At 49.3% G+C, this 136,390-nt stretch overlaps 8 protein-coding genes, 3 long non-coding RNA genes, 4 other non-coding genes and 4 pseudogenes across 100 annotated transcripts; 5 read left to right on the top strand and 14 right to left on the bottom strand.

Annotated features, from left to right (window-relative positions):
• Positions 1–14,858: 14,858 nt before the first annotated feature.
• LOC148007345 (uncharacterized) lies at positions 14,859–18,654 on the bottom strand. Its single transcript, XR_015646377.1, has 3 exons — positions 18,405–18,654; positions 16,665–16,767; positions 14,859–15,839 (listed from the first exon to the last, which is right to left on the bottom strand). It is a non-coding gene; the product is annotated as an uncharacterized LOC148007345 (long non-coding RNA).
• A 7,397-nt stretch (positions 18,655–26,051) lies between these two features.
• On the top strand, positions 26,052–27,084 carry Gpr32 (G protein-coupled receptor 32; annotated as a pseudogene).
• A 3,295-nt stretch (positions 27,085–30,379) lies between these two features.
• Acp4 (acid phosphatase 4) lies at positions 30,380–48,458 on the top strand. 25 transcript variants are annotated; one of them, XM_087555654.1, is made up of 14 exons: positions 30,380–30,548; positions 35,984–36,121; positions 37,699–37,902; positions 39,838–40,068; positions 42,420–42,524; positions 42,603–42,689; positions 43,444–43,590; positions 44,158–44,256; positions 44,333–44,428; positions 45,049–45,181; positions 45,265–45,347; positions 45,717–45,844; positions 45,933–46,111; positions 46,190–46,395. In XM_087555654.1, the coding sequence occupies exons 8-14, from the start codon at positions 44,173–44,175 to the stop codon at positions 46,300–46,302; spliced, it is 816 nt and encodes a 271-aa protein (XP_087411780.1). In that variant the 5' UTR covers positions 30,380–30,548; positions 35,984–36,121; positions 37,699–37,902; positions 39,838–40,068; positions 42,420–42,524; positions 42,603–42,689; positions 43,444–43,590; positions 44,158–44,172; the 3' UTR covers positions 46,303–46,395. The 25 variants fall into 25 exon arrangements, 14 of the variants coding, with proteins under 14 accessions (XP_087411780.1, XP_087411703.1, XP_087411726.1 ...); XM_087555581.1 differs by lacking the exons at positions 30,380–30,548; positions 46,190–46,395 and adding exons at positions 32,060–32,194; positions 47,022–48,458 and having other exon boundaries at positions 39,838–39,993; XR_015623779.1 differs by lacking the exons at positions 30,380–30,548; positions 35,984–36,121; positions 46,190–46,395 and adding exons at positions 32,101–32,194; positions 46,511–46,603; positions 47,022–47,368.
• LOC102552286 (formyl peptide receptor-related sequence 4-like) lies at positions 34,011–35,990 on the top strand (annotated as a pseudogene).
• On the bottom strand, positions 37,823–39,758 carry Smim47 (small integral membrane protein 47). 2 transcript variants are annotated; one of them, XM_087561889.1, is made up of 4 exons: positions 39,183–39,758; positions 39,046–39,105; positions 38,742–38,927; positions 37,823–38,060 (listed from the first exon to the last, which is right to left on the bottom strand). In XM_087561889.1, exons 1-3 carry the CDS (start codon positions 39,348–39,350, stop codon positions 38,916–38,918), a joined length of 240 nt encoding a protein of 79 aa, XP_087418015.1. In that variant the 5' UTR covers positions 39,351–39,758; the 3' UTR covers positions 37,823–38,060; positions 38,742–38,915. The 2 variants fall into 2 exon arrangements, with proteins under 2 accessions (XP_087418015.1, NP_001371781.1); NM_001384852.1 differs by lacking the exon at positions 37,823–38,060 and having other exon boundaries at positions 38,824–38,927; positions 39,183–39,249.
• LOC147996795 (uncharacterized) lies at positions 40,510–42,387 on the bottom strand. The gene is made up of 2 exons (XR_015651345.1): positions 41,960–42,387; positions 40,510–40,986 (listed from the first exon to the last, which is right to left on the bottom strand). It is a non-coding gene; the product is annotated as an uncharacterized LOC147996795 (long non-coding RNA).
• C1h19orf48 (similar to human chromosome 19 open reading frame 48) lies at positions 47,155–53,087 on the bottom strand. Of its 34 annotated transcripts, none has more exons than XM_087555358.1 (8): positions 53,020–53,087; positions 52,425–52,603; positions 51,591–51,634; positions 50,463–50,528; positions 49,915–49,972; positions 49,435–49,474; positions 49,137–49,168; positions 47,155–48,845 (listed from the first exon to the last, which is right to left on the bottom strand). In XM_087555358.1, exon 8 carries the CDS (start codon positions 48,783–48,785, stop codon positions 47,931–47,933), a length of 855 nt encoding a protein of 284 aa, XP_087411484.1. In that variant the 5' UTR covers positions 48,786–48,845; positions 49,137–49,168; positions 49,435–49,474; positions 49,915–49,972; positions 50,463–50,528; positions 51,591–51,634; positions 52,425–52,603; positions 53,020–53,087; the 3' UTR covers positions 47,155–47,930. The 34 variants fall into 34 exon arrangements, with proteins under 34 accessions (XP_087411484.1, XP_087411622.1, XP_087411509.1 ...); XM_087555496.1 differs by having other exon boundaries at positions 47,155–48,447; XM_087555383.1 differs by having other exon boundaries at positions 52,425–52,590.
• Positions 48,918–49,008, bottom strand: Snord88b (small nucleolar RNA, C/D box 88B). Its single transcript, XR_015655886.1, has one exon. It is a non-coding gene; the product is annotated as a small nucleolar RNA SNORD88 (small nucleolar RNA).
• LOC120100471 (small nucleolar RNA SNORD88) lies at positions 49,252–49,341 on the bottom strand. The gene has a single exon (XR_015655880.1). It is a non-coding gene; the product is annotated as a small nucleolar RNA SNORD88 (small nucleolar RNA).
• Snord88a (small nucleolar RNA, C/D box 88A) lies at positions 49,557–49,646 on the bottom strand. The gene has a single exon (XR_015655874.1). It is a non-coding gene; the product is annotated as a small nucleolar RNA SNORD88 (small nucleolar RNA).
• On the bottom strand, positions 51,708–51,798 carry Snord88c (small nucleolar RNA, C/D box 88C). The gene has a single exon (XR_015655885.1). It is a non-coding gene; the product is annotated as a small nucleolar RNA SNORD88 (small nucleolar RNA).
• Positions 53,088–53,092: 5 nt separating the features above from the next.
• 1700028J19Rikl (RIKEN cDNA 1700028J19 gene like) lies at positions 53,093–70,329 on the top strand. 22 transcript variants are annotated; one of them, XM_087607208.1, is made up of 5 exons: positions 53,093–53,245; positions 67,654–67,854; positions 68,707–68,853; positions 69,313–69,441; positions 69,583–70,329. In XM_087607208.1, exons 2-5 carry the CDS (start codon positions 67,764–67,766, stop codon positions 69,879–69,881), a joined length of 666 nt encoding a protein of 221 aa, XP_087463334.1. In that variant the 5' UTR covers positions 53,093–53,245; positions 67,654–67,763; the 3' UTR covers positions 69,882–70,329. The 22 variants fall into 22 exon arrangements, 18 of the variants coding, with proteins under 18 accessions (XP_087463334.1, XP_087463363.1, XP_087463365.1 ...); XM_087607237.1 differs by having other exon boundaries at positions 53,157–53,245; positions 69,313–69,380; XM_087607239.1 differs by having other exon boundaries at positions 53,157–53,245; positions 69,696–70,329.
• On the bottom strand, positions 56,045–64,143 carry LOC102552485 (uncharacterized). Of its 2 annotated transcripts, XM_087607198.1 has the most exons (5): positions 63,232–64,143; positions 62,622–62,890; positions 61,390–61,536; positions 56,876–57,007; positions 56,045–56,601 (listed from the first exon to the last, which is right to left on the bottom strand). In XM_087607198.1, the coding sequence occupies exons 1-5, from the start codon at positions 63,942–63,944 to the stop codon at positions 56,534–56,536; spliced, it is 1,329 nt and encodes a 442-aa protein (XP_087463324.1). In that variant the 5' UTR covers positions 63,945–64,143; the 3' UTR covers positions 56,045–56,533. The 2 variants fall into 2 exon arrangements, with proteins under 2 accessions (XP_087463324.1, XP_087463325.1); XM_087607199.1 differs by lacking the exon at positions 56,876–57,007 and having other exon boundaries at positions 63,232–64,123.
• A 309-nt stretch (positions 70,330–70,638) lies between the features above and the next one.
• Klk1b3 (kallikrein 1-related peptidase B3) lies at positions 70,639–74,843 on the bottom strand. Of its 2 annotated transcripts, NM_031523.1 has the most exons (5): positions 74,756–74,843; positions 72,638–72,797; positions 71,438–71,724; positions 71,205–71,341; positions 70,640–70,840 (listed from the first exon to the last, which is right to left on the bottom strand). In NM_031523.1, the coding sequence occupies exons 1-5, from the start codon at positions 74,811–74,813 to the stop codon at positions 70,685–70,687; spliced, it is 798 nt and encodes a 265-aa protein (NP_113711.1). In that variant the 5' UTR covers positions 74,814–74,843; the 3' UTR covers positions 70,640–70,684. The 2 variants fall into 2 exon arrangements, with proteins under 2 accessions (XP_087472367.1, NP_113711.1); XM_087616241.1 differs by lacking the exons at positions 72,638–72,797; positions 74,756–74,843 and adding an exon at positions 72,386–72,391 and having other exon boundaries at positions 70,639–70,840; positions 71,438–71,989.
• Positions 74,844–77,111: 2,268 nt separating this feature from the next.
• Positions 77,112–86,450, bottom strand: Klk15 (kallikrein-related peptidase 15). 2 transcript variants are annotated; one of them, XM_087555649.1, is made up of 6 exons: positions 86,231–86,450; positions 84,488–84,555; positions 80,325–80,475; positions 79,376–79,659; positions 79,098–79,274; positions 77,112–77,771 (listed from the first exon to the last, which is right to left on the bottom strand). In XM_087555649.1, exons 2-6 carry the CDS (start codon positions 84,525–84,527, stop codon positions 77,767–77,769), a joined length of 657 nt encoding a protein of 218 aa, XP_087411775.1. In that variant the 5' UTR covers positions 84,528–84,555; positions 86,231–86,450; the 3' UTR covers positions 77,112–77,766. The 2 variants fall into 2 exon arrangements, with proteins under 2 accessions (XP_087411775.1, NP_001414564.1); NM_001427635.1 differs by having other exon boundaries at positions 77,169–77,771; positions 79,138–79,274; positions 86,231–86,278.
• An 11,929-nt stretch (positions 86,451–98,379) lies between these two features.
• On the bottom strand, positions 98,380–102,182 carry LOC103691133 (prostate-specific antigen-like; annotated as a pseudogene).
• A 3,867-nt stretch (positions 102,183–106,049) lies between these two features.
• On the top strand, positions 106,050–108,239 carry LOC147996794 (uncharacterized). Of its 4 annotated transcripts, XR_015651177.1 has the most exons (4): positions 106,050–106,081; positions 106,598–106,744; positions 107,243–107,316; positions 107,500–108,239. It is a non-coding gene; the product is annotated as an uncharacterized LOC147996794 (long non-coding RNA). The 4 variants fall into 4 exon arrangements; XR_015651171.1 differs by lacking the exon at positions 106,050–106,081 and having other exon boundaries at positions 106,276–106,744; XR_015651166.1 differs by lacking the exons at positions 106,050–106,081; positions 106,598–106,744 and adding an exon at positions 106,845–107,035.
• Positions 108,240–108,548: 309 nt separating this feature from the next.
• On the bottom strand, positions 108,549–112,338 carry Klk1c3 (kallikrein 1-related peptidase C3). The gene is made up of 5 exons (NM_001271315.1): positions 112,293–112,338; positions 110,486–110,639; positions 109,350–109,624; positions 109,117–109,253; positions 108,549–108,753 (listed from the first exon to the last, which is right to left on the bottom strand). The coding sequence occupies exons 1-5, from the start codon at positions 112,336–112,338 to the stop codon at positions 108,598–108,600; spliced, it is 768 nt and encodes a 255-aa protein (NP_001258244.1). The 3' UTR covers positions 108,549–108,597.
• Positions 112,339–114,796: 2,458 nt separating this feature from the next.
• Klk5l2 (kallikrein related-peptidase 5 like 2) lies at positions 114,797–132,126 on the bottom strand (annotated as a pseudogene).
• Between the last annotated feature and the right edge of the window lie 4,264 nt (positions 132,127–136,390).

The raw sequence follows: 136,390 nt of genomic DNA, 5'->3' as shown, positions 1-136,390 counted from the left end.
TTTTTTTCTTAATTATAAATAAGTTTGAGTTAGTCAATGTAACACTGACAATCTTTAATCACAATCTTTAAGATCTCTTTGTAACCAGAGCACAGCCACAACTTTGGAAAGTCACCTGAGTTCTGAGTATGTGACTAGGCAGCTGTTCTTGGGGCAGTGGAATTAGCATCAAAATACAGTAACTTTAGGGCAAACCACACCTTTGGCTATGACTGCCAATTCCTACATACGAACGCACGATGGTGTGGTCTCCAATACCTCAAAGAGACATTGCCCTAAAATCTTTTAGAAGCCTGGTTTTTAGAATAAGAATTCCATAAAAATATTACCTCAATTTGGACCTGTTTCCCTAGGTTGGCTCATATCCAAATTACAGTTTTAAGCCAACTTTCTGTTACCAATGTTACACCTTTTAAGCTGTGAAGCTCCTGGTGTCTTTAGGATCAGCTAGTATAAACATTTAGCCAGCCCCTGGGGAGCTTGTCCAGCAGACTTAGGCTTCTAGCTACAGATGTAGGCTCCAAAAGCCAATTGAAACTGTTTTTTATGCATTGTTCCCTTCTTGAAACGAGTTAAAACCAAGTCAAGGTGTGAACGACTGGCAGATAAAGTTTTTATCATTTTTTTCTTTTGAACACGAAACATAAAACATTTAAACAACGAGAAACAAAGACCACAGACATAAACTGACAGACATGGATAGCTTGGTGCACCAAGGACACACAATAGACATAGAGGGAAAAAACTAGATGGTGTCCCACGATAGGGACCCACATATCCTACCTATGGAACCCAGAACTAGAAATAAGCATTTCTCCAATAGGAGCCAGCAGAGAGGCAGGACGTCTCCTGCCTTTCTTCTGTTCCCAGGAGAGCCCTGAAAAGTTTTTCTCTTTCTCTAAAGCATCCGTGGAGAGTCCGGGAGGACTGTTTTTCCCAAACCCATTCTCTCTCATGTCTAGGGTGTAAACTATCTCTAGTCAGGATCCAAAGACTAAAATATAACTCTAAAAGAACGCATATGCAAAAACACTTTACCATTACCTTGTCCCTTTTTTATTACAAGTTTTACTTAAGCTAGCCCCACACTGCTTAAAATTAACCAGGGATACCTTTCATCAATAAAACAAAAAAACTTGATTAAATCCTTTTTCTTAACTCTTAATCCTCTCTCCCTGAGTGAGCGCTTGATCTCTCCTATGAAACAAGCCTCCTAAATCCATACCTTCCCCATGGCAATTAGACGACAATTATTCGACCGGTCCTTACCTCCCTCTCCAGCGACGCACGAGCCATGCGGCCTGAAGAGTCCTTGATTCCCGCTGCAGCTCTCTTATCTCCATCGTCCTGTAGTCGGCCTTGCTTCGGGGTCCCTGTGTTCGGGCGCCACTTGTCCCCGCCAGCGGGGACCCAGTTATTCAGGGTCCCGAAGAGGCTTTCTACCTGTGGGCCAAAATGGGGGTGAAGAGAAGAAGGAGACCAAGCAAAAGTTCTGTTGTCAAGGTCTCGTTTATTGGGATGAACATTGCAGCTTTTAAGGCTTTCAGGTAGGGGGAGTGACCTTTGTGAAATATGAAGGAGGGGGAGATGAGGGTATAGGCAGTGATAGCTGGAGGCAAAGAAGTCAGGCGATGAGGTCAGGTGGTGGAGACACTGGGTGTTGACTGAGGAGATAACTGGTATCTGCTCGAGCTGAGGCATCCCTTGAATGTTATACTCCTGTGCCGTAAATTCATGGGAGAGGCTTTATCCAACAATCTTAAGATTTATGGCAGTCATCTTCGGGGTGAGTCTCTGTGGCCAAACAGCCCAGAGTCACTTTGAACCATGCAGTCAAAAAGCGGCTAGGCCCAAATCCAATATGGCTCCGTGCATCGGGCCATGATATCTTGGAATTATGTGATCTGCTTTTCAATTTTGATTTTATAGAGTATACAGTTAAGAGATTGCATGAATCTCAGAAGAGGCTTTGAACTTTGGACACTTAAACATTGATGAGACTGTGAAACATTGTGGGGATTTTTGAAGTTGAAGGTATTTTGCATTATGCTATGGCTAGATGTCGCCCTGCCAGACTCATGTGTTTAAACAAGACTGTGGGGATCAGGGAGGGTAATGTGGAGCTTTGAATATGCTTGGCCAATAGGGAATGGTGCTGTTAGGAGAAGATGTGGCCTTGTTGGAGGAAGTGTAACACTATTGGGGTGGGCTTGAAGCTTCACACAGTGTGGAAGAATCAGTCTTCTCCTGACTGCTTTCAGATCAAGATGTAGACCTCTCAGATCCTCCAGCCTCACCGCTGCCTGGATGCTGCCATGTTTCCTGCCATGATGATAATGGACTCAACCTCTGAACCTGTAAACCAGTCCCAACTGAATAGTGTCCTTCTTAAGAGTTCCTTGGTCATGGTGTCTCTTCACAGCAATGGAAACCGCTAAGACATCTTCCTTTTGGTCATAAATAAAACAGATATGAGGGTAAGCTCCAGTGAGGAAGAGTTGGATAAAGGAGCTGTAGGGAACTGGATCAGCCTTTGTCAGCCTGCTGTGGAGCAATTTCCCACCCCTATTAGGATGGGCTGTTGGTTAGAGGTGGGGATCTCTTAGACTTTAGACATACATATGTAAAAGCTACCCAAGACATGTGTAGATAAGGAGAAATAGAGGAGGAGGGAGCAAGGCTCAATCCAGTGGAGTAGAGCACGGTCAACTGTGTGAGGCCTCATTCTTCTGAGATCTTCTGGAGATTAAAGGAGCAAGGGTCTGTGGGAGTTGAAGTGCAAGAGGAACTCACCCCGTTGTTTTGAAAATTTGAGTTTAAGATGTGAGAAGATGGGTTTAAGATGTAAGTGATGGGTTTTACATGTGAGGCATGCATTATCACTAGACTGTTTCAGGCACCAGACACCCAAGTAATGACATGAAGGGTTTTTTACTATTTATGAAAGCTTGGCCTTAGCGGACTTGTTCCCTGCTATTTATATAACTTAAATTAATCCATTTATACTAATCTGCATGAGTGCCACATGGCTGGTTACCTCTCCTCAGTACTGGCTCCTTTTTCTTCCTCTGAATCTGGCTGAAGAATCCCCATGTCTGATTCTTTCCCAGAGTTCCTATCTCTGCCCAGAAGTCCCGTCTATCCTCTCCTGCCCAGTTATTGGCCATTAAGTTTGTTTTCTTTTTTATTAGGCCAATCAGAATGTGCCTTAGTCAGGTGAGGAAAAAAGAGACACTTCTTCACACAGTTTACAAAAAGCTTCTAATAACATTTCCCCTCCTCTTAGTCCCATAAAAGGCTCTTTCGCTAACACCTATAAACTATATACAATAAGAACAGTTATGAGAATTATCAGGTAAGAATTACATTCACAGAGCAACAGCTTTAAAAACTGTAGAAATGACAGATTGTGGGCTGCCTGGACGGTCACCCAAACTGCCTCTGCAGTCCTGGAGCATCCACCTTCGGCCTACAGGCCCAGAGTATCTGACAGACTTGTTTGTGAGGCAGGGCTTACGAAGAACCGGCCTATCTTGTCATGGCAAGGTTTGGCAGTTGACTTCTCTGTGTCTTGCTTGTCCACAGTTTGGACAGCATGTAGTCAGCAGTGGAGGCAAGGGCAGTCTTTTGCCTGGTGGCAGCTTGGCCACAGAGAAGCAAACTCCACATGGAGGTTCTTTGATGCCCGTCATATTCTTAGAAATAGAGTGGGGGTTCTTCCAGGAGCAGATGTGCCTCACTGTCATGAAAAGCCTTACATTAATAAAACATCTTTAAATGCCATACTCTGTAGGTCGCTGAGGGTTTCGAAGAGCATCTACCTATCTAAAGTACATCTGAGCAGGCAAACATTGCTTGTTTCTAGCTCTTTACTATCTGTTTAACTCTGAAGACATCTACAGGACGCTAAATAAAGCTTGTTTCTGCAATTAACTGAACTAGTAGCTAACATGACCATAAGTTTGATTGACTACTAACAACATTCCTTAATCACACCAAACAGTTTGTAAAAGTAGCTTTTAAAGACGAGAACCATGGGATTTAGCTCAGTGGTAGAGCGCTTGCCTAGGAAGTGCAAGGCCCTGGGTTCGATCCCCAGCTCAAAAAAAAAAAAAAAAAAAAAACCAAAAAACCAAAAACAAAAACAAAAAAACAAACAAAACAAAAGAGTTGGAACACAACATATACTGTATGTGTAGCAAAATATAATCTTAAATTTGTATTGAAGTACAGTAATTTTTATCAAAGTAAAATATTTGGCTTGTTCATGTTCTTTAATTTAAAAGCAGATTCAATACTCCACCCTTTTATCCTACTATTCCTGTATGCTCCTGTCTTTCATTTCATCCCCCTTTCCCCTTAACACTAGATAGGAGAGAAAGAAGGATATAGGAAAGAAAAAGAAAGAGCGAGAAAGAGAGAAAGAGACTCTGAATGCAACCTCCTTTACTTTGTTTCCATCCTGACTAAGACCATTTGCAACTTGTAACCAACCCCATGACAAACATCCATCACTCACTGAATGACCTGAAACCACCCACCCCACCTCTTGGGAAGGGGGTGGATTGTACTCTTAAAATTGCTTCCTGCTGTCTTGGAATGACAGCCTCTTTTTGGGGTCCTAAGAAAAATTAGGGTGTTGGCCGAGTCCTGGGAAAACTAACTGCATCATTTGCTGTCCAGTGTCTGTCTGATGGGAGAGCACAGGGCTTAACTGAAGTCTTTGAAGCTGGACCACCTTAGCTAGCTGTCTTGAAGTTGTTCTGGATGCAGATTTTTGAACAACTGAGGCAGTCTGTGAGGCTGGATCCCCTGGGCTGTTTCTCTTATCTTCAGTGGTGTCTGGTCCATTTGCTCTGTACACACACTAACTTTTAAAGGTAATATACATTTCGGCATTGATACTTGTATGGAATCGGCGGTGTGCACAAGTCAGCTAAAGATGACTCTCTGCTCCATGTTTTAGCAGGTAAGGGACCTAGCTTTATGAGTCCGTTTGGACTGCATGACCAAACTGTAGAAGGAATTTCCACCCACACCATATGAAAGGATGGCATGTTATAATAAGTTCTGGGAACTCTGTAGCCAACAAAACTCTTAGTCTCCGAACTGTTGCCACGCGGAGGGACCAGCATTCACATCGCCTGTTTTGTTCTTGGTCTCTTCCTGTATGTCTGCCAAGATTTTCAGGAGGTCTCCCCTGGTCAAATGTAATCTTTATTAATTTTGAAGGAATCACAGCTTTTTATTTCCTGTTGAAACAAAGGCGTAACCTCTCCCCCAGCACAACACATCTCCCATTCTGAGGTTATCACATATAAAGGCTGATTTAATTCAGCACTCCTTTCTAAAGTCTAGTGTTTTTCAGCAGCTCTGCTACCTGTCTAAATGACATTTTAAGAATTTAAAGTCAAAGAACATACAAGGTGTGCACTCACTGATAAGTGGATATTAGGCCAAAAGCTCGGGATGCCCATGATACAACTCAGACCACATGAAGCTCAAGAAGAAGGAAGACCAAAGTGAGGATGCTTCAGTCCTTCTTACAAGGGAGAACAAAATACTCACAGGAGGTAGAGGATGAGAGGGACTTAGGAGGAAGAGAGGAGGGAAAAAAAGGAGGGCAGGATCAGGTATGGGAGGAGACAAGGATGTTATACAGAGGGTCAGGATATTGAACAGAGGTGTGTAGCAATGGAGGATGGGGAACTAGGAGTAGCCTCCAGAAAGTTCCAGATGCCAGGAAAGCAAGAGGCTCCTAGGACACAACAGTGATGAGATTAGCTGAAATGCCCAACAAAGGGGAGGGAGAACCTGTAGATATCATATCCATAGGTAAGGACCCCGGTTGGGGGATGGGATCACCCACTCATCTCCAAATTTTTAACCCAGAATGGCTCCTGGTTAAAGGAAATATAGGGACAAAGTGTGGAACAGAGACTGAAGGAAAGGCCATCCAGTGACTGCCCCACCTGGGGATCCATCCCATATACAGACACCAAACCCAGCCACTATTGCTGATGCCAAGAAGTGCTTGCTGACAGAAGCCTGATACCGATGTCTCCTGAGAGGCTCTGCCAGAGCCTTACTGATACAGATGAGGATGGTTGCAGCTAACCATCTGACGAGCATGGGGTCCTCAGTAGAGGAGTTGGAGAAAGGACTGAAGGAGCTGAAGGGGTTTGCAACCCCATAGGAAGAACAACAATATCAACCAACCAGACTCCCCAGAGCTCCCAGGGACTAAACCACCAACCAAAGAGTACACATGGAGGGACCCATGGCTCCAGCTGCAAATGTAACAGAGTTTGGTCTTATCTGGCATCAATGGAGGAGAGGCCCTTGGTCCTGTGAAGGCTTGATATCCCAGGATAGGGGAATGCCAGGGCGGTGAGGTAGCAGTGGGTGGTGGGTGGGGAGCACCTTCATAGAAGCAGGGGGAGGGGGTGGGATAGGGGGGTTGTGATGGGGAAAATGGGAGACGGGGTAACATTTGAAATGTAAATAAATAAAATATCCATTTAAAAATTTAAAGCCAATACGGCATTATTTAATCTATCTCTGGAAGACGGTACATCCCCCTTCTGTTTGATGAGCATTTCCTTTAGTCCTGCTAGATCTCTCCACAATTGTTTGTCCTGTAGGATTGTACGGCATACCAGTAATGTTTTATAAAGAATTGTTGCATTTAACTAGATCCATGTGCTGGCACATTATCAGCTTCAATCTGTGTACTGGCTGGCTTGTGCGTCAACACAAGGTACAGTCATCCCAGAGAAAGGAGCCTCAGTATGGAAACGCCTCCATGAGATCCAGCTGAAAGGGCCCAGCCCATTGCGGGAGGTGCCATCCCTGGGCTGGTGGTCCTGGGTTCCACATGAAAGCAGGCTGAGCAAACCATGGAGAGCAAGCAAGTCAGTAAGCAGCACCCCTCCACGGCCTCTCTATCAGTTCCAGTTCTCAGGTTCCTGCCCTGCTTGAGTTCCTGTTCTGACTTTCTTTGGTGATGAGTAGCAAATTGGAAGTGTAAGCTCAATAAACCCTTTCCTCCCCAGCTTGCTTCTTAGTCATGGTATTTCATTGCAACAACGGAAACCTGCAATCTGCGAAGGCATCGCCAAGAGAGCCGCCATCTCTAGTAAACGTGTGATCTCAGGGTCAGCCTCTTTAGAACTCAAGGCATAAACCTATTGAAATCCTGAGTAGACATCAGTTGTATGATGTAATAACACACGTACATATTTTAATTCTCCAAACCCTACAAAATGAAACACGTAAGCTATTGTATGCTACTGCTCTAAGATGCCATCATTAAACACAATCTTAATTCAGAATATTCTATCTGTCTGGGTTGCCACTCAGCAATCTCATCAGAAGGCCGCACCATAGACTTTAGCTTGGATTCCTCCGAAGCTTTTTATTTTTTTTAAATTGTGACTCAAAGTATCTTCTAGCATTTGTAACCTAGCATTCGGTTTTTCAGTCCTCTCCTTACCTAAGTCTATTTTGTTCTGATTCGTCTTAGAGAGGATATGGAAAACTGTGATCACTACTGAACTCAATGTAATTAATTCCACGATACAGCAACAGAAAGGAAACTATGTGGGGTCAAAGTGCCCTCTGGCATTGTAGTGTCCACTTTTTAACACAGAAAATATTTCCTTTTTAATCTCTCTAACTCTTCTTTCTTCAGAGACTTTGCTTTATTTTATTCAAACTTAATATTTCTTTTTAAGAATGTTCATATTCAATTTTCTTTCTTCAGTCTCTCTCTCTCTCTCCCTCTCTCTCTCTCTCTCTGTCTAAAACATATTTGCATATTTTCATTCTTTCTTCTTCCTTGGCAGACTTTATTATATTCAAACTAAATATTTCTTTCTATGACTCTCTATATTCAGTTCCTTTCCTTCTGCATGTAAACACATTTAAAACATTTTTATTTTTCTTTCTCCTTCCTTTGAAGACTTCATATCCCATGCACATTTATCTATTTCTCTTTTACGACTTCCAAGCTCAGTATTTATCTCTGTATCTAAGTTCTCTAAATTCTGTCCCTGGCTTTCTGCTTTGTTCAGGACTTCTGGGCCTTGGCTTTGCTGCCTGACGCTGACCTGATCCACCCCAGCTCTGGGAAGTTGTTTGCTTAAAGGCCATGCAATGAGGTGCTTATCTGCTCTTTCTTAAAGGGACCTAGTCTCCCGCTGAGTTCAGAGGGAAACATTTCCACCGATTTCCACTTGGGACTTTTCTCGGGCTCTGAGCTTGGATTTACGCCTTCCATGTTGGGCATCAATTATCACCAGATTGTCTCGACCCACCAGCTGCCCAAGTAATGACATGGAGACTTTTTATTATTTATGAAAGCTAGGCTTTAGCTGGCTTGTTCCCAACTAGCTCATATATCGCACGTTAACTCATTCATACCAATCCATGCACCGTCACGTGGCTTGTTACCTCTCCTCAATTCCAGTACCTGTTTCTTCCTCCAGTCTGGCCGGTGAATCCCCATGCCCAATTCTTTCCCAGAGTTCCTATCACTGCCCAGAAGTCCCGCCTAATGCACCTTTCGTACAAGGTTCATTTGAGGTCAACTTGACCATGTCCTTGGAAAACCATATTCTGACAGCCCTTGAAATGAGAGCCCTAGACTTGTCCCCGAAGGCAGGGTCATTACAGTGCACATCCAGTCCCCAGTGTATACTTGATCCCTGTAATCTGCTCAAAGAAGGGCAGAAGTATCTAAAATATTCTAGCCAACACTGCATACCGACTCATCAATTCAAACCCATTTTTAGCATTCACTCTGCTCATTAATAAGCCAATGAACACACAAATGGAAAGCCATTTCTAAACTCCATCATGCCCACCCCGTGAGGCTGGTGTCTCTGACAACTGATCAGTGGAAGCCCTTGTCACAATTTCCCTTTTAGCTTTTTAAAAACTGGCAGTGTGAAGGGCTGGAGACTTGGCTCAGTGGTTAAAAGCACTCTTTATTAAACCAATCAGAAGGCGCCTTAGACTGGTGAAGAAGGTCAGAGATGGCCCTTCACACGGTGTACAAAAAGATTCTCCCAATAATGTATCCAGTGGGGTAGGCCCTCAAGTTCAGCAGTGGTAGTGACAAGGGTGACTCTGAAAGGGCCTTTCCACTCAAAGGAGAGGGGTAAGGGTTGCTTGTCTGTGAGAGAAAGGACGACAAGATCCCCAGTATGAAACAGTCATGGGGTGGAGTGGTCAGATGGCCATGGTAGAGAATGATGGGTAGATGTCCAGAGCATAGAATGCAGGGAGGTGAGCAGGGGGCTAAGTAGGTGAATGGGGAGAGGTGAGGTTCGAAATAAGAGACCAGGAGTTAGCATTGGTCATCCATAAGTAAGCGCAAACTGAAATGGAGGGACCATTTGGGGAGGGCCCTCAGCCTAGGAGAGCTAGGCATAGAAACTTTACTTAGTCCAGCTGAGTTTCTCGTGAAATCTTGGTAAGAACGTTTTAGAGGGAACGATTTGCTCGACCTGTCCCAAGGACTGGGAGGATATGGGACATGGAAATGCAAAAGTCTGGAGGATAAAGTTTGAGGGATTTGAGAGGTAAATTCAGGGCCATTATATGACTGAAGGGAGGTTGGGATTCCAAAGTGAGGATGATCTCTCAGAGGAGATGATCCAACACTGTTTGAGCCCTTGTTTTATTTTATTTGCATTGGTGTTTTACCTGCATGTATGTGTGAGTGTGCCAGGTCCCATGAAACCTGAGTTACAGACTGTTGTGAGCTGTGGTGGGAATTGAACCTGGATCCTCTGGAAGAGCAGTTAGTGCTCTTAACTGCCAAGGCATCTCTCCAGGCCTCATTTGAGCCCTTTTGTTGGTGACAGGAAATTCTTCTACTTACCCCGAAAAAGAGTCCACTAGAACCAGCAGCTGTCAGATTCATCTCACAGCAGGGATGTGGGTAAAATCAAGTTGCCCCTGCACCCGTGGGAGAGGTCCCTCTCCTGGGGAATGGGAAAGGAGGGCTATGGTAACTAGAGTTGGGGTTAGGTACCTGACAGATCTTGCAAGAGGCTGTGAAGGCTTTTAAGAAGGGCAAGTCCTCGCGTGTATGCTGTAGACGGGCTGTGATGACCTAAGACAAAGCCTGGCCATTGGGTGGAAGGACTAGTGAGGATAGGACTTGTAGAGTATCTGGGGATGAGAATAAAGATGTGGGCTGTAAAGTGAGGGTGTCTTGTGGAATGTGAGAAGGAACTGTGGCACTGTGTATACCTGTTGGTGATGGCCTTGCCCACATGGTGTGTTTGGCAGTAGACAATTCCTATGGCCATGGGAAGATGGAGGACTTTAACATGGCCACGATTTGGTCTGAGTTGGCTATTGACACTTCCACTGTTGTTAGTAGTCCAAGCTCCTTCCAGATGGCTTCGTGTGAGAGACGACTATGAAAGTCATACTTGGGGTCTCTGTAGAGATTTAGGGGTTGTCCCTTTGCTAGTTGAAGGGCTTGGTAAGAGATGTTAGTTCAGCCTATTGGTTTGTGGTTTGGACTGAGAGGGCCTGTGTTTTAACCACTTTGGTGTTGGAAATGATGGACCCCTGGTGTATGAAGGAGCTGTTGTCTGTGCCGGGTGTAGGTGGTCTGAGGTAGTGTGTGTATGGGATGAGATAGTAGCTCTTCTAGGGTCCCAGTGCAAGAATGAGATGAGGAGCATTCTGAGATTGGCCAGGGGAGGAGGTTTGAAATGTTGAGAAGTGGGCATAGCTGAAAGGTCAGCGCACCGTCCTCTAGCAGTGCTACCTGAAGGGAGAGATCTCGGGAAGGAGATCATGTTTGGAAGCCCTTTACATTAGGGGATGGGAATAGTGGTGAGAAGGGAAGAGAAAAAAAAGAGAGTAGGTGATCCAAAGCTTAACTTGTTTGATTCACAATTAAGGAGTTCAGCTGTAGCCAGAGCACATAGGCAAGATGCCATTCTACCATTGGGTACCATACTACCAGTGGACACCATTCTACCAGTGGACACCATTCTACCAGTGGACACTGTACTACCAGTGGATACCATTCTACCACTGGGTACTGTACTACCATTGGGTACTCTACTACCAGTGGATACCATTCTACCATTGGATACTGTACTACCAGTGGGTACCATACTACCAGTGGGTATCATTCTACCACTGGGCGCCCTTCTACCACTAGATATCATGCTACCAGTGGGTAGTGTGGTCTAAATTTTTTTGATAAATATGTGTCTTAGTTAGGGTTTTGTTGCCATGATGAGACACCATGACCAAAGCAACTCTTATAAAGGAAAACATTTAATTGGGATTGGCTTACAGTCTCAGAGGTTTAGTTCATTATCATCATGGGGGGAAACATGGCAGCATGCAGGCAGACACTATGCTGGAGAAGGAACTACATCTTGATCCACAGGCAGCAAGGAGGAACTGGATTATACACTGGGCAGAACTTGAGCATAGGAGACCTCAAAGCCACACCCACAGTGACATACTTCCTCCAAGGCCACACCTTCTCCAACAAGGCCACACCTCTTAATAGTGCCGCTCTCTATGGGTTGAGCATTCAAACACATGAGTTTATGGGGGCCATACCTATTCAAACAACCACATTCCACTCCCTGGCCCCCGTAGACTGGTAGCTGTAACAATGCAAAATGCATTTAGTCCAACATCAAAGGTCCCCATGGTCTATCACAGTCTTAACAATGTTTAAAAGTTTGAAATTCCAAGTCTTTTCTGAGATTCATGCAATCTCTTAACTGTAATCCCCTATAAAATCAGAATGAAAAAACAGATTTCATGCTCCCAACATTCAATGGCATAGGATGTACATTACTATTCCAAAACATAGGGAAAGAAACACAGTGGGGAAATACTGGATGAAAGCAAGACTGAAACCCAGCTGGGCCAACGACAAACTCTGCATCTGATGTCAAAATGCTCTTCAGATCTCCAACTCCTTTCAGCTTCGTCCGCTGCAACACACTTCTTTCTTCTAAGTTGTTTCCATTTCTTGTTAGCAGCTCTCCTCAGCAGGTATCCCACAGCTCTGGCATCTCTAACCTCTTGGGATCTTTAAGGCTTCAATTTTGCAGCTTCACACAATAGCCTCTTTGAACGTCCATGCGGGGACACCTGCCTGGCCTCAGCAGCTTTCCTTAGCCATAGAGGGAGATCCCATGACCTCTTTTACACAATGGTCTCTCTGAGCCTCTATGCAGAGACTCCCTAACATGTTCCTAGCCTCAGAGGCTTTCCTCAGTCACAGAAGAATATTCCATCCTTGATTCTAAAGCCAGACATATGGCCCAGGCAGGCAAATTTGGCTGCTCTTTGGAGGCTGGAACATGAGCCTCCTTGTTCAATTACATCTTCACCAGCTTCCTGTTTTCAGTAGTTTTCTTCACTGCCTAAATGTGACTGTCCTGGAACTTGCTCTGTAGACCAGGCTGGCTTTGAATTCAGAGATCTGCATGTCTCTTTCTCTAGAGTGCTGGGATTAAAGTTGTGTGCCACCACACAACTGGACCCAAGCTATTCTTTAATTCTTTTTTATTATAGATATTTATAAGCATGGTCACTATACCTCAAGATCTGGATTAAAGGCAACTGTTGATCTGGATCAAAAGTATCTGTCATCCCACCTCAAGGTCCAGATCAAAAGCCTGTGTCCTCCAGCCTCAAGATCCAGATCAAAGGCATGATTTCTTTCTGCCACAAGATTTAGGTCAGGTGTGCCCTACATTTGTGGATTGTAGTTCATTCCAGAGATAGACAAGTACACAACTGGGAATAGACATCACAGTATGCAACAGGCACAGAGGGAGGTCCCAGATGATGTCCCAGGACCCTGAGAACAGATCCCTCCTTCTCTGTAATATATACAGAGAAGGAGGCAGGATAGATCTAGTTAGGAGGAGGGCCTGTTGAAGCTTATGAAAAAGCTTAGAAATGGGCACAAGGAAAGGCTCATGTGGAGGCCATGGGCCACCTCACATAGCAGGCAAAGAAGAAGGGAGAAAGGAGGATCCAAAAGTATAAGAAACCAGCCACTTTAGGAAGGATATAATTTTGTCCTTTGTGGTGGGGACAGTGTGTCAGGGTTAGGCATTTCTTATCTAGGGTAATGGCCTTATTAATTAAAGTCATAGTAAGTCCCAGAGAAGAAACCTGAGGGGTCAGCAGCCGGACGTTAGAGGCTGAGACCCTACCTCCCCAGGTAGACAGGAAGTTTAGAAGCGTTGAGGGAGCAGCCTGGCTAATTTGTAGGAATGAACTACAGAGAAGATCACCTCTGTATAGCATAAGGAAGATTCAGGAAGAGACAAAGAGATAAGATCAGAGGCCATGACCTGGCCAATAAATTTGAGTTGTTCCAGAAACCCTAGGTTAGGGTGGTCCAAGTGAGTTGGTTAGAAAGGTGAATGTCCGGGTCATTCCAAGTAAAGGCAAAGATGTTTTGTGGCTTGGGGGTCCAGAGGAATGGAGGAATGGAAAAGAAAGTGTCCTTTGAGGTCTAGGGCAGAGAAATTAGAGTTCCCCCAAGGGGTTGGTGGAGAGGAGAGTATATGGGTGAAGCAGACGAACCACCGACCAGGTAACGAGTTAAGATCCTGAACAAAGTGGTAGGTGCCATTGGGTTATTAACAACAAGTATGGGGGTGTTAAAGGAGGAAACATGGGGCACAAAACATTTTAAGTTTGGCTCTAATGTCAGAGAAACTCTGGGAGAAGAAGCAGTTCATGAAGAGTTGTCTTCTGTGTGGAATTTTGGGATCCAGATTTGTATAATGTAAGAGGGCCTTTGTGAGGTGGTCTAGAAATTGAGGTGGGTTTTCATGTTCTGGATGACCTCTTGGAACTTTTCACAATTTACCGCTTTCAGGGCAGCCTTACAGAGACTTTCCAGGAGGTAATGTTGTAAATTGGTTCTAAAATGCCCTCTCAGGTATTATAATTCCACTCTGGATCCCCATTGGTGACCGCCTCAGGCCTGTTGGGTGTTGGACAGCAGCTTTATTTTGGTGTATTTTGTCTGATTGGGTCCTAGCCTGGTTCCAGAATCTTCTGCACTCCTCTGGGAAAAGGTTGTTGGTGAGAATCATGTAAATGTCATGGAAAGTGAGGTTGTAAGGCTGGGTGATATTGTTGGGGTCTGGGGTTGTAGCACAAACTACTCACACACCAATCTTAGTCAAACAGCGCTAGTTTAGTGAACATACATCCCAAGACCAATCAATCAGGGATGCAGTCAAGACTTGGGAGCTGAACTGCAACACCTAGCCAGAATCCTATAGAGCTTTTACCCCTGAAATCCATATACATCTGTGCCAACTTCCTACACTAGTCCAGATATCCGGGACTTCCTTAGGAACATTTCTTTGTTGTTCATTTATCCTGTTCTCATTGGTTGGGTTATTCAACTGTGGTGGGGGACCTGCCTTGACTAATATTCATGTCTTAACTTGCCAACCAGGATGTCAGTTACCCATGTATGTTTCTACTTTCTGTCAAGGAAGGATATCAATTCCAAGGAAGGTCTTGGGAACTTAAACTTTATTTGGCCTTTACTCACAATGTAAGTATTACTCCAAAAGGCTTCTCATATTGGTGCAGGTGTCTCTCTTATGTTGGGGTCCATCCCAGGGGTAGCTTATAAAGGCAAGAAATCATAAAAGCTGGCACAGGAAGTGCTGCTGGGCAGTTGGTTGGGGTCCAAGCTTATTATGGCTAACTATACAATGCTGTTCTAACTGACTTCTATTATGGCTGGTTTCCAAGAACACCAAAGTGTCGCGCGCCCAATGTCCCGCCAGCAAGAACGACGCGCGGCAACAGAATTCTTCTGCGAGCAAGCCTTTACTGTGTTATAGCTCTTCTTAGTGTTGCAGCTCTTCTCAGTGTTACAGCTCTTCTTAGTGTTACAGCTCTTTTGAACAGGGACCCCGAGCAGCAAAATCGCTCGGCTTATATAGACAACAGTATGCTAATTATCTCTCAGGGATTGGTGGGGTTTGAATCACCCCACTACTTGTCCTCCAGGGATTGGCGGAGAATGAATCACCTCATTAGCATATTAACAGTCAACTGACACCTGGTGCATAAACCGCACACGTGTAGTACCGCTGTTCACCACTAGAGGGAGCCCTAGCAAGGGGACAAGCCTGCACATGCGCAGTAAGTTGTCGACATCCAGACAAGGCTGGATGTCGGCGCCATCTTTGTTTCGCCACGCCGCTCTCTACATCTCCCCCTTTTTTGTTTAATAAAATGACTGGTCTAGATCTGGGTGTCATGTCAATCTTGTCATTGTTCCTGTCTTAGGTCGTTCTCATCCAAACTCGGCCTTACCCGTCATAGAGTTACCCTATCGCCACCGGGCCCCATGTCTTGGGTTGGTCCGAGCTCGAGGAAAGTTGCCCGTCCCTGGATATAATGACTCCACATGACTGTGACAAAAATGATCTAGGGCGAACTCTTGATCTTTCAAAGAGGCCAGTCATATGTTGGGAGAAGTACCCTTTTTAATGGTGGTCATAGCCTGGTAAACAACCACTTTGTGTCTGGCATGTTCTCTTTTTAAACGGCCAATAAGCCAGAGACCTATTCCGCATCCCAGGAGGACAATAGCTCCCCGGGACAAACATGCCCGCCCACTCCTTGAAAAGGGAGAAAGCATTGGTAATCCATGAGGTAAAGTCTTCAACTGTGATGGGGTCCAGCCTAGTGCTGTTGAGGACAGCAATCTGCATCAGCAATTGTCTTGATAGTTGTTCTGCTTTTATGGACCAGTTTCCTTTCAGATAATTTGAGATTTCTTTGCTCTGTTGAAAATTTTGAGAAAAGTTAGCTCGAAAAGGAATAATGCATAAACCTCTAAGGGAGGAAACACAAGACAGCTGTGTCATATGATACAGTGCTTCAATTTGTTCTTGAACTAAATCTATCCTTTGATTGGCTAATAGAAGGCCAGATGTCAAATGGGTATTAAATTCTTTTTGTATCTCTAGTGCCATTGTAGTTCTTTCTACAATCTGATTGGCAGTCTCAGCCATCTGTATTTGATTGGTCATAGCGATTGTAGCTGTGGTAGCTTGGCAGCAGACAACACAATGGCTGAAATTATGGCTGCCATAATTCCAAAATCTCTTTTGGCTCTCAGCAAATTAAGAATAGGAAAGCTATCTGGGTTTGCCTCCACTGGGATTGGCACAAAGGAGGGAATCTTAACCATCACTGCGGTGTCATTGGTGTCATCCCAGCATTCAGCCAAATAGCAGACTACATCAGAGCTATCACAATTTAAAGCACCACTGTTTACATTAGTGCTTATCAGAAAGAAAAAAGGTGATCTAACACACACTGAAGTACTAGTGGCAGTATTATTTGCCAAGAGGTTATTATATTGAATATTGGTCAACCTGGTATCATTTTTTCTGGTAGCTGAAACATTATACAGCACGAAGTTCTCACCCATCAACCTAGCAAAGGGGGTCAGGGATGTATATGCCCCTTGCTCATTAGACAGCATCCATTGAAACCAAGACCAGAGTTTATGCTTGCCAGTCTTATTCTCAAAACAGTAGAATTGCTATGAACTGGCATGGGTACTGGCCAGGATCTGGCAATAGCGAATTAACCTGTATTACCATTCCCAGTAGTAATAGTAGGGTTCGTAGTCTCATCTTCAGGAAGAGCAGAAGGCAATTTTCAAGTCAAACGCTCAGGTACCCAAATTGGATTTTCTTGATTCTGTGGAAAAACTCAAATTGCTCCCCTAGATCTCGAAATCACAGGATCTGGGCCACGCCATTCATCAGTTAAGACATCCTTCCACTTTACTTCTGCATTAGTTATAGGTGTAGTAGCAGCATGGCGATCCGCAGCAGCGCGGCCATGCGCATCCAAAATTAAGAAATTTAGAGTAAAAAGAGCTAAAGAAAGTTGTTCTTTTGGTGTTCGGCTGCTGGCAATTCCCTCTTTTTGTTTTTGTATAAGCTCTTTTAAGGTACGATGTACCCTTTCCACAATTCCTTGACCTTGGGGATTGTATGGCAGTATGTTTGACCTGCATTGTCTGGCAAAATGCCTGAAAGGACTTTGCAGTGTAGGCAGGCCTGTTGTCTGTCTTGAGACTATCAGGCTTTCCCCAGGCTGCCCATGCCTCTAAGCAATGGCTAATGGCATTATGAGTCTTTTCACCAGTCATCAGAGTAGCGTGTATAATACCGGAACAGGTATCAACAGAAACATGAGCATATTTTAAATTTTACCAGTTTTATGTCAACTTTCTGTTATCAATGTTACATTTTTTTTAAACCATATCCAATAACTTAAAAGCCAATAGTCCATAACCAAGGCATGTAGAGAATATTCATACATTTAAAACCAATCAGAAAACAAAATTGAAGTGGCTACACATATCTTAGCTACAGGTGCAAGGCTCCAAGGGCTGATTGAAACTGCTTTTTTAAGAGAAGCACCTTGTCACTTGCTAAATCTCCTTGAGACCAGGAATCCAAGTAGGCACACTCAAGTTTATCTTTTTGTTTGATTCTCCTGAATAAATTTTCAGGCGGTCTACCTCTATCAAATCTGATCAGTATGACTCTGTGAGGTTTCCAGAGCCTAATCACATACCTAGCAATAACCTCAACTTGAGCCACAACAAAAGCTGTACTGACCCCATTTTTTATCTTTTTCTTCTCTCTGTTCCTTTTATCTCCTTTTCTTTTCTTTTTTTCTTTCGAGACCTTTTCTCCCTCTGACATACTTTCTTGTTGTTCTGCAAGGACCCTCTGACCTGTCCTAACAGCTTCCTCACATCGTTTATCCTCTAAGCAGGCAGGGACCATTTGCCAAAGAGGTTTTGGTCCGGGCTTAAGCTTGTCGTCTGTGGCTTCTCTATCCCACACAAAGAAAAAAAGAAACAAAATTACCAGCCTTGCCCACAAAGGATCCATAACTTTAGGTTTCTTCACAGTGGCTCTCCACCTAGGCCCATATCTTTCTTCCTCATATATGGCTGCCTCTTCCTCTAATTCCTCCTCCTCTGACTCTGACAACTCTTGCTCAGAGCCACTGCCAGTCAGTTCTAAGGCTTCTAATTCTTTTAATGGATACAAAGTATCTTCTCCGGATGACTTGTACTTCATCCTCCGGGGCACACCTATTTTTTCCTCCAGCGGCATTTCTTCCGCCTTTTGTATCTCTTTCACTTTTGTTTTAGTAACCTTTTCCTTTTTTGCGCGCTCTTAATTTCTCACTCCGCTCCGTTTCTGACATGCTCTCTTAAATCCAAAAAGGGGCATGCCTCTCAAAGCCTAATTTCTCACTCTCCGTTTCTGACATGTTCTCTTCCAAAAAGGGGCATGCCTCTTGAAGCTTACCTTTTAATTTACCTTCTCGCAGTTCTGAATCCTCTTCAGCACACTGAAGGGTCCCCTCGGCACCGGCGATGTTGGTTTCCGGGTTTCGGCACCACTTGTCGCGCGCCCAATGTCCCGCCAGCAAGAACGACGCGCGGCAACAGAATTCTTCTGCGAGCAAGCCTTTACTGTGTTATAGCTCTTCTTAGTGTTACAGCTCTTCTCAGTGTTACAGCTCTTCTTAGTGTTACAGCTCTTTTGAACAGGGACCCCGAGCAGCAAAGTCGCTCGGCTTATATAGACAACAGTATGCTAATTATCTCTCAGGGATTGGTGGGGCTTGAATCACCCCACTACTTGTCCTCCAGGGATTGGCGGAGAATGAATCACCTCATTAGCATATTAACGGTCAACTGACACCTGGTGCATAAACCGCACACGTGTAGTACTGCTGTTCACCACTAGAGGGAGCCCTAGCAAGGGGACAAGCCTGCACATGCGCAGTAAGTTGTCGACATCCAGACAAGGCTGGATGTCGGCGCCATCTTTGTTTCGCCGCGCCGCTCTCTACACCAAAGTATAGATTATGACAGAATATGCAATCAACTCAGGCATGAGAAAGCTTCCTAGTAACAGCATGTGATAAAGTAACATTAGTAACAGCAGATGAGGAAGCTTTCTTGTAACAACATAAAATGACTGACTAGACAGACAACAGTTACCCAGGCCTTAACAGATACATTGATACTCTTTAAGGAAGGTGGAAGAATTAGCAATGTACAAGCCCAGCCTTTTTTTTTCCTTTTCGAGAGAGTTCACTTAATAAGAAGGGGACTTGTACACTGACCAAACTGTCCACCCCAGCATTCTTCCATAAAAGAAGAACTGGGGCCAGGTTAGACCATGTTGAGGGAGGCAGAGGGCATCCCATGACAGAGCGGGAGCCAGTAGCAAGAGTACTGAAGGCTGCTGGTAGACTGAAAGTGGGTACCAGGGAGGGACATTAGCATGGCCTGTCCACTAAAGGTGGAGAAGAGGAGACAAGAGGGGTCAGAGGAAGAAAAGGAGCTGCGGGTTGAGGGGGACAAGGGGAGTGGGATTGAAAGCAGTGGAAGAATCATTGGTTTGGGCTTCACAGCTGGTGGGATGTGCTGGGGTTTCTATTGCTGCAATGAAATGTGGTGGCCAACAAAGCAAGTCGGGTTTATTCAGCTTCCGCATTGCTGTTCACCACTGAAGGACATCAGGACAGGAAGTCAAGCAGGACAGGAGGCAGGAGCTGATGCAGAGGCCATGGCAGGGTGCTGCTGACTGCCTTGCTTCCCGTGGCTTGCTCAGCCTGCTTTCTTATAGAACTCAGGACAAGGAGCCCTGTGTTGGAACCACCCACACTGGGATGGACTCTCCCCAATTAATAACTGACGAAGAAAATGCCTTATAGCCAGATATTATGAATTCATTTTCTCAGTTGAGGTTCCTCCTTTGTAGATACCTCTAGTCTGAGTGTCAAGTTGACGTAAGACTAGCCAGCACAGAGAAGTTGGGTGAGTGTCTTAGTTAGGGTTTTATTGCCATGAAGGGGAAATTTTCCCAAACTGCCTCTGGTGAATGTGCTGAGCCCAAAGGTGAGCTGGACTGGACATGGAGGACAGGGTCCCTGTGTGCCTCAGACCCTGAGACAGAGTACAGGCACCAGAAGGGCTTTCCAGCACAAGGGTATCTTAGCAATTGGGAGCCGAGGATACCACTAAGTCACACCACACAATGACCCTCACATAAGACAGATATTGAGGAGAAACACAGAATGGAGGCTTCCTCTGAGCAGGAATGGGATGGGCAGTGGGCTGGACAGAGGGGTGGACTTTAAAGGGTTTGTGGAGCACGTGCTGGTGGAAAAGGACAGCGAAGCCAGAAGTATTATTTGGCTCTGAGTTACGGGGTGGGGATTTCCAAGTCTCAGGGTCAGGGACAGGCTTGTCACTCTAAATTTACTTCCAAATAATAAAGCAGGTCTTATGTCACCTGTTTCTATGTAACTCAACCGAGTAAACCTGATGTTTACACAATACTGGTAATTCTAATTTGGTCTGTTAACTCAATGTAATCTCTCTCTCTCTCTCTCTCTCTCTCTCTCTCTCTCTCTCTCTCTCTCTGTGTGTGTGTGTGTGTGTGTGTATGTGTGTGTTTTGAGTGCACACACACACACACACACACACACATGCATTTTTGCCCATAGGTTAAGGTCCAACTGTTGTATTTCTCCATCTCTCTTCAATTTTTGATACAGGGTTTCTCAGTGAACCCAGAGTTCACTGATTGGCTAGGCTGGCTGACAGGTTAGCCCCTAGATCTGCCTGCCTCTTTCTCCTCAGTACCGGGATTACTACCACCACACACAGCTTTCATGTGAGTGTTTGAGATCCAAATTCAGGCCCTCATGCTCGACTGGCAAGCACTTAACCACCGAACCCTCAGTCTCCAGTGCTCTCAGTGGGATCCATCATAGGACTTTCCCTCATCAGTCGATGGTGCAGTCTGGGGTCAGCACCAGGTTTTGGAACTGCCTTGGTAGCCTCCTTTACAGAACACGTCTCTTTGCTTCTTTTTCTATTTCCTTAAGACCAATCCTCCCTACATAGCTGGGGCTGCCCTGTAACTTGCTGTCTAACTCAGTCAGGTCTGAACCTTAATGCTTTCCTCCCTTGGCCTCTCCAGTGCCAGGGTGACAGGTGTATCACCACCATACCTGCTGCTTGGCCTCAATCTGGAACTCTCCCATATTTGGGATACTGACAGTTTTGAAGAGCAGCTCTACAGCCCCTTTAAAAGGCAAAGTCCCCAAGGGTGCCCCTCACAGGATGCACAAGTGTGCAGTTATCTCTCTGAAGATGGCACATCTGGGCATGGCCGGTGTCCAGACCCCTGCTGTGCACCATTAGGCTGCTTGGGGTTCTTTAGCTTGTTTGTGTAAGGAAGGGAGATTTATTTTAGCTCTTGGCTTCAGAGGCATTGGTCAGCCAGCTGACTCCATTACTTTGTATCTGAGGTGTTTCAGAACCTTGTGGTCTGTGTTGACTGGGATGTGGCTCAGTTGGCAGAGAGTTTACCCAGCATGCACTAAGCCCAGATTCTGTCTCCATCACTACATAAACTGGATGCTTTGCTGCATGCTTTTAGTCCCGGCTTTGCAGAATGTAGAGGCAGAAGGAGCGGGAGTGAGTGACACAGTGAGTTTGAGGCCTGCATAGGCTATGTGACCCTAACTAAAATATAAAGAGAGAAGAGACTGGAGAGATGGTTCAGCAGTTCAGAACACTCACTAAGCTCAGAGGACCTGAGCTCAGATCCCAGCACCTACATGGTAGCCCAAATTGCCTGTAACCACAGCTCCAAGAGATACAATGACTTTTTCTGGCCCCTTCAGGCACTGCACTCATATTGCACAGGCACACATGCGCATGTGCATACCTCCCCCAACACACACAATTAAAAACAAAATTAATCTTTTTTATTATCTTTTAAGATTTATTTATTTTTATTTATGAGTACACTGTAGCTGTCTTCAGACACACCAGAAGAGGGCATCAGATCCCATTACAGATGCTTGTGAGCCATCATGTGGTTGCTGGGAATTGAACTCAGGACCTCTGGAAGAGCAGTCAGTGCTCTTAACCACTGAGCCATCTCTCCAGCCCAACAAATTAAACTTAAAAGAGAAAAAGGGAAGTAAGGGGCCAGGGTGGAGCTCAGGGGTGGAGAACATGCAGTATGTGCCAGGTTCTGGATTGGGTTCCTAGGACCAAAGACTAGAAGTGAACCAAGCAAGCTGCCATTGTTTGAATATGATATAAGTATGTACTCAATGTCAATCAACCAGCAAAAAAGCTAGGACAAACACACAGAGATCTAGTCTCCAGCTACAGGGGAGTAGCACACAGAATCTCTGTGGGGAGGCTGGGGACACAGCTCAGTGGAGAAAGGTGCTTGCTGCACACATGTGAAGGCCTGGGTTTACATCTCCAGCACCCAACCCATGAAAAACGGTAGCATAACCATGCATGTTTGACACCCCAGGGCCCAAGGAAGTACACACATGAGGTGTCCCAGGATTCACTGGCTAGGCAGTCATTTCCAGAGCCAGCCATCTCCAGTAACTGTAAGAAGTCCTGTCTTGGGGCTGGAGAGATGGCTCAGTGGTTAAAGCACTGACTGTTCTTCCAGAGGTCCTGAGTTCAAATCTCAGAAACCACATGATGGCTCACAACCATCTGTAATGGGATCTGATGCCCTCTTCTGGTGTGTCTAAAGACAGCTACAGTGTACTTATACATAAAATAAAATTAGAAAAAAAAAAAAGGAGTCCTGTCTCCTGTCTTGAAGGAATAAAGGTGGAGAACATGACCTGAAGGAATAAAGGTGGAGAACATAACCTGACATCCCTCTTCTGGTCTCAGTATACAGGCTCAAAAGCATGTACTAGAGGACGCGCACGCGCGCACACACACCCACCTCTCACTAAGAAGTTAATAAAATCATTTCACTTCTTTAACTGTCAGTAAGTGATTATAAATTGTTAAAAATAGCATTTACAATCCCAACAAAAGCACAATTTAAAAAGGAAGAAAACATAAGATTCCATGTAGTAAACTTGATCTATCATAATTAATCTTTCATAATTAATCTTCAAAAGGCTGGGAATGAGAGTACGCATGCTGTATGCTGCTCCTTCCTGAGTGATGAAGGATGGGCATGGCAGCCACGCCCCCTGCTCCCTCTGTGACGCATCCTAGGTGGAAGCTCCACTCCCGAGCCACACCCCTTGCTTTTCACTGGTCATTCTGCCCTTTTCTTCGTCCAGTTCTGGAGTTGCGCGCGCATGTTTGGCTATGCCTGCCTTTTCACTCCAGTACTCTCGATTGCAAACTGAGCCTCTTATCCACCCGGCCATCATCCCAGTTTCCTTTTTTTATGTTTTTAAGACACGGTCTCACCACGTAGCCTATGCTGGCCTTAACGCTGCGGTTCTTCCGTATTCTCTTCTTGAATGCGAGTAAGAGTGCACCACCTTTCTGCCTGCAATAGATGCCCTTTGAGGATATTTAGCTGTAGGCCATTCCCAGTCCCCAAACTGGAACCCAAACTGTTCAAAACCTGGAGCTTTGTGGGCACCGCTGCGACACAGAGCAAAGTTCTTCCCCTGTCTTGAAGGGAGGGTCACGGTCTCCGCATCCCTGTGAAAACTGTGAAGTTACCAGGCTGCGTGTGTGTAGAAGATGTGTATGAAACATACATGACTTCTCTTTGTCTTGATGGACCGTTTGCATTTTTTTGTTTTGTTGTTGTTTATTTTTGTTTTTTGAGACAGGATTTCTCTGTGTAGCCCTGGCTGTCCTGGAGCTCACTCTGTAGACCGGGCTGGTCTCAAACTCAAAGATCCCCCTGCTTCTGCCTCTAAAGTGCTGGAATTAAAGGTGTGCACCACCTAGTTATGGTGGGCCCTTACTTTTAATTATGTGTTGTGTGTAAGTCTGTGTGTGGGTATGTGCACAGGAGTGCAGTGTCCACAGAGCCCAGAAGAGAGCATTGGAGGCCCTGGAGCTGGAGTTACAAGTTGTTGTGAGCTAAGAACTAAACTAGGCTCCTTGATAACAGCAGCAAGCACTCCTAACCACTGAGCCATCTCTCCAGGCCCCTTCCCCCCGAGAAGCTATTTTAATAAGGAGAGCCAGGTGTATTTAATTGCACACCTACTTTGTGACAGACACTCATCTAGTCTTTGCACATCTTATGGTCAGAGGGGAATAGCCAAGAGACACATAGTGTGCCTGGAAGGTGGCTCTTTAGACCCCGGGATCCAAGCTTCTGAGCCTAGCATGTCCTACATTGTGTGTCACGCTCCTCAGTCTTGATGCTGGTCTTTGGGGTCCCACCATACTTGCTCAACGTGTTTTCCCGTAACTTAATCTGCTCCCAAGTTTATGACACCACTCCTGCCCTGAGCCTTAGCCTAGGCTGGTCAGACAGACAGACATCAGAGACAGAACCCCTGGACACTGGCTGTCCATTCCAAGCATCGTAAGGTATATGATGGGTGGAGCTGGAGGTTCAGAGGGTGAGGAGTGAGAAAGAGAAGACAGATGTGAACAAGGAAATCACACAAGGTGTGGTGTTTTGGCATATGCTTATAATTCTAGTACTCAGGAAGCGAAGACAGGAGGACTGCCAGTTTGAACATAAAAGACCTAGTCTTAAAAATAATTCCAAGGACTGGGTACTTAGTGAGAAGGTTTGTTTAATGTATCCAAAGACCGGGGTTCACTCCTCTGCATGGTCAGAGTCGAAAGGTGCCGCCGGCCGTCCCTGCTCAGATGCCTGACTCTCACCAGGATCTCTCACTGTCCTGGGATTGAGTGGCCTAGAGTGTCTGCCCAGTGGGTCCCAGAGACGCCTCTGTCTCTGTCTCCCAACAATGGGATTAGAAACATGCACTGCCAAGCTCAGGCTTTTGTGTGGGTGTCGGAGACTAAACTCAGGTCCCTCTAACTGTGCAGCAAACACTTCACCAACCACAGTGTCTCTCCAGACCTGTTCTGTCTGGCACGGTGCCACCTACAGTGACACACTCATTCTGCCCTAACACCATGGCTTCTTTCAGACTGGGACTTGACACTATCCATTTCTTGTGCCTTATTGTGTATCTGTAAATCCACGGCTTCCACTTCGTCTAGTAAATTTGAGTATTTCTAGAAATGCACAGCCCATCTGAAGGTTGGCCTTAAAACACTACGCCTTTTAACACTACATCTCCCAATCTGTAATCCGGGATTACAGATGTGCACCACATCTGGATGCACATGCTCTTAGGGTAGAGTGGACTCAGAGAGTCCTCTCCGTTCTCCCAGTCCCCTTGTTTTGTTTGTTTGCTTGTTTATGGTTTGTTTAGTTGTTGTTCTGGAGAATTAAACTCCAGACCCCACACAAGCCCTCTATGGTTGAGCCACCCCCAGCCTCTACAGGGGGATTCTATGGAGAGTATATCTGAATCACACCCCTGCCCTTCAGTGGGATATCCTAGGCAGGGGCAGTCCTGACCTACATCTCCTGCTTCGTTCATAGTCTACCTTGATATAGAGCTCACTGTTCTCTGGGCTGGCCTGAACTTAACTTTATTCTGCCGGTCAGGCAGATCTTTGCTTGTGACTCTCCTTCCTCAGCCTCCCAAGCAGCTAGAATAGTGTGTGTATGTGTGTGTGTGTGTGTGTGTGTGTGTGTGTGTGTGTGTCCTGAGAGTCTACTCACTTTTCTTTCATGGTTTCTCTTCCTTCAGTTGGATCATCTCTATTGACCTGCCTTCAAATTAATTAATTTCATTCCCAATCTGTAAAATGTAAACAATTCAAGTTGCCTTTTGAACTTCTAGAATTTCCATTCAGTTATTTTCACCATTTCTGTAGCCCTACTATGATCCCCTGACTATTAGTTTCTTGTGCCTTATTGTCCAGGATCCCCCAGTGAGGGGCTTGGGTGTGGCTATGTGGTAGAGACCTTGCCTAAAAGACAGAAACCCCTCACCCTCACCCCCACACATACAATGTGAAGGCATTAAATGGCTTTATCTGAGGGAGTGGGGCATGGACTCTAATGTGATGCCATTGGTGGCTCTGCAGCATGGCTGATCTCAAATGCCAGCCTGTGGAGGTGAGGTACCTCTGCCAACTCACCATCACCATCCTGTTTGCATCCTGTGTTGCTGGAGTCCTGGGCAATGGGCTGGCACTGTGGATGGCTGTACACTGCACGGCCCGCACTGTCACCAGGATCTGGTTCTTCAACCTGGCCCTGGCTGCCTTTCCTGTCCTCCTGTCTGCTCCTATTTCCATCCATGTCATGGTCTATGGCTAGTGGCCATCTGCTAACTTGGTCTGTAAAGTCTGCATGGCCTTTCTGGTTCTCACCTTCTTCGCCAGCTTCCGTTTGCTGGTCCTCACCTCGGTGGATCGCTGCATCTTGGCTCTGTCACCCTGTGTGTGGCAGAAACCACAGAACGGTGCGTCAAGCCACATGGCTGTCCATCCCTGTGTGGCTGCTGGCAGCTGTTGCCAGTTCTGTTCTCCATACTTGAAAAGTACTGAACCACTGGGAAAGTACATGGCTGTGAATATTGCTACTTTGACTTCAATTCAGAGAAAGAGAGACAGGGCAGGATTGGAGTGCAACAGTTGCTAAGAGACAGGTGGCAATAGCCATCACCCACCTCCTGCTTGGCTTCCTACTACCCCTGACTGTCATCAGCATCTGTGCCCACTGCATCTGGGCCAGGCTCCGGAGGGAGGGCTGAGTGCATGCAAGGCGGCCCAAGAGGCTGCTGGTGGTGGATGTAAGCGCCTTCTTCATCTTCTGGTTCCCTTTTAACGTGGTGCTCTTGGTGAAGTCGACGGTGCTGATGTGTCTGCAGCAGCCCCACACCCCCAGGGTGCAGCACATCTCATGGGCTGCCTTCGCTCTGGGCTGCTTCAACGGGTGCCTCAACCCATTCCTCTATGTCTTCGTCGGCAGAGATTTCCAGCAGAAAAATTTCCAGTCTCTATCTCCTGCCCTGGCTGGAGTGTTTGGGGATGAAGGTTTATCAGTCATCCTGTCTCTGAGGCCAGTACCTCGACAGAGGGTGGAGACCTTACAGACTAGAAGTCTACCTTCATAGCCTGTAACAAATACATTAACTTCTGAAACATGCTTCTACTTCTAGGAAGTCCTCCCAGCAATCCATCCTCAAAAGCCTTCTAGTATTAGCATCAGATCTGTTTCCCAGAAAATAAAACTACATTTCCCAGTATCCTTTGCAACTACATATAGCCATGTGACTGAAATCTGGGCAATAGGCTCTAAGTATGCAATGCGACTTATTCGAAGTGACTAAATGGAAGGCTTCTGGCCACTCTTCTTTAGTTTGACTAGAAATGGAATGTATTAGCCAGGTTTTGTTATTTGACGAACATCCCTTTTCAAGTTTAAAGGCATTTAAAAAACAAAACCCACATGGGACTGGAGAGATGGCTCAGCAGTTAAGAGCACTGGTTGCTCTTACAGTGGATCCAATTTTGATTCCCAGTGCCCATATGCTAAAGTACAACTGTAAGTTGATGTCTATATGCAGGTGAGGGATGGCACAAATTAGGTCATGGCCCATGATCAGAGAGTAAAAAGTAAGGTGGGGACAAAGCTTGTGTAAGGTGGGAGAGAAGGGGAAGGAGAAGGAGAATCAAGATGGAGACAGAGAAGGAGGACCCAGATCCTGGGGGGTCTTAAATGACCCTGGGTAGTAATGAATGTTTCTTCTTCTTTTTTTTTTTCTTTTTTCTTTTTGCCTTTTTTTTTTTTCGGAGCTGGGGACTGAACCCAGGGCCTTGTGCTTGCTAGGCAAGTGCTCTACCACTGAGCTAAATCCCCAACCCCGTAATGAATGTTTCTTAAGGGATGGATTTCTACAGGTCAATTTATCTTATCTAGGTGGACAGATTATATCTTTGTCAGTTGGTTGTGAGTCTATCGTGTGGATGTATTGTGGATTAAGGATTTAACACATAAATCTGATTGTTAAGTTATAGTTTATTGAGTCTTGATTTCACCGGACGGTTGGGAGTCTATACCTTAACTACCAGGGTGTGGTTGCTGGGAGTGTTTGTGCAGTCCGTGACAGTAGGCCAGCGGCTGCTGGACTTCTAGAGCCCTGATTTAGGTTAGTGCCATATGGCACTCCGGTGCCGGAACTAAGTCTAGGGAGCAGTGTGGCACGGTGTCACGCTGGAATGGCTCTTGGACGGCCTGGGTCAGAGAGTACCAAGGGGCCAGCCCCTTGCAGATGTCACAGGGATCTCCCTGGGGACTGTGGACTGTGCTCTGTGCAGTGGACCAGAGCATCTCTAATGAGATCCCCAATGAGACCGAAGATGACTGCAGTAGAAACTTAAGGTTTCTTTGGAAAGTCAGTTGTACCGGATGCTGTTTTTCTGGGGCAGACTCGTGAAGGAACGTTTTGCTGAAGCAGACCCAGGAGAGAGGATGTTCTGCTAAAGCAAGTGCATGAAGGGACACGTGACGAAGGATTCTTTGTTAATGACACAAGTGAATGGGTCCGCCTTGCATTGCAGAGTCGAGCTCTGTTTGTTGGGACCGTAGAGAGAACCCCACCAAAAACTTCTGGTGTATGTTAGTGACTTCTTGCTGCTTCTGCAGACTTGGGCCAATTGGCAGAGGGATGTGAGCTGAGACAGACCTCGTGCACCGAGACACATGGAGGACACGTGATGTTTGGAGGGAGTATAAATAGAACCCAATGGACAGTGACAGACGCTGAGCCTGGCTTGCTGGGAGAGCTGGTTGTGCAACACTTGTTGGTCTCAAGTCTTCGCTGGTCTTGATCTTTGGTTTGCTGAGAGAGGTACAGCAGAGAACTCGTGGCATCCCTGCTGGTCCATCTTGCTGACTTGAGCTGAGGCTGAGGCCTGGCTGACTCTGCTAGATAGTGTCACTGCCGCTGATTCATGTTTGCTATCCTGACTTTGCTGAACTGGACCTCTGGTCTATCCATGAAGTATGTTGTGAGTGGATCGAGCTGCCACTGCTGACCTAGACTAAACTGCTGGCTTCCTGACAGATGGGAGTTGCTCCAAAGAACCATTTCTAAAAGGTCCACTTCCCTGTATTCTTTCTTTGCCACTGCCTCTGGTGGGTGGTGGACCAGCAGGGAGGTTAAAGTGTTTAAGAATCATCATTAAAAATAGATGTTGAAAAGAATTATAGTTACATTCGACGCCTTGGTCAGATACTCCTTAAACCCCAGGTCCCAAGCAGACATCTGTATGCATGCAAGCTGTTGGGATGAGCTCCTTGGTCTTGTCACAGATGAGGCTATTTAGCTCAGAGCAGTTAAGTCACTTACTGAAGGTCACACAGCAAAGAAGGGATGGTGGGTGGGGTCAGGGCTCCATGGATGTGACTAATACATTGAATTAAATACATAAGGCACCTGTCGGGTAAATGGGTGGACAATTAGGTGAAGGGCCAATATCTTAGAGGTGGTACTAGTATTTAAGAGCAAGGGCCTTATTAGAGGAGTAGCTAATAATATCCTAGGAAGGGGTTAATACTCCGGGGGAGGGGCTGATGGAGGGTCTCTGAAGCCTGTGACTGTCATTCTTCAGTCTTTCCTTTTTCAACAAGCTCTAACCTAGCACACAATAGATATACATGCCCCCTCCCTCTGGACTGAAGCTCCAGGAGCTTAGGCAGCGTGGAAGCCAGCTCCTTACCGAGGGAGGCTTCGCTCTTAATCACTACCTGTGTGCTTCTCCAGAAAGGCAGCAGGGGAGGCAGAGCCCCCAATCTGGCCTGGTTCTATCTTCTCAGCAGTAGGAGACAGTCTGTCACCCATGTTGGGAAATAGCTGTCATGAGCTCTTCGCCCCCTGACATCTCCCCGCCCAGCGTGGAACCCGCCCTGAGAACAGGTGCGGGGCCTATAGCTGCTCCCCGAGCTCCTGCATTTTCTCATCCTGTGACTGTTCAGAAAGTCTGGCAGACCCACTGCCCGGGCAAAATTCAAAATCAAGACCCAGGGACCTTGCTGCAAGTTGTCCTCCAGCACCAGGCATGAATTCTGGTTCTCATTCTCGTTTGTGTGGGGAAAAAGAGTTGGAAAGAGGATGTGCCGACTCCTGGTCCCACCCACTTATAATGGTGATGGAGACCTTGTCCGACTGAGTCAGGAGCACAGCAGCTACAGGGGTGAAGCCGTGATGCGGGCTTTGAAAGTGGGGCCTCTGGCTAGGGCATGCCTGTGGGTCCACCTACCTAAAGGTAGGAGGAGTCTGTGTTCAAGGCCATGCTGGGAAACTTTGTGACGTTGTTTTAAAAACAAAACCCAGCTGGGGGCGTGGCTCACTGATAGAGGGTCGCTGCCCAGAAACCCCCAGCGAGGGGCCGGGGGTGTGGCTCAGCAATACAAAAAGCTGGTAGTGTGTGTGTACAAAGCTCTCTAGTCCACATCCAGTGCAGCACTGCAAAGGAGAAGGAGTGAGAAAGGAGAAAAGGGAAGAAACCAGCCTCACCCTTCCATGGCCTCCTGTGTGAAGTCGGGTTGCTATCAACATCCCTGGAGGTCCGAACGGTGGGCATAAAGATCAGGACCAAGGGGGCCTCTATGAAGGGTCAGGCGGGAGACTGGGATTTGTCTCAGAGTTCGGGGTTGCTATGTGTTATGCCCAAGTTGCAGGTACCCGAAGACCACCGAGGAGCCAATTCTGATCTAAAACACATAAGGATATTTGTTACAAGGAGATGGGCAGAGAGAAGAGAGTATTGTAGGTTGCTGGTTAGAATGGGGAGCTGAATGCAGACTCGATTCCACACCCCCTTCTCCTTTTTCTCTCTTCCCCACTTCCCACAGCAACCCTAAGACAAAACCTGGGTAAACCTCCTACCCACTTCCTCTTCCCCAGTGCCACTGCCCCTCCCACTACAGCCTGCCCTCCAGGCCCCCACGGGGTACACAGACCCACTTCATGTGGATCCAGGGGCTGTCAGGTTGCTCTAACAACCTGAGGTTCCATTAGCCATAGGAGGCCCTGTTGATATCACAGTTCCCACCTAATGCACGCGGTTCCCTCTGCACTGCAGGAAATCCAGCCTCAGGAATCAGGGTGTACACATCCTGAGGTTCCCCCAAGTTAAGATGGCTTGCTGCCCATAGTTAAGATGGCTACTCATTGTCTGTCTGGCTGCCTGTAGACAAGATGGCTGCCCACAGTCTGCATGACTGCCTGTAGTTAAGATGGCTCTTCCCACCTCAACAGAATCAAGCCAGTCTCCCACAAGTATGCATGAGCCCATCTCCCAGGTGATTCTAGATCCTGTTGACTTAATACCCCTCCTCCTACTGTGTGTGTTAAAGTGGTTCAAGGGTATGGGCGATGCGTCAGGCAAATGTGATCATAAAGGTCAGGAAGCCCGGACATGGCTTGGGGGGTAAAGGTGCTTATAGCCAACCCTGACAGCCTGAGTTTGAACCCAGGGACAAACATAGGAGGAGGAGAGACCTGACTACTGAAAGTTGTCTAACCTCTGCATGCACACACATACACATACATATACATACTAACATATATGTACACAAAATAAGGTTTTTTTTTTTTTTATCCCCAACCCCTATTTTTTTTTTTTAATGCCAGAAGGGGATTCGGTGAAGGGCTGAGAGGGAGGCCACCTCAGAAGAGAGGGTATTTAATGAGAAACATGGAAGGCTTGAGTTGGCCAGACTTGTATAAAGGGTTTCTGAGACATGTACATTGGGCCAGAACACAGACAGGTGTGTGTGTGTGTGTGTGTGTGTGTGTGTGTGTGTGTGTGTGTGAGTCAGTATGCTACAGAGATTCCCTATCCAGTGCTCTCTCCACCCTGGGGTCCTGACTGTCTTTGGTGAAGATCCCCAGTTTTAATCTTCCTCAGTTCTGGGCAGCAGATTCTTTAGAGTCCAGAGTTTAAATTCCTCCACACAAGCCTGTGCTGAAGCCACCTGCTGGCCTGGCCTGAGGGACTGAGGTGGTTTAAATGTGCTTGGCCCAGGGAGGGGCACTATTAGGAGGTGTGGCCTTGTTGGAGGAAGTGTGTCACTGTGGGGTTGGGCTTTGAGACCCTCCTCCAAGCTGCCTGGAAGAAAGTCTGTTCCCGTTTGCCTTCAGACGAAGATGCAGAACTCTCAGCTCCGTCTCCAGTGCCACGCCTGCCACGACGACAATGGACTGAACCTCAGAACTTGTGAGCCAGCCCCAGTGAAATGTTGTCCTTTATAAGAGACCAAGGGCTCATGGTGTCTCTCCACAGCAGTAGAAACCCTAAGACAGAGAAAATGGGGAACCAGATGTGAATCGATCATGGGAGAATTCAGGCTATTTGGACATGAAATGGGCACAGCTTTCTAGCATGTGGGGAGGGTCAGGAAGGGAGGGGTGGAGCTGGAGAAAAGAGACGGCTGCATGGTTAACCACACTTGCTGCTCCAGCAGAGAGACTGAGTTCAGTTCCCAGCACCCAGTAAGGCAGCTCTCCACCACCTTTGACTCCAGTGCCAGGTGATTAGATGTACAGACAGACAGACAGAAAGACACACACACACACACACACACACACACACACACACACACACACACACACAGAGCGCTTTTCAGGAAGGAGCACAAATCGGGAACTGTGTGAGGAGTTCTCAGGGCAGAGGGAGAAGTTCACCCATTCAGTGATTCATCTGAGTTTTTCATTTCAGTTTTAGTTTTGAGACGAGGCCCCATGTGGTCCATGTGAGGCTGGAGAGATGGGTCAGAAGTTAAGACCTGGGCCTTCAGAGGACTCAAGTTCAGTTCCAAGCCCCACGGTGGCTTGCAACCTTCTGTAACTCTAGTTCCAGGGGATCGGCCACATTTTTCTGGCTCCCACAGGCGTTGCACACACATAGGCATAGACATATGTATAGGCTAAACACACATATAACATACATATGCATAAAGGATAGACCTTTAAAATAATATGGTTCTGCACAAAATAATACATAGTCACTTACCCATGGTATGTATGACTAGAACTCACTCTTAGAACCCTGCTTTCAAGGATGTGATACTCTCCCAGCCTGATGGAGTAAGCGATAGCCAGGAAAGAGCCTCTCAAGAAGGCAGCACCAGTGAGGTTTTGAAGGGTGAATAGAAGTATGGTATCTACAGTAATGGGATAAAGCCAGATACACCAGAACGATGAAATATCGGGGATCTCTCTCTCTCTCTCTCTCTCTCTCTCTCTCTCTCTCTCTCTCTCTGTGTGTGTGTGTGTGTGTGTGTGTGTGTGTGTGTGTGTGTTATTCTAGGAAGTTACTTCCAGGAGGAGGGAAGTGGTGGACAGGAGGCTGATGAGGTGGGTAGAATCACAACACACAGACCATGAGGGGCTCTGACCCTACCTGGGGGTACCCAGATGAAAAAACCATTCCTTCCCTTCCCAGAGGCACCTAAGGCCCAGACTCAAGTCTTGCTGGCTTTGTTTCTAGCTAGGTCTGACTCCTTCCTCTGTGTGTGAGCTTGCCACACTTTAAAACTTCGCACCCAGGGGTTGGAGATTTAGCTCAGTGGTAGAGCGCTTGCCTAGCAAGTGCAAGGCCCTGAGTTCTTCCTCAGCTCGGGGGGTGTGGGGGGTGTGGCGTGGGGGGGACTTCACACCCTCAAGAGAAGAAGACCAGACAACCACTTGCTGAGGGGATGCGGGAGGTGGTGGGAGGACTTGAATCTAAATCCTGAGCTGACAACCAAGAGTCAGAGGACTGAGGGATGGAACAGGGTCCAGGTCCAGTCCCTCCTGGCCTTGGTGGGGCTTTTCATCCAGACTGGCTGGGCCTTGGACTTGAAGAGTCTATGTTCTCCAGAATGGAGGGAGGTGGTGGGGATGAAGAGGAAGACCGGGAGGGTAAGGGTCTGACAAGAGAGGTTAGGGAGGGGTAGCCGAGGAGGCCAGGTCCAGGTGGAATTTTTCCTTCCTAGACTCAGGGGTTGGGGAACCATAGAAGGTATAGGGCAGGGGAGGAGGTGAGAGGGGGACGTCAGCCCTGGAGTATATTGGGACCGACTAAGGAGTCACTGGAGAGAATGAGGGCTGAGCTGGGTCAGGGGGATAGAGGCATGATTTGTCAAGATGAGAGACTGGTGGGAGGTCACAGGAGCAGAGGGAGAGAGGTGAACACCAGAGATCTGGGGGCTCTGGGACCATTCCTGAGGTGCAGCTCTCAGAGGACCATGGAGTAGGGGTATGTGTGTGCTCTAATATGGAGGCTTTGTTGGTCTACCCATCTCTGCGCAGCCCATGGAGGACCCTGTGGAGATGCAGCAGCCAGCATTGCTGGGGAGTCAGTACCTGCCCTGGGCGGTTCTCTTTCTCCTATACTCTCTGATGACAGTTGTCTCTTACCTCCTGCACATGACCAGCTACAGCCTGCTGGCCCTGATCCCTCTTTCCTGCCCCACTGTCTGCGGCCTGTTTGGCCACCAACTCATAGCTGACATCGTATTCCTGGGGCTCCTCCTGCTCAGCCTCACCTGGACTCACACCTGCTGGTCCCTGGGTCTCGCCTTCTGCCACCTGGACCCAGGTCTGGCCTTCTTGACCTTCTGTGCCAGTGGCCGGCTGCTGACTCATGTGGCCGCAGACTGCTGTATCTCCTTGCTCCAACCATCCTGGGCACTGGATCATCGTATAGTTCGTCAAGTAGTTGTCTGGGCTGGTGGGTTCTGGATCCTTCTGCTGGGCCTTGCTGGGAAAGCCCTGGGAACTTCAAGGGACCGAACTGGCCAGAGAAACCCCTTCAATGGGACAATGACTCTGGAATCCCCCAGGCATGACCAGAACTCCTGGGCTTGGAACCCCATGCTGGATCAGTTAGTATTTGGGTTTGGTGTGCCGCTGGGGGTACTGAGAGTCTTCCATAGCCTCATGCGGAAGCAGTTGCAGCTGGCCAGGGTCTCAGGGAGGCCTCTACTGCTGGGCCTGCCAGGGGCCACTGCAGCCGTGCTGTTCATCTGTTTGTTTCCCTTCCACCTTCTGCTGTTGCTGAGGTTCCTGGGCAAGTGGGGGTTCAAACTGCAGCTGGGGGATGTGTGGGTGTTGCGGAGACCACTGGGGCTCACTCTGCTGGGATCAACTAGCTTCTTCAATCCACTGCTGTATGTGTGTGGGGACAAGGAAATCCGAAGAAGGCTAGGCCGTGCCTTGTGGTTCCTTGGAAGGGAAGGAGAGGAGGAGGAAGAGGAACCCCAGGTACTGGGGATGGAGACTGAGAGAGCTCAGCTGCAACCTGAGAGAGCAGGGCACAATCTGGGGTGTGGGGCTTCTGTCTTCTGAAAATGGGGTGGGCTGAAATGAAGGCATAGGTGATGGGAAGTGAGATGGGGAAGGAGGGAGGGGTTTAGAAAGGAGGCAGGGGTGTATAGAGCACACAGAAAGAGCATCTGGTCCCATGGGCTTGGAGTCATACAGAATGTGACAGACAGAGGTCCTGACAGGGAGCAAGGGGTGACAGACAGCAGGATTACGGGGGTAGAGACAGAAAACAGGAGGCTCCAATGAGGTATGTAAATAGAACTGAAGAACAGGGAAAGAGGGGCAGGAGGGTAGACCAGGAGATGACAGCACAGGTGTGGGGGGAGCTAGCCGCCTTGGCCTGGAGATGAATAGGGGTGCGGAATCCTGGTTACCAGCCACCCTGTTGGCCCAGGACTGAGCAGTTCCTGAGGCTTGATGCTGGGACAGTCCCAGGCATTATTCACAAGCCTGGATGCTTGCTCCAGTAGGTGGTTCACAGAGAGACCTGCCAACTTTGAATCTCTGGGGGACTGCTTTTTGGCTAGGTGTCAACTATCTTTCTTCTTCTGGTATTTTGAAATTCCTAAGTGCCTTCTAATTACACCTCCCCTTTGGGCATAGAACCCAAGGTTTTGTGCATAAAAGGGTGGAGTCTTAGCACTGAGCCACACCCTAGCCCCTCGCTGGGGAATTCTAAAATGTGTACTCCTCCCAGGCACCTCAACACCAAAGGTGAACCCCACCTGTCTTGAGCATCAGGTGGAAGCTCTCGGCTATTTTCCCAGCATCATGTCTGCTTATGTGCCGCCTCACTCCCCACAGTGAGGAACATGGACCAACGACGGATGAAACTGTAAGCAAGCCTCCAATTAAACACTTCATTTTATGAGATGCTTCAGTCATGGTGTCTTGTCGTAGCAATGGAATAGGAGCTGGGGTGTCTTTGCTTGGTTTGCCACTGTGTATAGCAGGGTAGCCGCCCTTTGAATGTCCAAGGGCTCTCCTGTGTGTGCCTTCCATCTTGGCATGGAGGTGCTAAGATCACAGCTCCATGCTTCTGATCCTAGCTTCCCTTGGGTTTTGGAATGTCAGACCCAGGTCCTCAGTTTACCCAGTACGCACTTTTGACTCCTGAGTCACATCCTCATCCCCCCCCCCAAATTTTATTTTTAGATTTATTTACTGAATTTTTTTTCTGTGTCTGAGTGTTTTGCCTGCATGTATGTCTGTGCACCATAGGTGTGCAGTGCCCATTGGGGTACCCGATCCCCTGAAACAGAAGATTCCAACCACCGGGCCATCTCTCCAGCCCTAAAATTGTTTCTTAATTCACACACACACACACACACACACACACACACACACACACACACACACACACACACGCACCCCACATACATGCAATTTAAAAGTAAAATAAAATCAAGGGGTGGTGGTTCACCCCTTTACTCTAGCAGGGACAGGCAGATTTGAAGCCAGTACGGTCTTATATAGTGAGTTCCAGCTAACCTGACTGAGAAATAAGTCGATTAACTAAACTATAATCTTTAAAGCACATAATATAATCCTGGCACATAATAAATATTTGCTAAAAAAAAAGCATAGTGATAATTTAAAAAAAAGTCCCATCTCTGTCTGAGTGGAGGTCTCTGAAAGATTTCCCAGGCAGCAGAGTTACCCCTTGGAAGCGCTCAGCTTCCTCCCGGTAAGGAGCGGCCTCAGAACCCCAGCTGCCCATTCATAGTACCCTGGGGAACATTCAGAGCAGAATCGATGCTGCGCCCCACCCCAAGCTCAGTGGTGGGAATTGACGAAGCCCTCAGTGGCTCTACACAGCGTCGGCTTGAGACACATCCATCTCCACTGGATTGCGGTTGAGAAAATGCCAAGTTGATAGCTCCCTGAGGACTCAGAAACCTCATAAATGGTCAAGCCCTAGGGGAAGGAGGGATGTGGAGGACGCAAAGGTTGACTTGGTTCAGTGGTTGAAAAACCGCTGACAGCCAAGCCCACCTGGGGAGTTAAGGGAGGGGGTGAGACAAGAAGGAATGCTCCGGAAGTTTTCCAAGGAGGACTCGCAAAACTGAGGTTGCAAAGGCACCTCAGGCCTCTTGGAGTGTGTTGGGGCACGGAAGGTGAAAAGCCGTTGGGGTGTGGCTGCTCAACCGTTTTTTGGTTTTTTTTTTTTTTTTTTTTTTTTTTTTTTTGAGTTACGGGGCTAAGGATACAGCCTGGTGGGGGCCCTGTGGGCAAGGAGGTGCAGGGAGAGGCCAAGAACTTACAGGAAGGGGTGGAGGCTTGGGAAAATACCTGGGAGAGAGGTCAGCAGGAGGCTCAGTCTCCTGCAAAGTCAATCCCTGTTGCCAATTAGAATCTGGGAAAATAGTCTGACATCGCCACCTTACGGCTATTTCTGGTTTTGCGCACAAGGAATCCTTGCATTGGAGGACAAAGGATGCTGTTACTGGCTCTCATCGAGAGCACGACCGCTAGTTCTGCTTGATCTCAATTTGCTTGTGACCCACTAAAATTGCACGGATCTGAACTACAAGGATTTGCGAATATGTTCGTGATTGGAAATTTCTAGTCCTTGTCCAGAAGACCCAGAGCATACAAATGAACTTTCTTGGGCAGGTGTGTCTGTCCCTCAGGGCACTCACTCCCTTGGGAAGGTTGGAGGAGGCAGGAAGGTGATGGAGTGCGCTGCTAACAGATTCCCTCTATTTGGGGTTCTGGACACTTCTATCAGATAGGGATTTGATGGCAGGTGATAACGGTTCAATAGGAGTTTGCTAAGACAAGAGAGAAAAAAAAGGAAGAAATATTAGCATTTCTTAAGATAACCAGGAAAGGAATTACATCCACTTAGACTCTCCACATACAGTCACAACATCTGCCCACACCGTTGATCTCTGGCAGTCCTTAGCGTGGCCTTCCTTTAAACAGATTTGCACCTTTGCTGGGAAGGAGTGCTCAGAGAGACAAGCCTGAAATCCTGAGCAAGCTGTTTAGTGCCAGATGGAGAATCAAACCCTGGAAATTCTTCTCTGTGCCCTGGCACTCACAGCTGAAATGCCCCTTAAATACTCATGTGACCTAAAGGTTCCTACTTATTCTTCAAGACCCACTTCTCCTTCAGACCCAGGGGTCCAAGCTCCAGCACTCCTCCCTCAGACCCAGAGGTTCAGACTCCAGCACTTCTCCCTCAGACACAGGACTCCAAGCCCAATTCTCCACCCAAAGACTTAGAGATCCAGGGCCCAGCCTCCTCCCACAGACTTGGAGGTCCAGGGCCCAGCCTCCTCCCACAGATTTTGAGATTCAGGGCCCAGCCTCCTTTCTCAGACTCAGATGTTCAGGGCCCAGCCTCTTCCCTCAGACTCAGAGGCCCAGAGCCCAGTTTCTCACAGATTTGGAGCAACAGGTCCCAAGCCTCCTCCCTCAGATCTAGGGGCCAGGTCTCTACTTTTCACCTTCCTGCTGAGATCCATGGTTGTGTGGACCTATGAGGAACAGGGTTGTAGGGAGCAGAGCTTAGGGAGCAGGAAGCCTTGGTCTGGTGCTGTTAACATTTATTGGATCTTAGAGGCCAGAGCAATGGCAGAGCAGGCGGGGGCCAAGCTGGTGGACTGGGGAGCCATGCCTTCTTACTGCTGAGCCTAGAGCAGAGATAGAGGTGTGATGTAGACACATGGCAACTCAGTACAGAAAAAGCTTCAGGGCCAAATGAAGAGAGACAAGAGAGACAGACCCCTCCTACACCCACCTCCCCCTCACCTTGTTGAAGAAGTAGATGGAGGCTAGGATGGTTAACACGGCCATGGCCAAGGTCACATTCTGGGGGAGGAGGTCAGGAGTCAGCTCCCTCCCCTCCCTATCCCCACCCCTGCCCCAGTCCCTTCACCTGTCCTCACTTCCTGCAAGTTCATAGCCATGGGTCCTAGCCACACAGCACTTGACCTGCCTCCCTCAGACCTCTGAGTCCGACAGGAAAGAGTCTCCAAGAATGGGAGGGGGTTGTCGGGGAGACCAGAATGGTGACCATGGTGACCAGGGAAGGGCATTTTGGGTAGAAGAGACATTGGAACTGGGGATTGGGAGGAAGGGGATGTAGGTGTGTAGTGTCACCCATGGGACCTAAATCCAGCATCAGGACTTATGAGATTGGAGAGTACAGACCTGGATCTCCACACTGGGTCCCATTTTCTTCCCTAGAGTGTGCTGGGGAGCCAGGGGAGAGTTGTGAGCTGGGAAGGGACAGATAGCCTCTGGTATCTTGAGGCAGGAGAATGACTGAGGTATGAAGAAGGGGTCCAATGGCACAGGCAAAATGGCATGCTTGTGTCTGCCAGATGCAAGGGTGGGAATGACAGTTGGGACTTAGACTAGAATTTGGTCCCCAGCTTGTGAAAATGGCAGAATGTGCACCCTGGTGTGAAGCATGGTGGCAGTGGCAGCTTCTGACCTCTGGACCACAGGGACAGCCAGGCACTTTGACTCTGACCACCCAGTGTTCTTTGTAGGTTCCAAATTCTTTCCTCTCTATACCTTTCCTCTTATAACTTTCAGGTTCTTAGAGGTGCAGCCGAGAGGGGAGATACACGTGTGTGTGGAACTGCCTTCATCCCCCACTAATTGCTACCGGCTGTGCACAGAGGGATGCACCACTGGAGGAGCCCAGTTCTTTGCAGTGTCCTCAGGCTGGAGACTCAGGGGACATACATGGTGAGAAGCCTCCTGCGGTGATGCCTGTGTGGGCTTGAACCCCAGCTCTGACGGCTGTCAGTGGAATGACCTTCAGTGAGTCACAAAGATGTCTTTGCCATTTTTTTCTAATGTAAAGAAAACATATCCCCCAGGAAAGGAGCTAGGGCAGGGCTCAGTGGGTGTATACTTACCTTTTAAGCATGAGGACCTGAGTTTGATTCCCTAGCATGCCTATAAAAAGCCAGGCATGGTGCTTGTGCCTCGGCACTAGGACGTAGAGACTGGAAGATCCCGGGGTTTGTTGGCCAAATGAGTGAACTCCAGGTTGAGTGAGAATGATCAGAATAAGTGAAAAGCAATCAAACAAGACATTTGACATTGACCTCTGACCTCTCCACACGGAGAACTTCTGTTTGTGGTGCAGGTGTTTCTCCAGCCCAGGGTGGGAAGACAGCTCAAGAGTCTCACAAAACTCAAGACATTTTTCCAGATTCACCTGATACAGAAGAAGTAGATGGTTGCTGGAGAGAAGGCTCTTTTTAAAAAAGATTTATTAATTTATTATGCATATAGCATTCTGTCTGCATGTATGCCTGCCGGTGAGAAGAGGGCACCAGATCTCGTGGTTATCTGGCTAGATGGTTGTGAGCCACCATGTGGTTGCTGGGAATTGAACTCAGGACCTCTGGAAAAGCAGCCAGTGCTCTTAACCTCTGAGCCATCTCTCCAGCACTCAAGACAGAATTCTTAAGTGGAGCTGCCTTTGAGGTGCACAGAGGACCCCCAGTGACACATCTGTCCTCCTCGCACCGTCTGTCTAGGACATTCCAGTGTGGGTGCAGCGGCTGCTTTTGAGTCACAATCCTGTGAGTGACACCAGTAAATGAACTGGTTCACCATGCTGGACATGGAGTAATTTCTTGGGTCAGCAACGCTGCTGTCCTTTCGGGACTGGAATTCAAAGTCACCAGTTCCAGAGGATCCAACGCCTTCTTCTGGCCTCCACGGATACTTCATGCACATACATAAAAACACATAAAATAAAAATAAATAAGTCACGGCTGGATGTAGTGAAGCCCACCTTTAATCCCAGCCCTTGCGAGGCAGAGATCTGTGAGTTTGAGGACAGCCTGTCTACATAGTGAGTTCTAGGACAGCTAGGGCTACATGGTGAGATCTTGTCTCAAACCACCACTTCAAAAAAAAAAAAAATCTCAAAAAGTAAACAGCTAGATTCCCTCTAAGCTGAGCCCTCCCAACTCTTGACCCATAAGGCCCATGAGCAATGACTGTCTTAAGATACTCAGTTTGGGGCTAGGGAGGTGGCACATTGTTATGTTTGCCCCACAAGCAAGTTGGGGACCGAGATCAGCTCCCCAACACCCATATGACAGATCTTGGCATGGCAGCTTGTAATTGCAGTCTTAGAGCTTGTTGAGGTTAAGACAGGAGGATTCCTGGAGCTTGGTCTATTCTGAATCAGCAAGCTCTAAGTTAAGTGAGAGACCCCGTCTCAAAAGGTAAGGTGGGGAGTGTTTGCAAAAGACACCGGCATGTGGCTTCAATACACGTGCACTCCTGCACACACATGAACACACACACAAATCACTGAATTTTAGGGTCACTTGTTATGTGGTCATCAATACAACTTCCTAACAGCTCCTCTCTGCAAATGGGTTATCTTAAGTGCTTAATATACTTTGAGCTCGTCTGATCTGTTTTGTGAGATGAAGGCACACAGAGGTACAGCAACTTGCTTAACACGATACATCTTGTAATGGTGAGAGCATTGAACCTGGTCTGTCTGACTTCTGGTGTGGGTATTTTGCTACAGGGCCCTGTTGGCTTTAACCAGGTGTATATATATGGTGTGGAAAGAAAGTGAAATCTTCAAGAAGTCCAAGGAGGCCTCAGAGAATCCTGACATTTTAGGAAAGGCAGGAAACATGGGGAAGCCTAGGGGTTAGGGGATGTCTGTAACTACCTCTCAGCTTTGCCATTTCCTAGGTGTTTCCTCAGGCAAGTCAGTAATCCTGTCGTGTCTCAGTTTCCCTGTCAGCACAGTATAGGTGCTGGTAGCCAAATGGACATCTCCTGGGGGGTCTGTGAAGATGAACTGTGTTAATCCCAGGTCTCCTCAGTGCTGGGGAGCGTGCTGGGGCCTGCAGGGTATGCAGGGGGCTGAGTCTGAGGCTAATGAGCAGGTGAGGCCACAGCACAGACGGAGGCTGAGCTCAGCGTCTGCTCTCTGTGGAAATGGCTGAGCCCCGGTCTCAAGGCCACACCGTCGGACCCTTGCTGCTGCTGCTGCTGTTGCTGCTGCCACCCCAGGCCCTGCCGGAGGGGCCCCTGCTATTTGTGGCTCTGGTGCGAAGCCCCCCACCCCACCTGACCCACCTTCTACCTTCCAGGCCAACCCTGACCTTCCTCTCCAACATCCCCAGGTGTTCCGACATGGCGACCGGGCCCCACTGGCCTCCTACCCCACAGATCCACACAAGGAAGCTGCCTCCACCTTGTGGCCCCGAGGTTTGGGCCAACTGACTAAGGTGAGGAGGGAGAGGGGGGTGAGGAAGAGGGGTAGGGGACAGGAGATGAGGGTCTGCTGAGGCCCCCTCTGTCCCCAGGAGGGCATCCGCCAGCAGCTGGAACTGGGCCGATTTCTGAGGAGGCGTTACAAGGCCTTCCTGAGCCCTGAGTACAGGCGCGAAGAGGTACTTTGTTGACCTTTGAACCCAGAGCCCCCTTTGGTCTTCACCTCTTGTCTTTGATCTCTATCTGCACCCCCGTAGGCTTCTAAGTCGGTAGGGAATCCACATTGACCTCTGACCTTCTCTCACAGTCCTCTGACCTATCACAGTCTTAACCACTCACCTGACCTCACTCAACCTCTGTCTTGATTTCCAACCACTCCAGCCTGACCTTCTGACCTTCAAACCTGGTTCTGTCTTTGATCCTTGCTTTGCCCACCTGATATTTCTCGGGGTGGGGTTTCTCAGTAAGAACCTGGACCCGCACATGCTTGGCAAGCCCTCCATCACTGAGCACCACCCCTGTTTCCAACCTCCAACCTTTGCTGTCTACCACCATCATTCCCACCTTCCTTTTCTGTCTTCTTACTTCCTTTGGCCCCTGACTCCTCTGAGGACTGGGTACTGAATTTTAGCTCTATGTTATTCAGTTCCCACCCTCTACATCTTGACCTGTTAGCCCCAACCCCCTTATTCTGATCTCAGCAGACCCCTGCAATCCAACACATTATTCAACTCTGACCTTTGATCCCAACTTCCAAAGATGAAAATTAGACTCATGAACTCTGAGTTTTGACCCTCAGTGGCTGTCCTTTGATTCCCCCCCCTCTTCCTGACCTTTAACCTTACCTACCCCAAACTAAATCTGAAGCTTTTGATTTGGGACCCTGCTGACCCTTGGCCTGTCCACCTGCTCTGCTGCCCTCATCCGCCCCAGGTGTACATCCGCAGCACAGACTTTGACCGGACATTGGAGAGTGCACAGGCCAACCTGGCTGGGCTCTTCCCCGAGGCTGCCCCTGGAAGTCCTGAGGCTGACTGGAAGCCCATTCCAGTGCACACAGTGCCTGTGTCTGAGGACAAGGTCAGGGGGCTTGATCTGGTGGGAGAGACAGAAGAGTCTTGAGTTCAACATCATTGTCATTCAGGGAAACTTAGTGAGACTTTCTTGAAATGAAAAAAAAAAATTAGCAAGAGGACAGGGATGTAGCTTAGGGGTAGACACCCCCAGCTTAGACTCCTCTAGTGAGGGGATGGGAGTATGGCTCAGTAGTAAACTACCCACCTAGAATTCCCTAGTGAGGAGCTGGGGGTGTGGTTTAGAGGTAGAGGGATTGCCTAGCCTGTCCAAGGTTCTGGGTTCTATAACTAGCACCACACATAAAAAAGGATATAGATAAAGCTCAATATTGAGCTGGAGAGGGACAGGGGCAGCTCCAAGCTGAGTGGATCTATTTCTGGAGGCCCAGAACAGCTGAGATCTGCAAGGTTATCCCTGGCAGAGCTGGTCAGAGTGGGAGCTGCTACCCCTGCCCAGTACAGCTGGATACAGGGGACACTGGGTGAGGCAAGGGCCAGAGACCCTGGCCCCAAGGCCACCTGTGAGACCCCAGACTTGCTGCTGTCTTCCCTGAGCCTCAGTTTCCCCCAGTTGCTGAGGTTCCCCATGCGCAGCTGCCCTCGATACCATGAGCTGTTGCGGGAGTCCACAGAGGCAGCTGACTACCAGGAGGCCCTGGAGGGCTGGACAGTGAGTGCCGGTGTGGGCTGGTGGGGCTGGGTGCCAGGCAAGGATTGGTAGGGTTCATCCAGTTGTCTCCACTCAGGACTTCTTGACCCGCCTGGGCAACTTCACTGGGCTGTCCCTGGTTGGAGAGCCACTCCGCAGAGCATGGAAAGTTCTGGATACCTTGATCTGTCAGGTGAGTCCTCTTCTCACCTCTCCCAGCTGTGCATTTCAAATCTGCACTTGTCCTAGCTGTTTTATCAGGTCATGTGATTTAGCCCTGTGTGCCCTGGTTCCCCCACCTGTATGGTTGGGGATAGTGACAGGCTGGTAGGACGGTGGCATAGCATACATATATATATCCCCTTTCCTGGTACCATTTCATTGGATCTTTCTAGAAAACCGAATGTCAGATTCCAAGGCATCTCTGGTTCCAAAGGGCTTGGTAAGGACTCTGGTCTGGTACTTGCTCTGGCTCATACTGTGGTGAGCTGATCTTTGAGGGGTTTGAATGAGGGCCAGGGTCTGGAGGGTTGGCCGTTAGTAAGACACAAGCATGAGGAATTTGGATCACTAGTACATACATGAAAAATGCTGGGCCTTGACAGGATCCTGGGGTTCAGTGGCCAGCCAACTTGGCCCACTTGGTGAGTTCTAGGCCAATGAGGCTCTCACAAACTAGGTGGGCCAGGCTTGAGGAACATCTGCAGAGAACATCTAACCTAGGTGTACGTACACACGTGTACACACACCACACACACCCTAAATGGGGGTGACTGAGGATTCACTCCTGAGGCCCTCTCTCTCCTCCCCCAGCGCGCCCATGGTCTTGCTCTTCCCTCCTGGGCCTCCCCAGATGTCTTGAGGACTCTGTCACAGATTTCCGCTCTGGATATCAGGGCACATGTGGGCCCACCCCGAGCAGCAGAAAAGGCCCAGCTGACAGGGGGTAAGGTGTGGGATCTGTGGTTTTGGGGGAGCTGTTTTTCAGGTGAGGAGGGGGCATCTAAACACTTTCTTCCTGTCCCTCAGGGATTCTGCTGGATGCCATCCTCAGCAACTTCTCTCGGGCTCAGCGCCTGGGGCTGCCCCTCAAGATGGTCATGTACTCAGCTGTGAGTCCTTGGGAAGGGCAGGCATTGCTACATGAGGGACAGGTGGTGGAGGTGGTCAGACTATGGTGCCTATGTAATCTCAGTCCACTGCCTTGGCTCACCCTTACCTCCTACAGTCCTTAGATTGTATCATTAGACACACAGTAAAGATGAGGGAGGGGTCAGAGGAGCAAGACCTTAGCAACCCCTGCAAGGGTTGACTGTTGAATAGAACTGCCCAGTCCCAATTTGCATGCCTGAACAATCATTATAGAATGTCTATGGTGTAGATGGGAGTGGTCTGGGGGTCACTTCTAACTGGAGACAATCTAGGTGCTAGAAACACTCTGGGGTCCTGATCTAGCCTCTATTCCTGGACATTCTCTTCAGCATGACAGCACCCTGCTGGCCCTCCAGGGGGCTCTGGGCCTCTACGATGGGAACACCCCACCTTATGCTGCCTGCATGGCCTTTGAATTCCGGGGGAGCTCCAGGGAACCTGAGGAGGAAGATGGAGAGTGAGGATGGCTGATGGCTTGGCATTGGGTGGGATGGGCTCTTCTTAGGATGGGGAGCGAGTGATGCTACTGTCCTTTCCACCACCAGGAATGTCACTGTCTCTCTCATCTACCGCAATGACACCTCTCGCCCACCCCTGCCACTCAGGGTCCCTGGGTGCCCAGCTCCCTGTCCACTTGGGCGCTTCCAGCAGCTGACTGCTCCAGCCCGGCCTCCAGCTCACGGGGCCCCCTGCCATGGTTCTTATGAGCCTGCCAGCCCCCCAGGTGACAGCCCTCTACGCAGGGGTGGGAGAGGGGAGTTCCCAAGGCCTGGGATTCACAACCCCCATGTTCTTCCTGCAGCCACGGTGCCCCTGCTGGCCGGAGCTGTGGCTGTGCTGGCTGTGCTAAGCCTTGGGCTTGGCCTTCTGGCCTGGAGGCCCAGCTGCCTGCGGGCCCTGGGAGGGGTTGTGTGAGGGAGGGGAGGGAAGAGACACAAAAGTGCCCCGAGCTGACACTGGATCCCAACACGTGTGCTCACCTGCTACTCTGGCTTGTCACTTACTATGCTCATGCGCGTGTGGGGATGATGGCTGGGTGGACCCCAAGCATTATGCTAGCCTGGACACTGCAATCAGATGCTGTACATACAGGTGTCAGGGCTCACAATAAGCCTGTGTGCAGGTGGGAACCTGTAGCCTGAGAGCACACAGGACTGAACTGCCTTAAGCAACTCTACCCCGGCATTACTTCCTACTGGTAGCAGAGCAGATGGAGGTAGGGGCTCTCCCAGGGCACCAAGGTAACCAGTACCTTCTGTAAGCTCCACTACCTCAAGCCCTCCCTGAAGTGGAGGGTTTAACCCCTGCTGACCAGCAGCCACCTAGCCATTGCCATCACCTGGAGCCCCATGCCCATTGTCTTGTGTCCACATTATTCTCCAGAGCCCCCAGCCAACACTGGGAAAGCCAATAGGTGACCCCTGTCTTGGGAGGTTTCCTATCTGGGGGAGGTACATCAAAACCTGAGATCCCAAGGAAGCTAAGGGGCATACCTTGGAATCCTAGGACAGCCTCAACCAGAAGGTCTGATTCACAAGAACCAAAGCAAACTCGAATCAAATGCAGGCTGAGGTAGGGGATGAGGCCAGCCAGTGGCTATGACTGGCCCCTACCAGCCCACCTTTCCTCACCAGACCGCTGGAGTATCCTCTGGAAACAGGCCAAAGGTGGGCAAGTGCGCCTGTGCCTCACCTGCCCTGGACCCAGCTCATCACCCAGATTCTACCCACGCCGGGACCGAATCAAACAGCACACTCCACAGAGGGCAATGATCCAGCCATTTAATAGGAACTCACGAAGGCAAAAGTTCCAGGGCTGCCCACCTCACCCCTCCACTAAATCCAGATCTACATTGGCCAGAGGCCATCTGTGCAGCCAGGGAGACCAGACCCAGCTGGAAGGTGCTTCAAGAGGGAAGGGTATGGTTAAAAGAAAATGGGGACAGGGTCCCCAAAGCAAAGTCTTTACAAAAGGGGGTTCTCCTCCCCACAAAAAAGTGTCACATAAGCTCAAAATAAAATATAAAGTAAAAATGCTGCATTAGAAAAGTTTGCAATGTTAAGCCTTTACAATAGGAGACTGGCCCTCAAGTGTCAAACATCCAGTATAAGTCCATGGAAGTGCAGCCTATACCTAAAATCTATGTAAGTGTTGCATTGAAAAAGTAAAAAATTCAAGATGGCCTGTATGTAGTGCTTTGGGGCCCATGTGGAGGCAGAGGGGTGGGGACCCTGAAGTGGCCACACATCTTAGCATTGCGTTAAGCTCCAACTCAAGGGGATTAAGTCCAGGGCCATAAACACCCTAGAATCACAGCCAATGGCCACCTGTAGCTCACTTTCCACATGGACTGTGTGGCTAGGAACATGCACACTCCTCTTTGGGGCCACTGAGTTTGGCCTTAAGTGCTGTAGGGATGGGAATGTGGGGAAGGTGCTTGCCAAGCTGCTTCCTAATGACCTGGGTTACAGGCAGCCTCTTTGCAATTCATTTCCCCACCTTCAACCCTGGGGTGCAGGTGTCCTCTTGATGTCAGTCCAGGACTAGTCATGACGCACCGGCTGCTCTTCCCCACAGGCCTGGTCAGAGTAAGGGGGTGGTGGGGGCTGCTCCTCGGTTAGCCCATAGTTGGGGTGACCACGACTGCGCTTGGCCTCTTTGATGTACAGTTCCAGGAGTACCTTGGTAGGCTGCCTGTCTACTTGTTCCCTGGGTACACCATGGCTGAGCAGCCAGCCTAGGAGGTCCTTGCGAGTTGGGTTGGGCCCCAGCATGAGCTTGGTGCGGCCTGGATGGCTCTGGCGCCAGAGCAGGCCCACATCAGCAATAGTCTGGATCTCCATCACAGCCTCCAATACTGTCATGCCACGCACCAGCAGGCTGACCAGTGAAAGCCGTAGCTCAGAGGGTGCTGCTGTGAGCAGGCGCCGCTGCAGGCCTTGAGTGAAAGCCACATCCTCTGGGGCCAGGTCCACAGGCCCTTCTGGGTCAAGGTAGATCCATTCAATCATGCCCAGCTCACGAACCAGTTGGATGCCTTCCTCCATAGTGGTCCAGGGCCTGAAAGGTAGCTCAGTGGCCTCAAAATGCAGGGAGGATTCCCAGCGCTGACGCCAGGCCTGCAGTAGCCAGCTCAGTAGAGTCTGGCAGCCAGCCCCCCGTAGGGCTTTGCAGCGGTAGTTAAAGATGGCATCATGGGTGAGGTCACCCAGTAGCCCCAGCTCCCCGGAATTCAGGGACAGGGCAGGGCCTCCCTGGTCATACACCCGCAGGATCCAGGTGACCATCAGCTCATTGGGATTCTGCTTGAAACGCCTTGAGATAGCCAACAGCTCCGTGTATGTGTAGTAGCGGTCCCCCCGGCCTATCTGGGTGGGCACCAGCACTCTCTCCGCCATGGCCCTCACAGTCTCAAGGTAAAGATAGCAATACAGCTAGAAGCAATGCTGTTGCAGAGGCTACAAAAAGACATAGGACATGCTGGTAGGTGATAAAGGGCTACACTCCCACCCAGCATCCCCCTAGAATGGAAACCCCTCAGACTCCAGGATGTCAAAGGTCCTGGAGGCACAACACGTCACCATGGTGGTCAGAGCCCAGTGCTATACATCATGGGAGTTCCCAAGAACGGTATGACAAGATGCCTCATAGCAACCTGGTCCAGCCTTCTTCACCCACTGTTTTGTGTAAACCAAGTTCTAGTGTGATCAGCACTAGACTCCTACTCCAGATAGTCCTCCTGCTCTTACCTGAAGGGAAGTAGACTGTCTGCAGAAACCACCTGTAGGCAGGAAGGAGAGGGGACAGAGGTTGACAAGGGACAGGAAGACCACAGCACCCCCTATTCATTCTTCCTTGTAGTTAGGACCCCTCAGACCCACAGGTGTCAAAGGTCCTGGGTAGCTCCATGTCCTCAGGGTGATCAGAGCCCAGTGCTGAACATCACAGGGGTCCCCAAGCATACACATTGACAGCAGAGTCTTAAACAGCTGTTTGTACTAGAAGTATCAACACCATTACCCTACTTTAAGTAGCCCTTCTGCTTACCCAGAGAGAAGCCTGGTTGTTTGAAGGAACCGCCTCTTGTCTGTTGGCAGGAGGGAGAGGGGAGAGGCTGATGAGACTCATGAAGACGACACAGCTCCTCCATCCACTCCCTTTTGTAGCCAGGACCCCTCAGACCCCAGGGTGTCAAAGGTCCCCGGGGGCACCATGTCCTCAGAATGGTCAGAGCCCAGTGCTGAACATCACAGGGGTCCTGGTAATATTAATATCCTCTCTTTCTAAGGCCTTGGGGCCACTTGAAGTCTTAAGGGGGACAGTGTAGCCCAGTGCTCAGAAATCCAGTCAAGACAATGGCTGAGACTTGGTTTCAGAGAACCCAGGCCCCTTAGAGGTCTGTAATACTTCACTGTTTACTTGCTTGAGACAGTCTATGTAGGCAAAGTTGGCCGTTACATTCCCAAGATGCCTCTACCTCCCCAGGTAGCTTCTGATACATTCTACCACACCCCGCATCTTACTCACTTATTTTTCTATGTAGCCCAGGCTGGACATGAACTCAGGATTCTTCCGACTTAGCCACCTGGAATATTGGGATTATAGGCAGTTACCAATTATCCCTCAACTGCCACGCTGACCTGCATGCTGTAGACTGAGGCTGCTTTGTCCTTGGGAATGTGGGGCAAATGAGACAGAGGCTGGTCCTGGTCTCATGGCTCAGTCCTATGACTGTTGGGAATTCCCAGAATGTAGTGAATATGTCCCTAAATGGCTTCTACCCTTCTTCCAGGCCTGTCTCCCCCTAAACCAACTCTGAAACCTGCCCGAGTCTGAGGCGAGTACCACTGTTCCACCCTGCAACTTGGGGAAGCAATGACTTTGCATTTTGCAGAAGAAATGACACCTGCCTAAGGCCTTGGTGGGATGTGGTGAACTCATTTCCCTCAAATATCCCGCCCTCTCCTCCACCTAACAGTCTTGTTATATATATATACACACACACACACACACACACACACACACACACACACACACACATATACATATATACATGTATGTATGTACGTACGTACATGTAGTACAAGCTGGCCTTGAATCCTATAATTGCTGGTTCAATAAATCCAAGTTATAGAAAGTAACTGAAAAGCAAAGTACACTATTCTACTTATGCTCACAATTATTCAGCAGCCACAAGCCTCCATATTTTGTGCAGAAATGAGCTGTCTAAAGATGTAACCACATAATAATGAAAAATTCAGCCCTAGCAACACTCACCCCATTTTAGGTTCTTGTAAAACCCACAAAACCAGTGGTTGTGGGGTGGGCAACAGGTAATTTTCTCTCCTGCCTGTTCCACTCTGAGGACACAGCCGACAGGCACCAGGCCTTCCTCTCCAGCTCTCAGGATCTTCTCAGTTCCTATCTTTGCCCAGTCTGCAGAGGCTCCATGTGTCCAGCACTGTGCAGGACACTTTGTTACCAGTCCTAGGCCAGTGTGGTCAATAGCAGAGCCATTGTTTTCCCTGTTCCCAACACCGGAGAAACAAGGATATTCTCCTAGAGCTGAGAACTTGTTCTTTTTCAGATAACGCACATTCCTGTCTTCTGATAAAGCCTGTTATTTCAATAATGGCACCTATGTAAATTCAAGGTTCTTTTTTTTTTTTTTTTTTTTTGGAGCTGGGGACTGAACCCAGGGCCTTGGCGCTTTCTAGGCAAGCGCTCTACCACTGAGCTAAATCCCCAACCCCAAATTCAAGGTTCTTAAAGAAAAAAAAAATCATTTTTATTTATAAATTATTTACTAGGACCTAAGCGATGCTCAAATGCACATTGTCTTCAGTCTACAAATCCAGTGGGCAGGCGATAATGCTGACATTTTGCTCCCTCTACTGGGTTTGAAAATTTGGTCTTTTCTGCATCTTACCCAGTCCTTACCCTTAGAAGGCAGAAAATACTGCCACCCTCTCTTTGAATTTAGGTGATATGTCTGCTCCATTAACCACCCAGGTTTATTGAGGTGGCTAACTGACCAGTATGGAGTTATGAACAGTAGGTCTGGGATCTTTATCAACCACCTGATTGGTTCCATTTAATATATAATACCCTGTACTTGCTGGCTCATTAAATCTAACTTATAGAAAGTAACTGAAAAGGAAGGTACCATATTTTAGCCATGGGTAGATTAAAAAGGTTCTCACCACAGTAAGAAGATGATGGATGACTTCTTGGCTTCAAGATACACCTGTAATACAGAAAGGACTTGGTGAGGGTTTTGTGTGGAGACAGCCCAAAGGTGCAGAGAACATCAAATTTAGAGGTCCTCAGACCTCCAGGTGTCAAAGGTCCTGGAGGGGCACTGTGTCCTCAAGGATGTTTGGAGCCCAGTGCTAAACATCATTGGATCCTCAGGCCTTCTGCAATGTCAGGGCTACTTGCCTTCGGGATGGTGGTCAAGCTAACACAATATAAACGATTAATAAACAGAAAATTCACTAGATGCTCCAACTTCCCCAGCCCAATAGGTCCATAGTTTCCCTATGGACCTGATCTCCTGTCTTGGCTGTAACTGCTAGTAACCTTGAAAAAACAAAGCCCGAAAAGACACAAATCCTGAGGAATCTGGTGGGAGAACTAAGGAGGTTGTTCTACTGAGCAAAATACAAACAAGCAAAACCCTGCTAAGATGTAACTGACATAAACAAGGCCCAGTGACTTATCCAGCCAGATTTGAACCACCCTGTGAAAGCCGTCTGGGAGATGACTTAGCAAGGAACACAAAGAGAACAGTAGGATCCCAGGAGGAAAGTCTAATCAGGGATGATAACAGCACTGACTAGTAGGCAGGAAAAGACTGGTTTAGAGGCGAACGTGTGGTTATTTTGGGTGAAATAAGTAATTTACTTGAGTAGCTGGGAGGTCATGTTTGTACCATTAGGCCCAACCACAAAACCATTAGGTATCCTGTAGCCATTGTATTAGTATTCTTGGAGGTGAACAAAGGCCTGGTTTCCTTTCTCCTCGTCTACTCCTACCTGCTGCTCCGAAGCAATCCAGTCCTCCACGTGCACTCACATCCGCCTTGGTAACTCCGTATCGTGTATCTGCCCCTACACCCCATCCTCCTCCAGCCCTCATGTGTTCTAGGTTGCACAAAAATGCCAAAATCCCACACGGGGGAGGGGCAGTGGTAGAGATTTCCTACGGAGAGAACCTGCAGGTAGCACGGGGCTGTCATTGGGAGGAAAAATTCGATGTCACACACCCCCCTCCCTTGACACCTAAAAACGGGAAGATGGCGGACAAGACCCGCGACGTGAGCAGCAGAAATGGCGTAGCCCGGCTAAGGCAAGACAAAGGAAGGCCCGTCCCAGCATCCCAAGCTCCACAAACCTGGCGAAAGGCATCGTCCCAAAAGTACCCGCATCCGCCCCTTCAGGGAACACCCTGGTTCCAACCCGAGAGCGCCCGCGGCCCCAAGCAGCGCCCTTGAGCCTGTCCACGCGACAGGTACACCCGTGACCAGGCCATGGATACCTCGGGACACGAGATTCCCAGGGCGCACAGTAGCACCACTGACTGGAAGGCGCCGAAGCCAACCTCGAGAAAACTCACCGGTAAAGACCTCACCTCACACGCAATCGCCACAGGCGCGCGCCAGAGCCGCGTGTCCCACTTTATAGCGCGCGCCGCCTGTCAGTCCCTCCCACCGCGCCCGCAAGGTGCCGCCTCCAGCGGCTCTTAGGCCCCGCCTTGAGGCAGCCTACACCTACGCCTGAGCCGGGAATTCCGCCTTCTTGGTGGCAGAAAGAACAAACGTCTGTTGCCGCTAGAACATTCCTGGCCAGGTGATAAGGTATGTTGTTTCCGAAAAGGATGAAAAGAATGAAGGACATATCTGAAAGGGTCTTCCGTTACTCTCGTCAGGCACCACTTAGACAGCTTCCGAGGAGAGGCGGGACGAGAAAGGTCCCCTGGGATGAGGGTGGGGCCAGAACCGGAAGCTCCCGGACTAGCCAGCGCGTCAGTGGAGTTAGTCTGTGCTGCAGGGGCTGGGTTATGCTTAAAGGGCCTACCCAGCAGTAGTCGCAGCTGCCACGCGGGAGGCAGAACCAGCACAGACTGGCAGGCTTTTAGGGGAGCATGGGTGTGGTGTTGTTAGAGGACTGTGTTCTGTGATGGGCGGAACGCGGGAATTCCCTGTGCCTGAGAGAGGGTAGCTTGGGTCTGGACCCCTGGGTGTGAGGGAGGGTGGATGGTGTCTGGATCCTTGGGTATGAGGGAGCGGGGCCGGAGGGCTGTGTCTGAATCTGGAAGCTGCGAAATGGACTGGTGGGTCCGAGGAAGGAGGCGGAGGTCTGGACTCCTAGGTCTTGGGGATAAGGGTCAGAGTTCTGAATTCTTGGGACGAGCTGGAGGTGGATCCTCAACCACAAAATTAATAGAACATTAAAAAAAAAATAAGTTTGTATTTTGTACCAGTTCTCTTTTTCTTCATTTTGTCCTCCAAATAGTCTTTCCATGTAATACTCTTTAAGCTATGGAGTCCTTAATGTGACCTGAGTATTCTTTGTTTAGCTGGCCTTCTGCTCTTTAGGCTCTTTCTCATTCCGTTGAGGAGTTTGGCCTTGGAATGGAGTGGTCTAAAGTAAAGGGAAAATTTCTTCTCTTAGGAATGTAAATGAGTTTCTATTATTGCTGCTGGCTCACACCTGAGGGAAGGCAGTGGTTTCATCAGGGCCCCCAGTGACGTCCCTCATTTTCCTCCCCCACTTGTAGCCTTCCACATATCTATAGAACCTACTGAGCCCTTCTTTGCCACAGGACTCTTAGCATGTTTCATTCTCTCTGCATTTGAAGCTTCCCTCTTCCCATTTTAGCAAAGAATCCCCAAACAGACTCCACTTCCACCAAGCCCCCTCTTTCTAGTCCTAACTCCCTTACCGTATTTTTGTTTTGCTTCTTGATACACGGTCTCTCTCTATAGAACAGGCTGGCCTTGAATGCAGAGATCTTCCTGTCTGCCTCTATGCTTGACTTCCATTACCACACTGATGGTTAATATGGTCAACTTGACCAAATCTAGTATCTCCTAGGAAACAAGCCTTGGAGTGGACCTTGTGGACAGTTACCTAGGTTAGGCTGGCTCGTGTCCAGCATTAAGCCAGACATGGTTGCGCCCACCTGCAGTGCCAGCAAGAGGTTGAGAACTTAGGTTCCATCTTGTCTACATAGCGAGTACCAGACCAGCCTGAAATACATGAGAACACATCTAAATTTTTCTTCTTTGAAAATAAAGTGTACTTATTTTAGATTTATATGTATGAGTGTTTTGCTTGCATGTGTGTGTGCCCGATACCTTCAGAGGTCAGAAGGGAGTGTTGAAACTGGAGCTATGGGCAGTTGGGAACAGCCATGTGAGTTTGGGTAATCAAGCCCTGGTTCTCTGCAAAACCAAGTGCCCTTAATAGCTGAGCCACCCGTCCAGATGCCCCCCCCCCCTAAAAAAAAACTCAACTATGCAGTTCTTTTTTTTCCAAATTTATTTTTATTTTAATTTGTGTGAGTGGTGCATGTTGGGAGGGGCATATATCCATATGTATGAATGCCATACCTGCAGAGGCTGGAAGGACAGAGCTGGAGTTACAGGCAGTTGTGAGGCACCTAACACGGAAGCTAGGAACTGCACTAAGTCTTCTGGGAAAGCAAGCAAGCACTTTCAATCACTAAACCATCTGTCTTAGTTAGGGTTTCATTGCTGTGAAGAGACACCAGGGCCAAGGCAACTCTTATAAAGGAAAACATTTAGTTGGGGCTGGCTTACAGTTCAGCGGTTTAGTCCAGTGTCATCATGGTGGGAAGCATGGCAGTGTGCAGATAGACATGGTGATGGAGGAGCCGAGAGTTCTACGTCTTGATTCACAGGCGGCAGAAGGAGCTTGTGTTCAGAGACCTCGAAACCTGCCCCAAAGTGACGCACTTCCTCCAACAATGTCACACCTATGCCCACAAGGCCACCCTCCTAATAGCACCACTCCCATGGGCCAAGCATTCAAACATATGAGTCTATGGGGGCCAAACCACCCCACCATCTCTCCAGTCCTTTGATCATGCAGTTCTTGGGTGTGAACTTTGTAGATAATGTTATGTGGTGATATCAAAAGGTTGCGTCTGTGTAGTATATCATTGCCTCTACAGACAAGGAAACTGAGTCCTACATGGGCCAACCTTGCAGTGAGTCATGGAGCTAGTGGACTTGGACAGAACTGGGATTTTTACCTGGGTTTTAACCCTTCCCCACTTATCAGAGCATTCTTGGCCCCACACTTCCCTCCCAAAGCCTTACACTGAACAGGCTTGTCTTGTGGGCCTTTGGGAAATAGAGAAGGGGGTTGTGGGGGTGGGACTGCAGGAAAGGATGGGAGGGGAGTTGAGGATGTGAGCAGGATTTCCTCAGAGAAGGTGAGATCTTGATTATAAGACTAAAGGTTGGAGCTGGGGATGCATGCCTTTAATCCTAGTGTTCAGGAGGCAGAGGCAGGCCCATCTCTGTGAGTTCTGGTTAGCCTGGTCAACATAGTGAGACCCTGTCTCAAAAACAGAAAACCACAACAGAAATCAAAAGAAAGCAGAAGTCAACTGTTCAACAACCATGAAGCACCTTGTGGCCAGGTGGTAGTGGCTCACACCTTTAATCTCGGCACTCTGGAGGCAGAGGCAAGTAGATCTCAATAAGTTTGAGGCCAGCCTGGTCTACAGAGCAAGATCTGGGACAGCCATGGCTACACAGAGAAACCCTGTCTTGAAAAACCAACCCCCGTAAAACCCACCAAAATGAAACAAAACAAAGACCTACCATTTGTTTGCCAAGGACCCTTACCCCAGGGTTTTCTGACCTTTAATGTTTTACCCTTGAGTCTCTTCTTTATCCCTCTACTTAGGAGGATAAGGATGGACAGGGTAGGGGACAAGGGAATTTGGCAGTTCAACATACAGAGCCATGTCAAGAAGATATTTTTCTGTAAAATATAAATTAGTCTTCTGGGTTGAAGGGAGTCGGAAGTTACATAACTTGAGTATAGGGATGGATTGTTTGGCAGTTGACAGCCTAAGCAGACCATCAGTGTTAGTTCATAGTCAGGTCTTAAGACCATATGGCCTGGAGTGACAGGATAGACCAGAAGTTGATGTAGTTCAGATAGGAGAAGAGACCTGAGAGGGAAAAGAGGGCAGAGAACACAGAGGTCAGTAGGCTAGCCTCACCTTGTACCCCACGCTGTCCTAACCCAGCCGCTGCCCCATCCTTAAACCCCAAATCAACTTCACCCTGTTTGTCCCCAACCTACCCCAGGCCTACAAGAATCCCTAGTCCTGACTCCAAGCCCAGTCCCACCCTCCCTGGCCCTGTGTGAAACCCTACCCTGCCTCCCAACAATCCCCACAACACCGTCTGCACCACTGAGGCCACACCAGAGCCCAGCCAGACCAGTCATTAAGAAGAAGAAGACATTGATCCAGGCAAGGTAGAAACTGCTCCCCAGTGTGTAGGTCATGCCTTCCTGTAGGAACTTTCGGGCTTGCATCAGGTAGAACAGGACCCCCAAAATGATGTTGATCCCTGTGTAGCACAGAACAGGTGTGACATCCCCCTCCCCGCACCTCCTGACCCCAGGTTAGTCACAGGCTGTGGCTTTCTCACTGTGGTGCTGGTTTCTTTAAACTCCCTATGCAGCTAAGGATGGCCTTGAACTCTTCCTGTTTCAGCCGCGCATCCCCGTGCTCAGTGTATTCTGTTTGGGGATGGAACCCAGGGCTTTGTGCACACTACACAAGTGCTCTATCAGCAGAGCTACCTCTCCAGGCCTCTTTTCTCTTCCTGCAACTTCTTCCCTCTGTTTCTCTCTCCATTTTCCTTCCTTCCATTCTCCCTCCCTCCTTCACTTCTTACCTTCCTTTTGGTTGTTGTTATTTGGAGATAAGATCTTGCTTCCTTTATAGCCCAGGCTAGCCACTGGACTCATTGTGTAGTACAGGCTGACCTTGAACTTGCTCTAACTTCCCAAGTGGCAGCATGTGTAAGCACGCTGCCTCTAATGTCTTTGATCTCCAGATCTTAAACCTCCACCCTTGGACTCCTGACAGTACCCTGATGTGAGATATTGGAAGGTTTTGGGGCTCAAAGACCAGGCCCCTTGCCCTGCCTTTGTCCCTTACCTCATAGCAGTCTCTTGTGTGTCTGAGCCTCAGTATTTTCATCTCTATTTTGGTCATTACCACCAGCTTATCTTTGAGGGCCATCATGAGGGGGTGTGGTGATTGGTATGCACATAACCAGAGAGAATCTCAGAGAGACAGAGAGAATTCAATAATTTTGGGTAATTTGAATTAACAAGAATTGAAGCTAATTTGTGAAAAGGGGGAAAAAGAAACTCTTACTCATATTGGACATAATAGAATTATCTGACTGAAAATGTGTCATTGTAAACTAAGGCATTTTCTATTAATTGTGGCTTATAGTGAAACAATTATACTTAAAATTTATTTTATTTTTTAATTATATGTGTGTGTGTGGTGGTGGTGGTGGGGGTTGGTGTGCACAACTGCTTGCAGTGCGCATAAAGCCCAGAGGAGGGCAGTAGCTCTCCCTAGAGCTGGATTCACAGAGAGCTGTGAGCTGCGATGTGGGTGCTGGGAATAGTAAGTACTCCATCTTCTTCAGAGCAATATGTGCTCTTTACCTCCAGTTGTCTTTCCAGTCTCAACAATTATCTTCAGACAATTAGGAGTGTGCTGCCTTCAATCTCAGCAGCAGAGAGGCAGAAGCAAGGCAGTGGTTGGGATTTCTGGACAGTATGGGTTGCAAAGTAAGACTTGGTCTCAGAAACAGACACAGTGATAATATAGCAAGAGCTACAAGATAAAGCAGACACCAGCCAGCGACCAGCAGACAGGAGCTATATGCTCTCTGTTGTCAGCACTGCTCTCTGTTGTCAGCACTGCTCTCTGTTGTCAGCACTGCTCTGTTGTCAGCACTGCTCTGTTGTCAGCACTGTTTACTGTTGTCAGCACTGCTCTGTTGTCAGCACTGGTCTCTGTTGTCAGCACTGCTCTCTGTTGTCAGCACTGCTCTGTTGTCAGCACTGCTGTCTGTTCTCAGCACTGGTCTCTGTTGTCAGCACTGCTCTCTGTTGTCAGCACTGCTCTCTGTTGTCAGCACTGCTCTCTGTTGTCAGCACTGCTCTCTGTTGTCAGCACTGCTCTCTGTTGTCAGCACTGCTCTCTGTTGTCAGCACTGTTCACTGTTCTCAGCACTGCTCTCTGTTGTCAGCACTGCTCTGTTCTCAGCACTGCTCTGTTCTCAGCACTGCTCTGTTGTCAGCACTGTTCACTGTTGTCAGCACTGTTCACTGTTGTCAGCACTGCTCTCTGTTGTCAGCACTGCTGTCTGTTGTCAGCACTGCTCTCTGTTGTCAGCACTGCTCTCTGTTGTCAGCACTGCTCTCTGTTGTCAGCACTGCTCTCTGTTGTCAGCACTGCTCTGTTGTCAGCACTGGTCTCTGTTGTCAGCACTGCTCTGTTGTCAGCACTGCTCTCTGTTGTCAGCACTGCTCTCTGTTGTCAGCACTGCTCTCTGTTGTCAGCACTGCTCTCTGTTGTCAGCACTGCTGTCTGTTCTCAGCACTGCTGTCTGTTCTCAGCACTGCTGTCTGTTGTCAGCACTGCTCTCTGTTGTCAGCACTGCTCTCTGTTGTCAGCACTGCTCTCTGTTGTCAGCACTGCTCTCTGTTGTCAGCACTGCTCTCTGTTGTCAGCACTGCTCTCTGTTGTCAGCACTGCTCTCTGTTCTCAGCACTGTTCACTGTTCTCAGCACTGCTCTCTGTTCTCAGCACTGCTCTCTGTTGTCAGCACTGCTCTGTTGTCAGCACTGCTCTGTTCTCAGCACTTCTCTGTTGTCAGCACTGTTCACTGTTGTCAGCACTGTTCACTGTTGTCAGCACTGCTCTCTGTTGTCAGCACTGCTGTCTGTTGTCAGCACTGCTGTCTGTTGTCAGCACTGCTCTCTGTTGTCAGCACTGCTCTCTGTTGTCAGCACTGCTCTCTGTTGTCAGCACTGCTCTCTGTTGTCAGCACTGCTCTCTGTTGTCAGCACTGCTCTCTGTTGTCAGCACTGCTCTCTGTTGTCAGCACTGCTCTCTGTTGTCAGCACTGCTCTCTGTTGTCAGCACTGCTGTCTGTTCTCAGCACTGCTGTTCTTCTACAAAAATGTTTTGTGACACAACTCGAAGTTGTGGTCAATTACTATCCAGAACAGGAGGACAACATCACTTTTTACCTAATTAAAATGCCCTCGACCTCTCCCAGTCTGGGTATGTGTTTGGACATGAGATGTTTTTTTTTTTTTTTTTTTTTTTTTTTGGTTCTTTTTTTCGGAGCTGGGAACCGAACCCAGGGCCTTGCGCTTCCTAGGTAAGCGCTCTACCACTGAGCTAAATCCCCAGCCCTGACATGAGATGTTCTAATCAGCATGTCAGTTTTGAATTACTTGGGAGAGGCTGGGAGATTATCACAGTGAGTGTTACTTATCAAAGTAGCATGAAGTGCTGGCCCCTCTTTTCTCAGTTATCCTCACACTCCAGCTTCCTGAATGCTGGGATTTCAGATCTGTGCCACCATTCATGACTTCTTTGAAGAGAGACCACATAGACATCATTTACACGTGCCCAGAGACTTAGGCCTGTCACTACCCTGCGTGCTTCGGATGGACCTTAGAAACTTGTCTGGAGGTTTTAGCAGGGGATTTCCAGTTATTTTTATGATCTTAACCAAAGAACTGCCCTTCTCTGCTGGCTAAGGGGGGACACACATAGAGTGGTGAGGGAGGAAGTGGATGCTTGTCTAGCTAGTCAGATTAGTCGAACCAACCATGGGACTCAGAGTGGTGACAGAAATAACAGAGCTAACATTTTGTAAGTGAACACTCACTACATTTTCACATGGCAGAAAATATCATCTCCACTGGCCTGTGATGTGGCTCAGTTGGTAGAGTGCTTGCCTAGCATGCATACATCCCTGGGTTCCATGCCCAGCACCACATAAACATGGCATGCCAGCCCACACCTATTATCTCAATGTAGGACATACTGGACATAGTTGGCTGCATATATACGAAGATCAAGGCCAGCCTCAGCTACACAAGACCCAATCTTTTTTTTTTTTCTCGGAGCTGGGGACCGAACCCAGGGCCTTGCACTTGCTAGGCAAGTGCTCTACCACTGAGCTAAATCCCCAACCCCACAAGACCCAATCTTAAAAAAAAAAAAAAAAGAAAAGAAAAATGAAAAGTTCGATTCAAGAGATGAGGAAAGTGTGACTTGGAGAGATGAAGTAGCTTGAAGGACACTCTTTGGAAGGTGGGATATCGCTCCACATGGAGCAGTGTATAGAGGTTGGGGTCCAGGAAGTGCTGGCAATGAGAATAGGCAGAAGGTGTCCTTGGGTTTTGGTTGAAGAAGAGGATGGAGTTGGAAATTGCTTAGGACGAGTTTCAGAGGGAAGTTCCCAGCTGGGAGATTGGAGTGTGGACTGAGAAGGAGGTGAAACTCTGGTTGGACTGGGACTGAGGATGAGGTTGAACCTCTTAGAAGGACACGGTCGGGTTGACCTTGAGACAGTCATGGAGAGTAACGGGGCTTGAGGCCAAGTTGAGTGTTGAGATTTGTGAAGAGGCTGAGTAGAATAAGGAGGGTGGTTTGGGAAAAGGTGTATTCAGGGTGAGGTGGGGCTAGACCAGGTATCAGGGAGAAGGACTTGGGGTTTAGATTTGCTGGCAATGAGATGGGAGCTAAGACAGCGAGACTGTTTTCAGGACTGGAGGCGTCATGATGGCTGGAGATTTGTAAGGAGGTAGTGCTGGGGCTGAGGTGAAGATGAAGCTGGGATAGAGGGGATGGGGTTGGCCTTTGTCATGGGCACCCATGGAAAGCATCGCAGTAGCATACCTGTCATGAGGCTGCAAATGAAGAGAGAGAAGTCCATCAAGGGCAGGCTGGTGCTAGGGAAGAATATAGTGCTGACGAGACCCATGCACACGCAGAAACTCATGACACCGGAGATGAGGAGGCAGGCCCAGGCCATATCCAGCAAATCTGGAAAAAATAGGAGAATCAAGAACACCAGGACTGTGCTGAAGAGATGGTTTAGCAGTTAAGTGTGCTCGCTGCTTTTCTGGAGGATTGAGTTCAGTTCCTGTCACCTTCACTGGTGGCTTACGATCACCTGTAACACCGGTTTGAGGGAATAGGATGCCTTCTTTGGCTCCTGTGAGGACCTGCACTAATGTACATAACACACACACACACACACACACACACACACACACACACAGATGCGTAAGTAAAAACTTTAAAATGGATGCTGGTGGTGGTGCATGCCTCTAACCCCAGCCAGCTCTTGGGAAGCAGAAGAAGGCAGATCTCTGTGAGTTTGAGACCAGTTTGGTCTACATATTGATGAACTGTCTCCAATAAATACATCCTTAAGAATTAAGATGGGAAAGTGGGGACATCAACCTCTGGCTTCCACCCATGTACCATGCACATTTACACACACACCAGACAGACACAGGCACACACACACACACACAGGCACACGCAGGCACACGCAGGCACACGCAGGCACACGCAGGCACACGCAGGCACACACATACTATTGGAGGCCAGAGGAGGGCATCAGATTACCTGGGAGTGGAGTTACAGGTGGTTGTAAGCCTTGTAGGGCACCGGGGATAGTTAGAGAGCCAGAAAAATGAAACCTGTGCTTTGCTGAAACAGATGCTGATCACTGAAGGGGAAATAAACCCTTCCCTCTCAAACTTGCTTTAGTCACAGTGTTTTATCATAGCAATCGAATCCCCTACTCAGATAGTTCCTGAAGGATCAAACCTGAGGTTGTCTTCTGGCCTCCACACACGCAAGCTCATACAGATGCACTCACATCTGCACACGGATGCGTGTCCACACAAACCAGCGCTGAGCTGCTCTAAAACAGTGGGTATTGCATGTGTCAGATCTGGCATGTGAGGTTCGATCTTTGGTCAGTGACATCGGGCTCTTGGGCATGAAGACATTGTGTGGGTATCAGAGTAACCAAAGGGGGAGAACTGCTCTTGAAGCTCTCTGGGACAAAGAGGAGACCCGAGTCTCTGGAAGGATGAGGGCAGGGCCAACCTTACAAGCATTCTTGTCATATTCATTCATGCAGGAGATGTCAGGGCAGCGCATGAAGAAGATGGTGTCGATGGGGATGGCTTTGGGGCCAGCAGGGTCCCCTGGGGGCGTTAGAGGCACTTGGAAGTGGATCCAGGGTTTCCACAGGGCGATGAGGCTGAGAATCACCATGCCGGCCACAGTCAGCACCAGGCTGAGGTGTCTGCTGATCTTCTTGGCCTCGAGCAGCAGCCTCCAGCCTATGGGAAGCAGTGTCCAGCATTTGCTCTGAACCCTGTGACAGATCACGCGACTGGCATCAGCAGGAAGCCCATCTGCCCTGTCCAGTCACCCCACAGTTCTTCAAATCCCACCTGGGAAGATAGGCTTGGTGGCATGTGCCTTTGACTCTTAGCACAGAAGACAGAAGCAGGAGGATCTCTGAGCTCAAGGCCAGCTTGGCCTATGTAGAGAGGAGACCCCAAGACCCCATTTCATCAAAACGAAACACCAGACATTATGTTTCCACCTAGGTATTCCTCTACCCACCACTACACCCCCCAGTTTCAAATGCAGCTGTAGAACTCCAGGCTTGAATATGCACACCCCCGCCCCCCATGTTCCTCCTGTACTCACCTGCTAGAGTTTATTGTAGTAGAAATGCTGGACAGTCTTGAGGAGCTGTGACTGGACTCAGAGTCCTCTGTGATTTCTTTCAAGTTGTCCTTGGAGTCCCAGAGAAAGGCTTCCAAACTTCTGATGCTGGCCTCTGGGCTCTGGGTTATGGATGGGGGAACATCCACACTGGGCCGAATTTGTTTTCTGTTGAGGCCATATGCCTGGGTCATGGAGGAGTGACTTTCAGTGTCGATTTGTAAGTTTGAGGTTTCTTCCTGGCCACAGGACAGGGTATGAGAGCTTAGGATGCCCAGTCGGCGATTCGGGTAAAGGGAAGAAGTCTCTCTGGAACTGAGCCAGCGATTGTAGGCCACAGATTGTATGTCTTTGGTGATGGACTGGAAACCCTGAGGAGGGTTCTCTTGAGTACTTAACCTTCGAGGGAGAATGGTGGATGGGGATGGACTCTGTGTACTGATCCTGCGAGGGAGAAAGATAGATGCTGGTGGTTCCTGGATGCTAACCCTTCGGCTAGGTGTGGGTGTGTATGGTTCCATGCCACTGAATTTGCGAGTGTAGATGATGGGCATAGGTGCCAGCATGTCAGTTTGCTGACCTTGGGTGGCATCTTGGAAGCTCGAGGTCACTTTCAGAGAGACTTGGGATTCATCTTGCCTGCCGAAGGGAGCTGCTGTTTCTTTGCCCTGGCGGCCAGAGGGGTTCTGGTCCATGTTGAAGAGCAGGATGGGGCTAGTCTCTGAATGTACTCAATTCGCATCTGCCTCTGCTTCCAGGCATGCCCACGGCCTCCTGGATACCTGTCAGTCTGACTCTAAGGCTGTGTGTCCCTCTGTCTGTGGCTCCAGCTCTCTGTTTCTCTGTCCCCAGACAGCACTCAGGGATTTGGGCTAGGTAGCAGCTGGGGGTGGGGCGGGTTCTATGACAGTTGGAGGGGTTCCAAGAGGCTGAGGTTGGCCATGGCCTCAGACTGCACCATAAGCCTTCGTGAGTGACCCTGCTGTTAGGGCTGGGCTAATGGGACTGGACAGAGTATGGATTGGGTAGGACAGGGTGCTGCTGTGATAATGAAGGTCTGATCTAGGCCTGACTAGGATCAGGGTGAGGCAGGACTGAGAGTTTAGAAGGCCTGAGATCTGAACCCATAATTCCTTTTACCTACTCGTGCCTTTCCGTCAATTCCCAGGGCCTGCTCTGAGCCATTTCTGTCTTTCATTCCCATATTTGCCTCCATGGCTCACTCTGCTTCTTCTCTTTCTGGCCTGTTTCTATTCCTTTCACCCTCCCCTGAGACCTCACACAAGACTAGGTCTGCTTCTTGCTTCTGAAGACTTCCAGTCTAGGGTTGGGAGGAGGAGAAAGACCCAGCCACAACTTGGTAAGGACTAAGGTAGGCAGGCAGGCATTCCAAACAGAGGGAGGGAGTTTCAAAATCCCTTTTCCAAGGTGGGTATGATGGTGCATGTCTGCGGTCCCAGCACTCAGAGGCAGGAGGATTACACTGAATTTGAGTCCATCCTGGGCTACAAGAGGCGTCTCAAAATAACAACAACAACAACAACAACAACAACAACAACAACAACAACAACAACAATGGAAAACATTCTGCTCTTTCCCCAAATTTTATTCAATGAACTTTAGAGGATTGCTCACAAATTTTATGTTTATGATATGAATATATGCATTATTCAATTTTTGAATTTATTTTTACATTTATTTGCTTTAAGATTTAGTTATTTATATTTTATTTTAGATATATTGGCGTTTTGCTTGCATGCATTATTTATGTGAGCGTGTAGCTCCTCTGGAACTGGAGATGTAGACAGCTGTGAGCTGCCATCTGGCTGCTGGGCATCGAGGCCAGGTTCTGGGGAAGAGCAGCCCTCACTTATATTTCCTTGTGTGTATGTGTGAGTGCTTGTGTGTCTATATGTGCACCATGTGCTTGTAGAGACCAGAAGAGAGTGTCAGGGTCTCTGGAACTGGACTGCTAGGCAGTTGAGAGCTTTCCAGCTTTGAATGCTGAGAGCTGAACCCTGACCCTTTCTTTGCTTTTTCGTCACTAGAAGTCCAATGCGCTATCCACTGCGCAACAGAGCCACCTGACCCTTTCTTTGCAAGATCCATCCATGCTCTTAACTCTGAGCAATCATACTCTCCTATCTTACATTGTGTGTGTGTGTGTGTGTGTGTGTGTGTGTGTGTGTGTGTGTGTTGAGAACCAAGCCAAAGGAAGGCAAAGAATAAATTCTGAGAGTCAGACTTTCTTCTTTCACCATGTGGGTTGTAGGGACTCTGAGATCAGATCATTCATTTTAGCCTTGGTGGTAAAATCTTCCACCTGTTAAGCCCTAGCTTGTTGGCCTCTTATGAATTAATTAATTTGTTCACTGTCTTTCTATCTAGCCCTGGCCATGCCTAATCTCACTGTGTAGCTCAAATTGGCCTCAAATTCAAGACAATCCTCCTGCATCAGCTTCTCAAGTGCGGAGATCATGGGCAGGTGGCACCATGCCAAGCTTGGTCAGATTTTGGTGATTGTGCAATATTGAGAATCCAGGTGTAATTCTTTTGTTTGCTTGTTGTTTCAAGACAGGGTTTCTCTACATAGCCCTGGCTGGCTTGGAACTCATTCTGTAGACCAGGCTGGTCTCGAACTCACTGCCTCTCTCTGCCTCTGCCTCCCGAGTACTAGGATGAAAGGTGTGCTTTGCCACACCTGGCCTTAGTAAACTTTTTTTGTCGTTAATTTTTTTATTTTAGAGGTCAAAGGTGAGTTTTTGAGAAGTGCTGATGCATTCTAGTTTAAAAGGTGCAAAAACTGCATCTTAGAGCAAGGCATGGTAGGGCCAGGCACTCAGGCAGGCAGATCGCTTTGAGTTCAAGGCCAGCCTGATGTACATAGTGAGCTCCAGGTAGGACCCTGTCACCACACTAGAGCTCTGAGAGCAGGCTGCATTATAAGACAGAGCAGGATGCGATGTACCCCATTGCTGAGATGTGTCTTTGGCCTCTAATAGTTTGCTTAATTTCAAAATGAAGCAACAGTGATTTAAATTGTAAATACTTGCTGGACTAGATGGAGCACCCCTGTAATATCAGGACTGAATATGCTGAGGCAGGAGGATCACCAGAATGTTGAAGTCAGTGTGGTCTGAAGTGCCAGGCCAATATCGAAATCCTATCTACAAAACAAAGTAAGCAAAACCCAGGTCAGTGCAGCGGCTCAGCTGCTAAAAGGCACTCGCTGCTAAGCCCGAGGGCCTGAGTCCAGCTGATGATGGTTGGAACCCACATGGTGGAAAGACAGACCAACTCCCTAGGTTTTCTCTGACATGTGTTCTGTGGCACTCATGCCCCCCCTTCCAGACTACAAAAACATACAAACGCAAACAAGCAAACTCTCAAAACCAAACTGCAGAACAAGGCCTGGGACTGTAGCTCAGTAGAGTGTCCACTTGGCACACATAAAGCCCTGGGCTCCGTCCCTAGCCTGGCACAAACCAGGCAGAGTGGTGCATGCCTGTCATCCCTGAACTGGGTAGGTGGAGGCAGGAGGATCAGAAGTGTAAGATGATCCTGAGCTACATTTTGAGGCTTGCCCAGCCTGGGTTTGTGTGAGACCCTTTTTCAAGAAACAGCAACCAGATAATGTCACTTTCCCCCAGGAGTCCCATTAAGGGTTCAGCTTGGCAGCTGCATATTCGGGTGTACAACATTGAGCCCAGAACTTAGGAGACAGGGGCTGGTGGATCTTTGTGAGTTCCAGGTCAGACTCATGTACATAGTGTATTCAGACCACTAAGATCTACATAGGGAGACTTTGTCTCAAAACCTAAACCATCAAGAGTTCATTCAGCATGGGTTGTTACAGAGAAGAAGAAATACTTAGCCTTTGACACCTACTTGCTGTTGCAAGTTTCAGACTGACCCCATGTCATTGAGCATCTAGACTATTTCAACTCTCATGGCAATGATCACATTTGACCTGGGTGTATGCATGTGTGCACTATAGGCTCAAAGAAGTCCAGGCTAGCCCGAATCCAGGCTAACTGAGGAGATGATCAGTTAACCTCCTCTGCGTCCTAGGCCTCTGTGCCCATGTTGTTCTGGAAAGTACACTGTTCTTTGCTCTAAAGGATGAGACAGGAAGCATGCATTCATGCACTCGTGAGTTCATTCATGTACTCATCCAGTCATGCATTCATCATCAGTCAGCTGGAGTTTGAGATAGGTGTACTGCGTCACAGGAGGCCAGTGGGAATGGGAAGAGTTGACCTGGTGTTGGAGATGAGCTGCAGACACTTCCACAGGGAACTGGCTGTAGATGAGGGGGTGGAATGGAAATGAGGATGAGGATGAAGGTTGGCAGTGAGAGCTTGGAGAGAAGACCCAGGTCCCTAGAACTTTCTCCCTCCCCAGCTGACCTGCTGTGTTCCTGGGAGGAGGACCGAAAGTTGGTCCTACGTGGCTGGTCCCTCGTCTTCATCTTCCTCGCAACTTTGTTGGTGTTCAGCGTGGTGGATGGTCGGATGGCCTATGTGCATGGTCCGTACACTGGCTTCATCGGCCTCTGGATTGACTGCAGGAGGCATAAGTGTGCCAACGTGGGCCAATTCACTGGTCAGTGTATACATAGACTGTGGGTCCTGATAATGGGTGCTAGAGGTGACTGTGGGGTGGGCCACGTGCCTATCCCAGGAGTCTCTGTGGGGGAGTAGCTTAGGGCTCACAGCGGGGCATCGTTGTTGTTGGTGGGTAACTCTGCTAGTGGTAATAGAGTTATTTTAGATTTTCTAGGTAGTGATTTTGATAATATGAGTGGAGGTGATGCTTTTCTTGTTTTTTTTGGGGGGGGCGGTGTTTGCTGAAGCTGGAACCCAGAGCCTTACACTCCACAGTGGTTCTACCACTGAGAAACACCCCCAGAACAACCTCATTGGAGGATTCTAGGCAGGCGCTCTACCTCTGAAGTAAGCCCCAGACCCTCACTGGGGGATTCTAGACAGGTGCTGAGCTATATTCCCATCCTCTGCCTTGTTTGGGACAGGTCTCATGTAGCCCAGGCTGGCCTCCAGGCTAATGAGTAGCTGTGGCTAACCTTGAATTTCTGATCCTCCTTCCAAGGGCGGGGATCCCCTGAGTGTGCTACCACCTCAGTTCAGCACAGTGCTGAGGCTGGAGTGTAGGACTTCACACATGCTAGGCAAGCATTCCACCAATGAAGCCACAACCCCAGGACCCCTGGACTGCTTATATTTTATATTGTGAGACAGATAAGGTCTAGGTGTCTCTAAACTGCTCAGGCTGGCCTTGAGATGGGCCTCCTTCCCAGCCTCTGGAGTACTTAGGTTGGACTCCTTATGGTGTAAGAGGAAGAAGAGAGAGAGAGAGAGAGAGAGAGAGAGAGAGAGAGAGAGAGAGAGAGAGAGGGTGGGGGGTAACTGTAGTCATCCCTCTGACTCTCCTCCCCAGTTTACACTCACATGAGCAAGGGCTTCATATTTCTGGCCCTGGCATTATGCCTCATCCTCCTGCCCACCATGTTCCTCTCCTTCCGACCAGTCTGCCGACGCCTGAACAAGATAGACTTCATCTTCAGTTTCCTCAGCATTGGCATTGGTAAGTGTCGGCAAGGACAGGGGTGACTGGAGTTTCCCCACCCAAGGCCAGAGCTGCTCCTACCCAGAGGTGTGGCTAGATTTCCAATTCTGCTGCTCTGAGGGAGAGGGGTGTCTCTGTGTCTTTCTAGGGTTTTTTTCTGTAGTCTCACTAGTCCATGCTGGTTTTGACTATGCCATTCTCTTGTCTCAGCATCATAAGTAGCTGGGATTAAAAGCCTATGCCCACTAGTTGTGACTGATGGCTTTGTCTCCCATTTACCTTTCCCTCTGGGTATGTATCCATTTGTCCTGTGTGTGTGTGTGCATGTGTGTTTGTGTGTGTGTGTGTGTGTGTGTTTGTGTGTGTGTGTCCACTTGAAGCATGTCAGGGTGGTTGTCTCTATTTCTCTCATTTTGGGGTGTGGGGTGGTGTTCCCTGTCTAGCCTTCTGTCCTTCTCTGGCTCCACCCCAGTGCAGGGCTCCTGATTCTCCTCAGCCTGACGCTCTTTGCCATCGACTGCAACAGGCTGCGCCCGAGGCCACAGGTATCCTACCAGCTGGCCTTCTACCTGTGCTGGTGCGCCAGCGTCTTGATGCTGTGGGCCGGTGAGGGCGGGGCCTCGGAGGGAAGGGCGGGGCCTGGGCAGGGCAGGGGCGGAGCCCAGGAAAGGGGGTCAAGCCTCCAGGACCGAGTTGGGGCTTGGGGTGGGGCTCTGAGTCGAGTGCCCACGGGGTCCCTTCCCACAGGGACTTTGTCCTTCCTCAACCAAGTGCGGATGTGGAGCTACAGTACGCCTTTCATGGAGAGGAGGCTCAGCTACTTCCGTTGGGCCTCGCGACACCACTCCTTACACTTGCAGCAGCTGTCTATTTCGGCCAGAAACTTGGAGCCCGCCCAGAAGCTGTCTACTGCAAGCAACTTTGTGAACTACCTCGAGCCTCCCCAACAGAGGGACGACGCAACTTCTCAGGACACTGATGAGTCCCCGCAGCCTGATGCCTCTACCTCGGTCCCTGTGGCTCAGTTTCCATCAGACCTCCCTTGAGGTCCCATACTTCCCCTGAGAGCAGGTAGCACCCTGGGGACACAGGTGGCAAGCCCCAGTCCCCGCTCTAGGACCCACTCCTTACTGCCTGAGTCTTGGCAGGGACCCTCCTCTGAAAGTCCTCCAATACTCTCACCTGTGGCATTGTCTTTCTGAACAGACACTGGTTTGTGGTCCCAAGCAGTGGGAGCAATGTGGCCCTTTTCCCAAGCTGGGCACTGCTCTGCCCCACAGGGCATGCCCCTCAGCCACCCTTCATCTTTGGTCCAGCCCTACCAGAGATATACCCTCCAGGTGCTGCAGGGGGATACTCTGTAGCCTAGCCTTGGGGGTAGTCCCTACCCTTCTGTGGACAGACCCCTCCCCAGGAAGTAAAGGTTTAATTAATATAACATCCCGCCACCTTTCTGGCTTCCCCGACTCAATAAAACCAGGTCGGCACTCTAAATTCTCAGCGTTCAAGTGCTTGTCCTCTCTTCTGCTTCCAGTGTAGGGTCTGGCCTAGCTGGATTCGACCTTTCAGGTGTGTCTAACTTCACTAAACTTTGTGATCTGAACATGTTCCTTGCCAGAGAACCCTGTGCCATCCCTGACTTGGTCTGAGCCTTTTGTCTGCCTTTGTCTCAACCCCATCCCTTTATCCAACCATACATGGACCCCTATCCCTTGCCGATCTGCTTTAGAAGTCCTGACCTTAGATGGGTGGTTTCCCAGCTCCAGATTCCAGAAGGCGAGAGAGAATCAGAACTTGAACACGTGTGCTGCATGGTGGGTTTTATTGAGACCAGGGGACTGTGTGACACTCAGGGGTTTTCCTTCATAACTTCTTTTATCCAGGGGGTGAACTTAATAAGTTTGGTGTAGATGCCTGGCTTCTTGGGTTCACCGCATGGGTTAAAGCCCCAGGACGTGATGCCTTGGAGCACACCATTACAGATGAGGGGGCCTCCTGAGTCACCCTGAAAGAAGGAGAGGGACAGGTGTAAGAAGGAGTTGGCAGTTGGGTTCTACTTGTCAACCTGGAACTGACTTCAGTGGGAGGAAGAAAGGGGGACTCTAAGAGGCAGCTCTGGCCAGTAGGGGAGAGAACACAGCTCCTGGGAGGCCAGCTCTTACAGGGAGTGAGGGGTGGACAGGCCAGTCCCTGAAGCCAAGTCAATGAGGAGGAATAGTACCAGCTGCAGGATCCTCCACTCCCAGCTCACATCACTTCCACAAGGAAGGAAACCAAGCATCTGCTTAGACAGGGTGTGGAAGTGGGAATGGAGAACCTCAGTTCCCTCTCTCAGCCCTTCACCTCACTGCAGGGAGGGGCTGTCTCACCTTGCAAGTGTCTTTGCCCCCATCCATCTCTCCTGCACACAGCATGAGATCTGTCACCTCTTCTTTGTGTGCCTCGACGCACTTCTCATTAGACAGAAGATCGATGTTCACACACTGGAGATCATCACTTAATTCCACTGTGGATCAGGAGGCAAGAGGGTCATGAGCAGAACCCAGCCACCTCCTCTCTGCCTCCCCCTCACACCCAGCTTTGTTGCCTGGCCCAGACTTACATCCGTCAGGTGTGATGCTGCCCCAGCCCGAGGCAAGGCAGGTGCTCCCCACCTTGGGCTCCTCAATGGGCAGATCGATGACCTTCACACCATCTGTGATGTCCGCAGGCTGGCTGAGGTGGAGCAGCATCAAATCATTGCTGTAGTCGTCCCCAGGTTGTCGGGTGTGGTTCCATATGAGGTCCTGGTTGAAACCGGGGTGAGGGAAGCTTTGGCTGACAAGCCGGTGCTGAGCAAAGGGTTCATCTTCATATAGGTTGTTTCGGCCCAGCCAAACCTGGTAATTGCTGAGGGCAGGGAAGGAGATGGATTGAATGAGAAGAGGCAACCAGGGAGATTGGGCAGAGTACAGGGAAAGGGAGGGGAGGGGGGGAGGAAGAAAGAGAGAATCAGACAGAAACACATACATACTTGCACACACACACATGTGCACATACATAGAAAGGCACACACATACACATACACACAGAAAGGCACATAGATACACACATTTAGAGACAGAGAGACAGAGACAGAAGACAAGGGAAGAGGCGGGAGGGAGGAGGGGAGAGCCTGAGAGCTGTTCAGGTGCAGCTGGAACTGGGCTGAACTTCCCCAGTAGGTAAAGCCTGGCCCACAGCCCAAGGTCTGAACTCCCCTCCCCTAACTCCCCTCCCCCACACCAGCATCCTGCTCTCCCTCTGTACTCAGTTACCTCACCCAGATCCAGCTCTGACCAGCTCTTCTCTGTGTTCTGTGAGTGGACAGAAGGTCCTAAAGGCCAAGCTAGTCTGAGGAGAGTGAGGAATTTTCTCACACCATACATTCAGGCTCACCCTACATTCAGGGATATGACTTTGAATCCTAGGGACCTTTAGGCCTGTTCTCCATTATTGTCAGTAGTAATAAAAGAGGACACATGAGATCCAGACCCAGACTGAGATGGGCCAAGACTGGGGGAGGAGACACACAGTGACAGATGGCCACAGAGACACTCAGATGTAAATACAGGCAGGAGACATATGAACACTAAGACAGAAAAGAAAGAACCAGGACTTGAACACAAGCCTGGAGAGAGGAGTAAAGACAGACCCAAGAGGTCATGGACAGACCATGGGTCCTGTCCAGCTGGAACTCTTTTGACTTTGAGCCAGTCCCACCCTCCTGCCCTTCAGTAACCCAGCCTGTCCTGGAGTCATTTCTGTCCCCTCTGTTACTCACTCGGTTGCGCAGTGAGCAGCTGTGATCACCCAGCTGGGGTCTATCAGGACACCCCCACATAGGTATTCGCCGAAGTAGTACACAGCCACTTGCCAGGGTTGGGAATTCATCTCACAGTTATATCCTCCAACAACCCGAGACTGGACGGGAGGTGCAGCATCTGCAGCAGGGGTGCACGGGGGTGGGGTATGGTTGGCACAGATAGGGGGTATGGTTGTAGTGTTGGGGGACACAGACAGGGCTGGGACATGGCCAGAGGATATGGGGAAGGGACTCATGTATGGCTGATCCTCTAGGGAGATCAATGCTGTGGGGACAGAGATAACTCCTGAAGCAAAAATCAGGTATGGGTTTAGGGATGGCAGGCAGAGAGAGAGAGAGAGAGGGAGAGAGAGAGAGAGAGAGAGAGAGAGAGAGAGAGAGAGAGAGAGAGAGAGGATTCCAGCCCATTCTTAGTCCAATGAGAGTGAAATCAGAGGCCAAGAGGGTTTGGCATTTAAAGTCTCCAAGGCTTGAGAAGACATCAGGGCGGGCCTTGGTTGGGTTTTGAGAATTCTGGAAAGGGTGAGACCCCTGAATACTAGATTTGAGTGAATAAAGAAATCCCGAAAAGGGAGCTTGGGCATGATTTGGGGTTTCCTGGATTGGGCACGAAGTGACCAGCTGTCATGGGAGAGAATAAGGGGTTTCCAGATCAAAGGGGCAGGGTCGAGGCTTGGGTGTGGGCTCCTGTTAGGGTCTGTGGTGGAGATGATATCTAAGAGGGAGGGGCTCCCTAAGAACATAGTTTGAGCCTGGTCAAGCAGTCGGAGAAGGAGACTCTGGGGGATGTGAGGAAACAGTTCTGCTTCCCATGCAGTGGGGAGTGGCAGATGGTCAGGGTGTTGGTGAGGTTCAGGGTTCTCTTGGAGGCAGCCTCAAGACAGCACAGGGGTGGAAAAGGAGTTAAACAAGTCAGACCACTCTGTGGCAGAGAGGAGGACCCAGTTGGTGTGGGGTGCTAGGGTTAGGTGTTGGGATCTTGGGATGTCCTGCACAGAATGGGAACTAGAGCTGTGCAGTGGGGTTCCAGCGAGACAGGACAGGAGCTGGTGGGACTAGAAAGAACAAGTGGCCTGTGGATGAGAGTGGGCAGCACGGGAGGGAAGAGGGGGCCAAAGCACTGTGTTTGGATACAGGGAAGCTTGACAATCATTTATCTGTAATCTCAGCACAGAGAAGGCTGAGGCAGGAGGATTGCCATGGGCCAGAGACAGTAGCTCAGCGCTTTTCCCAAGAGCTAGGCAGATGGATTGGTTGCTCCAGTATTGGCTGTGCAAGCATTAGGACCCGAGCTGAACTCCCCAGAACCCAGGTAAGAGGTCAGGTGTGGCAGTGTGCACCTGTAACACCAGAGGTGGAAAGAGTAGACGTCCCCTGAGGCCTTCCGGACAGCCAATTTAGCCTAAAGGGAAACTCCCCATTCAGTGAGACCCTATCCAAGTGATCGATGACGATCCTTGATGTCCACGACTGGCTTCTGACACTTGACTCCTCCTCCCAAAACCAGACTTAACCAAAAAGCCATCAAGAAGGGACATGGGCTGATCCCCAACAGCAGAAAGGGTTGGGGGACTCATCTGATGTCACAAGCCAATTTGGGAAGTGAAATTGTTGATAGAAACTGAACAACTTGAGCAGATGGGAGACCAGTTGTCAGGATGTGGAGAGCACATTTGAAGTCTGACAGCTGCTGGACAGCCAAGGCTCTAGTGTGGGATTTGGGCAAGCTCCTGACACAGGGGTTGGAATCTTAGGCTCTAGGGAAAGCAACAAAATAGAGAACTGAGATCCTAATGTTCATCAGGGGTTGGAAAGATTTCTTGGAGAGACTGGAGAAGCCCAGAGATGATCAGGTGGCTAAGGAAGAGGAGAAAGTTCTGGAAAATGGGAGGGAACAGGGGCCTGGCATGGGAGAGAGGACTGTGAGGGACTTGGCAGTGTGCAGGGGCAGAGAAGGAGGACCAGGTGGTGCTTTAGAATGTAGGTGGGGCGAGGGGAGAGGGGAGAGGGATGTCCAGGGCCAAAGGCAGCATGAGAGTCTGGGGCTTGACCCCTCCAGCTTCCCCTCTGTCTCACCATTCCGTCCCAGGGACAGGGCGAGGAACAGGATCAGGAACCACATGGTAACAGGCATGCAGGAGCAGCAGGTGCTGAGCTTGGAGCTGAGGAGCCTCCTTGGGGAGCCTTTAAATCTCCTCATTCTTCCCCAGCCCCGCCCCTGCCCTGTTGGCACCCAGATGCTGGCCAAGGCCCTGCCCTGCTGACGGAGGTGAATTTTCTGCTCTCAACCTCATGGCTGTGGGAGGGGAGGGCCCTGCTGCACCTGCTGTTCAGTAGGCCCTAGTTCACCGTGGATACCTTCCCAGGGCTTAGATTGGGTGGGGAAGGGCCTGCTGTTCCTGGACCTGTTCATGTTCTGGGGACCAAAGCCAGATGGCAAGGTCAGGGGTGATACTGAAGGGGTGTGATAGTCGGGTACAGAAGCAAGTGACCCCCAACCCAAAGCTCTAAGGAAGGTCCTGTACCTCAAGACCAAGATTACCCTAAGAAATCAGCCATTAGAACAAATTCTTTGCACCAGTGACAGCCAAGAAGGCTGCAAGCTCCCCACATATATGTCATTTTCTTTTTGTTGAGAATGGCAAAAATCTTTCCTTCTTGGACTTGGACTCTGGATCACTGATTTTATTGTTCCTGTTAGAAGTTTGGGAACTGGGTATACTGGTGCACATCTTTAATCCCAGCAATTTGAAGCCAGAGGCAGGCGGATCTCTGTGATTTTTGGCTCTAATAATCTGTGATGTAGACTAACCTGGCCTACATGGTGAGTTTCCGGACAGCCAGGGTTATATAAAGAGCTGTCTCAAAACAAACCAATAAAATAAAATAAGATAAACAGAAGTTATGGTGCACATTACCATGTCCTGATCACTCTTTGGTTCTAGAATACGAGGATTCAGGTTATTCCTGGGGAGTGTCACACGCCCTGAACAGTGTTGGAGTCACAATGACTTTTTCTTGTTTCCTAGTTAAGGCTAGCCAAGGTCCCATCCTTCAAAGTGCCCAGGACTAACTGCCTTCTCTGGGCAAGATTTTCCCCACAGGGCCTGCATGGTGGTCACACCTGTAACCTCAGCACTTGGGAAGTGGAGGCAGGAGGATCAGAAGTTCAAGGTTATTCTTCACTAAGAGGAGGGAATCAATCAATCAATCAATCAATCAATCAATATTTAGAGGCTGGCAAGATGGCTCAGTGGGTAAGGTGTCTGCTACCAAGCCTGACGTCCTTTAAATTCAATCCTGAGTGGTTGAAGGAAGCCAACTCTCGAAACATGTCCTGTGACAGCCACTCTCACCCACACAATAAAGGCCTGCAATAAAAACAATATTATCAGAAGTTGAATGAGCATCTTTCACTCAAGCTAATCTGTTGATTTCAATCATCAAAATGAAGGGTTTCAACATTCAGTGATCCTAAGAATCACAGATTGGGGTCTCTGAAGAGAATCAGAAACTGGACTCCTGTATCCTTGATGGTAAAGCCACAGGCTTCAACCCTGAGACCTGGATGCAATCAGCAAGGCAGCTCACCGTGTCCAAGCCTGTATTGTGTGTCACCAACGCAGCCAAGGCAAAGAGAACATTTCCCTTATTGGCTTGGCCACCGAGAATCCTAGAACTAATGGTGGATCTTGGAAATCTAGATTTAGGTCCTCTTACTGGGGTGCACTACTCATGAGTGTGGACAAAGTGCCAGACACAGTTCTGATCCGCTAAGATGCACAGCTCATTTAATCCTCACAGTCACCCTAGGAGACATGTATTGTGGTCACTTAGGTCACAGATGGAAAACCAAGGATGAGTGAGGTCACAGCCCTGATCCCTGATTCCACATCGAATTCAAATGAGCAAAGCCATACCTGAAGTCGTGTACTCTCTCCCAGGGAAGGGGTTCTGGGTGACATGCAACAGGAGACTTTGTATCCTAGTCCTCCACACATTTCCCATTATGCCCTGTATGGGGTTGGTCTAGTGCTGCTTATATTCAATGCTAAATTCTGTACCCCAAGCTCTGGTTGATTGAAGACCAGTAGATCCTCATGTACCAGCTTTTGTTGTACAAACCCTGCCCCCAAGTTATCCGTGATTAATAAAGATGCCTACAGCCTGTAGGCAGAAGAGAGATAGGCAGGCCTGGAAGTTCCTGGGCTTGGGGTTTCAGGCAGAGACCATGAGAAGAAAAGGACATGGGAAGGAAGATGTAGTCATTGGGTAGGTGGTTCATGAGCACATATCCATGAGGGCCATTCCCTTGCAGTAGGAGTGGCCCAGGTGGAACATGGAGAGTCACATCTTGGGGTCATTGGCAGGGAAGTAGACAAAAGAGCATAGAGGGCTGATATCTGCCCAGCATAGTGCTTTAAGACTTATTGTAAATATGAAGGTTTTGAGTCTTTTATTTGGGAACTAAATGATCTAAGGTGATGTAGAAACCCCCAAATATTATTTACCGCAACAATACCCTAAAGAAAGAAAGTCACACCCTTACAGAGAAAGTTGGATCAACACTATGGAACAACAATATTTTCTCTTTCTTTTTCTTTTCTTTTTTCTTTTTTTTTTAAAGAGAAGGTTTCTCTGTGTAGCTCTGGCTCTCCTGGAACACACGTTTAGTCCAGGCTGGCCTCAAATCAGAGATCTACCTGCCTCTGATTCTTGAGTTCTGGGATCAAAGATCCACCCTACCACCCTAGCAACACTGTTTTCTTCATGCTAAGCGGGTTACACCAGGAGGGGAGAGATCCTGGTTAACAGTGTATGTTGATATGCAGAGGGGCTGATCTTTCTCAGGTAGGAATGAGGCTGGTGGCCGGCTACTGGGGATTCTTAGTCAGAGTCCAAGGTCGTCCTTGAAGGATGTAAGTAGTGGGCCAGTGATTCAGTTCCTTCTCATATTTTTCCTGATCCAGTCCATGTAGCTGCAGACTTTTGTGTAGACTCCAGGCTTGGTGGTAGTATCACAGGGGACATCACCCCAGGATACAATGCCCTGCAGGGCACCCCCGCAGACCAAGGGTCCTCCAGAGTCACCCTGTGGACATAGGAAGGGGTTTCCTCAATATTTCATTCCATGTGGTGAGTCAATGTACTGCTGCTCCTCCTGTCTCAACCTCCTGAGTGCTGGGGCGACAGGTGTGCACCGCCCTGCCTGTTGTCTGTGGTGCTGGAGATGGAAGCCAGGTAACTCTATCAACAACTGAGTTACACCCAACACACTGTCGCCCTTACGCTAATCAACCACTACTTTTCATCAGTGAAATCCTCAGCCAACCCCTGCCCAGGAAACTCAAACCTTAGCTCAAATCAGTCCAAGTCTCCTCTGATTCAACACAAACCAAGAGAACTCGGTCTCCTATGTTCAGTACCCAGCCCCCCCTCAGTTCAAGTCAGATGCTCTCCGAAATCCATGTATCATCTGATCGAAAGCCAGTCTAAACCTGTGCTTCGTAAACACAACCCAACTCTGATCATTGCTTATTTTTTACCCATTCCACAAACCCATGCCATCCAATGCCAACCACAATATCCTCCCCATCCTGAGTCAAAACAAACTCCCTGCCTCCATACCTTCCCAGACCATATAATCTATTCCATGCCCACATCTCTAAGCCCACTTTCAACCTCACCCTGATTCTAACTGATCCTGGAACTTCATCCACACTCACACACAGAATTGTCTCTGCCCCAAAACAAAGAAAATTCAAGGAGCCCTACTTGACCTATTCTGTCTGAATTCAGCTTCCAATTTGACACAGACTAGAATCATCTGAGGTGTCTCAATTGAGAGGTTGCCCAGAGTGTGTCTGTGGGAAGTTGTCTTGATTGCTGGTCAAATGTCAGAGGATCCAGCCCACTGTGGGCACCATCCCTAGGCAAATTTGCCTTGGCTGTGTAAGAAATTGAGAGATGTCTCACTGATGAAGAGCACTGGCTGTTCTTGTCTAGGACCCAGGTTAGGTTCCCAGCACCCACAAGGTGGTTCAGACCATCTGCAATTTCAATCTCAAGGTCATTTTTCTGACCTTCATGTGCAGTATTCACTTGTGATGCACAGACAGACATACATGCAGGGGAAGCACTCATTAACATTAGAGAGAGAGGGAGAGGGAGAGAGAGAGGGAGAGGGAGAGGGAGAGGGAGAGGGAGAGAAAAAGAGAGAGAATTAGCTGAACATGAGTCAGTGAGTCAGTGAGCAAGCCAGCAATGGTTTCTGCTATAGATTCACACTTGAGTTCCTGTCCTGAGTTCCCTCAATGGCAAACTATAGAATGTAAGCTAAATAAATTCTTTCCTCCCTATGTTCCTTTTGATCAGAGTATTTTATCACAGCAACAGCAAATCAAGCTAGGATACATACCATTCCCTCCTTTTACCCAAAGTCCCCTCTTGTCTCTAACCTCACAGGAGTCCGTGCCACCGCCCTCGACACCAGCACACACCATGGTGGGCAACACGCGACCAGGGTAGTCCTTGTTGCAAGATGCCTCAGAGATAATGCTGATGTTGGCACAATGCAACGTATCAGGGAGTCTCACTGAGGAGAACAGATGACTTTGAGTATATTCAATCCCTTTGGTCCATGACCCCTCCATTCTTTGCTGGAATTCCTATACTCAGCCCCATCTTTCCACTCACCTTGTGACTTGTGACTCCCTGTGGCTCCAGGGCTGTTGTCTGATAACAGGCCCCAGCCTGACACCACGCAGTCCTCACCGAGGAGGGGGCAACGTGTGGGCAGAGCCACAGGACGCACCTGGGGTGTTAGGCGGGCAGGCCGGAAAAGTCGCAATAGCATGATGTCATGCCGGTGGGTGCGAGCCTCGTAGCCCGGATGTGGGATGATGCGAGAGACAGAGCGCAGTTGTTCTGGGCCATCGAACTTTCGAAGGTTGTGCTCACCCAGGCGCACTCTCATGAAGCTGTGTGAGAGAGTAAGAGTAGACAAAGTGGTCAGAGTGGATGATCTGAGATTTTCTGAGAACTTTTTCCTCCTCTCAAGTCCTTGAAGCCAGCCAATGGCTCCAACCATGATCCCTTCAGAGCCCAAGAGTTTCTGGGTGTAAAGGTTCAGGCTTTAACCCCAACACTTGGGAGGCAGAGGAAGGTGGATTTCTCTAAGTTTTGGACCAGCCTGGTCTACATAGTGAGTTCTTGAGGAAACTGGGTTACACAGTGAGACTCTGTCTCAGAAAACAAACAAAAACAAACAAACAAACAAACAAAAAACATAGAAAATAAAAACAAAGAAAGAAATCTAGGAGTCCCAAATGAGGTATACAAGTGGAACTTAGGCTCCAGGTTTGGCCCCTTTCCTTCCTTCAGAATAGAAAATGCTCAGTGCCCAGGCCCCTTTTCCACTGGGGTCCAAAAGATGGGGCATTCGTAGCCTTCTCTTTCTCCTTTAGGAACCCACAGGTGCAGAATCCACTCCCTCCCGACCCAGGGCCTTCACCTCCAGCCTACCCATCCTTCAGAAACCAAGAACTTGGGTTACTTCTCCACCAAAGCCACAGTCTATGCATCCCAAACCTAGAAGTTTCCAGTTGTCGTCACACACCCCGGCCCCCATACCCTTCCTTTATACCGGGTTTGGCAGTGGGCAGCAGTCAACACCCAGTGAGGGGAGATGAGAAATGCACCACAATTGAAGCGGCCGCGTTCGAAGAGGGCCACTTGCCATGGCTGCGAATGAGGTACACACTCCTCGCCTTCTAGGACCTTGTCACCATCCTGCGCTGTGGAGAGATACAGGTAGAAGATCTCTCCCCATCCCCGGGCTTTTCAGGATTCCTGCCTCCTCCTCACCCTATCCCCACAGGCTTCGCCCAGGTCATTTGTTCATTAAGAAATTGCTGGGTGTGTCAGAGCTCCTCCTAGCCAAAAAAAAAAAAAAAAAAAATAAAATAAAATAAAAAAAATAAAAAAAAAATAAAAAAAAATAAAAAAAATAAAAAAATAAAAAGGGAAAGAAATCCCTGCTAGGTTTGGGGATGGCTCCTGGGTAAGGCGCTTGCTGCCTGAAGACTCAGTTTGGGTCCCCAGCACCCACATGAACAATCAGGTGTTGCAGCACAAGCCTGCAACCCTACTGCTGGAGCCTGGGGGAGGGGAGACAGTCGGATCCCAGGGCTGGCTGACCAGCTAGTGTAAGGTCTGTGAGAGACCCTGTCTCAAACAAAAGAAAGGAAAAGAAAAAAGAAAAAGATGGAGGGCTAAAGAGATGGCTCTTGGGTTAAGAACTCAGATTACTTTGCTGAAGGCCTGATTAGAGTTCCCAGCACCGAAACTACGGTTCACAACTTGTAACTCCAGTTCCAGGGGATTTGACACCTTATTTTGGCCTTCAGGAACACCTACAAACACACATGTGCACTAGTGCATGCACATTTATGAATGCATGCATTTGTGTGCACACATGCATTTAAGAAGGAAAAAGAATTTAAAAGAAAGAGAAATAAATAAGAAGTGACAGAGGCTCTGGCTTCCACCCACATTGCACAGAGGAGTATACACACATGTCACACACACACACACACACACACACACACACACACACACACACACACAATATCCCACTTGTCTTGAAGTTCTATAGTCTGGTTTTGATAATTGCTTCCTGTACTTGCAGTGAGGACTTGACTCGTATGTTTGCATGTGCACATGTCCATGGGAGTACACATGCGCCTATGAGGTCAGAGGACAATCTCAGTGTCATTCTTCAGGCACATGTACCTCGAGTACTGGGATAGATTACTCTCACTGAACCTGTGCTCACTGACTGTGCTAGGCTGGCTGACCAGTGACCCTCAGGAACCCCCTGGGTCTACCACCCCGCACCCAGTGCTGCATTATGGCTTCTGACACGTACTGAGGGTCAAACCCAGATCCGTAAACCTGTACAGTAAGCAGCTCACTGACTGGACTCTCAATGATTGACCTGTCTCTCCATCAACAGTTTGGACTCTTGGAGCTTGTTTTTCTCAATAGTAAAACGTGGGTACGGTCATGAAAATCAGAAGGGGCCTACGGGTGTCTGTGTATGGTGAATTGTGCCGGAAGCATTCTAAGTCCATGAAACACTATGAATTGATTTATTCATTCAGTGTTTTGAGGCAAGGTCTCACACTGTTGCACAGCCTGGCTTAAAACTTGTAATGTAACTGAGGTGGTCTGAATGCATGACAGTCTACTCTATTTGGTCTCTCAGGTTCTGGGATTACACTTGTTACTTTAAACAAAGGACACTCATTTATTTATGGGGGTGTCTATGAGGATGTTCATGTTGGTGATGGTAGGTATGGCTGAAGTATGACAGACATCTGTGTAGATCTAGTTACAACATCAAACCACAATTTAAAGGCTGGGGACATGACTCAGTGGGTAAAGTCCTTGCCTTGGAATCACAAGGACCCAGGTTCAATCCCAAGCACTCCAGTAAAAAGTCAGGCATGGTGCTGCATGCTTATAACTCCATAAGGTACAGTGCCTGGAGGCAGTCAGATCCCTGGAGCTCCCCTGGGCTAACCAGTGAGCATTGTGCCTCTGACAAGTTCTGTGTCAAAAAACTAATGTGGGGCTGGAGCAATGGCTCACAGGTTAAGAGCACAGGCTGCTCTCACAGAGGATCCAGTACAAATTTCCAGCAACCACATGGTAGCCCATGACTATCTGTAATTCTGGTTCCAGGGGATCTGATGGCCTTTTCTGACCTCTGAGGGCACCAGGCACACACATGGTGCACATACATGAATGAAGACAAAACATTCCTACACATAAAATAATAAAATAAAACAAGGCAGGCAGTGCCTGACATGCATGTGCACATACTGGATGTATAGACATGTGCACAAAAAGAAAAAATATGTTTTAAACACAAGCCATTTTGTAGAACTCAGTGACCCAGAGACTCACCTATAGGGTGAATACTCAGATATGGACAGTACTCTACCAACCCAGACCACATTCAGATACCACCAGATACAGAGCTGAGATTTCAAGGTCAAAGACACCTAGTAGGAGAGCACAGACCTGGGAACAGGACCACTAATGATTAAGGACACTCTTTGAAGTTCACAAAGGCTGGAAGAACTTTGCTCCAGCCTCTGGACAGCAAGGCACACACACACACACACACACACACACACACACACACACACACACACACACACACACAGAGAGAGAGAGAGAGAGAGAGAGAGAGAGAGAGAGAGAGGCAGACAGACAGACACAGAGAGAGAGAGAGAGAGAGAATCAGAGACAGAGACAGACTAACAAAGAGACAGAGACAGAGAGACAGACAGAGAGACAGGGAGACAGAGACAGAGACAGACACACGTAGAGACTAATATAATCAGGACACTTGAGCAATTTTCTTGCCCGACTCCTCCAAGGTCACCTACTCCTGAGATGGACTGTTACAACCAAGCCATCTGTCTACACTCTGCCTTCTGCCTTCCAAGGTCATGAATAGAGCTGAGGACCTGAGAGTCTGTGGGAATGCGGATGTGGCAGTTGAGGGGCTTAACAGAGGAAGGGTGAGGTCGCCCTGTGGAGGAGGGCACTGGCTGAACAGCTGGGCATTGAGCTGCACCCAGCCGGTCCCAGCTGGAGGAGGGTGGAGGCTCTGGCTGGGTGCAGCACACAGCTGAGGCAGAGCCCAGGGAGAGCCCAAGGGGAGGCTTGGCCACCATGGGGGAAGGCTGAGGCCCTGGGCAGAGGTCATGTTGGGAACAGGAGGATCGTTAATGGACACCCCTCCAGATTTCTGCAGGGCAGAAAGCATCAGGTTACATTGAAAATTTCCACAAGATGTGTGACAGAGGTTGGTCTGTGGTTGGCCTGTCACTCAGCGTGACCTTGGTTTATGGGCCATCCCTGCTGCCAACCTGCTTCTTAGTAAATGACGGCAATAGTGGTCGTTCTTCCACAGTGTGGGTCCCATTATTCAGGCCTGACAGAAGGTACCATTTGTGTCATCTCAAAGTTCTGACCTTATTTTGGTGGACAGGTTTTCTCACGAAACATGGAGCTTAGAGACTGGCTGGACTGGATGGCCAGCAATCCCCAGGATCCCCCTGTCTCCACCTCCCAGCTCTGTTTTACAGGCATGCAGCTGGGCTTTCCATGTGGGTATTGGGGATGTAAACTCAGACACTCATGCTTCCACAGCAAGAGCTGTATCCACTGGCTTTCCCCAATCCCTCTGCCTCACATGGTCCCTGTGTGGGAATAGCTGTGCCAGGAGGGTCCAAATTGTCTAATCATGCTCACACACCTCATAGAGAACCCCACTGGATTCTTAGGGAGGACACTTGCCTCCTTCCTAGGGTTGGGAAACTAGGCTTGCAGTGTTGGGGAACTGGCAGTCACAGTATTCAAACCTGGGTCCTGAGCTCTTGGTGTCTCAACCATCTTGATAGCTTGTCCCATGTATCACATGATGTGATTTGGACTTCACCATGACTGTCACAGCTATAAAGCTCTCGAGGCCCAGAGAGGTAGAAGAGTTTCCCCAAGGTTACACGGCAAGAAAGATCATCCTTGGACTCACGTTTAAAGGCTCAGGAGGCCCAGAACTTCTGGTGACTCAGGATTGAGGATTCAGGGGCATTTAGCTGGTGGCTCAGATGGAAAAGGGAATAGGGGTCTGTGGGTGAAGTTTGAGCTGGCAGGTTCCAGGGTGCAGATACTCTGGGGAAAGGGGCAAACTCTTTGATCAAACCAGTACCTGACTTTGGTGCCCCTCACCTGCAGACACCAGCAAGATGAAAGCAAGGAGAAGCCACATTGTAGAGGAAGGTCCAGGTCTTAGTGATCTGAGGGGCATGACAAAAGCTGGGGTAAGGCTGGATCCATCTGTCCCCATCACCCTTCTGTAGACACAAGTGCATTTCCTGCGTAGGACACACTTTTCTTTTGTCTTATGTCACAGTGTTTTTCTATATGTCTCAGGCTGGCCTCAAACTCATGATCCTCCAGCCTCAGCCTCCTGACTATTGAGAGGACAGTTACACAGCATGATGCTTGACTGAGATCTACTTTACTGATCTGCCTTCCGTCTCCCACAGCCTCAACCTCTGGTCCCTCCTGGTCCCTATCTCTGGAGGGTCCTCTGTGCCTTCCAGAATTGTCAGGCCCTAGTGTTATTCAATAGCCTCTGGGTCTCTCTCTCTCATTCCCATGGCTCTTGATCAGGACTCTATCCAGCTCCCCCATGGGTCCTCTTTAATGTAGTACTCCTGTAGTCTACCCCATACACATATCCCTAGAGAGCTTACCTCCCTCCTTCCCTTCTTTCTTTCCTTTCTTCTGCTCTAAGCTGGATAACTGCACTGAGCCACATACACCCACCCCTCTCCCCTTACTGGTGGATTCTAGAAATGCCCACTACCACCAAGCTACATGCCTAACCCTCTTTTTACTACTCATTTTGAAACAGGGTCTCACTAAGATTAGCCTTGAACTCTCCATCTTCATGCCTTAGATCTCAGGTGTTGAATGACAGGCTTTCACTACTCCATCTGCCTTCTCCAGGGTCTTTCTACAGCAGAGATGAGCACTCCTTTCTCCTGTCAAGCCTCCCATGGACTTCTGATAGCCCCTAAATAAAGTCCCATGTCCTCAGCAGGAGTTAGAAAGGCTGAACTTCCTTCTCCTCTTCCAACCTGCCCAGCTGGGTCTCTGTGACCTTGCCCTAGGCATAGCCAGTGCTGGACTTCAGCCTGCAGTTTCACACCCAGACTGCACAGCTTGTCCCAACTCTTGACCTTCTCTGTCACCACTTCCCTCCCCAGACTCTCTGTGGTGTCTCCTCATCAGACTGAGAACTCCTTCTAAGCAAATCCCTCCAGACTGACCCTAGATTCCCAGGTTCCACACAGTGTTAGAGTCTGGCCCATGGAGAGACCTCAGGAAGTTTGGGGGGAGTGAATTCAAGTCCGTCTCATCTTGCTATTTACTCTTCCAGCTCATCCTGAAAGACTATGCAAGCCTTGGAAGACCAAGACATGGTAATCCAGAGGCGATGTCATCAAGATTCTATGGCGTCTGTCCTGCCCTGCATGGTAGCAGTGACTGCAGATACTGAGACCTGGATGCTCCCCACTGCTTATCCTCCAGGGAGATGCAGTCAGGTCAGACCCTCCTTTCCACAGTCTGCCCAGCGTGGGACACATTAGGGAGGTGGTTCTGAACTGACTTGACCTGGATAACTGCTGACCATGTTCTTCGCTCCATGACAAACATTTTCAGGGACGTCCTCCCAGTTCAGCCTGTCCCTTCCTCCCCCCTCAGCCTAGGTTCTTTCTAGAAGCTTCAAGACATTTTCTTGGTTCAAATTCAACTTGAAGAGACAAGAAAAGGACACAGAAGACCCAAATCCCTTGACAACTGATCATCCAGGGTAGTATTTGCCTCCTGGACACCAAAGCATTTGTAGGGTCCCCTCTCCCCTCCCACCCACTTTCCCAAGTTCTCTCTTAAAGATCTCACCCCCTCCAGGTCCTCCAGTGACATCCAGGGCAGCTGGGATACCAGAAGGGGAGCAGTCACCCGAAAGTCTGAATTTATAAGCTCCTAGCCCAGCCCAAGTCTCGGGGTAGGGCTGGGTAGAGTGGAGAGAGAGGCAGTGGATGGTCAGGTTTACAGGCTGGACGCCATGGTGACTGGTGGGATGTGAGACTAGGTCCTTCTAATGAGCATTTATTAGTCTGAAGCCTTTTCTGAGTCTGCAAGGAGAAATTCCACCAAGGGGCAGATCCCTCAGAGGGAGGGGACAGAGAAAGAGCAGAAACCAGAGGACAGTGTAGCACAGAGCCAGAGCTTCTGGGTAGCTGTGGAAACTGACTGTTAAAGTCGTGCTTCTCAGACCCGGGAGAGACTTCTGGAGCTTTGGTTCTTCCTGTTGTCATGAGACGGGGTCTTGCTCATCTGAGTCTGGACTTGAGATCCATCTGCCTCAGCCTCCCAAGGGCTGGGATGACAGGTGTGTGCCACCATGCCACCTTGCATGAGGATTTATGTTAGCAAATGGACTGGGAAGGTCTTGGATCTGGTTGTCATGACCTGAAGTCTTGAGTGTGAGTTTAATTCTTTGGTTTTGTTTTCAAGACGGAGTTTCTCTGTGTTGCTCCCCTGGAACTCACTCTTTTCAACAGGCTGGCCTTAGACTCAGAGATCTCCCTGCCTCTGCCTCTCAGGAACTGGGATTAAAGGTGGGCACCACCACCACCTGGTTGACTAATTTTAGTTTTATAAGTTAAAATATATTAAATTTGCACACACATGCCCATGTGCACGTGGAGGCCAGATATCAACTTTGGGTGTCTCCCAAAAGTGACTTAGGGAGTTTTATTTATTTCATTTTCATTTTTTATGTGTGTGCTTACATATGTGGACTTATGTACCAGTGCAGGTGTCCCTGTGGCTAGAGACATGGGATCCCCAGGAATTAGAGTTACAGAAGGTTGTGCTGGTTGCTACCTGGCATGGGTGCTGGGAACCAGACTTGGGTTCCCTAAAAGATCAGCTTGTATTCATAACTACTGAGCTTTCTCTCCTGCTTCTCTTTTGAGCAGTCTCTCTCTCTCTCTCTCTCTCTCTCTCTCTCTCTCTCTCTCCCTCTCTCTCTCTCAGTTGGTCTTGGAGCTTCCTGATAGACCCAGGCTATCTGGGCAGTTAGCCCCAGAGACCCACCTGTCCCATCTTCCCAGTTCTGGATGACACTGACCTCAGGTCCTCAGGTCTGCATGACAGGCACTTTGTTCGCTGAGCCTTGTCCCTATGATGGTTTACTTTTGAAGTTTGAGGTCCAGTGCCTTCAGTCAGCTGCATCCTGGGCTCAGAACTGTGAATAACTTCTGTGGTCCCAGGCTTGTATTCTGGACCTTTTCCTTCTTCTGGCGTAATCTGCATGATTTTCCTCCTTTCCTTCCTACTTCCCCCTCATTCCCCTCTTTCCCCTCCTCCTCCTCCCCATCTTCCCTATCCTCCCCATTTTCCCCCTCTTCCCCATCCTACTCTACTCCCCCTTCTCCCCCTCCTCTCCCTCTTCCACTTGATTCCCTAGCACCACATAAACCAGAGAGAATAGGGCAATCAAAGCTCTTGAGGGGGTGAGGCAGGAGGATCAGGAGTTCAGGACATGTTTGCTTACTTACATGAGCTTGAAGCTAGCCTGGGATACCTGAGGTTTGTTTCAAATATCAACAGTAAAACAAAACAAAGCAAAATGAAACATGCCCCCTTCCAAAAAAACAAAAAACAAAACAAAACACCCCCCCCCCAAAGAACAGAGTTTGCATGATCCAGGCCTGGTATCACAAGTCTTTTTACTGTAATCCCAGCACTTAGGAAGTAGGGATGGGAAGGGATGGAAGTTTTGGGCCAGCCTGGACTGTCCAGGCTGAGGAATGTAGAAATGCTATCTCAACAGACAAATAGTCAGGACTCAAGTCAGCTTGGCTTCTGACTGTGGATCACTGCAGTGTAGGCTGTGGCGCACACACTGAACACCTAGGTTGCAGGGTCTTGTCTTTTGGATTCTGAGGTGGTCCTGGGATCTGGAGCTTGGCCTCTAGACTGTCTATTGGGGCCAGGAGACATCATACAGATGATCCAAAGCTTCTGGTATTTGTGGCTGGCTCCTGGTATCTCGGAACCCCCAGAGGGCCTTGAACAATTGCCTAGAACCTCCATAATGAGAAGGTCCCTTGGACAGGAGGGACTGAGCTGAGGTCACACAGCCAAGCATGACATCAGTTACAAGCTCCGTCCCTCCCTAGGTCTGGGAAGCTGTTGGCTTTATGGGACAAACCTGAAGGACTGGCTCAGTCCCCCTGGATATACATGACACATACCTTTAGAACATGGGATTTCAGACTCTAGGATACTTTTTCTACCCGTGTCCTCAGAAACCCGAGAGCCCAAGGTGTTAGAATTGTCTGGAATCATAGGTCTCCAGGCCCTCTGGAACCCTGGTCCTCAGATCCCCTAGAACCACCATTTCAGGTCTCCCTCCTAGACCTATAGATACCCTGGACCCCCTAGGGTAAGGCATTCTAGAAGTCTTTCATGTCCACTTGTCTCTTTGTTGCCTAGCTTCACTCTGAGATGAGCTTCATCTGTGTCATTTTTCTGTGGGACAGCATTTTCAGGCTGCTGCTCACTGCTTTCTGCCCTCAGAGCCCTGTGTCCTCTTGGGAGATGGTGCCTGGGCTTCCTTAGTAGAGAGAAAATGAAGCTCCAATAGGGCAAAAGCTAAGCAGAAGGACAAGGGGAGGGGAGTCCAAAGTTCACACTCCCAGCTATCAGCCACTTCTTTGGAACACCCTGGTGGCCAGGGGGAAAGGAATCGTGACAGGGGTTATACTGTAGGCTCCTGATGGGCCTGTGGGAGGAGCTTGAACTAAGCTTTCCAGTAGGACACATTACTGTGAACTGCCCAGGCACATACTGCCTCTAAGACACACAAAGGGACAACCTAGGAGATCTCACACCTTGTCAACTACAGTCCAGGGTATGGGTTTTGGGAGTGTGCTTGCCCCACCCCCCTAGCAGGGACCTCATCAGCACATCCTCCTGCTTGCCCCAAGCTGGTTGCAGCTATCCTCTTGGGGATCTTGGCCAAACCAGAAGTCCTTGAGCCGAAGGCTGGGTGTGTTGTTTTTCCTCTTCCCCTGGCTCTCACTGTGTGCACCTCCTGTGCCTCCTCCCCAGAGCCTCCTCTGCCTCCCCTTCCCCCTTTTCTCCTTTCCACCCCACCTCCCAGTTTTCTTTATATTTCTTTATCCTGCCTCCATCTTCCTCCTCTCTACCCTTCTTCCCCTTTTCTTCCTCTCCCTCCTCCTCCTCTCCTCTCTTCCCCTCCCCCTTTCTCTCTTCCCTTTGTCCCCTCTTTTCTCCTCTTCCCGTTCTTACTTTCCCTTTCACCTCTTGAGGAGTCTTTCTTGGATCAGCTCCCATGGATCGGTTATGAAAAACCCAGGACTTCTATCTAAAGCAGCCACCAGCTTCCTAGTACTCCCTTCCCTGACTCTCTTTCCCACTGAAACTCTCTTTAGCTTGCCCTGCATTCACCTGCTGTCCTCACAGTTAGTTAGGTCTCAAACCTGGAGTGAGAATTAATGTCTCCAAGCTGATGCTGGCTGTCAGGTTTTCCTCACGTGTCTCTCAGTTCCTGCCTGTTATAGGGTCCTCAAAGCTGGGGTACCCTGCCCTTCCTCCCTATATAACCTCAGCCATTCTGGCCCCCATTTTTCGCCCATTTGGCCTCTTGGCTCCTGGCTCTCTCCTCTCTCCTTCTCCCTCTCCTCTCATGATCTAGCTCAGTCTGCCAGCTCTGTACTCTCTGAATCTATGATCCCTCATATCTACAATAAACCTTCTCCTCCACTACACCTAGGATCAGTTATGTCCTCCTTTTATTTCCTTTTTTCTTTCACTAACCTCTTCCCTCTTGTGGTTCACCCAGCCCAGCCTGTTAGCCTCTCCCTTGGCCAGGTCCCCACATTTCTGCTCTCTCCATCTGGCTTCACATTCTAATCTTTTACTGCTCTGTCACTGTGCCCTCCTCCCTGCCTTCTCACCCTGCAGTCTGTCCACTCTGTTCATCACCACTTGATCACCACACCCTCCTGGGCTCACAGCCCTTCTGTGATGTTTCTATCAACCCTGAACAAGGGCCCTGACTTATCGTCTGGAGGTGCAGGCTTTGGAGGAGTCTTTGCCTGTGAGACAATACCTGTGAGTCCTGGTGCTCAGGGAAAGCAGATGTCTCAGTTGAGGGAACCTGACCTCCCAATCCCCGCTCTTTGCCCGTTCAGTCAAGGGTGCATTCAGAAACTCTAACTGGATTCACAGAGCCCAGTTCAGACTCCATCCTGTTAACTTAGTTAGTTTCCAGTATCAGTGGTGTGTATGTATTGCAGGATATTTTATTGCATTGTGAACCCCAAGTTGTATTAGTTACTGAAAAGTCCTGTTTCTAGTTGTGGTGTGGCTTAGCCCTCTGGCTGGAATTTAGACACACCCTTAATGCAAACTTGTAATCTCAAACAATGAAAGTCAAGTAGATTTGTAGAAGGAAACACACATGTTTGAAAGGATGTCTAATTGAGTGGCAGACAAAGTGATCAGTCAGAGAAAGATTTGACAGAATAGGACTTCTCCAACTCTCAGAAGAAGAGAGAGTATAGGAAAGCTAATTAAGAGAACACACACACACACACACACACACACACAGAGAGAGATAGAGATAGAGATAGATAGATAGATAGATAGATAGAGAGAGAGAGAGAGAGAGAGAGAGAGAGAGAGAGAGAGAGATAGCAGATTGTTTAGTATGGAGAGGAATTTTGAGTCAGAACAGCTGAGTTGAACCAGGCAGTCAGAGTGCAGAGCAAACAGGAAAGAGTGAGCGTTTTCAGCAGGAAGTCTCAGAGGCTGAAAACTTTCTAGACCTCGGTAACATTGTATGGAGGTTAGAATCCTTCAGGACTAGGGCTAGGTTAGGAGACTGAGGCAATAAACGTCAGTGACAACCGTTACAACAGGAGAAGAAAAGATTTATTTACACATGTGTGTGTCTATATGCATGTGTGAGAGTCTGTGTATGGGGGGGAGTCTGTGTGTATGTTCGTGTGAGTGCATTCATTTTTCCCTCCCTCCCTCCCTGTCTTTCTCCTACCCCTCTGTGTGTGTGTGTGTGTGTGTGTGTGTGTGTGTGTGTGCGCGCGAGCATGCCTGTGCTTTGTGTGTGCACAATCACAGAGACTAGAGGTTGGCCTCGGATGTCTTTATCCTTCTCCACCTTATTGTCTGAGACAGGGTGTTTCATTGAACCCAGCGTTTGCCTGTCCATTTAGCCTGACTGGCCCTCAGAGTTCCTCCTGATAGATGATCTCAGTACATACATTCCACGTGTGCCCCACTTTTATGTGGGTGATGCGGATGATATTCGGGGCTTTATGTTTGTGCATAAGTATTTTATCAATAATTCTTCTCCCCTTTTAATCAAAGGGTCTTATGTAGTCCAGGCTGGACTTGCACTTGCTACATAGCCAAGAATGGCCATGAGCTTTTTTCTCATTCTCTTGCTGCTACTCTCCCGAGTGTATCACCATGCCTGGTTTATGTCTAATGGAGATTGCATAGGGCTTTGTGCACGCAACGTGAGATCCTACTGCCTAAGCTACATCCTCACCTTTTGTTTGTTAGTGAGTAATGTGAAGACCCTGGCGTACTTTCCTCTCCTCTTTTAAGACACACCCATAAGGACAATGCTTCTGCTGCCTCCCACATGAAGTTTTTTTTTCTGAAATGCTAAAATAATATTTAGTTTGCATAGCCAGTGACAGTGTTAGACTCATCATGCACAAACAGGCAGATCAGGAGAAGACTGGTCCAGTCTCCAAGCTATAGACAGAGGCTAAGATATTAGTTCCAGGGTTGCTCCTTGGGTGTGAAGCAGTCTTCCTTGGCTGTGAGAGTCTTACGTTGGGCTGATGGGAAGGTTCAGAACTCACTTGGGTACAGTGAGGTAATGTCTGTGAAGTATGTGTGCAAATCAGGCTAATGGTTAAAAACCAGCTAGCATATGTGATTCAGGCATTTGCTCTGGAGCAAGGAGGGCTTAGTTTAAATCCTGCCCAGACACATAATACTTAGTGCCTTTGGGCATATCACTCAGTCTTTCTGTGCTGTGTTTTCCTCATTTAAGAGGCAGGAACAATAAGTCCCCTCTCCAGCAACACTGGTGGCTGGGGTTCCTCCTTGCTGGGAGTCAGTGCTGAGTTACAATATCTGGGCACAGAGCTCATGGGAGTGGATAGAGTCAGTGGAAGAAGACATTTGGTTTTTGATTCTTACTTTCTTTTTGTTTTTCTGCACAAGGATTTTCTGTGTAGCCCTGGCTGTCCTGGAACTCAGTCTGTAGACCAGGCTGACCCAAACTTAGAAATCTACCTCCCTCTCCCTGCCTCCCAAGTGCTGGGATTAAAGATGCTCACCACCATCCCTGGCTGTTTCTTTTTAATCTGACAGACATGACATCCTGTTCTGTATCCCTAAAGCCCCTTGATCACAACCCTGTTTACAGTTCAGGGACTGGAGGGATGGGAGAGGTGAGTGAGTGTGGGAGGCCCCAGTGTGAAGCAGCACCACAGAGCCAAGAACAGGGGTTCTGTTGCGCTATGCAAAGTGTAAGAAAAGTCGGTTTTATACTTAGAGGGATTAGCCGCTAGGTGGCACCAGGAAGTCTTTTTCTCTGTCTGAGGGAAGAGGGAGCTGCCTTGACCCTTGTGTCAGAGGAACAAGTGCTGGAAATTGTCCTGTGTCTGAGGGAATAGGCTGAAGTCTGGGCCCATGGTTCTCTGTAGGAGAGCTGGGTCTAGGTCTCTGAGTCTAAGGGATAAGGGCTTGTGTGTGGACCCCTGGGATTGAGAGAGAGGATCCTAGGCCTGGAGCTTTGGGTCTGAGGGATTGAGGTCTGGGGTCTGCACTCCAGGGTTGCTGAAAGAAGGATAATCTTGTGCAAAAATGCGAAGAGCATTTGAAGGTGTAGGCTGGGTACAAGCGCCTGTCTGCCCCAGGATCCAGGACTGTGGGCTTTTGTCTTCCCCAATGCTTCCCCAGCAGTGAGGACTTCCTGCTTTGAGAGCCTTATGCCAGGATGTGGAGCTTAACTTTCTACTGCAGGAACTGCAGTCCCCAGAGAGCATTCAGGAGGGGACATGTTTGAGGTGAGTGTGGGATTTAATCTACCAAGGTCCTGGAGGTCACCTTCTAGGCTGGGCATGGGACCCAGTGGCTACAGTCCTCAGAAGTGTGTCACCATCCATGAGAGCAGGGTCGTCCTCAACATTTCCCTTCTCCATTGTCTGTCCTACAGGCATTGATGGTTTCTGTTCCCTCCTCTTTGTGTTGATTAGTTTTAACTTGACACAAGCTAGAGTCATTTGAGAGGTTTGGTGGTGGTCTTTCACACAGCCATATTAACCCTAACCAGGACAGCATGGCTGTGAGCATGTCGTGGATCCATGGGCATAGCTAGCGTACCACTGTGGATGACAGCTGTGCCTTGCAGTGTATCTTCAATAACCAAAACACGTATGTTCATATGCATATATTAATACGCAACATTGAGACATCTTTGAATGTAAAATTCGATCTAATTCAATCTCTTGTATAAACTTGGATGTCTCATGTCCCATAAGCAAATATTTGCACATAGAGTCTGGATGTGCAGGGAGGGAGTCTCTAAAAGTTTGCACGTGAAGTGGGGGGAAGATGCTGACATATACTGAGGCCCCAAATCTTTATCTCAGAGCTGGTTGGAATGTGATCTAATGTGTCCTTAGATGTTGAATCTCTGGGGCCGAGTCTGCAATTCCAAATCTCCACGAAAGGGCTTTGTGGGCCCAAAGAGCTTTGTGGGTGAGAGACAGAATTCCTCATCCCAGGCATGTGGGTCTGCCACACATCAAGTCCATGCCAATCTGACCCTCTGGCACTCAACAGGTCATTTCTCAGTCTTTGAAGAATTTCTTTGTCCACACTGTTCTATTTAATCTGTGAGACATCCATTGTTTTTAAGGGTACAGGGAAGTTCTGTGTTTGTGTGTGAATGATAATGCCCAAAATACAGGACCTCCTTTGTGAAAGTGATTATTTTCATCAAGGGAACATGGTATATTTAAGATTCATAGGGTTAGTCACCGTGTGTGTGTGTGTGTGTGTGTGTGTGTGTGTGTGTGTGTGTATGTTTGTGTGTGTGTGCATAAGTGTGTGTCCAGGGTCATCTTCATCCACCCCCTATCAAAAAAAACACACCAAAAACCCTCCACTGTAGAGATTCAGAATTGCAGACCCAGACCGTAGAGACCCAATATTCATACACCAACCTGCTAGATCAGATTCCAGGAACCCTCAGTGTCCTTAGAAGGTGAGAGCTGGAGAAGATGTAAGACACGAGTCAGGTGGAGGCTGAGACTCTCACTCACAGGACTGAACCTTAGAGACTGTGGCAGACAGTGATGGAGACAAGGGGCCTGGCAGAGAGGATCGGAGAGAAGGTTAAACTGTGTTCAGTGGGATCCTGGTAGGTCCACCACAGAGCCCCACCCCAGACACCATTATGTTCATCTTCATTGGAGAGGGCCTTCCTGTCTCCCTGTGTCTCTGGACACCCTGCATAGCCTCACAGCTCCTCTTACCCCCTTTACCCCAGACTCCCATGTTTCTGCTGCTCTGTCTTGATGGTTCACAGTCCTGGGTCACTGCACACTGTCCTCATTGCTGTGAAGACCACGCCACTGTCTGTGCTGTTCTCCTGGGATGAACATTCTGGAAGATTCCTGTTTGCTTCAGGTATGACCCTTGTCATAGGATTTTCATGAAAATATGTCTCTGTGGAGTGGAGACTGTAATGGATGCTGACAGCCTGTGCCTGGTCAGTGTAACAAGTCAAGTATTTTCCAGGGAGGGGGCCAGCTCACACATGGAGTGCCCTGGAGAGCCTTCTGATCTGAAATCAGACAGTTGACATCCTACCTAGTCCATTGCAAATAACTAATTGTGTGATATTTCTCCTTTTCTCTTCCCTCTTTTCTTCCTCTCCCTCCTGCTCTCCCTCTTCCTCTCCCTCTTCCTTTCTCTCTGCTTTCTTCTCCTCCTCCTCCCCCTCCTCTTCTCCCTCTTCTTTTGTGTGTGTTTTGTGCAAAGTCTCTCACTGATTCAGCTAGACTGGCTCACAAGCACCAGGAATCTGTCTCCCATCTCCAGGAGACAGACACTGTCCTAGCTGGCTTTTATGTGCATGCTGGGGAATCCTACTCGGGTCCTCGTACTTGCACACTGATCACTTTATTGACCAAGTCATTGATCTCACCTAGATCCTCTCATCTTTACAATTTTCCTTTTTAAGTATATTCAAATCTTCCTCCCTAGTTTTTTTCCGGCCTTGCTTTATGCTTTCAGAGCCGATATTGTTGATATCTTGCCTTATCTCTTTCAGTGTGTGTGTGTGTGTGTGTGTGTGTGTGTGTGTGTGTGTATGTGTGTGTGTATGTATATATATATATATAGACATTTAAAAAAGATTTTTAAAAATGATTTATTTATTATTGTTTTAGGTGCATTGATGTTTTTCCTGTATGTGTGTGAAATCTCCTGGAACTGGAATTCTAGGCAGTTGTGAGCCACCATGTAGGTGCTGGGAATTGAACCTAGGTCCTCTGGAAGAGCAGCCAGTGGTCTTTTTTTTCCTTTTTCTTTTTTTTCGGAGCTGGGGACCGAACCCAGGGCCTTGCGCTTGCTAGGCAAGCGCTCTACCACTGAGCTAAATCCCCAACCCCACAGCCAGTGGTCTTAATGGCTAAGCCATCTCTCCAGCACCTTATTAGAACATTTATAACTCATCCTGTAATTCAACTTAAATATTTTAGTCACCAAATGACCCTTCACATACTTATGGTACAGTCACCAAGATCTGGTGCTGGTTTCCCCCTGGCTCCCCATGCCTGTGATCTCCATCAAAAAGAATTCATCTGAGGTGCAGAGAGCTTTGTTTAGAAGATGGGAATTTATTGCAGAGCAAGACACTCAAGGGTGAGCATGGACTATGTCCTGGTCTACGCTATAGGCAGGCTTCACCCTATTCCCAAAGCCTCTAGAACATGCAGCTTTTCCTGTGGGACTTAGTTTTGTCGGTGTGACTAACAGGCCCAGCTGGATGGGAGAGTGGAGCATTCATGTTGTTTCTCAGCCTCCTTGTAGGGTATGATCTCACCGGACTTCAGCTCCTGGAGTAGCTCAGGCACCACCTCCTCTCCCAGGGCCATAGCCGTGACTCAGACCCTGTCCTCCTGACCAGTAATTAAAGTCCTGAAGCCCATGCACTGGGTTCCATAGGTTGCTGACTGTGAGGGAGGGATCCAGCCACACCCAGTGTCCTCACCAGCAGCTTCTGTCTCAAAGTCTGTCACCAGGAGGCCTCAGAGGCCTCAGAGGAAGGCCACCCTGAGGAAGGCTCTCAACCTAGCTTCTTTCTCCATCAGTGGGACCACCAGCAGTATCTCACAAAGTCCTCATATCCTGCCAGCCTTCGGGATGTTGATGCCACAATTCCATTCTCCCTAGGAGAAATGGAGTTCACTAAGCTGTGTCACTCCTTAGCCTGGTTCTGCTTACAGTGGTGTGGTCCCATGTGCCCAGCCATGCTCTATTCCTCAGCTATGGTCTCTCTATGTCCCTATGACACACTCTATGGTCTCTCATATCCAATATGGAAGGCTGGGTATCTCTTTACCCTGCGGACCTAGGGTGAGATTAGGTTGGGAAGAAAAAGCATTAGAGTGGCCACCATGTCCCCAGTGAGTATGAATCTATCTCCATACCTGCAATTTCTTCTGCATGCCCCCTTTCTGGTCAACAGATCACAGGATGTCACCAGGGCTGCTGTTTTCCTAAACCCTCCCCCTTCTTTTCCTCCCCATTCCTTTCTTTCCTCTCTCCTCCCCATCCCCCCTTTCCTCTCTCCTCCTCTTCCTCAGTCTTTCTTCCTTCATCTTCTGAATGGGAGAAGATTCCCTAGAGGCAAAGGCACTCAACCTTGAGAAAACGCTGACTTGAGTGCCTCCTGGGACAATTCTGCATGCCTGAGACTTTCCTGTCTGGGTAGGGTCTCAGTCCACTGGAGCCCTGGAGATCAGTAGCAGTTTGTGCTGACAGCGAGACTCAAAGTGTGAATGTGGATTTGGGTATCTGGGGTCCTGAGCTATGCCCTGCAGACCCTGGAGCTGGACAGTGTGTCAGTCATGTTACCCCTTTGAGTACAGAGTACAGGAGACAGAGCACAGTGATCCCCCTGCACACCAGGCTTGCTGAGCTGCTGTCGATGGAAGCCCTCTGGACATGGCCTCACACACCGCTGCCCATCGGAGCCACTGACAGGGTGTGGGAGTGGTAAGGTTTGTCTCTCCACCCCACAGGTCACCTGCGAGTTTGCCTCTGAATCCCTCTCTGCTCCCTGTCATGGTCACCCATGGCACACCCTAGCTCCACATCTGTGACTGAGAGTCCCTCTGTTAATTGCGGCTTGTTGTCACCAACACCCACAAAGTGAATGAGCTTCCTGACTCTGTGGTCACCCTCCTTTTCCCCAGCCTTGTGACATGGAGTGACCTCCTTCCTCTGCTCAGAAATTCCTTAGTCACCCTGTCATCTCCAGGAAAAACGAGGGTGACATTTTAGCACCACCCCACCATATACCCAGGTGCATGTGGCTTGGATCTTGCTCAGGGATCCATGGACTTGTCACTGTGTGCCTGTGTCCTGTCTTCCCGGGTGACACCCTTCCTTCATCTCTGCAACACACACATGCCAAGGCCACCACCACCTCCTTCTGCTTGAGCAGTTTGCAGACCTGCCATGCTCTTAAGTTGGGAGAGGCATAGGGAACCCCTCTGAGACCTCCAGGACCAAGTGTCTCTGCTCGTTCTTCCTGCTAAGCACCAGAGTTGGAAGCGTCAGGAGATTTTGGATTCTGTCAGCTGAATCGTGGGCCCCCAGATGCCTAGAACCCATACAAAGGGATGGCGTGGACCATGAAATTGATGGTTGTCAGTTTACTAGGGAAGGCTCAGGACATCATGGGGTGATCTGCAGGTTGGCCTTGATCCAGTTCATGCATTTTGACACTTTGGTGAATATGCTAGGCTTCTTAGGATAGGCACAGGGGTTACCACCCCATGATGTAATCCCTTGGAGCATCCTATCACAGAGGAGTGTGGTTCCAGAGTCACCCTGAGAGAAGAAGGCACGGAGGTAGAGCGAGAGAACATCCCATTTTCTGTCTGGGTGCCCCACCTCTCATCCTTAGCCACCAACAGATTACTGATCGAAACTTTGCAGTTTGCCTCCCAGGAAAATGCAGGATAGCATCCCAAAGGGAATATAGCCTGAAGCCCTGGGCAGAGGGGAAGGCAAACAGATGCAGCTCCTGTACTGAAGGCAGTGTCTCCGTGTCAGTGTGGGGAACAGAAGGCAGGGTCCCCAGGTCAGCAGTAGGGGAACAGAGGTGACACTGCCTGTGAGGTCATCTCCTGGCCCCATTCCCACGAACATTTTCTAGGGCAGACACCTCATAGTCAAGGGTGAGCAGGGGCTTGGAGAGGCCAGCTCTGACATTACAAGGGTAGTTTGGTCATAATGCAGCAGGAGAGACTGTGGCAAACACCTGCGAGGGAGGGGGTGGGGTGAGACCAGATGAGGATAAAGATCTGGTTGGAGTCCTCACCCAGCTCAAGCCCTAGACAAGCCCTCCCGCTTCAGCCTTCCTGCAGCCTCATCTCATGAACACCAGAGGGCGCCTGAGAGCAGAGTCAGCTTGTCCCTGCTCAGTCCAGCACCACCCACAGCCCCCTTCCAGCACACCAGAGAGTAAAGTATCTCACAGTGGCCCAGCTGAGGCCCTGCAGAAAGCAACCCCTCGTGTGCTCTGAGCCCCGTTCACACTCTGTCTGTTGACACTTATTTAGTCACAAGCTCCTTGGTTCCCCCGAAGCCCTCTGGCCCCTCCCCTGGGGACCTGGTACCTGCCTCCTCCTCTTCTCCCCCAGTTCTAAGTACCCTGCACCCCTGTGTCAAGTGCTGCCTCTTCTAACCTTGCACACAACATCCCCTCCTACCACAGTGACCCTCCCAGTCTCAGGCCTCTTGTCTGCCCCGTGACCCCATCACCTTATGACATTCTACCCCATCTCGCCTGAGTTGTGCTTAGTGCTTATGGCTGCCGCCTTTTCTGGATCTGTGTTCTCCACATCCAAATCCCCCTCCTGGCATAAGCATGGGGCTTCAGGAGGCCCCTCAGGACAGGAGAGTCTTGAGGGGAACGGCTTGAGTTGTGCAGGAGACTCAGGAGGTGCAGCTTTCCTAAGTGCTATCCTGGGGCAGGCTCTTTGATGATGCAGTTGCCTTCTGTGCTCCTGAGGCTAATCTAACAACTCATGAGCTCGCCAAGATGGATGACCTGGTGTGTTGTCTTCTCTGTCTGTGGAATAGAAATGCTGACCCAGGAAGAACAATGCTGCATCCACACCCCCCCCCCCATACACACACAATGGTGCTCTGGGTGGTCCGGGCTGCACTCGGCTCACTGTTGGCTGCCCAGGGTCTAGGATGGTCATAGGCACCATGGAGATCCATAAGAAAAGGCGTTCACAGGTTGAGAAGCCTGGATGTGGAAGAGTGAGAGACATAGGGTGGCTTGGGAAGAGAGGGGACAGGACTGGAGTAGAGGAGGCTGTGACACACTGCAGGGCAGGGTGCTGAAGGGCTATGGTGTCTAAGCATCTGAGGAGATGCTGCTGGGCCTCAGGTAAAATCAGTTTCCTTCACTCTGGTTGTCTCCATGTCTCGTCTTATTGACCTGGGGTTGGGGCTGCTCACCATGCAGGTGTCTCTGTCTAGCACACAGAATGAATTCTGTCGCCCTCTGTAGATAAGAGTCCTTACAGACATCACTGGACATGAGGGTGAGGTCCACACACTGCAGCATCTTTGCACTTAGAGCTGTGGGCCGAGAGAACACAACCATGACAGGAATACAGGAGCTCAGTTGCCCGGCCTGTTCCTCCAGAACCAAACTTCCTGCTCCAGGTTACAGGGTCTGACCCAGGCATACACTTATCTGGCCTGGTGCTGCCCCAGCCGGATGCCAGGCAGCCGCTCCCCAGCTTAGCCTCCTCAGTGGGCTCCTCAGTCACCCTCACAGCCTCTGTGGTGTTGGCTGGCTCCCTCAGCTGACAGAGCATCAGGTCCTGGCTGTTGTCAGCATCCGGGCTGAGAAACGTGGGCATTCGGAGGCTCCTGTTACAGAGTGGGTGTGGGATGGAATGTCGGACAGGGACATCCTGGCCAGTGTCTCCATCAGCATCCAGGCTGTGCTGACCCAGCCTCACCTTGTTATGCGAGGGAGAAGCAGAGACGAAGGAGAAGGAGCATGCAGGGGATCTGGACAAAAGGGAGAATGAGAGGAGAAATGGATGAGGAAAGAGAGAATGGACAGCAGAGAGAGCAGGAAAGTACTGGCAGGATCAGGAGGAAAGCAGGTGGGGACACATGGGAGCAGTAAGTACATGAGAGAGAAGAAGGGACTGGGGACAGATGAGAGGCAGAGACAAACAGAGGAAGTGGGCAGTGAGGCAGGAAGTAAAGAGAGAAGGGGAAATGGAACAGGGAAGGGGCAGGCCTGAGAGCCACTCAGGTGCACTGGGCTAGCCTGAGCTTGCCTGGCAACTGCAATATGGTCACAGCCCAAGCTCTGAGCCCACTTCCTCCCAGTACCCTGCCCTGTCTCTGTGCTCATCCAGCTGTATTGACACAGCTCTGTCCTGCCTCTCCCTTGGTGTCCCCCAGCGTGGACATGATCCTAGAGTGCCAGGTTGGTCTGGAGAAGCTGAGGACTTCCCTCACATTGGCATATGGGTCCCCCCATTCCAGCCTTGTAGGGCGCAGTGAATCCTGTTCTTCAGTGTGGTCAGTAGTGATGGGGATGGAGAGTGAGACCCAGACCCAGAGATAGTTGGACATAGATCTAGAAGGGGGGACCAATAGTGACAGATGGTCACAGAGGCACCCAGAGGAGGACAGAGATAGGACAGAGCAGAGGCATAGAGTCAGGAAAAGAGGAGAGACAAAAATGGGAGACATGAGGAGAGACTCAGGTGCTCATGGCCCATCTAACCCTCTGTCCCTCTGATCCAGCACCAACCTTCGTCCCTCAGACCTCTACCTCCCATGAGGTCCTCCAAGGAAGAGGCTGTCATGTTCTTCCTTGAAGGAGAGGAGCTTCCTTCACCCCAATTTTCTTCCTACTAATGTGTTTGGGAGGTGGATCCCAGGGATCCTTGCTTGTCGGGTAAGTGCTCCTGCCACAGCCACACCTGAACCCATCCTACCTGGGATGCAGTGGGCAGCTGTGAGTTCCCACTGGGGTTGGACCAGGACACTCCCCCACCCCCACCCCACGAGGCTGCGTGAGAATGACAGATACGTTGTGGTTTGGCTAACGATTTTGGAAAGCTGAGATATGTCCTCCATTGAAGAATTAGGAACCCCACCAGATGACACAGGATCTGCCCCTGAGGTAAAGTGGCTGGAGGCAGGGAGTGGACTAGAAGAGATCTTCTATGACATCATGGCAGAAGAAAAGTAGAGGGAAGGTCTATTCAGCATGGAAGGGCTGAGACAGGTGTCAGGGTGGCAGCACAAGAAATAAGAACCCCAGTCCCTGGTCCTAGGCTGGAGAATGAAGCTGGGCTTCTGTGAGAGGGAAGAGTTACAGGAAAGAAGGGAGGAGTCTGGTTCCCTTTTCTTTCTGTGGAACCCTCAACTTCTTACCATATTCCCCCAGAGACAGCATGAGGCACAGAACCAGGAACCGCATGGCAGCAGGGGGTGGGCTTGGAGCTCTGGTCTCTTGGTCTCTCTGCAAGGCCTTAGAAAGCATTCACCCCTCCAAACTCCCAGCTGGCCCTGCTGGCACATGGGAGATGTCTGAGCCACACCTCTAACTCTGTGAGCTGTACACTTGCACCAAGGAGAGTGGTTGAGCTTGAGAATCTGTATCTCCTAGTTCTGTGGATTCTGGACGGATTGCTGTGGTCTGAGACCTAACGGGGAAAGGACGCATGAGCAGGGCTGCTTGATCAAAGAAGCTGAAAGTTCGGGAAAGGGTGACAAGAACAGGGGTTTGACTGGCCCTCAATCAAAGTCTCCTTGCCTAGACACCAAGAAAATCCTTGCTGCCAAGTCTCAGTGGTCAGAACAATCTATGCCAACTAACCCACTGCCGCTCTGAGGCCAAATCTAACTCTCCAACGCCTCTGAATATTTACATGTTTTTATAGCGCTCTCGCGTGTGTGTGTGTGTGTGTGTGTGTGTGTGTGTGTGTGTGTGTGTGTGTGACTGTATTTGCTGGTACAGGCATCTGTGTCAGGCATGGAGGCCAGGGGAGGACAGGATGTCCCCCACTGTCAGTGTCCCCCTTACTCTTTTGAGACAAGGTCTCTCTGAATCAGGAGCTCAGATGGTGGTCAGCAAACCTAAGCAACCATGCTGTCCTCACACCACTCATCAATGGGGAACTCAGGTGTGTGTGTGTGTCAGGTGGAGTTCTTAGGATTGGGACTCAGATCTTCCTGCTTGTGTCCCCAGCACTTTCCTCACAGCCCGAGTCCAGGCTCTAATGAAGCTGAAACGGTCTCAGCACTCAGAACCTCTGACTCCACCCTCACACGTGCAGATGTGCACTCCCTTGTCACAGGGCTGCTCCTCATGGCTCACAGATGCTCCTGTCCACCACCCTCCCATCAGGAGAAGGACCCTCCATGACTGAGCCTGTAGCATGTGAGAGTGCAGCTCCTGTGGAGGATGTGGGGTTCACTGACTTCTCTAAGCACCCTCCGTTCCCATGCATTCTCCACAGATGCCATATTCTCTCAGGCCAAGAGAGAATACCAAATGTCAGAAACCCCGTGTCTTCTCAAAGACCTGGAGCTCATATTTGGTTGGATTGAAAATTGCATTGATGTCTCACAGGAGAATCAGAGCGAAAGCCTGGCCACTGACCGGGTGAGCTCTCCCCAACTGTGCCCTAGTCCTCCATTCTCTCTGATCTCCATCCTCTGTACTCAGTATTTGAACTGCTCAGAGGAACGCCAAACCAGCATATCCTGATGCTCAAATGGACCCCACATTTGTCACCCGAGTCCCTCTCAGTTAGGACTGCAGAAGAGTCCCCACCCCCAACTCCACTCTGACACATAAGTTCCTGTGTGCCAAGCACCCTGACTAGTCCTTGTTCTAGACATGGCTGAGATCCTTGGTTATCAGCACAGTCCAACATCTCTCAGAGACCTGGAAGGCCAGTGGAAGGAGATGATGCCCCTAAAGGCAGGCTCTTCCTGCTTCCACCCAATAGCCATCACTGAAAGTCTGGCCTACCTCATCCTCCTTTCAACCAGCTTCCCTTGCCTCACAGGATGCTGGTCTGACCCAGGTTCCAGGGAGCATCACACAAGCTGTCCCTAGAAATGGACATGAGTGAGCTCACAGTGTGACCCTGGCCTGGGAACTGGGTGAAGGTCATGGCATGGCAGATCATGGCAGTTGACTTCAGATCCTGGTTTCTGGGTGAGGTGAGATAACCCCGCAAACCCCTAGGGCTTCTCACAAGGCTCACTGTGCTATCTCTGGAGCACCCTTGCAGAGGCATGGGAAGAAGAAGAGACCATGGCAGGGGCAGAACATCTTTCTCCATCTCTTTGGAAACCTGGAGGTCCCATGCTCTTCCCTGACAACCTGGACCAATTGTCCCTGCCTCTAAGGGACATGTTGCTCCCAGACACACAACTGGAACTCAGCCTCTTGGCTTCCAGATCTTCCTCCAAGGATGGAGGAATCCTGGACACCATGTGACATTCCCATCTCAGTATTGATGAGATGGTGTCTCTCCAGTCTGCCCCTCAGGAGCCTCAGGGGCCCAATCTACACTCTCCTCACCCAAGTCTGAACTCAGCCTCTTCCTCTTCCAGAACCCAGCCTTCCCGCCCTTCCCCTCCCACCCCGAGTCCTCCACTCAGCCAAGTCGCACAGACTCTAACCCTGCCTTTCTTCTCTACTGACAGCAGGCTGCTGAAGACAGTGTGAGGACCTGGACCTGCAGCGTTGGCTGCCAAGGAGATGAGGAATGTAGCTGACAGTATTTCACGACACACTGCTGAGGTGCCCTGCAGCTGGGAGAGGCCAGAGCAACACTGTGAGGAGACACGAGTCTGCTGTGTCTCTTCCAGCCAGGCCCTCTCTCCTGTCCCTTCCCAGGCTGCCTCTGAAGGATGCTTGCCCAGCAGGCAGCCTGGGGAGATGGCGTCTCTGGAGATCTGCTTTGCTTGCTGTCCTAGCAGTGAATGTACTGTCCCTCTTGCAACCAACTTTTTTACTGTTTAGGACAGTAAATAAAAAGTCTGTGGTTGTGGCCTAGTCTAATGAAGATAACATGGCCATGGAAACAAAGACTGACTGTTCTTCCACAGGACCCCTATGTGTACTTAGGAATATTGTTTTTATTTTAGGGTTTAGAGTGGGAGAGTTCATTCAGCATGGGTTGTTACAGAGAAGAAGAAATACTTAGCCTTTGACACCTAGCTGCTGTTGCAAGTTTCAGACTGACACCTCTCGTTGATCATCTAGACTATTTCAACTCTCATGGCAATGATCCCATTTGACCTGGGTGTGTGCATGTGTGCACTATAGGCTCAAAGAAGATCAGTGCAGCCCCAATCCAGGTCAACTGAGGAGATGATCAGTTAACCTCCTCTGCGTCCTAGGCCTCTGTGCCTAAGTTGTTCTGGAAACTACACTGTTCTTTGCTCTAAAGGGTGAGACAGGAAGCATGCATTCGTGCACTCGTGAGTTCATTCATGTACTCATCCATTCATGCATTCATCATCAGTCAGCTGGAGTTTGAGATAGGTGTACTGCGTCACAGGAGGCCAGTGGGAATGGGAAGAGTTGACCTGGTGTTGGAGATGAGCTGCAGACACTTCCCCAGGGAACTGGCTGTAGATGAGAGGGTGGAATGGAAATGAGGATGAGGATGAAGGTTGGCAGTGAGAGCTTGGAGAGAAGACCCAGGTTCCCAGAACGTTCTCCCTCCCCAGCTGACCTGCTGTGTTCCTGGGAGGAGGACCGAAAGTTGGTCCTACGTGGCTGGTCCCTCGTCTTCATCTTCCTCACAACTTTGTTGGTGTTCATAGTGGTGATGGTCAGATGGCCTATGTGTATTGTCCATTCACTGGCTTCATCAGCCAGAGGCTGATTGACTGCGAGAGGCATAAGTGTGCCAACGTGGGCCAATTCACTGCTCAGTGTATACATAGACTGTGGGTCCTGATAATGGGTAGGAGAGGTGACTCTGGGGTGGGCCATGTTCTCTCCCAGGAGTCTCTGTGGGGAAGTAGGTAAGGGCTCACAGTGGGGCATCATTGTTGGTGGTGGGTAACTCTGTGAGTGGTGGTAGAATTATTTTAGACTTTCTAGGTAGTGATTTTGTTAATGGTAGTGAGGAAGGCTGGGTTCTGGAAGAGGAAGAGTCTGAGGTCAGGCTTGGGTGAGGAGGGAGGGTGTAGGTGACTTTTCTTGTTTTTTTTTTTTTTTTTTTTAGGGGGGGCGGTGTTTGCTGAAGTTAGAACCCAGAGCCTTACACTCCACAGTCGTTCTACCACTGAGCCATGTCCTCAGAACAACCTCATTAGAGGATTCTAGGCAGGCGCTCTACCTCTGAAGTAAGCCCCAGACCCTCACTGGGGGATTCTAGACAGGTGCTGAGCTATATTCCCATCCTCTGCCTTGTTTGGGACAGGGTCTCATGTAGCCCAGGCTGGCCTCCAGGCCAATGAGTAGCTGTGGCTAACCTTGAATTTCTGATCCTCCTTCCAAGGGCGGGGATCCCCTGAGTGTGCTACCACCTCAGTTCAGCACAGTGCTGAGGCTGGAGTGTAGGACTTCACACATGCTAGGCAAGCATTCCACCAATGAAGCCACAACCCCAGGACCCCTGGACTGTTTATATTTTATATTGTGAGACAGATAAGGTCTAGGTGTTTCTAAACTGCTCAGGCAGGCCTTGAGATGGTACTCCTCCCAGCTGTTGGATTAATTAGGTTGGAGAGAGAGAGAGAGGGAGAGAGAGAGAGGAAGAGAGAGAGAGAGAGAGAGAGAGAGAGAGAGAGAGAGAGAGAGAGAGAGAGAGAGAGGGGTGGGGAGGTAACTGTAGTCATCCCTCTGACTCTCCTCCCCAGTTTACACTCACATGAGCAAGGGCTTCATATTTCTGGCCCTGGCATTATGCCTCATCCTCCTGCCCACCATGTTCCTCTCCTTCTGACCAGTCTGCCGACGCTTGAACAAGATAGACTTCATCTTCAGTTTCCTCAGCATTGGCATTGGTAAGTGTTGGCAAGGACAGGGGTGACTGAAGATTTCCCCACCCAAGGCCAGAGCTACTCCTACTCAGAGGTGTGGCTAGATTTCCAATTCTGCTGCTCTGAGGGAGAGGGGTGTCTCTGTGTCTTTCTAGGGCTTTCTCTGTGGCTCACACTGGCTGTGGTCTCACTCTAGTCCATGCTGGCTTTGACTATGCCATTCTCTTGCCTCAGTATCATAAGTAGCTGGGATTAAAGTCTATGCCCATCAGTGGTGACTGATGGCTTTGATTCCCATTTTCATTTCCCCTCTGAGTATGTATCCATTTGTTCTCTCTCTCTCTCTCTCTCTCTCTCTCTCTCTCTCTCTCTCTCTCTCTCTCTCTCTCTCTCTCATTCTGTGTGTGTGTGTGTATGTGTCTAATTGTGTCAGGTCAGGGTGGTTGTCTCTATTTCTCTCCTTTTGGGGTGTGGGGTGGTGTTCCCTGTCTAGCCTTCTGTCCTTCTCTGGTCCCACCCCAGTGCAGGGCTCCTGATTCTCCTCAGCCTGACGCTCTTTGCCATCGACTGCAACAGGCTGCGCCCCGAGGCCACAGGTATCCTGTGCTGGTGGGCCTGAGTTTTGATGGTATGGGCCGGTGAGGGCGGGGCCTCGGAGGGAAGGGCGGGGCCTGGGCAGGGCAGGGGTGGAGCCCAGGAAAGGGGATCAAGTCTGGAGGAGTGAGTTGGGGCTTAGGGTGGGGCTCTGAGTCAAGTGCCCATGGGGTCCCTTCCCACAGGGACTTTGTCCTTCCTCAACCAAGTGCGGATGTGGAGCTACAGTACACCTTTCATGGAGAGGAGGCTCAGCTACTACCGTTGGGCCTCGAGACACCACTCTTTACACTTGCAGCAGCTGTCTATTTCGGCCAGAAGCTTGGAGTTGACCCAGAAGCTGTCTACTGCAAGCAGCTTTGTGAACTACCTGGAGCCTCCCCAACAGAGGGACGACGCAACTTCTCAGGACACTGATGAGTCCCCGCAGCCTGATGCCTCTACCTCGGTCCCTGTGGCTCAGTTTCCATCAGACCTCCCCTGAGGTCCCATACTTCCCCTGAGAGCAGGTAGCACCCTGGGGACACAGGTGGCAAGCCCCACTCCCCACTTTAAGGCCCAGTCTTTACTGCCTGAGTCGGACCCTCCTCTGAAAGTCCTCCAGTACTCTCACCTGTGGTTATGTCTTTCTGAGCACACATTGGTTTGTGGTCCCAAGCAGTGGGAGCAAGGTGGCCCTTTTCCCAAGCTGGGCACTGCTCTGCCCCACAGGGCATGCCCCTAAGCCTCCCTTCATCTTTGGTCCAGCCCTACCAGAGATATACCCTCCAGGGGGTCCAGGGGGATACTCTGCAGCCTAGCCTTGGGGGCAGTCCCTACCCTTCTGTGGACAGACAACTCTCCAGGAAGAAAAGGCTTAATTTATGTAACATGCCCATCCCCCTCCTGTTTCTCCGAATCAATAAAACCAGGCCAGCAATCTAAATTCTCAGTGTCCGAGTGCCTGTCATCCCTCCTGTTTCTGGTGTAGGGTCTGGCCTAGCTGGAATCGACATTTCAGATGTGTCTAACTTTTCTAAACTTTGAGATCTGCATGTGTTCTTTTCCAGAGGAGAACCCTGTGCCATCCCTGACTTGGTCTGAGCCTTTTGTCTGCCTTTTTCTCAACCCCATCCCTTTATCCAACCATACATGGACCCCTATCCCTTGCTGATCTGCTTTGGAAGTCCTGACCTTAGCTGGGTGGACTCCCAGCTTGAGCCTCCAGAAGGCGAGAGAGAATCAGAACTTGAACATGTGTGCTGCATGGTGGGTTTTATTGAGATCAGGGTACAGTGTGACACTCAGGGGTTTTTCTTCATAACTTCTTTTATCCAGGAGGTGAACTTAATAAGTTTGGTGTAGATGCCTGGCTTATTGGGTTCACCGCATGGGACAGAGCCCCATGATGTGATGCCCTGGAGCACACCATCACAGATGAGGGGGCCTCCTGAGTCACCCTGAAAGAAGGAGAGGGACAGGAGTAAGGAAGGAGTTGGAAGTCAGGTTCTACTTCACAACCTGGAACTGACCTCATGGGAGGAAGAAAGGGAGACTCTAAGAGGCAGCCCTGGCTAGTAGGGGAGAGAACACAGCTCCTGGGAGACCAGGTCATACAGGGAGTGAGGGGTGGACAGGCCAGTCCCTGAAGCCACTCAAAGAGGACTAATAGTACCAGATACAGGATCCTCCCCTCCCAGCTCACATCACTTCCATAAGGAAGGACGGGAAGCATCTGCTTAGACAGGGTGAGGAAGTGGGAATGGAGAACCTCAGTTCCCTCTCTCAGCCCTTCACCTCTCTGCAGGGAGATGCTGTCTCACCCTGCAAGTGTCTTTGCCTCCTTCCAACTCTCCTGCACACAGCATCAGATCTGTCACCTTTTCTTTGTAGGCTTTGATGCACTTCTCATTAGACAGTAGGTGGATGTTCACACACTGGAGATCATCAGGGAATTCCCCTGTGGACCAGGAGGCAAGAGGGTGGTGAGCAGACCCCAGCCATGTCCTCTCTGCCTCTCCCTCACACGCAGCTGTGTTTCCTGGCTCAGACTTACACTCAGAGGGGTTGGTGCTGCCCCAGCCTGAGACAAGGCAGGTGCTCCCCACCTTGGGCTCCTTCGTGGGCAGATCGATGACCTTCACCCCATCTGTGATGTCCGCAGGCTCGCTGAGGTGGAGCAGCATCAGGTCATTGCTGTAGTCCTTAGGTTTTCGGGTGTGGTTCCTCATGAGGAATGGTTTGTAGTCAGGGTGTCGGAAGCTTTGGCTGACAAGCCGGTGCTGAACATCTTCAGATAGGTTATTTTGACCCAGCAAAACATGGTAATTGCTGAGGGCAGGGAAGGAGATGGAGTAAATGAGAAGAGGCAACCAGGGAGATTGGGCAGAGTACAGGGAAAGGGAGGGAAGACAGCGGGAGGAAGGAAGAGAGTCAGACAGAAACACACACACACACATACACACACACACACACACTCAGAGAGACAGAGACAGAGACAGAGAGACAGATACAGAAGACAAGGGAAGAGGGCAGCGAGGAGGGGGAGGGACTGAGAGCTGTTCAGGTGCAGCGGGAACTGGGCTGAACTTCTCCAGTGGAGAAGGCCTGGCTCACAGCCCAAGTCTGAGCTCCCCTCCCTAACTCCCCTCCCCCACAGCCAGCATCCTGCTCTCCCTCTGTACTCAGTTACCTCACCCAGATCCAGCTCTGACCAGCCCTTCTCTGTGTCCTGTGAGTGGACAGAAGGTCCTAAAGGCCGAGCTGGTCTGAGGAGAGCGAGGAATTCTCTCATACCCTACATTCAGGCTCACCCTACATTCAGTGACATGACTTTGTATACTCAGGGGCCTTTAGGCCTGTTCTCCAGTATTGTCAGTAGTAATAAAAGAGGACACATGAGACCCAGACCCAGACTGAGATGAGCCGAGACCAGAATAGGAGACACAGAGTGACAGATGGCCACAGAGACACTCAGATGTGAATACAGGCAGGAGACATATGAACAATAAGGCAGAAAAAAAAGAACCAGGACTTGAACACAAGCCTGGAGAGAGGAGCAAACACAGACCCAAGAGGTCATGGACCTCTTCAGCCCAGCTGGAACTCTTTTGACTTTGAGCCAGTCCCACCCTCCTGGCCTTCAGTAACCCAGCCCGTCCTGGAGTCATTCCTGTCCCCTCCCTTACTCACTCACTATAGCAGTGGGCAGCTGTGATCACCCAGCTGGGGTCTATCAGGACACCCCCGCATAGGTCTTCATTGATGACAGCCACTTGCCAGGGTTGGGAATTCTTCTCACATTTAAATCCTCCAACAACTCGAGACTGGCCAGGAGGTGCAGCATCTGTAAGGAGCAAACGGGGGTGGGGGTATGGTTGGAACAGATAGGGGTTATGGATGTAGTGTTGGGGTACACAGTTAGGCAGGGCTAGGACATGGCCAGAGGATGTGGGGAAGGGACTCAAGTGTGGCTGGTCCTATGTAGGGAGATCAATGCTGTGGGGACAGAGATAACTCCTGACGCAGAAATCAGGTATGAGTTAAGGAATGGCAGGCTATGACAGAGAGAGAGAGAGAGAGAGAGAGAGAGAGAGAGAGAGAGAGAGAGAGAGAGAGAGAGAGAGAGAATTTCAGTCCATATTAAGTCCAGTGAGAGTGAGGAGGCCAAGAGGCTTTGAATTTAAAGTCTCCAGGGATTGAGAAGACATCAGGGCCTTGGTTGGGTTTTGAGAATTCTGGAAAGGGTGAGACCCCCGATAAGTAGATTTGAGTGAATAAATGAATCCAGAAATGGGAGCTTAGGGATGACTTGGGGTTTCCTGGATTGGGCACTAAGTGGCCAGGTGAGATGGGAGAGAATGAGGGGTTTCCAGATCAAAGGAGCAGGGTCAAGGCTTGGGTGTGGGCTCCTGTTATGGTCTGTGGTGGAGATGATACCTAAGAGGGTGGGGTTCCCTAAGAACATAGTTTGAGCCTGGACAAGCAGTGGGAGAAGGAGACTCTGGGGGATGCGAGGGAACGGTTTTGCTTCCCACGGAGTGGGCAGGGGCAAATGGTCAGGGTGTTGGTGAGGTTCAGGGTTCTCTTGGACGCAGCCTCAAGACAGCACAGGGGTGGAAAAGGAGTCAAAGCAAGTCAGACCACTGTGAGGCAGAGAGGAGGACCCAGTTGGTGTGGGGTGCTAGGGTTAGGTGTTGGGGTCTTGGGATGTCCTGCACAGAATGGGAACTAGAGCTGTGCAGTGGGGTTCCAGTGAGGTAGGACAGGAGCTGGTGGGGCTAGAAAGAACAAGAGGCCTGTGGCTGAGGGTGGGCAGCACGGGAGGGAAGAGTCAGCCAAAGCAGAGTTAGGAAACAGGGAATCTTGGCAATCATATATCTGTAATCCCAGTACACAGAAGGCTGAGGCAGGAGGATTGTCATGGGCCAGAGACACTAGCTCAGCGCTTATTCCCAAGAGCTGTGCAGAGATGGTTTGGTTGCTGCAGTATTAGGACCTGAGCTGAGCTCCCCAGAACCCAGGTAAGAGGTCAGGTGTGGCAGTGTGCACCTGTAACACCAAGGTGGAAAGAGTAGACGTCCCCTGAGGCCTTCCGGACAGCCAATTTACCTAAAAGGAAAATCCTCATAGTGTGGGATTTGGGCAAGCTCTTGACTCAGGGGTTGATTATTAGGCTCTAGGGAAAAGAACAAAATAGAGGTACAACCGAGGTCCTAATGTTCATCAGGGGTTGGAAAGATTCTTTGGAAAGACTGGAGAAGTCCAGAGATGATCATTTGGCTAAGGAAGAGGAGAAAGTTCTGGAAAATTGGATGGAACAGGGGCCTGGTATGAGAAAGAGGAGTGTGAGGGACTTGGCAGTGTGCAGGGGGAGAGAGGGAGGAGCAGGTGGTGCTTTAGAATGTAGATGGGGATTGGGGAGAGGGGAGAGGGGAAAGGGCCAAAGGCAGCATGAGAGTCAGGGCTCTGACCCCTCCAGCTTCTCCCCCTGTCTCACCAATCTGTCCCAGGGACAGGGCAAGGAACAGGATCAGGAACCACATGGTATCAGGTGTCCAGGGGCAGCAGGTGGTGATCTTGGAGCTGAGTAGCTTCCTTGGGGAGCCTTTAAAAACTCCTAGTTCTCCCCCAGCCCCGCCCCTGCCCTGTTGGCACCCAGATGCTGGCCAAGGCCCTGCCCTTGCTGACTGAGGTGGATTCTGTGCTCCCACCCTCATGGCTGTGGGAGGGGAGGGCCCTGTTGTACCTGCTGCCCAGTAGACCCTGGGTCACCGTGGATACCTTCCCAGGGTGGAGATTGGGTGGGGCAGGGCCTGCTGCTCTTGGGGCTGTTTAAGTTCTGGGGATCATAGCCAGATGGCAAGGTTAGGGGTGACAGTGAAGCGGTGCAATAGGTGGGTTGAGGAGCAAGTGACCCCCAACACACAGCTCTAAGGAAGGTCCTGCACTTCAAGACCAAGGAGATCCTCAGAAACCAGCCATTAGAACAAATTCTTTGCACCAGTGACAGCCAAGAAGGCTGCAAACTCCCCTCAGATACAAGTCTTTTTGTTGAGAATGCCAAAAATATTTCCTTTTTGGACTTAGACTCTGGATCACTGATTTTATTGTTCCTATTAGAAGTTTGGGAGCTGGTTATACTGGTGAACACCTTTAATCCCAGCAATTTGAAGCCAGAGGAAGGCAGATCTCTGTGATTTTTGGCTCTAATAATCTGTGATGTAGACCAACCTTGTCTACATAGTGAGTTTCTGGACAGCCAAGGTTTTATAAAGAGCTGTCTCAAAACAAACCAATAAAATAAAATAAGATAAATAGAAGTTATGGTGCACATTACCACGCCTGACCACTCTTTGGTTCTAGAATAGGAGAATTCAGGTTATTCCTGGGTAGTGTCACACGCCCTGAACAGTGTTGGAGTCACAATGACTTTTTCTTGTTTCCTAGGTAAGGCTACCCAAGGTCCCGTCCTTCAAAAGCCCAAAGATCTGGACTAATCCCCTTCTCTCGGCAAGATTTTCCCCACAGGGCCTGCATGGTGGTCACACCTGTAACTTCAGCACTTGGGAAGTGGAGGCAGGAGGATCAGAAATTCAAGGTCAGGCTGTATGAGACTTTGTCTTCCAAAAGAAGTATGTGTGGGGATGGGTGGGATTGGGATGCAGGCCAAGTGGTGGACTCATTGCCTAGTATGCACGAGGCCCTGGGTTTGAGCCACAGTGCTGAGGTGAGGTGGTGCATGTATTGTAGAACCAGCATGTGTGATATGGAGGCAGGAGGATCAGAAGTTCAAGGTCATCCTTGACTGACAGGAGGGAATAAATATATAAGTAAATATTTAGAGGCTGTCAAGATGGCTCAGTGGGTAAGGTGTCTGCTACCAAGCCTGATGTCCTTTAAATTCAATCCTGAGTGGTTGAAGGAAACCAACTCTCGAAACATGTCCTGTGACAGCCACTCTCACCCACACAATAAAGACCTGCAATAAAAACAATATTATCAGAAGTTGAATGAGCATCTTTCACTCAAGCTAATCTGTTGATTTCAATCATCAAAATGAAGGGTTTCAACATTCAGTGATCCTAAGAATCACAGGTTGGGGTCTCTGAGGAGAATCAGAAACTGGACTCCTGTATCCTTGATGGTAAAGCCACAGGCTTCAACCCTGAGACCTGGATGCAATCAGCAAGGCAGCTCACCGTGTCCAAGCCTGTATTGTGTGTCACCAACGCAGCCAAGGCAAAGAGAGTGTTTCCCTTACTGGCTTGGCCACCGGGAATCCTAGAACTAATGGTGGATCTTGGAAATCTAGATTTAGGTCCTCTTACTGGGGTGCACAGCTCATGAGTGTGGACAAAGTGCCAGACACAGTTCTGATCCGCTAAGATGCACAGCTCATTTAATCCTCACAGACACCCTAGGAGACATGTGCTCTGGTCACTTAGTTCACAGATGGGAAAACCAAGGATGAGTGAGGTCACACCCCTGATCCCTGATTCCACATCTAATTCAAATGAGCAAAGCCATACCTGAAGTCGTGTACTCTCTCCCAGGGAAGGGGTTCTGGGTGACATGCAACAGGAGACTTTGTATCCTAGTCCTCCACACGTTTCCCATTATGCCCTGTATGGGGTTGGTCTAGTGCTGCTTATATTCAATGCTAAATTCTGTACCCCAAGATCTGGTTGATTGAAGACCAATAGATCCTAATGTAACAGCTTTTGTTGTACAAACTCTGCCCCCAAGTTATCCTTGATAGGTTAATAAAGATGCCTACAGCCTGTAGGCAGAAGAGAGATAGGCAGGCCTGGAAGTTCCTGGGCTTGGGGTTTCAGGCAGAGACCATGAGAAGAAAAGGACATGGGAGAAGGAAGATGTAGTCATTGGTTAGGTGGTTCATGAGCGCATGTCCAAGACGGCCAGCCCCTTGCAGTAGGAAGTAGGAGAGGACTACTACTGGGGATTCTTAGTCAGAGTCTGAGGTGGTCCTTGAGGGTGTAAATGGTGGGCCAATGATTCAGTTCCTTCTCATATTTTTCCAGATCCACTCCATGTAGCTTCAGACTTTTGTGTGGACTCCAGGCTTGGTGGTAGTATCACAAGGGACATCACCCCAGGATACAATGCCCTGCAGGGCACCCCCGCAGACCAAGGGTCCTCCAGAGTCACCCTGTGGACATAGGAAGGGGTTTCCTCAATATTTCATTCCATGTGGTGAGTCAATGTACTGCTGCTCCTCCTGTCTCAGCCTCCTGAGTGCTGGGGCGACAGGTGTGCACCGTCCTGCCTGTTGTCTGTGGTGCTGGAGATGGAGGCCAGGTAACTCTACCAACCAACTGAGTTACAGCCAACCCACTGTCGCCCTTACTCTAACCAACCACTGCTTTTCATCAATGAAATTCCTAGCCAACCGCACTCTATGAAACTCCAACAACAACCCAAACCAATCCAAGCCTCCTCTGATTCAACACAAACCAAGAGAACTCGGTCCTCCATGTTCAGTACCCAGCCCCACTCAGTTCAAGTCAGATGCCCTCTGAATTCCATGTATCATCCTGATCGAAAGCCAGTCTAAACCTGTGCTTTGTAAACACAACCCAACTCCCACCTTTGCTTATTCTTTACCCCTCCCACAAACCCACGCCATCCAATGCCAACCACAATATCCTCCACATCCTGAGTCAAAACAAACTCCCTCCCTCCATGCCTTCCCAGACCATATAATCTATCCCATGCCCACGTCGCTATCCCACTTTCAACCTCACCATGATTCTAACTGATCCTGGAACTTCATCCACACTCACACACAGAATTGTCTCTGCCCCAAAGCAAAGAAAATTCAAGGAGCCCTACTTTTCCTTTTCTATCTGAATTTAGCTCCCAACTTGACACAGCCTAGGATCGTCTGAGGCGTCTCAATTGAGAGGTTGCCCTGTGCATGTCTGTGGGAAGTTGTCTTGATTGCTGGTGCAATAGGATCCAGCCCACTGTGGGCACCATCCCTAGGCAAATTTGTCTTGGCTGTGTAAGAAATAGAGAGATGTCTCACTGATTAAGAGCCCTGACCATTCTTGAATGGGACCCGGGTTTGATTCCCAGCACTAACAAGGTGGTTCAGAACCATCTGTAATTTCAATTCCAAGGCCATATTCTGACTTTCATGTGCACTACACACATGTGATACTAAGTCATACATGCATCCAGGGTAAACACCCACACCCACATAAAAAGTCAGGTGTGGAGCACATGCCTTCAAACCCTAGTGCTGGAGCCTGGGGCAGGGGAGACAGTTAGATCCCAGGGGCTGGCTGACCAGCTAGTGCAAAGGTCTGTGAGAGACCCTGTCTCAAACAAAAGAAAGGAAAATAAAAAAGAAAAGAAAAAAATGGAGGGCTAAAGATATGGCACACAATGAAAAAATGTGTTTTACCCACAGCCATTTTGTAGAGCTTAGGGACCCAGACACTCACCTATAGGGTGAATACTCAGATAGGGACAGTTCTCCACCAACCCAGAACACATTCAGATACAGAGCTGAGATATCAAGATGAAGGACGCCTGGCAGGAGAGCACAGACGGGGGTTGGGAGACAGGACAACAAAAGTTTAAGGACACTCTTTGAAGTTCACAAGGGGTGGGGGGATTTGTTCCTGCCTGTGGAGAGCAAAACACACACACACACACACACACACACACACACACACACACACACACACACACAGACATACATATATATATATATATAGAGAGAGAGACAGAGAGACAGAGAGAGACAGAGAGACAGAGAGACAGAGAGGGACAGAGAGACAGAGAGGGACAGAGAGACAGAGAGACAGAGAGGGACAGAGAAACAGAGAGACAGAGAGGGACAGAGAGACAGAGAGACAGAGACAGACAGACAGACACACACACAGACATACAGACACACACACTCACACGCACACACACAGACATATATATATAGAGAGAGACAGACAGAGAGGAACAGAGAGAGACAGAGAGACAGAGAGACAGAGACAGAGAGACAGAGACAGAGAGACAGAGACAGACAGACAGACAGACAGACAGACACACACACACACACTATCAGACACTTGAGCAATGTTCTTGCCGGACTCCTCCAAGGTCAAGTCTACACTCTGTCCTCTACCTTCCAAGGTCAGGAATAGAGCCAAATGACTTGAGAGGCTGTGGGAGTACTGATGTGGCAGTTGAGGGGCTTAACAGAAGAAGGGTGAGGTCGCCCTGTGGAGGAGGGCACTGGCTGAACAGCTGGGCATTGAGCTGCACCCAGCCCGTCCCAGCTGGAGGAGGGTGGAAGCTCTGGCTGGGTGCAGCACACAGCTGAGGCAGAGCCCAGGGAGAGCCCAAGGGGAGGCTTGGCCACCATGGGGGAAGGCTGAGGCCCTGGGCAGAGGTCATGTTGGGAACAGGAGGATCGTTAATGGACACCCCTCCAGATTTCTGCAGGGCAGAAAGCGTCAGGTTACACTGAAAATTTCCACAAGATGTGTGACAGAGGTTGGTCTGTGGTTGGCCTGTCACTCAGCGTGACCTTGGTTTATGTGCCATCCCTGATTCCAACCTGCTCCTTAGTAAATGACGGCAATAGTGGTCATTCTTCCACAGTGTGGGTCCCATTATTCAGGCCTGACAGAAGGTACCATTTGTGTCATCTCAAAGTTCTGACCTTATTTTGGGGGACAGGTTTTCTCACTAAACATGGAGCTTAGAGACTGGCTGGACTGGATGTCCAGCAAACCCCAGAGATCCCCCTGTCTCCACATTCCAGCTCTGTTTCACAGGCATGCAGCTGGGCTTTCCATGTGGGTATTGGGGATGTAAACTCAGACATTCATGCTTACACAGCAAGTGATGTTTCCACTGGACTTTCCCACACCCTCTGCCTCACATGGTCCCTGTGTGGGAATAACTGTGCGTAGAGTGTCCCAATTGTCCCATCATGCTCACACACCTCATAGAGAACCACACTGGATTCTTAGGGAGGATACTTGGCTCCTTCCTAGGGTTGGGAAACTAGACTTGCAGTGTTGGGGAACTGGTAGCCACAGGATTCAGACCTAAGTCCTGAGCTCTTGGTGTCTCAACCACCCTCATTGTTTATCACATGTGTCACCTACATGATGTGGTTGAGAATTCACCATGACTGTCATAGCTATAAAGCTCTCAAGGCCCAGAGAGGGAAAATAGTTTCCCCAAGGTTACAGGGCAAGAAAGATCATCCTGGGAACTCAGATTCAAGGGCTCAGGTGGCCTAGAACTTCTGGTGACTCAGGATTGAGGATTTAGGGGCATTTAGCTGGTGGCTCAGATGGAAATGGGAATAGGGGTCTTGGGGAAAGTGTGAGCTGGAAAGTTCCAGGGTGCAGATACTTTGGGGAAAGTGGCACCCTCTTTGATCAGACCAGTACCTGACTTTAGTGCCCCTCACTTGCAGACACCAGCAAGACGAAAGCAAAGAGAACTCACAGAGTAGAGGAAGGTCCAGGTCTTAGTGATCTGAGGATCATGACAAAAACTGGGGAAAGGCTGGATCCATCTGTCCCCATCACCCTTCTGTAGACAGAAGTGCATCCCCTGTGTAGGACACTTTTCTTTTGTCTTTTGTCACAGTGTTTTTCTATATGTCCCAGGCAGGCCTCAAACTCATGATCCTCCAGCCTCAGCCTCCTGACTATTGGGAGGACAGTTACACAGCATGATGCTTGACTGAGAGATCTACTTTTACTGATCTGCCTTCTGTCTCCCGCGGCCTCCACCTCTGTTCCTTCCTGTTCCCTGGAGGGTCCTCTGTGCCTTCCAGAATTGGCAGACCCCAGTGTTATTCAATAGCCTCTGGGTCTCTCTCATTCCCATGGACCTGTATAAGGATTCTATCCAGCTTCCCATGATTCCCATTTAGTCTAGTATTCTGTAGTCTGCCCCATACTCAAATCCTTAGAGAGCTTACCTCCCTCCTTCCCTTCTTTCTTTCCTCTCTTCTGCTCTAAGCTGGATAACTGCACTGAGCCACACACACCCCTTGCTTCTTACTGGTGGATTCTAGAATAGCCATCTACTCCCAAGTTAAATCCTCAGCCCTCTTTTTACAATTCATTTTGTTCCAGGTCTCACTAATTACCCAGGTTAGCCTTGAACTCTCCACCTTCATGCCTTAGGCTCTCAGGTGTTGAATGACAGGCTTTCACTACCCCATCTGCCTTCTCCAGGGTCTTTCTAGAGCAGAGATGAGCACTCCTTTCTCCTGTCAAGCCTCCCATGGACTTCTGATAGCCCCTAAATAAAGTCCCATGTCCTCAGCAGGAGTTAGAAAGGCTGAACTTCCTTCTCCTCTTCCAACCTGCCCAGCTGGGTCTCTGTGACCTTGCCCTAGGCATAGCCAGTGCTGGACTTCAGCCTGCAGTTTCACTCCCAGACTGCACAGCTTGTCCCAACTCTTGACCTTCTCTGTCACCTCTTCCCTCCCCAGACTCTCTGTGGTGTCTCCTCATCAGACTGAGAACTCCTTCTAAACAGATCCCACCAGACTGACCCTACATTCCCAGGTTCCACACAGTGTTAGAGTCTGGCCCATGAAGAGACCTCAGGAAGTTTGGGGGAGTGAATTCAAGTCCATCTCATCTTGCTATTTCCTCTTTCAACTCATCCTGAAAGACTATGCAAGCCTTGGAAGACCAAGACATGGTAATCCAGAGGCGATGTCATCAAGATTCTATGGCGTCTGTCCTGCCCTGCATGGTAGCAGTGACTGCAGATACTGAGACCTGGCTGCTCCCCACTCCTTATCCTCCAGGGAGATGCAGTCAGGTCAGACCCTCCTGTCCGCAGTCTGCCCAGAGTGGGACACATTAGGGAGGTGGTTCTGAACTGACTTGACCTGGATAACTGCTGACCATGTTCTTGGCTCCATGACAAATATTTTCAGGGAAGTCCTCCCAGTTCAGCCTGTCCCTTCCTCCCCCCTCAGCCTAGGCTCTTTCTAGAAGCTTCAAGACATTTTCTTGGTTCCAATTCAACTTGAAGAGACAGGAAAAGGACACAGAAGACCCAAATCCCTTGACAACTGATCATCCAGGGTAGTATTTGCCTCCTGGACACCAAAGCATTTGTAGGGTCCCCTCTCCCCTCCCACCCACTTTCCCAAGTTCTCTCTTAAAGATCTCACCCCCTCCAGGTCCTCCAGTGACAACATCCAGGGCAGCTGAGATACCAGAAGGGGAGCAGTCACCCGAAAGCCTGAATTCATAAGCTCCTAGCCCAGCCCAAGTCTCGGGGTAGGGCTGGGTAGAGTGGAAAGAGAGGCAGTGGATGGTCAGGTTTACAGGCTGGACGCCATGGTGACTGGTGGGATGTGAGACTAGGTCCTTCTAATGAGCATTTATTAGTCTGAAGGCATTGTCTGAGTCTGCAAGGAGAAATTCCACCAAGGGGCAGATCCCTCAGAGGGAGGGTACAGGAGAGAAAGAGCAGAAACCAGAGGACAGTGTAGCACAGAGCCAGAGCTTCTGGGTAGCTGTGGAAACTGACTGTTAAAGTTGTGCTTCTCAGACCCGGGAGAGACTTCTGGAGCTTTGGTTCTTTCTGTTGTTATGAGACGGGGTCTTGCTGATCTGAGTATGGACTTGAGATCCTTCTGCCTCAGCCTCCCAAAGACTGGGGTGACAGGTATGTGCCACCATGCCACCTTGCATGTGGATTGATGTTAGCAAATGGACTGGGAAGGTCTTGGATCTGGTTGTCATGACCTGAAGTCTAGAGAGTGAGTTTAATTCTTTTGTTTTGTTTTCAAGTCAGGGTTTCTCTGTGTAGCCCTGGCTACCCTGGAACTTACTCGTTAGAATAGGCTGGGCTTAGACTCAGAGATCTGCCTGCCTCTGCCTCCCACGTGCTGGGATTAAAGGTGTGCATTACTACCATCTGCTTGACTAATTTTAGTTTTATTCATTAAAATATATTAAACTTGAACACACATGCCCATGTACACATGGAGACCAGATATCAAGTCTGCATATCTCCCCAAAGTGACTTAGGGAGTTTCATTTATTTTATTTTAATTTTTGTGTGTGTGCTTTCGTATGTGAACTTGTGTACCAGTGCAGGTGCCCGTGAGGCTAGAGACATGGGATCACCAGGCACTAGAGTAACAGAAAGTTGTGTGTCAGAACCCCCAGAGGGCCTTGAACAATTCCCTAGAACCACCATAATGAGAAGGTCCCTAGAGCAGGAGGGACTAAGCTGAGGTCACACAGCCAAGCGTGACATCAGTTACAAGCTCCGTCCCTCCCTAGGTCTGGGAAGCTGTTGGCTCTATGGGACAAACCTGAAGGACTGGCTCAGTCCCCCTGTACATACAGGAAACATATCTTTAGAACATGGGATTTCAGACTCTAGAGTATTTTGTCTACTTGCATCCTCAGAAACTCCGGAGCCCAAAGTGTTAGAGTTGTCTGGAATCATCTGACTCCAGGCACTTTGGAACCCTGGTGCTTCAGATCCTCCAGAATCCCCATTTCAGGTCTCCATGCTAGACCTACAGACACTCTGGACCCCCTAGGTTAAGCTGTTCTAGAAGTCTCCCATGTCCACTTGTCTCTTTACCACGTTCTCACTCAGCGGTGCCCAGCTTCACTCTGAGATGAGCTTCATCTGTGTCATTTTTCTGTGGGACTCGGGCTGCTGCTCACTGCTGTCTGACCTCAGATTTCTGTGTCCTCTTGGGAGATGGTGCCTGGGCTTCCTTAATAGAGAGAAAATGAAGCTCCGATAGGGCAAAAACTATGCAGAAGGCCAATGGGAGGGGAGTCCACAGTTCACATTCCCAGCTTCCAGCCACTTCTTCGGAACACCCTGGTGGCTATACTGAGGGCTCCTGATGGATCTGGAGGAGGAGCTTGAACTAAGCTTTCCAGAAGACACATAACTGTGAGCTGCCCAGGCACATACTGCCTCTAAGACACACAAAGGACAACTTAGGACATCCTACGTCTTCTCAACTACAGTTCAGTGTGTGGGCTTTGGGAGTGTGTTTGCTCTGCCCCTCCCAGTGACCTCATCAGCATGTCCTCCTGCCTGCCCCAAGCTGGTTGCAGCTATCCTATTGGGGATCTTGGCCAACACAGAAGTCCTTGAGCCTTAGGCTGGAGTGTTGTCTTTCCTTCTACCCTGGCTCCCACTGTGTGCACCTCCTGTGCCTCCTCCCCAGAGCCTCCTCTGCCTCCCCTTCCCCCTTTTCTCCTTTCCACCCCACCTCCCAGTTTTCTTTATATTTCTTTATCCTGCCTCCATCTTCCTCCTCTCTACCCTTCTTCCTCTTTTCTTCCTCTCCCTCCTCCTCTTCTCCTCTCTTCCATTTGTCCCCTCTTTCCTTCTCTTCCCGTTCTTACTTTCCCTTTCACCTCTTGAGGAGTCTTTCTTTGATCAGCTCCCATGGATCAGTTATGAAAAACTCAGGACTTCTATCTAACTCAGACCTTTGGTCTTCTGCAGCCACCAGCTTCCTAGTACTCCCTTCCCTGACTCATTTCTCCTCCTGAAACTCTCTTTAGCTTGCTCTGCATCCTCCTGCTGTCCTCACAGTTAGTTAGGTTTCAAACCTGGAGTGAGAATTAATGTCTCCAAGCTGATGCTGGCTGTCAGGTTTTCCTCAGGTGCCTCTCAGGTCCTGCCTGTTATAGGGTCCTCAAAGCTGGGGTACCCTGCCCTTCTTCCCTATATAACCTCAGTCGTTCTGACTCCCATTTTTTCGCCCATTGGGTCTCTTGGAACCTGGCTCTCATCTCCTCCTCCCTCTCCTCTCATGATCTAGCTCAGTCTGCCAGCTCTGTCCTCTCTGAATCTTATGGTTTCTCATATCTACAATAAACCTTCTCCTCCACCACACAAAGGATCAATCATGCCTTCCTTTTATTTCTTTTTTCATTCACTAACTTCTTCCCCTTTGTGGTTCCCCCACCACAACCACTTACTGTTAGCTTCTCCCTCGGACAGGTCCCCACATTTCTGCTTTCTCCATCTGGCTTCACATTCTAATCTTTTACTGCTCTGTAAAGATTCACCCCAGCCTTCTCTCTGCCTTCTCGCCCTGCAGTCTGTCCACTCCGTTCATCCCCACTTGGTCACCACACCCCCCTGGGCTCACAGCCCTTCTGTGATGTTTCTATCATCCCTGAACAAGGGCCTGACTTATAGTCTGGAGGTGCAGGCTTTGGAGGAGTCTCTGCTGGAGACAATGCCTGTGAGTCCTGGTGCTCAGGGAAAGCAGATGTCTCAACTGAGGGAACCTGACCTCCCAACCCCCGCTCTTCGCCCGTTCAGTCAAGGGTGCATTCAGAGACTCTAACTGGATTCACAGAGCCCAGTTCAGACTCCTTCCTATTAACTTAGTTAGTTTCTAATATCATGGTGTGTATGTATTGCAGGATATTTGATTACACTGTGAACCCCACGATTTTATTTTTTATTGAAAATCCCTGTTTCTAGTTGTGGTGCAGCTCGGCCCTCTGGCTGGAACTTAGACACATCCTTAATGCAAACTTTTAATTCCAAATGATGATGGTCAAGTTAGTTTGTAGAAGGAAACACACATGTTTGAAAGGATGTCTAATTGAGTGGCAGACAAAGTGACCAGTCAGAGAAAGATTTGACAGAATAGGACTTCTCCAACTCTCACAAGAAGAGAGACTGTCGGAAAGCTAATTAAGAGGACACACACACACACACACACACACACACACACACACACACACACAGAGAGACATATATATATATATATATATATATATATATATATATATATATATATATATATATATATATATATATAGAGAGAGAGAGAGAGAGATAGCAGATTGTTTAGTATGGAGAGGAATTTTGAGTCAGAACAGCTGAGTTGAACCAGGCAGTCAGAGTGCAGAGCAAACAGGAAAGAGTGAGCGTTTTCAGCAGGAAGTCTCAGAGGCTGAAAACTTTCTAGACCTCGGTAACATTGTATGGAGGTTAGAATCCTTCAGGACTAGGGCTAGGTTAGGAGACTGAGGCAATAAACGTCAGTGACAACCGTTACAACAGGAGAAGAAAAGATTTATTTACACATGTGTGTGTCTATATGCATGTGTGAGAGTCTGTGTATGGGGGGGAGTCTGTGTGTATGTTCGTGTGAGTGCATTCATCTTTCCCTCCCTCCCTCCCTGTCTTTCTCCTACCCCTCTGTGTGTGTGTGTGTGTGTGTGTGTGTGTGTGTGTGCGAGCATGCCTGTGCTTTGTGTGTGCACAATCACAGAGACTAGAGGTTGGCCTCGGATGTCTTTATCCTTCTCCACCTTATTGTCTGAGACAGGGTGTTTCATTGAACCCAGCGTTTGCCTGTCCATTTAGCCTGACTGGCCCTCAGAGTTCCTCCTGATAGATGATCTCAGTACATACATTCCACGTGTGCCCCACTTTTATGTGGGTGATGCGGATGATATTCGGGGCTTTATGTTTGTGCATAAGTATTTTATCAATAATTCTTCTCCCCTTTTAATCAAAGGGTCTTATGTAGTCCAGGCTGGACTTGCACTTGCTACATAGCCAAGAATGGCCATGAGCTTTTTTCTCATTCTCTTGCTGCTACTCTCCCGAGTGTATCACCATGCCTGGTTTATGTCTAATGGAGATTGCATAGGGCTTTGTGCATGCAACGTGAGATCCTACTGCCTAAGCTACATCCTCACCTTTTGTTTGTTAGTGAGTAATGTGAAGACCCTGGCGTACTTTCCTCTCCTCTTTTAAGACATACCCATAAGGACAATGCTTCTGCTGCCTCCCACATGAAGGTTTCTTCTGAAACTCTAAATTAACATTTAGTTTGCATAGCAAGGGACAGTGTTGGGCTCCTCACCCACAAACGGGCTGCTCAGGAGAAGACTGGTCCAGTCTCCAAGCTATAGACAGAGGCTAAGATTTTGGTTCCAGGGTTGCTCCTTGGGTGTGAAGCAGTCTTGCTTGGCTGTCAGAGTCTTACGTTGGGCTGATGGGAAGGTACAGAACTCACTTGGGTACAGTGAGGTAATGTCTGTGAACTATGTGTACAAATCATAAAATCAGGCTAGTGGTTAAAAACCAGCTAGCATATGTGATTCAGGCATTTGATCTGGATGAAGGTACTGAGTTTAAATCCTGCCCAGATACATAATACTTAGTGCCTTTGGGCATATCACTCAGTCTTTCTGTGCCGTGTTTTCCTCATTTAAGAGGCAGGAACAATAAGTCCCCTCTCCAGCAACATTGGTGGCTGGGTTCCTGCTGGCTGGGAGTCAGTGCTGAGTTACAGTATCTGGGCACAGAGCTCATGGGAGTGGATAGAGTCAGTGGAAGAAGACATTTTGTTTTGGATTCTTACTTTCTTTTTGTTTTTCTGCACAAGGATTTTCTGTGTAGTCCTGGCTGTCCTGGAACTCAGTCTCTAGACCAGGCTGAGCTCAAACTCAGAAATCTACCTCCCTCTCCCTGCCTCCCAAGTACTGGGATTAAAGATGCTCACCACCATCCCTGGCTGTTTCTTTTTAATCTGACAGACATGACATCCTGTTCTGTATCCCTAAAGCCCCTCGACCACAACCCTGTTTACAGTTGAGGGACTGGAGGGATGGGAGAGGTGAGTGAGTGTGGGAGGCCCCAGTGTGAAGCAGCACCACAGAGCCAAGAACAGGGGTTCTGTTGTGCTGTGCAAAGTGAATAAAAGTCGGTTTTGCACTTAGAGGAATTAGCCACTAGGTGGCACCAGGAAGTCTTTTCTTCTATCAGAGGGAAGAGGGAGCTGCCTTGACCCTTGTGTCAGAGGAACAAGTGCTGGAAATTGTCCTGTGTCTGAGGGAATAGGCTGAAGTCTGGGCCCGTGGTTCTCTGTAGGAAAGCTGGGGTCTAGGTCCCTGGGTCTAAGGGATGAGGGCTTGTGTGTGGACCCCTGGGATTGAGAGAGAGGATCCTGGGCCTGGAACTTTGGGTCTGAGGGATTGAGGTCTGGGGTCTGCACTCCAGGGTTGCTGAAAGAAGGATAATCTTGTGCAAAAATGCGAAGAGCATTTGAAGGTGTAGGCTGGGTACAAGCGCCTGTCTGCCCCAGGATCCAGGATTGTGGGCTCTTGTCTTCCCCAATGCTTCCCCAGCAGTGAGGACTTCCTGCTCTGAGTGCCTTATGCTAGGATGCAGAGCCTAACTTTCTATTGCAGGAACTGCAGTCCCCAGAGAGCATTCGGTAGGGGGACATGTTTGAGGTGAGCGTGAGGTTCAAGCTGACAATGTCCTCGGGATCACCTTCAGTTTGGGTTGAGACCCAGGGGCTACAGTCCTCAGAAGTGTGTCACCATCCATGAGAGCAGGGTCCTCCTCAGCATTTCCCTTCTCCATGGTCTGTCCTATGGGCATTGATGGCTTCTGTCCCCTCCTCTTTGTGCTGACTAGTTTTAACTTGACACAAGCTAGAGTCATTTGAGAGGTTTGGTGGTGGTCTTTCATCACAGTCATAGTAACCCTAACCAGGACAGCATGGCTGTGACCATAGCAGCTGAGGATCCATGGGCACAGCTAGCATATCACTGTGGATGACAGCTGTGCTCACAGTGTAGCTTCAGTAACTATAACACGCATGTTCATATGTACATATTAATATGCAACACTGAGACATCTTTGGATGTAAAGTTAGATCTAACTCAGTCTCCAGTATAAATTTGGATGTCTCATGTCCCATAAGCAAATACTGGGCACATAGAGTCTGGATGTGCAAGGAGAGAGTCTCAAAAGTTTGCACAGGGTGGGGCAGGTATCCTGACATATACTGAGGCCACAACTCTGTGTCTCAGAGTTGGTTGGAATGTGATCTAATGTGTCCTTAGATGTTGGATCTCTGGGGCTGAGTCTGCAATTCCAAATCTCCACGAAAGGGCTTTGTGGTTCCAAAGAGCTTTGTGGGTGAGAGACAGAATTCCTCATTCCAGGCACGTGGGTCTGCGGCACATCAAGTCCATGCCAATCTGACCCTCTGGCATTCAACAGGTCATTTCTCACTCTTCGAAGAATTACTTTGTCCACACTGTTCTACTTAATCTGTGAGATGCCCATTGTTTTTAAGGGTAAAGTGAAATTCTGTGTTTGTTTGTGAATGATAATCCCCAAAATACAGGACCTGCTCTGTGAAAGTGATTATTTTCATCAAGGGAACATGGTATATTTAAGATTCATAGGATTAGTGACTGTGTGTGTGTGTGTGTGTGTGTGTGTGTGTGTGTGTGTGTGTGTGTGCGTGCATGCGAATGTGTGTGTGTATTCAGACAAATTCACAGTGCTAGATAAAGAGAGCCCAGGATCATCCCTTCCTCCGCCAAAAAACCCCTTTCATTATAGAGTTTCAGAATTGCAGACCCAGACACTAAAAGCCCAATATTCATACACCAACCTGCTAGATCAGATTCCAGGAACCCTCAGTGTCCTTAGAAGGTGAGAGCTGGAGAAGATGTAAGACAAAGGTCAGGTGGAGATGAGACTCTCACTCACAGGACTGAACCTTAGAGACTGTGGCAGACAGTGATGGAGACAAGGGGCCGTGCAAAGAGTAGAGGATCAGAGAAGGTTAATCTGTGTTCAGTGGGATCCCGGTAGGGCCAGCACAGAGCCCCACCCCAGACACCTTGATTTTCATCTTCATTGGAGAGGGCCTTCCTGTCTCCCTGTGTCTCTGGACACCCTGTATGGCTTCACAGCTCCTTTTACCCCCTTTACCCCCAGACTCCCATGTTTCTGCTGCTCTGTCTTGATGGTTCACAGTCCTGGGTCACTGTACACTGTCCTCATTGCTGTGAAGACCACGCCACTGTCTGTGCTGTTCTCCTGGGATGAACATTCTGGAAGATTCCTGTTTCCTGCAGGTATGACCCCTGTCACAGGATTTTCATGAAAATATGTCTCTGTGGAGTGGAGACTGTAATGGATGCTGACAGCCTGTGCCTGGTCAAGTATTTTCCAGGCATGAGGTCATCTCACACATGGAGCGCCCTGGGGATCCTTCTGATCTGAAATCAGACAGTTGACATCCTGCTTAGACCATGGCAAATAACGAATTGTGTGGTATTTCTCCTTTTCTCTTCTTCCCTCTTTTCTGCTTTTCCCTCCTCCTCTCCCTCCACTTGTTCCTTCTCCTGTCCCATGTGGCTCAGCTGAGGCCCTGCAGACAGGGCCATCCCCTGTGCTCTGAGCCCCGTTCACACTCTGTCTGCTGACACTTATTTAGTCACAAGAGCCTTGGTTCCCCCGAAGCCCTCTGACCCCTCCCCTGAGGACCTGGTACCTGCCTCCCCCTCTGCTTCCCACCTAGTTCCAAGTATCCTGCATCCCTGTGTCAGGTGCTGCCTCTTCTGACCTTGCACACAACATCCCCTCCTACCACAGTGACCCTCCCAGCATCTCAGGCCTCTTGTCTGCCCCGTGACTCCACCACCTTATGACATTCTACCCCATCACGCCTGAGTTGTGCTTAGTGCTTATGGCTGCCCCTTTTTCTGGATCTGTGTTTTCCACATCCAAATCCCCCTCCTGGTGTGAGCATGGGGTTCAGGAGGCCCCTCAGGACAGGAGAGTCTTGAGGGGAACGGCTTGAGTTGTGCAGGAGACTCAGGAGACACAGCTTTCCTAAGTGCTGTCCTGGGGCAGGCTCTTTGATGATGCAGTTGCCTTCTGTGCTCCTGAGGCTAATCTAACAACTCGTGAGCTCGCCACGATGGATGAACTGGTGTGTTGTCTTCTCTGTCTGTGGTGAGTAGAAATGTTGGCCCAGGAAACGCCATGCATCATTCCCTGTCACTCATATTGGTTCTCTGGGTGGGTGGGGCTACACTAGGCTCACTGTTGGCTGCTCAGGGTCTAGGATGGTCATAGGTACCATGAAGATACATAAGAAAAGGTGTCCACATGTTGAGAAGCCTGGATGTGGAAGAGTGAGAGACATAGGGTTTCTTGGGAAGAGAGGGGACAGGACTGGAGTAGAGGAGGCTGTGACACACTGCAGGGCAGGGTGCTGATGGGCTATGGTGTCTAAGCATCTGAGGAGATGCTGCTGGGCCTCAGGCAAGAATCAGTTTCCTTCACTCTGGTTGTCTCCGTGTCTTGTCTCAGCGACCTGGGGTTGGGGCTGCTCACCATGCAGGTATCTCTGTCTAGCACACAGAATGAATTCTGTCACCCTCTGTGAATAAGAGTCCGTACAGACATCAATGGACATGAGGGTGAGGTCCACACACTGCAGCATCTTTGCACTTAGAGCTGTGGGCCGAGAGAACACAACCATGACAGGAATACAGGAGCTCAGTTGCCTGGCCTGTTCCTCCAGAACCGCACTTCCTGGTCCAGGTTACTGGGTCTGACCCAGGCATACACTTATCTGGCCTGGTTTGATGCCAGGCAGCAGCTCCCCAGCTTAGCCTCCTCAGTGGGCTGGCTTGTCACACACAGCCTCTGTGGTGTTGGCTGGTTCCCTCAGCTGAAGCAGCATTAGGTCCTGGCTGTTGTCAGCATCCGGGCTGAGAAACGTGGGTATTCGGAGGCTCCTGTTACAGAGTGGGTGTGGGATGGAATGTCGGACAGGGACATCCTGGCCAGTGTCTCCATCAGTGTCCAGGCTGTGCTGACCCAGCCTCACCTTGTTATGTGAGGGACGAAGCAGTGATGAGGGGGAGGAGCATGCAGGGAATCTGGACAAAAGGGAGAATGAGAGGAGAAATGGATGGGGAAAGAGAGAATGGACAGCAGAGAGAGCAGGAAAGTACTGGCAGGAGAGGGAGGGAGACGGAGACACAGAATGGGAAAAGCAGGGACACCAGGGTGTGAGAGGCTCAGCGGATTACCAAGCTTACTGCACTAGTGTGAGCACCTGACTTTGACCTTAGGAACTGAGATGCCAATCAGGTTGAGTGGCACGTGCCTGCAATTTCCGGGCTGAGGACACAGGGACATGATGATCTCTAGTGCTGCCTGGGACCCTGCTATGCTGAATATATGAGCTCCTGTCTCAAAAATAGGGGCAGAAGATGGCTAGACAGATGGTGGCTCAGTGGTTAAGAGCACTGACTGCTTTTTCAGAGGACCTGGGTTCATTCCCAGCACAAACCTGCTGGCTCACAAGTGTCTGTAACTCTAGTTCACAGTGCACAGACACACACATAAGCAAAACACTCATATACAGGATTATTTTATTAAGATGATTAAAGAAAAAAGATGCAGGCAGTGAAGCATCTCAGTTGGTAGGGGCTCTTGCAGTCAAGCATCGTGATCTGAGTTCAATCCCATGATCTATATGGTGGAGGGAGTGAACTGACACCTGCAGTCTTTGTCCTGACCTCCGAGCTCATGCAGTGTCATACATGCTTGCACATACACACACTCACACACTCACACATATAAAACAAATAAACTTGGTCAATCAAGTTATAAAACACAAGCTCGAGAGCGAGAGAGGAAGACAGCTCACGTGTGTTCCTGGCCTCCATATACACACGTACTCTCACACACACTCACAAACAGTACACATACATGCTCCACACACACATGATTAAAATGAGAGAACTGTAAATGTAACGGAGGGAAGGGGCAGTTTGGACCACGGTTAAGCATGTGGGATCACGTGGGAGCAGCAAGTACAAGGGAGAGAAGGCACTGGGGACAGACGAGAGGCAGAGACAAACAGAGGAAAAGGACAATGAGGCAGGAAGTAAAGAGAGAAGGGGAAATGGAACAGGGAAGGTGCAGGCCTGAGAGCTACTCAGGTGCACTGGGCTAACCTGAGCTTGCCTGGCCCCTACGACGTAGTCACAGCCCAAGGTTTGAGCACCCTTCCTCCCAGTACCCTGCCCTCTCTCTGTGCTCATGTAGCTGCCCTGTCACAGCCCAGCCCAGCCTCTCCCTGTGTGTTCCAAGAGTGGACATGATCCTACAATGCCAGGTTGATCTGGAGAAGCTGAGGACTTCCCTCACATGTGCATATGCCCCCCCACACCTTCCTGCTTACTAGGGCTCAGAGAATCCTGTTCTTCAGTGTGGTCTGCAGTGATGGTGGATGGAGAGAGAGACCCAGTCCTCAGAGAGAGTTGGGCAGAGACCTAGAGGGGGCAGACCCATAGTGACAGATGGTCAAAGAGGTACCTAGAGGAGGACAGAGAGAGGACAGATGCCCAGACATGGATTCAGGGAAGGAGGAGAGACAAAAACACAATTTCACATAGTCATACAAAGAACAGGGTCCCAAGAGTTAGCGAGACAAGAACATGGAGAGACATGAGGAGAGACTCAGGTGCTCATGGCCCATCCACCCCTCTGCCCTTCTGACCCAGCACCAACCTTCATCTCTCAGACCTATATCTCCCATGAGGTTCTCCAAAGAAGAGGCTGTCATAGTCTTCCTTGAAGAAGAGGAGCTCCCCTCACCCCAATTGTCCTCCTACTAATGTGTTTGGGAGGTGGATCCCAGGGACCCTAGCTTGTCAGGCAAGTGCTCTGGCCACAGCCACACCTGAGCCCATCCTACCTGGGATGCACTGGGCAGCTGTGAGTTCCCACTGGGGTTGGACTAGGATGCTCCTCACCATCCCCAACAGACTTGTCATAGTGATACACAGCTACCTGCCAGTGTTGGGGATGTCTCTCACACTCCCAGCCTCCAAGGATCCTGGACTGGACGAGGGGAAAGGCACCTGCCGAAAGGAGTTCTGGGTAGGGCACAGCGTTGGGTGGAAAATGGATTGGGAAGAAAAACTTTCCTGTGGATGTGAAGGGACATGGGGTAGAGGACCAGGAGGGTGGTCAGGTTAAGGGGTGCTAGAATCTTCCACTAGACCTCTTAGTTATATCACAGAGGAGGGTGTGTCCTGGGATACGTGTTCCCAGCAAAATAACTGGGGGACAGAAGTCAAGGTGGGGGGCCTAGGGTGATAGTTGAGGCTGCGTGAGAATGACAGGAGTGTTGTGGTTGAGCTAACGGGTGCTGAAAGGCAGAGTGATGTTCTGCAGTGAAGAATTCTGAATCCCACCATGACAGACAGAGGTGACCCAGGATCTGCATCTGAGGTAAAGTGGCTGGAGGCAGCGTGTGGACTAGAAGAGATGTTCTAGGACATCAGGGTAGAGAAAAGGAGCGGGACAGTTTATGTGGCATCGAAGTGGGCTGCTGTGAGAGGGAGGGCTTTTGGGAAAGAAGGGAGGATTCTGGTCCCCTTTTATTCCTGTGGAACCCTCAACTTCTTACCATAATCCCCCAGAGACAGGATGAGGCACAGAACCAGGAACCACATGGCAGCGGAGGTGAGCTTAGAGCTGAGGTTTCTTGGTGTCTCTGCAAGGTCTTAGAAAGCCTTCACTCCTCCACACACCCACCCTGCCCTTCTGGCATACGGGAAATGTCTGAGCCATGACTCTAAGTCTGTGATCTGTACACTCATACCAAGTACAGTGGCTGAGCATGAGAACCCATATCTCCTTGTTCTGTGGACACTGGATGAATTGCTGGGGTCTGAGATCTAACTCGGGAAGGACCCATGGCAGGGCTGCTTGATCAAAGAAGCTGAAAGTTCCGGAAAGAGTGACAAGAACAGGGGTATGACTGACCCTCAAAGTCTCCTTGCCTAGACTCCAATAAAATCCTCCCTGCTAAGTCTCAGTGGTCAGTACAATCTATGCCAATGGCCCTTTTGTTGTTCTGAGGCCAAGACAAACTCTCCAACACCTCAGAACATTTACGTGTTTTTTATAGTGTGTGTGTGTTCTGGAAACTACACTGTTCTTTGCTCTAAAGGGTGAGACAGGAAGCATGCATTCGTGCACTCGTGAGTTCATTCATGTACTCATCCAGTCATGCATTCATCATCAGTCAGCTGGAGTTTGAGATAGGTGTACTGCGTCACAGGAGGCCAGTGGGAATGGGAAGAGTTGACCTGGTGTTGGAGATGAGCTGCAGACACTTCCCCAGGGAACTGGTTGTAGATGAGAGGGTGGAATGGAAATGAGGATGAGGATGAAGGTTGGCAGTGAGAGCTTGGAGAGAAGACCCAGGTTCCCAGAACGTTCTCCCTCCCCAGCTGACCTGCTCTGTTCCTGGGAGGAGGACCGAAAGTTGGTCCTAGGTGGGTCCCTATTCTTCACCTTCCTGGCAACTTTGTTGGTGTTTGGCGTGATGATGGTCGGATGGCCTATGTGTATTGTCCATTCACTGGCTTCATCTGGATTGACTGCAGGAGGTATAAGTGTGCCAACGTGGGCCAATTCACTGGTCAGTGTATACATAGACTGTGGGTCCTGATAATGGGTGCCAGAGGTGACTGTGGGGTGGGCCACGTGCCTGTCCCAGGAGTCTCTTTTGGGGGGTAGGTAAGAGCTCACAGTAGGGGCATTGCTGGTGGTGGAATGTAACTCTGTGAGTGGTAGTAGGATTACTTTAGACATTCTACATAGTCATTTTGGTAATGTGAGTGGAGGTGACGCTTTTTCTTCCTTTGGGGGGTGGAGTTGCTGTTTGCTGAGGTTTGAACCCAGAGCCTTACACTCCACAGTGGCTCTACCACTGAGCCATGTCTTCAGAACAACCTCATTAGAGGATTCTAGTCAGGTGCTCTACCTCTGAAGTAAGCCCCAGACCTTCACTGGGGGATTCTAGACAGATGCTGAGCTATATTCCCATCCTCTGCCTAGTTTGGGACAGGGTCTCATGTAGCCCAGGCTGGCCTCCAGGTCAATGAGTAGCTGTGGCTAACCTTGAATTTCTGATTCTACTTCCAAGGGCGGGGATCCCCTGAGTGTGCTACCACCTCAGTTCAGCACAGTGCTGAGGCTGGAGTGCAGGACTTCACACATGCTAGGCAAGCATTCCACCAATGAAGCCACAACCCCAGGACCCCTGGACTGCTTATATTTTATATTGTGAGACAGATAAGGTCTAGGTGTCTCTAAACTGCTCAGGCAGGCCTTGAGATGGTACTCCTCCCAGCTGTTGGATTAATTAGGTTGGAGAGAGAGAGAGAGGGAGAGAGAGAGAAAGAGAGAGAGAGAGAGAGAGAGAGAGAGAGAGAGAGAGAGAGAGAGAGAGAGAGAGAGAGAGGTGGGGAGGTAACTGTAGTCATCCCTCTGACTCTCCTCCCCAGTTTACACTCACATGAGCAAGGGCTTCATATTTCTGGCCCTGGCATTATGCCTCATCCTCCTGCCCACCATGTTCCTCTCCTTCTGACCAGTCTGCCGACGCCTGAACAAGATAGACTTCATCTTTAGTTTCCTCAGCATTGGCATCAGTAAGAGTTGACAAGGACAGGGGTGACTGAAGATTTCCCCACCCAAGCCCAGAGCTGCCTCCTACCCAGAGGTGTGGCTAGATTTCCAATTCTGCTGCTCTGAGGGAGAGGGGTGTCTCTGTGTCTTTCTAGGGCTTTCTCTGTGGCTCACCCTGGCTGTGGTCTCACTCTAGTCCATGCTGGCTTTGAACATGCCATTCTCTTGTCTCAGCATCATAAGTAGCTGAGATTAAAGTCTATGCTCAGTAGTTGTGACTGATGGCTTTGTCTCCCATTTTCCTTTCCCCTCTGAGTACTGAGTGTGTATCCATTTGTCCTGTGTGTGTGTGTGTGTGTGTGTGTGTGTGTGTGCGTGCCCACTTGAAGCATGTCAGGGTGGTCGTATCTATTTCTCTCCATTTGGGGTGTGGGCTGGTGTTCCCTCTCTAGCCTTCTGTCCTTCTCTGGCCCAGCCCATTGTACAGCTGCTGATTCTCTTCAGCTCTTTGTCTTCAACTTCAACAGGCTGCACCCAAGTGCCACACTCCCTCCAGTAGAGTCTGTGTGACTGGGCGAAAGCCTGGCACACTCACCTGGGGCGACGGCTTCAAGGAAGTCAGTCTCCTGGAGGTGTTGGTTGTGCTCCTAGAGGATATGTGCTTTATGTGTTGTGGCTGCCGTGCTTGGAACATGTTTTCTTGCTGTCTCATTTCTACGCTCTTTACTTTTGCTCAGGGCATGTTCTGCCCTGCTCTCCTCCCATGGACAAAGGAAGATCACAGAAAGTGCAATAGAGGCAACCACTGACCCTATTTTGGATTTGGCCTTTCTGTGGGAAAATGTCACCATTTATCTTATGGAAACAGGGACTTTTGACTGAACTATAGCAGTAAGAATTGCTTTACTAGAACCCCCTGTAAAGACTCATAGTCCTTAAATGTGGGGATGGTTAGACGGGAAATAATTCCAGTCACTCACTCTTATGAGTTTCCTTCATAAGATCCTGAAGTCTCTAAAAAGGGGGGGGGTTGTGGCATTCTTAAGAGATTCGTGGATGGCAGATGGCAATGGCTTATGGAAGGGAAATGGTGGTTTCTCCCCTGTAAGCAGGATGGGGCCACAGAGTGCTCCCCTTGATCCCTTGCTATATGTAGGAGTTCATAATGGATCTGGGAATTGATGGATCAATCACAATGGATAAAAAGGTATCATATTATTCACTCTCATTTATGGAGAAATTGGCACAATCATGACCCTCATGGTGTCTATTATTTAAAGAGAATAGAAATAGTATCATTACACAGTTACAGCAACCCCTAAGTAGAGTTAATGTTAGAATTAAATATATTAGAAGAAATTAGAAAGAAGCCCATATATGATGAATCTAACTTGTCAGCTTACAAAGCAACAAGAGGAAGGTTACTGTAAAAATCTTAGATTGTTAACTACTAACCACAGGTACCACTGAGTGGCTTGCCAACTTGGCTACTGTCTCAAACATTAGAGATAACATCAACTTCACATGTTCCTTGCCAATGAATGGTTTACTGATTTCTTAGAGTTGGGTCCAGTTTATGAATATCTAATAAGAACACTGTAAAACTGTTCCTGAGAACCTTTGTCTTTTCTGTTCCTATGCATATGCAACATTGCTTTTCTCTTTTGCTTTATGATTATAAAAGTCTGACGCTTGAATAGTAAAATTGCATTCAGATCCAAGACCACCTCGCGTCTGTGTCTGTTTGTCATTCCCCGACTCCTTGCCCACCTGAAACCAGTCCCCCTGGGTTGCCTCAACGGTCCGTGGCACCCAAAGCCACAGGAATATTACTAACTGGCCTTCTCCCTGTACTGGTGTGCACTGGAGTCTTGGATGCTGTGGGCCGGTGAGGGCGGGGACTCAGAGGGAAGGGCGGGGCCTCGGCAGAGCAGGAGCCCAGGAAAGGGGGTCATCCTCCAGGACCGAGTTGGGGCTTGGGGTAGGGCTCTGAGTCAAGTGCCCATGGGGTCCCTTCCCACAGGGACTTTGTCCTTCCTCAACCAAGTGCGGATGTGGAGCTACAGTACGCCTTTCATGGAGAGGAGGCTCAGCTACTTCCGTTGGGCCTCGAGACACCACTCCTTACACTTGCAGCAGCTGTCCATTTCGGCCAGAAGCTTGGAGCCCGCCCAGAAGCTGTCTACTGCAAGCAATTTTGTGAAATACCTCGAGCCTCCCCAACAGAGGGACGACGCAACTTCTCAGGACACTGATGAGTCCCCGCAGCCTGATGCCTCTACCTCGGTCCCTGTGGCT

This window comes from Rattus norvegicus, chromosome 1, assembly GCF_021556685.1.
Source record: "Rattus norvegicus strain SHRSP/BbbUtx chromosome 1, alternate assembly SHRSP_T2T, whole genome shotgun sequence".
NCBI lineage: Eukaryota > Metazoa > Chordata > Mammalia > Rodentia > Muridae > Rattus > Rattus norvegicus.
This window is presented reverse-complemented; position numbering and strand designations above follow the sequence as displayed.

Coding starts and splice junctions, on each gene's coding strand:
- Smim47 (XM_087561889.1), bottom strand. CDS start 39,350: ATGTCTCTTCTACCCAAAATGCCCTTCCCTGGTCACCATGGTCACCAT. Junction 39,106..39,182: donor TGGCTATGAACTTGCAGGAA/GTGAGGACAGGT, acceptor CTCCTCCCCCAG/AATGTGACCTTGGCCATGGC.
- Klk15 (NM_001427635.1), bottom strand. CDS start 84,527: ATGTGGCTTCTCCTTGCTTTCATCTTGCTGGTGTCTGCAG. Junction 80,476..84,487: donor CATCTTGCTGGTGTCTGCAG/GTGAGGGGCACC, acceptor ATCTCTCCACAG/CGCAGGATGGTGACAAGGTC. Junction 79,660..80,324: donor GCTGCCCACTGCCAAACCCG/GTATAAAGGAAG, acceptor TCTCTCACACAG/CTTCATGAGAGTGCGCCTGG.
- Klk1b3 (NM_031523.1), bottom strand. CDS start 74,813: ATGCCTGTTACCATGTGGTTCCTGATCCTGTTCCTCGCCCTGTCCCTG. Junction 71,342..71,437: donor CAGCATCACACCTGACGGAT/GTAAGTCTGGGC, acceptor CCTGATCCACAG/TGGAATTAAGTGATGATCTC. Junction 70,841..71,204: donor GGGGCAAAGACACTTGCAAG/GTGAGACAGCCC, acceptor TCCTTCTTTCAG/GGTGACTCAGGAGGCCCCCT.
- Acp4 (XM_087555659.1), top strand. CDS start 42,232: ATGGCTGAGCCCCGGTCTCAAGGCCACACCGTCGGACCCTTGCTGCTG. Junction 43,591..44,157: donor TGCCTGTGTCTGAGGACAAG/GTCAGGGGGCTT, acceptor AGTTTCCCCCAG/TTGCTGAGGTTCCCCATGCG. Junction 46,112..47,021: donor TGAGCCTGCCAGCCCCCCAG/GTGACAGCCCTC, acceptor TTTCCTCACCAG/ACCGCTGGAGTATCCTCTGG.
- Klk1c3 (NM_001271315.1), bottom strand. CDS start 112,338: ATGTGGTTCCTGATCCTGTTCCTTGCCCTGTCCCTGGGACAGATTG. Junction 109,625..110,485: donor GCTGCCCACTGCTATAGTGA/GTGAGTAAGGGA, acceptor CCCTGCCCTCAG/CAATTACCATGTTTTGCTGG. Junction 109,254..109,349: donor CAGCACCAACCCCTCTGAGT/GTAAGTCTGAGC, acceptor CCTGGTCCACAG/GGGAATTCCCTGATGATCTC.
- 1700028J19Rikl (XM_087607245.1), top strand. CDS start 64,191: ATGGCCTCAGACTGCACCATAAGCCTTC. Junction 64,219..67,653: donor AGACTGCACCATAAGCCTTC/GTGAGTGACCCT, acceptor CTCCCTCCCCAG/CTGACCTGCTGTGTTCCTGG. Junction 69,442..69,582: donor CGTCTTGATGCTGTGGGCCG/GTGAGGGCGGGG, acceptor CCCTTCCCACAG/GGACTTTGTCCTTCCTCAAC.
- C1h19orf48 (XM_087555358.1), bottom strand. CDS start 48,785: ATGGCGGAGAGAGTGCTGGTGCCCACCCAGATAGGCCGGGGGGACCGC.
- LOC102552485 (XM_087607198.1), bottom strand. CDS start 63,944: ATGGACCAGAACCCCTCTGGCCGCCAGGGCAAAGAAACAGCAGCTCCC. Junction 62,891..63,231: donor ACTACAATAAACTCTAGCAG/GTGAGTACAGGA, acceptor GATCTGTCACAG/GGTTCAGAGCAAATGCTGGA. Junction 56,602..56,875: donor CTTCTTCTTCTTAATGACTG/GTCTGGCTGGGC, acceptor TTTCCCTCTCAG/GTCTCTTCTCCTATCTGAAC.